This window comes from Podarcis pityusensis (genome assembly GCF_964106645.2).
Source record: "Podarcis pityusensis genome assembly, chromosome: 10".
In the NCBI taxonomy this organism is placed as follows: domain Eukaryota; kingdom Metazoa; phylum Chordata; class Lepidosauria; order Squamata; family Lacertidae; genus Podarcis; species Podarcis pityusensis.
Window position 1 is genome coordinate 29267004 of NC_138035.1, and position 144179 is coordinate 29411182.

Here is a 144179-nt window from a genome sequence, read left to right on the forward strand (position 1 = left end):
CCCATAGTTCAAATCTGCATGCTATCGTTACCACATCCAGAATTTCACGTGTGTGTGATTGTGTGTGTGTGTGTGTGTGTGTGTGTACTACTTGTTGCACATTTCCCTCTTAATGTTTACAGGAGTGTCAAGGAGCCCCAGTTCCAAGCAAACCCATGTCATGCCACTGAGTACAGGATGTCTCTTTCTGCTCCAAAAGATTTACAACCCAAGACTGCAATCTTCATCCCAATTACTCTGCAACAACTCCACAAAAGTTTGTTCTGGAGCAAACAGTTGCAGATTGCAAACGGCAACCAAAGTGTGAAATGGAAGACAACAGGTGGGTGCCCTGGACAGACCCAGCAGGAGAACACAAGCCAGTGAATCTGAAGATAAGCAGCTCTGCCGTCCAGCCTGTTAGACCCTGTCGCTTGTCTTCCCTTCCTACTTGGACTCAATAGACAAATATTTTTTAAAACCTGCATATCCCCAGGAGATCTGGGGCGGGGGGGGGGGAGGGGTGAAACACAGCAGGGAGCTTCAATGATACAGGTGTCCAAAGAAAACTTTTGCATGCAACAGAATTTGGGGGATTATAAGCAGAAGCAGGAGGCAAGTTTGCCCAATACTCACGTAGCAAAAGAATGGATATCTGCCTTCACTCTCCAGGACGATGTTTAGTATTCTTGTTAATTCCTCTTGGGGAGGGGGAAAGACAAAAAATATTTCAATTCCCGAGTTGGTATAAATCCAGAATCCGTAATGCTTTTTAACATCTCTCCCCCCCCCTTCCTTTGAGATACCTGATTATCTCCCCTTCCTTCTGCTTCTGGTGTAGAGGTGGCATCCCTGCTCAGCCCCCTGCGCTCCTACATCTGCTTCCCTGCCGCTGCTGCTAATACTTTTGCACCTGGTCTCTCCAGGGCTGCTGCAGGTAAGAAGGCAGTCAGTCTTGCAGCGTTTCCTGAGTGGAGCCCAGCCGGACGGTCCCCCCGCCCCGCCAGCTCTCCTTCTGCTGAAGTGGGGGGGGGGGCGCTTGTTGTCTCTCGCAGGGTTAGGTAGATCAAGCGGTGTGTCAATTACTCCCGGGAACGGTGCCACCAGCCAATCGGAAGAGGTTCCGAGGGGAGCGACAGGGGAGGAGGTGTGGGGCGAGGATGAGAGAGGAAGAGAGAGAATGAATGGTTGAGAGAGAGAGATTGAGAGAGAGAGAGAATGAGGAAGGAATGAGGGGGAGTGACATAGTGATTATCATGGAGAGAAAGAGCATAAGGGGGGAGAGAGAGGGGGGGGAGGGAGGGAGGGAGAAAATGAGAGGGGAGAAAAAAGGGGGAAATGAGGGGGTGTGAGAACGCAGTTGTGACAGATGGTGACAGAGGAGAGTAAGCGCAGGAATGAGAGAGGGGAAACAGAGAGAGAGAGATGTGGGGAGAAAAGATCTCGCAGGCTCCTGGAGTGTAGTCGAAAGGGAGGCAGAGCTGAGCATTCGTGGAAATGCAGGATTTCATACACATCCCATCATTCTCCCTCTCTCTGGCTTCTTTGAAGTTTTGCAGACTTTTTTTTTTGGCTGGTATAGATGTTCACCTGCTCCGACATCGCTGCCTCCATAAACCATCTTCCCATGCTCGTTAATTCAGAAGTGTGGCTTGGCTTTTAATAATTTGGTGTTATGTAACTTGTTTATGAATGGCTGAGCCCGGGGCCATTTCTACAAGGGGCAGTTAAATTTAAACCCTTTGCATTTTTTGGCATTTCTGTGACTGGAATCTTTAGAAACTTGTTACTTGCTTGAACAGAAGTGTTCATAGAATCATAGAACTGTAGAGTCAGAAGGGACCCTGAGGATCATCTAGTCCACCTCCCTGCTGTGCAGGTATATGCAGCTGGCCCATATGGGGTTTGAACCCACGACCTTGGCATTATCAGCACCACACTTTAACCAGCTGAGCTAACTGCCCAGAGGAATCTGCCTTACACTGAGCCACCGAGCTCAGTAATGTCTACACTGGCTAGCAGTGGCTGCCCAGGGCTTCAGGAAACGTTCTCCCCCAGTCTTACCTCAAGATGCCAGGGACCTTCTGCATGCAAAACAGATGCTATGTCGATCTTCATAATAATATTTTAAAAATTAAAAATATGAATTAATATACATTTGATTTTTAAGATGCTCCCCAGACCTTTTCATTCCATAAGGATATACCATATTTTTCGCTCTATAAGACGCACCAGACCACAAGACGCACCTAGTTTTTGGAGGAGGAAAACAAGAAAAAAAATATTCTGAATCTCAGAAGCCAGAACAGCAAGAGGGATCGCTGCGCAGTGAAAGCAGCGATCCCTCTTGCTGTTCTGGCTTCTGGGATAGCTGCGCAGCCTGCATTCGCTTCATAAGACGCACACACATTTCCCCTTACTTTTTAGGAGGGAAAAAGTGAGTCTTATAGAGCAAAAAATATGGTACTTTCATTGCCTTGCTTGATCAGACCAAGTTCCATCTTGTCCAGCATTCTGTAGAATAGACCAACCAGATGCCACTGGAAATTCACAAGAACAGCATGGAGGTGATGGCCATCCGAAATCTTAGTTTCTTCATCTCTTCAACTGTTGCTCAACATCAATGTTGCTTTGGTGTGGCTAACAGCAATTGTTAAATCTGTTCTGCAAATCTACCTAATCTGCTTTGAAAGCCAGTGGAACTAATCTGGCAGTCCTCAAAACATCTTCTGGCAATGAATTCCACTGGTGAATTATATGTTGTGTTAAAATCCTGCATCCACACCATTCACAGGTGACCCATTCCAGATGAAGAGCCATTGGTGGCTGCCACCACCTCTCTCATAGTTTAACTTATTTCATAGTGATTTGAAGAAGCACTTTCTTTTGTCGGTCCTAAATCTTCCAACATTCAGCTTCAGAAACTTCTGCACAATTTTATATACCTTTCTCTTGTTCTCACATTTTTTCTACCCCCTCTCCTGTCCTTTTCCTCTTCCGCACTCTGAAGGTGTCCTCCTGATCCCTTCCCTGCCTCTTTCACTCAAGTGAGCTTGCTGAGTGCAATTATGAGACACATTCCCCCATCACTTAGCCGCTAGGAGCCTATTAAGCTGCCTCTTCTCGCCCTTCTAAGTGGAATTTTGAGGGCCAGGTTCAGATGCCTAGCTGGGGGTGCAGTTCCACATGAACAGTACGTTTTCTGCTTCTTTCTTCTTGTCTGGCCTCCATTGCCATCACATCTCAATACTTTTGCAATAGCACTTTGTTAGTTGGGTAAAACTAATAATGTCTCGTATTCTTAACAAGCTGGAGAGGATTATGCCATTCCTTTCCCCACTGAGAGACGGAAAATCACAGGAATGAAATGTAATGGGTCAAGAGCTGCTTTAGGTAGCACACAGCGCTGTCTTTGATGACTGTCCCCAAACTGCCATTAGTTCAGAATGCAGCATTAAATTTTGCCAATTTATATTGTTAGAGATTCCAAACTTCTGGCTGCAGCACCAGCTGGGCTTGGCAGCGAGAGCTGGGTGCAAAGGACGAGAGATCGCAGGAGATTTGGGGTGTTTGCAAACTGGGACTTAAAAACGGCAACCAGGTTGTTCAGATATTGCAATTGGGACAAGAGAGGGAGAAAAAATTGGGGAGCTAGGGAGGCGAGACTTCCCTGTGAGCAAAGGTTGTGGCATTTGGAACTTTTAGAGAAAAGGCAAGCATGACATGGAGAAAGTGGATAGAGGTCATGGAGATCCAAAGAAACAGAATGTTGGAAAGAGTTTGGACTTGATATCCCACTTTATCACTACCCGAAGGAGTCTCAAAGAGACTAACAATCTCCTTTCCCTTCCTCCCCCACAACAAACACTCTGTGAGGTGAGTGAGGCTGAGAGACTTCAGAGAAGTGTGACTAGCCCAAGCTCACCCAGCAGCTGCATGTGGAGGAGCGGGGAATCGAACCCGGTTCACCAGATTACGAGTCCACCGCTCTTAACCACAACACCACACTGGCTCTCAGATAGAGTCAGAACAGATAAAAGCACTTCTTCATGCAGCACCTAGTTAAACAATGGAACTTGCTCCCACAAATGGCAGTGGTGGCCACCAGCTTGGATGACTTTAAAAGAGGAATAGACAATTTGGGGAGGGTAAGGCTATCCATGGCTACTAGCCGTCATTCCGCCTCCACAGTCAGAGGCAATAATGCTTCTCAATGCCACTTGCTGGAGACTGCAGGAGGGGAGACTGCTGTTGGGTTTGGGTCCTGCGTGAGGATTTCCCACTGGTGGGCCAGTTTGGCAACAGGATGCTAGACTAAATGGGCCATTGACCCTGATCTAGCAGGTGCTAATGCAGGGGCTCAACCTTTTGAGACCTGCGAACTCCTTCCAAAACTGGAGAAACCTGCACACACACACACACACACACACACACACACACGGCAAGCAAGCACACACACACCACAACCTATTGTGCAATTGCTGTATTTCATATTTTAATTCTGGGTGTTTATATTTTAATGTTTCAATGAGATTGTCTCATTGTGTGCCTTAATTATGGATGCTCATAGTTTAATGTTCTGATGGGATGATTTCGTTGTGCATTTTAATTATGGATAGTTCCATTTTAATGTTTGTGTAACCAGAGGTGGATGAAGCCACTCGGGTGCCTGGGGTGGTTTGCCCAGGGGCAGGGCAAGCTGCCCATAGGGGCAGGGTGCACCACGGGGCCTCCAGAGTCTGCCTGCCTTCTCCCACTCAGCCACCCTACAGCAGGTGGAGGGGGGAGGCAGTGGGAGGCAGCGGACGGACTGTTTCGGGTGCGCTGCAGGCCCCGCGGTGAGTGCCGCCCGGCATTTTGTCACCCCTCTCAGTGGTGACACCCAGGGCAGCCCGCACCCCCTTCCTCTGCCCCTGTGTGTAACAGGTCCTTTATGTTTTGTAAACCGCTTAGAAGCCTATTCTCGAATCAAGTCCTTGATATAAATGAAATGAAATGCTTCTTTCAAGACTCCTTTCAGCTGGGGGAGGGGTTGGGGAAAGGATCCTATGGCTGCCAGGGAAGGTCTCTGCGGGTGCATGTCCACCTGTTGGCACAACACTGCTGATCCCTTTGCTAATGTCATCAGCTTTGGGGCTCCGTGGGATATTGCTAACTGACTTACCAGTAAGCATTTTGCTCTCAGTTTTGACTTGCATCCACCAGTGAACTGCTGAATTATTAGGGATTGCAATTTTTATTTCGTGTCATGGTTATTGCACTATTGTGCTTTGAGCACGACTGTATATGTAGCATATAAATAAACAGTCTATAACTATCTGGTACAGCATACTGCTCTCATAGTGACCAGCCAGAGGCCTGTGGGAAGCCAATAAGCAGAATCCATGAGCAATAATATTCTACCGCTGTTGCTCCCAAGCAGCTGGTATTTGGAGGCCTATTGCCTCCGATACTGGAGAGACTGGCTATCATGATTCACGACTAACAGCAGCCATTGATAGCTTTATCCTCCATTAATTTGTCTAATCACATTGTAAAGCCATCCAGTTTGGTGGCCATCAGCACTTCTTGCGAGAGGAAGTTTCGTAGTTTAATTATGTGTGAAGAAGTAATTCTTCTTGTCTGTCCCATAACTCCTAATATTCAACTTCACTGGAGAACCCTGGGGCTTAAGAATTATGCATTTTCTCCATTCTATGCAAAACTGTATACACTTTGATCGTATCATCATGTTGTGAACTGCCCTGAGATCTACGGATGAAGAGTGGTACATTGAATGGATGGATGGATGGGATGGATCACCCCCCTCTTGCCTTTTTTCTAAACTAAAAAGCACCTCATGTAACTTTTCCTTGGAAGGAGTTGCTCCATCCCCTTGATTGTTTTGGTTGTGAAACTTTTTACCTTCTACAATAGCCTTTTATTTTTTATTTTTTTATTTTTTGAGGACAACAACCACAGTTTTCCTCTTGTGGCCACCCTACAAATTTGTAAAAAAGCAGGAGTGGGAAGTATCCAGTCTACAGGCTGAATTTGGCCCACCAGGCCATTTCCCTTAAACCACACCCTCTTTCCCCATACCTGTCATTATGTGACATATGGTGCAGGGCAGGTACTGATGTGGCTGCAAAGGAACAATTTGGATTTTAAAGCCAGCTCCCAATCATTCATCTGCTGGAAAAAGCACACTCTGCCCTGCTCATCAGCTAATGGGCTGGCGGAGTGAACCTTGCTTCAATAGCATGAAGCAGCTTGCATCGAAACTACTGCTAAAATGACGGGCGAATTCTTAATATTAGCAATGTTTTCAATGCAATTTTTCAGCCAAGTCACAGTTCAAAACTGCAGGTCAGTTTCCAGGTTCTGGTGGCCTCTCCCACTGAAAGATTTCCAACTTCTTCCTAATCATAAGCTCCTTCTGAGGAAAACATCCTGGGCTATTAGTCTCTAATCTGCTTAACAAATGTAAATTGCCAAGGCACTGTAACAGGACTGTTGGTAGACAATATTCATTATTGTTATTGGAAGAGCTTCACTCAATGCTACCACTTTGCTTCTGGACACAATTTAAAGTGCTAGGGCAGACCTCTAAAGCCTTATAACATTGGTGGCCAGGGAGCTGAAGGACCACTGATCAGATTATTAAGAACTTCATATGAAGCCCTGCTAAGGAAGCTCCTGTTTTCTGAAGTTAGGTGTGTAGGAAGCTGTGACAGGGCCTTTTGGGTTGTGGTGCCTCTTCTAATGGCATGTCCTCTCACTGTCCATTCTCACACCCAGGTATATGTCACATTACTATGTTATAGTACACAGAGAAGTTTGTTGTTGGGGGAGAACATATAAACAATGATCATAGGAATTCATTTTTGTTTTTGCTGCTTTTAAAAATTGGATTTGCTGCTGCTATTTTCACTTCAGTTTCTATTTTTGAGATGCATTTCTGTTGCTGCTAATTTACATTGTGAGCACCTAGGAAACCAAAGTTTCATGGTGCACTATTTTATTTTATTTTAGAAATAAAGAATAGGTAATATGCGGTTCTTTTCAATATCAACAGGAACTGCTTTCTTCTGAGCCAGACTGCTGGTCCATCCATCTCAGTACTGTCTTGTGCTTTTTACAAAATTGCATTTTATGTATATTGTAAGCCGCTTTGAAAATTTCAATTAAGGTGGGGGCATAAATGCTCCAAATAAGCAAATGAAACATATTGGCTGGCAGCCATTCCCCAAGGCTTCAAGCAGTGTGGTTTCCCCAACCCTACCTGGAAATACCTGAATTTGAACTGGTGGGGTCATTTGCAGACAAAGCATGTCCCCCACTCCTGCATTACAGGCATTCTCTTATGGGGTTGTGGAGTTCACAGCAACCACAGCACCATCTTATTGAATGCATTTATTTTTATTGGCTACAGCTGATTCACAGCTAGTAATGCCAGAGAACTGGCTTTAAGCCCATTGCTCCTGTTAATCTTCAAAATAAAATGTGTGGTAGAGATCCCTTGCACAGAATTATCGAGAGCTAGAAGCTGCTTTTCATCTACAGCTCTTCTCTCCCAGTGTGCGTGTGGTTCTCCTCAGTCATTTCTGTTGCTCTGAACCTTGTTATCAATGAGTAAAAAAATCTCACGGGGTAGCAAATGGGACACAAAGCAAGAGGGACTCCTGGAAAAAAAATAATCTCAAGCACCAAGTGCTCGGGGGGAGATGTTCTCAAATGCATCCTGTAACCAGGGATCACATCCAGCCCCTCTCCTCTCCTGGTCCATTCCACCACAGTGCTCCCAGAGCCCTTGTAATGAGTCAGTAATACAGGTGCCAGCAGCTGCCAATTCTATTGCACCACAGGGACAGCTCTCATCAGTTTTATTTTAGCAACCCGTAGGCTATTAGTCTTGACGGGTGACTCATTCCGTCGCCTTCTCGCTCTTTCCAGCTTTCCAGCCCCATCCGCTGCTCCGCGTATGCGAATTAGTGTGTGCGTATGCGATGGAACGTAAGTGGAGCCATGCACAGATCCTTGTGGGGATCTTTGAGGACTCTGGGAAGATGAAGGAGCAACAGAGATCTCTCTCTCTCCCCCGGCCCAAGTCCAGAGTGTCTCCAATCTCCTTGCATATTATGCATGCTCAGTAATTGCCATCCTAGAAGGCACTGATTTTAATTGTGATGGGCTGGTGCAGCCTCTCCTCATTTATGCCCTTTGGCACCATTTCTCATGGAGGGGAGAGAAGCCAAGGCGCTGATGTAAAGTGGTCTGGCATATAAGTAAAAATCATCATCATAATTACCATCCTGCGAAAGTTGTTACCAACCATCCTGCTTACACACATACATCTCTGGGTCGTGGGGTAACTTGAGTGGCAGGTCAGATAAGCAAGAGCAGCTGATGGGAGGTCTTTATGCAGCACCGGCATACAACTGCAGCATAGTTTCTGGTGCTTGATTGAAAGGAAAGCCGGGATTGGCTTCTGTGATCCGGGATGTCCCACTTCAAATGGGACAGTTGGTAGGTCTGCAATTGTCTGAGGTATGAGGTACCCTTCCTATGTTCACAGAGTGGCTGTGCCCTGTGTCTTTAATTTACACGCCACTCCAGTTAATAATAATAATAATAATAATAATAATAATAATAATAATATATTTATACTCCACCCATCTGGCTGGGTTTCCCCAGCTACTCTGGGCTGCTACTAGTGCTGCTATTTCAAAAAGTGGACCTCACAAGCTTAATGCCTGGCTGCTCATGTACTATTTTATTTTTGCACCCCTTTAACAAGTTCAGTATACATCCTGAGAGCAAGGAGTCATTTCAGTACTTATTTCCTGGGAACCTATAAAGGAAGTAGTTCCCCAACCTCTTCCCAGCCAAACAACCTGAATACAGGAGAGTTGCACAAGTTATTTTAGATCCAGGGGCCAAAGATATGCTTCTGAGAAGAACATTCCACCCACCAACAAGTCTCAAAATGCCATCACACACTAAGATAAAAACATAGACCTAGAAAGGTCCTCAGCAGAAGTTTACCGAAGCCTTAGATTCTTCTTTTGCAACATGAAGCCATGGCAACACAGTTTAGGTCGGGAACTTGACATATTACGTCTGGGCTCAGACAAGCTAGAATCTCAGCAGGCCTGGGGGTCTGACTAATGCTGATTGCCAAACCCCGTAGGAGATGGTTTACAGGACCCAGAAAATAATGTTACATATGGCACCATTAGGAAGATTTCCTGTGTGTGAGACTCTGCCTCCAGCAAGTGCCTTGGAGCATATACAGGCAAACCTGTGACAGGGAGCAGCAAGGAAATTTGCCCATTTGTTAGAACAATCTTGTTGCGTGGGGCTGATGGGAATTATAGTCCAAAATGTCTGGAGGGCATCTTAGGCCACATGCACACCATACATCTAAAGCACTATGATACCACTTTAAACAGTTATGCCTTCCCCCAAAGAATTCTGGGAACTTAACTCGTTAAGGGTGCTGAGAATTGTTAGGAGACCCCTCACAGAGGTACGATACACAGAGTGGCTGAACAATCATTCCCTCTTCATGCAGAACCCTGCAAATTATAGCTCTGTGAGGGGAAATAAGGGGCCCCCAACAACTCCCAGCACCCTTAACTAGCTCCCATAATTCTTGGGGGAAGCTATATCACTATTTGAAGTGGTATCATAGTGCTTTAAATATATGGTGTGTATGTGGCCTTAGATTACAGAAATAAACCTGACTGAGGCTTCCTCACATCCCTTCTTCTGGCCTGTTAAATGTCCAAGTGGCTCTTGCAGGCTGCTTTCTTGCCATTGCCTCCTGTCTGGGGTCATACCACTTGTGACTCCACAGTTCAGCCGACCCAATCCTGAGTTTGCATGGCTGGACTAGAGGTGACAGAATGCTGGAATATCAGAAGTCATTTCAAAAGGTTCCTGAATGAGGAGAGAAGGATTGGAGGACTGCAACCAATCATGCAAGTGGGGGCAGAAGGGGAAAGGAACTAACCAATGGGAAGAGGGAGGAAGCCCACAACAACCCACCCTTCCCAGATCCTGGTATGTCAGGATCATGAAGGTGAGGGAAAGAAGGTAGCATCTCCGGGAGGAAATCTTGAGTTGCTCACCTACATCATAGCTGTCAACTTTCAGATTTGAAAATAAGAGATCAGCAGCCTCGAAAATAAGGGATCAGCAGCCTCTCCTGTCCCGGGGACAGTCTACGGGATATCTAATAATCCGGGATACCAGCGGGAAGCAGCGGGAAATGGCTCTGGAATAAGGGAATTTCCTGCAAAAAAAGGGAAGGTTGACAGCTATGACCTACATACAGAGACAACCCAGCAACATGGGACAGACCATCCAATGATGAAGTGAGTCTTTCTTCCCCGTATCAAGGAACTCGGGCACCTGACTGGCTTAAGCCAAGGACTGGAGCTATGCCTTTTGAGGTAAAAGCGGCCATGGCCCTGACTTATCTATGACACATCACATCTCCTTTAGCTTGAACTCCATAATTGGTCAAAAATCCCTCAGAACATCCCCAAGGTCCCAGGATGAGGATTTGATGTAGGTCAGAGATGTCATGATGCTTTGCAAAAGGAGATGCAATGTGTGAGTTACAGCTTCTTAGCTAAGTAGCAGACATGTCGTCATCAGAGAGGCCCAGCCCTGAATACCCGTCTCTTTATCATAGTTCTTTAGAACCAGAACAAGACAAGGGTAGCAGAAGAAGAGTGGCAGAGATATTTATTGAGCCTTTATTGAGCCTTGTTTGCGATGCTGTGATCAGGGACAGAGAGGTTATATGGGGAGATTTCAGAGAACAAGGGCACTTGCACACAAGAGCCCTTTAGCACAGCTGAAGCACTGCTTTTATACAATTGGCTAGAAGTGGAATTAAAACAGAGTTACCACACAAGAAACTTTACAAAGCGCGGTATTCTCCAGCAATACAAGGGTCGAGATCATCCATTAATTACTCAGATGAAAGGCCCATTCAGCAAAGGTCCTTTCCAATGCTATTCAAAAGCCTTCTGCTTTACTATTTCATGTTGGTATACGTTGAAAATGCTGAATGGTGTTTCTAAATTGCCCCAGGGTCAGTTTCTCTTCCCACAGGGATTTGTGGTAGGGGGGAGGAAAGATGTTAAGTACTTATTTTCTCTTATCCCCCCCCCCCTTTTCTTTGGTTAATGGTGAAATAGCACTTTTATGATGCTATCTCACCATTAAAATAAGTAAATAAAGGTATAGTTAGATGAAAGCAGTAATTAGAAGCTCCTCTCCCATCCACAGGGAGAGAAACTGTCATTGGAGCAATTTAGAAAGGCTATTAAAGGTGCAAAGTACACTCTGTTAACCAAAGATCCTTTAGCCAAGATCAACAGGAAGCAATAGAACAGAATAAACCTTCAAAGAGGAACTGGAAAGTACAGAAGCCTTGAAACCCCTTAATAGCGCTTTTCCTGTCCACACTGAAGAGACTGGTGCTACAATTGCACTAAACATTTTTTAAAACAATAGCCATAGATCAGGTTGGGGGTGGAAACTACAGGCCAATGAATCAGGAAAACAACAGAACACAGCAGACTAAATATGGTGTAATGGGGAGGCTTTCTAACAAGTGAGGAATTCCAGGAGGCAATTCCAGACTAAATAACTAGTGTGGAAGCATCCACCACCACCCCTAAAAAATCTCAAAACTCTTCACTGGCATCACTTTGGGAGATACAGGAGAGGAATCCAGTCTTCAGTCTCTTTCCAATCAGCGAAGCCCAGAGAAAGGAGCAATTTCATAGGGTGAGGGAGCCGGGTCTGGAATCTGTAAGGCAAATAAAAAGGGTCAGTCTGCACTGTCCGCAAGTGAGACTTCCATGTGGCACTGCAGTGGGGACTTCTAAGCATCCTTTATAAGGTGTTGTTTCCTTTGGGGAAAGTGTGCTGGAGACTTATGGTCAGTGGAGAGTCCTTTTCTATTCACGGTGTTTGCTTGCTGGACACCTGCCCACAGCTCTAACAAACAAAAAACTGAGGAAAGAAAGAACAATGGTGGGCTGGTTCACTGGGACTTCTCTTGGGCTCCTGGCAACCCTTTCTTCTTCCAGCTCCTCTGCCCTTTGTTGTTGAGGGTAACTAGAGCCACTCATTAAAGATTGGTCTTGGGGGAAGGAGAGCGAGAGTACAGATGACACCATCAGCCTGGCTGCTGCTGACTAAAGCTGAGTCAGGAGAGCAGTTTCTAATTGTGTTAGATGCCCAAGCAGCAGGAGGAACTCCTGTTTGGATAGTATCAGGCAACATCTATTTTCAGCAAGCTCCCCTCTCATATTCAGTTGAGTGTCCATCCAAATTTTCTTGACTTTCTTACCAAATGTGTAAGTGGGGAAATCACTCATTCCTCCACTATGAATGTGTGAGGGGAAAGTGGGGCTGCCCCTGAATTTTAATTGAAGTAGAGCCCCTTCACATGACCAGTAAATGGGTGGACCTACAGGTTGAATAAATGAAATTTGAAAGTACATTTAAAGCAAGCAACTTCCCCAAGGAATCCTGATAGTGGTAGTTTACAACCACCTCACAGAGCTACAATTCCCATCATCCTTAACAAAACTACAGTTCCCAGGATTCTCTGGGGGAAGTTAGGGTGCATATGTTAAGATTTACAAACCTTATTTCTATCCTATACACACACATATAGCATCAGAAACTCATCTCATGCTTAGAAAATCTGAAGTCACTTGTTCATCTGGTCTATTTTGATTTCATTGCCGAATAAAAGACATCTGAGTTCTTTTAAAAATCTGTATTTCCCCTTTCCATAACAGTTTGCAACCAGCAATTTAATCCATGACCATACTGTTCCAGATCTTCCATTGATCAGCTGTCGGGACACAGGATGTTCTCCAAGCTTTTGCTAGCAAAGTCAGCTAGCATATGTGTAACTAATTATAGTTATATAGTCTCTCCCTAATTGGTTTTTAACATGTCCCCCAAATATTGTTAGAGGGTTTAATTGAAACTCTAAGCTTCTGATATCTCTTGGGCTTTGAATTGTTGTTTGCCAGTATTCATTAACCAGGCTGCAGTCCCACCAGATGTGAGCGAAAGTTCCTTTCTTCTCCTACACTTTGAATGCATGTGTGACACAGCTAGGAATATATTTGGTATAGTGGCTGGGGTATAATTCTGCCTAGGTGTTGCTTTGTGAATTTCTCCTTTGAATTTCCATCTATCCAGTACTTTCCCCCTAGAAAAATAGCTGCCGGTACTCACCATGAAGTTGTTACAGTAAACGCTACATTTTTAACAACAAAAAAGAGAGGTGTCGGTACTGCATGCCCTTGAGTACCACCTGGGGGGGGGGAGTACTGCATCTATTACCTATCTTACAAGGGCCTGTACACATAATTCCTCTGTACCTCCAATATAGTCACAGTGAACTCTCCCAATTCTGTTTTGCAATACTGATTTTGCGACCGCTTGGGACTACTAAAATTTTATACCTTTTAGACAGCAAACATTTTTTCTTTTCCAGAAACTAATTTTCTCAAATAACATGGGATCCCTTTCTATATCGACTGCTCTTGTAATATTTTCAGTATAGCTCCTTATTGGCAGATACTGCAAAAATCGGCAGATGGAGATTGACTTGCTTTTCTGCTAATTGGCTTTATGAGACCATAACCCCCTGAAATATAGTGTCTTTGAATCTGGTTATGTCCTCTCTAATCCAGGCAGAATAGTCTCGTTTTTCTTTCATTTTCTGAAAGCCCATATTTCAGGGGAAATTTCCAGGGCCAAAAACATTATCCATACTTTCCCCATATTTTAACAATTGGTCTCTTGATTTCACTTGCTGTACCTTTCCTTGTTTCTGTTTATTACATCTGAACCAATATAACAGGGAGTTGGTTCCTATTTGCTCTCCCATCCATGGTGAGGTATCTCTGAATTCCCAATCTGTATAAGGGAATTAACAGCAAGTCACAGAATGATTCTGTTTTACAGTTTTCCCTCCCAGCCACAGTCTCATTATCTGGTGTCTTCAGGTCTCTTTCCCACAATCTCTGTTAAGATACAAGTGGTTCAGGAATTGGTGGAGGGGGTGGCAGCTTAGGTAGGACTGGAGGCAGTGGTAAGCCGCTAAGAGTGAATCAGATGTTGAGCCAGAATCGGTTCCACCTCCCAAGATGAAGGGATGCTGGCCCTGGCATGAACAGACTCTTCAAGCTCAACACACTCAGAGAACTGCCTGCTTGCTTGCCCAGTCTCAGGGCTCTGTCCATTTGCCACACTAAGTGTTGTGACCTGTCCCATCCTTCCAAAAAGTGTCACTCATTGAATCAGTGTCTTAGCTTCCACCTAGCCACATATCTGGTCCTCTGGTACACCTGCTGCACCTTGTAACCATGCCTTGTTTATGTACCATTCTGATTTAAGTATCAAAGTCCTTGGCAGAAACCAAACTGGACATCTGAGCTCTTCGTCTGGCAGTGAGGGCCAAGACAGAGGAAGGCCTTTGCCAGTACTTACTTACTTACTTACTTACTTACTTACCCTTAAAGGATACTGCACCCCCTTTTCTTTGTCTTTGTGGGTTGTGGACAGAGAACTGCCCGAATTGCCTCATCAAACACTGTTTTCAGGCCGCGCTGAGTCAGTGCTGAGCACTCGAGGTACTTCACTGCATCTGTGAATACAAAAAAACATTCTGAGGAAGGGGTGCTTTTTAAACTCAAATAAATCACAGCATCATCATGAGTACAGGGACAAAATGGGAACTTGCTTCTGCTGCCCTGTTGCTAAATCAGGTCCTCCCTTAAAGAGGGCACATATTGCAGTGAGACCTGGACAACCGACACCCTGTGTTGTGGGTGGGTACGTTTGGTCAGCCACAACACCCGATTGGTAGGTCCCTCGAAGCTGGGTGCAATCTGGCCAATGGGACGCAGTCCAAACGGTTTGAGGGACCTATTTATACCCATGCACATGACCCAGAGCTTCCTCTTTCGGCACATGCATTCGGAACACCCGCCCACCTCTCCCTACTTTTAGGGGTTGCGCTTGATCTTGCTATGCCATCGTGTGTCATCTGTCGTTGGGACAGGGGCATGGTAGGAATTTTCCCCACTTCGCTGACTGGCTGTTGCCATTTGGGTTTAGCCTGCCGCGTAGCAAATCGTCGCAACTTGTAAGGTTGCGGATAGGCTCTGGTTCAGGTGATAGAGATGGGAGAATGCTCTCGCCATCCCTATGTGAAGGGTATTCCGTTAAAGGAATCCAGGGACTCGATAGTTTGGTCAACCCCTGAGAGGGGGTTGTGCCCATGCCTGAGTCCAGGGGGACATTTGGGTGGCAAAGTTAGCCCATTCCCGGCTTTCCGCATATTCAGGTGTTCACCCTTGGCTGACCTATGCTGGAACCCTGGGTCAGCGCTACCTTCATGGCAGGGAGCTAGTCAAACCAGAGCATATGCAACCAGTCACTTTATGTAATCAATAAAGTTGTGGCCTAAATTCTGCCAAAAACCAAAACCAAAACCAAAATTTGAGTCATGTGTGAATTTATTTAGGGGGGAAGTTTCTGGGTCTGAACACGCAAACACATTGATTTGGTGATAAATACTATAGGTGACTATAGTACCAAGTGCTGCTCCATCTGCAGAACTGCTGTAACATACAGCAAATAGATTTCACCATTTGTTTAAACAGTCTGGTGCTTTATTCGTTTGCTTTCATTTTCTGCATTTGTCTATATGCTTCCTTTATTTATTCACTGTTTTAAACTTGTTGTCTCTTGGCTGCCCTAGGAACCTAATTCATCATATTAATTTGCCAAGTCCTGAACAAATTAGGCTCTTGCTCAACCTACGTATCCCCAAATGCCCAACCACTTAGGTCTTGGAGCTGCGGTGGAAAGGAAAGATGAATTCACCTACGCAGGAAAGAACGGGGTTGCTTGTACAATGAGAGAAAGGGGCCTTGAGAATGAGCGAGTGCAGCATGTTACCCTTTGCTGGTTAGCGCCAGACCACACGGCAGGAAAAGGAAGTTGTGGCTGAACAGTGTTTCAACTGACAGAACTTTTGAAGACCAGTTCCGGACAGAAAAGGCCAGGGAGTGGAGAGGAGGAGGAGGAAGTCTGAAAAGCATCTCCAATGCTCACAGTTAAGGCAAAAGCAGTCGGATGAACTACTGATAGTGAGGTCATCCTGCACAGGAAGGATGTTGCCGAGAAAATAAGCAGGCATCAGGTGGGACTCCTCCAAGATTCGCATCGTCTTGGCATCTGAGGCAAAAAGGCTTCAGCCTTCCTTCACAAGCAATCTCCTCTGCGAATGGGCTCCATTGTAACCTCTGCTAGCAAAAGCAGTGTGCATCATTCTAAGATGGCGCAAGCAGGCAGTGTCCTAGAGGAGTAGCATAGGCAGCAATTCACCCAATGCAGTTTGTGCAATGGTAGAAAAATGGCTCTGCTGTAATATAGATATGTGAACTGGAGAGCAGCATTGATGCATAAGGAGGAGCATGCACAGAATCAGGCAAGGGGCCCCACCACACACACACACACACACACACACTTTTGACATGGCACATTCGTTAAAAGTGCATACCAAAAATGTGTTCACAAAGAGAAATTCACACTGAAATGCTGAGGAATATTTGTGAAAATGAATACAGGTGTCCTCCCACTTATGTGTGATTGACTTGCACACAACTGCACACATGCGCAGTGACAGGAAATAATGAAATAATTCAATTCCAACCAGCCCCAAAGACACCAGAGGCATAGCAGGGCTTTGTTTATGCTTCTCAGCCTCCCCGCCCAATGGCTGACATGTGGGGTAGTGCAGCAGCAGCCACCACTTTCCCACATGTCCTCCAGCCTCCTGGCAGTCCTAGAGCTTCGATTCTAGTTGTGGGAATTTTTGGATACAGTGCTTTGTTATGGGTTGGAGAGAGAGAAGCAGGGAGGGCATTTAAAGGGTGTTAAGGGGGTGCTCACCACTTTTGGAAATTTCATTTAGGTGCACAGGCACCCGGAACGTATGCCCCATGCAAATGGGGTATCAGCTGTAAATTTCAGATTGTTGCAGAAATGTGGAAAACTGAATTTAAGACTGGGGAAATGAGAAAAGGAGAGACCTGAAATGGACAGATCCTTCCAGAATTGGAAGTGGCGAGTCTTGTTGCACTCATGTCCCGACTGCGAGCTTCCAGTAGGCATCTGGTTGGCCGCTGTGACTAGATGGATCACCCCCTGACCCAACATGTTCTTATGCTGGTTTCCACAATTTTAACAGCCCCAGTTTGAACTGGGGCATCTCCTCCCACCACCTCGCCCTCACATACCAATTTCCTTGGCCAGCGCAAGGCCTTGTGGGTATGTAATGGGTGCCAACTTCTTCTCTTTGAGCTTCTCTATGGTGTCCTTGTCATCTCGGAGATCCAGCTTTGTGCCCACGAGGATCATGGGAGTGCTAGGGCAGTGATGCCGTACTTCAGGGAACCACTAGAAGAAAGTTCAAGATTTGAAGTGGGAAGAGTGAGGCGAGAAATGAAAGAAAGAAAGAAAGAAAGAAAGAAAGAAAGAAAGAAAGAAAGAAAGAAACTGGGCTACATTTTGTATCATTGTAGTCTATCTAGCAAACACTTTACAGACGATAAGAATTGTCTCGCTGGATCAAAACAAATCTAATATTACCACCTTTGCCAAGGTGGAACCTTCCAGATGTTTGGGAGTTGCAGTACAAAACATCTGGATGGCACTAGCTTGGCAAGGGCTGACTCACACCATCCCTATTCATAATAGGGGAATCTTTTAAGAAAAATTTAATTTTAAAGCAGCCTGGGGCTCTGATTTCGATATGTGTGCTGGAGATGAGGAGTTTGATCTTTTCTCGTGTATCTTTTCCTGATCTATATTTCACCCCTATGCTGGTAATAGTGGGGAAATAAATACAGGCATCTATATTTACACACACACACACACACCAGATCCAGCAAATAGTATCTTTGGGATGTGGGTGGGGAGTAAATTTAAACTGGAAAAGTGGCACAGGAGGAAACAGTTAAGCATCGCCTCCCCAATGCTGCTGCTCTGATGAAACCCAGACCTCTCCACAACTGTTTCTGAAGCACAACCAGTCAATAACCAGGAGGTTTCATCATGGAACTCTTGTATCACATATTTTTTTGCCTAGGGCCAGCTCCAGGTTTGCATCGTGCCCCCACCTTCCATTCATCATGCTGCTGCCCTCTACCCATTTGTAACAGGCAGCCCCTGTTCCACTTTTGTATCCTCCCACTCCTCCATCCTGTTAAAGTCCATTTTCTGCAGGCAGGTGTGTGGGAGGAAGCCACCCACAGATAGGAAGAGAAACAGTGAGGAGGTGTGGACAGAGGAGAAAGCGGAAGCGACAGCACAGGTGGGGAGGAGGAAGTGGAAGCAACACTGGTCCCTTGGCAGATTTCTGGCAACATCACTTGGTGCCTCTGGGACTCATTTTGTTCTTAACTATTATGATGGTACAATCTGATCTTCATAGTGGATCTTAACACTCATTATGGTACAAAGGAAAGGAGGTGGTCTTTCAAAACCTAGGCCTTGGCATTTCAATGGACCCCAGGACTAAGCCCTAGCAAATTTGTCAATTGCAAGGGATCATAGCTGTCAGGGCTGGAGTCAGAGGCAGATCAGCAATAAAGGAAGCAGAGCTCTGTTGCAGCGGCAGAGCATATGCCTGAGCTGCCCAGGGAGGATGTGCTCCCGAGGGGGGCGGGGCATGGAGGGTGCCCTCCCAGATGCAGGATTGCCACTTGGGTGCATGGAGCGGTGCACATACCCTGCAGCTGGGGGCAAAGTGAGCTGCCCATGGGGTGGAGCGAGCTGCTGATGGTGGACATTTGGCACGCCATGCACCCATGACTACAAAGCCTCCCCTGAGCTGTCATAATGAAGGGGGAAGGGGGGAATGCTGCTGGCAAAGCGGTGCAGCTCCCCCTTTCCCCCACTGGCTCAGGGTAAGCTTGGGAGTCACAGGCGGGTGGCGCGCCAAATGTCACCCCCTCAGTGAAGACATCTGGGGCAGCTCGCCCCCCCACCCCTTCCTCCGCCCCTGCTCTGTTGTCAATGAAGTTCACTCTTTATTCAAGGAACATGCAACTCAGCCTAGTGGTCTCAGCAACACTCTCCAGTACAGGTAGGTCTAGTTCCTATGGAACAGTTGCCAGGTCCCTGCCTCCCACCCTTTCTAAGGCTCCTCCTCTCCCAGATGTTTCCCAAGCAGTCTGAGACTGCATCTGTGCACCCCTGATCTCTGTTCTGCTCTTCTTGTTACTCTCCGAGTTCTTGGAGACCAGGGGAGAGGGGAGCTGGTCACAGCAGGAGAGGGAGACTTCCTCTGCTTCAGCCTCAGAGTCTGAACTGCTCCCTGTCACAGGCTCTTCCTGCTCACGAAGCCCGGTTGCCCAGGGGCAAAGGAAGGCGTCATGACACCCGGGGCTGGCATTGCTACATAGGGTGCATGTGCAGCATTGCTACATACGATGCATGCACCGTACATAGTGACACTGCACATGCGCTGTATAGTGGTTTGCTGCCGCCGCCGCCGCCGCTCCAACGCTGTACGGATGGTGCCAGGATCCCTCTGTTGCCACTACAGCTGTGAATGGAGGATCCTCCATTTGCAGCTGCAGCCACGAGCAGAGGGTCCTGGAACCACCCGTACGGCATGGGAGCGGCAGCGGCAAATCACTATACAGCACATGTGTGATGGCGCTACATGCTGCACATGTGCTGTACTTAGTGGTTTGCCGTGGGTGCCGGGATCCTCTGCTTGTGGCTACATCTGTGAGCAGAGGATCCTCCACATGTGGCTGCGGCAGCACGATGGCTGCTCGTGCTGCCGTGAGCCCCCGCGGGGTGACTTCTTGACACCCCTGCAGACATGGAACCTGCGGTACTCCACCCTCCCACCCCCCATTGCGACACCACTGCTGTTGCCCCTTCAGCATCCAGCACCTCCACCCCATCTTCTCCCTCTGACCTCTCCTCGGTGTCCCACCACCAATCCCCTGGCTCTCAGTCTTCCTCCTCTGGGGTTTCCCTTGGGGGTTCCCTGGCTGGTGCCTCCCACTACTCCTTTTCATCCAGCCAGTCCCTGCCGAAAACATCCAGGGTCACCATGTTTTCCACACTGCAGCTGGCCCCAAGGCCAAGTATGATCAATTTCTCACATGCCCTGTGCCTCCTTCCTCGGCTGCACAAACACCTGGATGATCTCACCTTAGCACGGACATTCTCATAAGATGCGGGGCTGACTAGAGAGAAGCAGATGAGGAAGACGTCCTGTGGGCATAAAATAAAAATGGACACTTTAAAAGTCACACTGAGGGTTGGTGCTGTCTCATGTAGCAAAACACAAAACACACCAATTATTTATACAGTGCTTTGCCCAAGTACTCAAAGCATTTCAGGTACTTCATCACAGCAATCCTTAACCACCATCCTGTAAGGTGGGACACTATCATTATTTCCATATTAGCCAGTTATAAAGTGATAGGGTGAAAGCAACAACAACCCTGCAAACAGTGCATTAAACCATGCAGATCAAACTAAATAATTTTAATCAGGGAAACCAATCCAAAATGAATATTAGAACCAAAGACGAATGGCAACTTAAACTGATGGAATATGCACAGCTTGCAGACCTAACTTATGGAATAAGAGAACAAGAAGAATGCACATTTAAAGAAGACTGGAAAATGTTTACTGGCTATATTGGTGAAAATTGTGTTTATTTAAAAACACTGATAGCATTAAGATAAATTCAACAGTGTAAATAAGTTTTGATGGATGTAACAATGGAATACTGAATGGATTGTTCATGTAAACTATGCAGGGATGTATGGTATGCAAAATGAACCACGGAAGGAGAAGAAGGGAAGTCATTGATTTAAGGTTGTTTAAATGAATATTTTGAAATGTAATTTAGAAAAATGTAATAAAAATTATTAAAAAACAAAAACAAAATGAATATTAGCACACTCCAGTGTTTTTTCATTAGACTGCGAAAATTAGAGCATGATCCGATTAAGCATTTTTTTGGGTTCCATTGATTTTAATAAGCGAGTTCATTATCTGTTTCATTGAAATAAATAAACAGCACAAATAATACGCTAAACATTAGAAAAGGAAGATTGCACTGACGTACTAAACTGATTGAGCGACAGAACAAACCCCAAACTTACTAGTGCTATTTCACGAATAAGTGAAAGAGAACCTAGAAACTGAAGAAGAGTGTAGGGCAGGACATGTTCCTTCTGACACCCTAGGATAACCTTTATTAGTTACCTTTGATTCTTGTCACCATCCCACATACAGGCAGGTGGGCATCTGTTCTACATTACAGAGGACCACCCTTTGTTTGAAGGTCTATCTGTTCCAAGTCCTGATGCTGCTGGACTCCAACTCCCATCAGCCCCAGCAAGCCTGACCAATGGCCAGGGATGATGGGAGCTGTAGTTCAGCAGCATCCAGATGGTAAAATGTTTCCCACACCTGACACAGAGTATTAACTTCTTTGCTACATTTCAGGCTTTACCTGACAGTTCATCTTAGTCTATGACAGGAAGAAGAAGTGATTTTGGCCTATTGCAATTTTTCACGCAGAGAAGCCACAGCTGCTTTAAATACAGTGGTACCTCGGATTAAGTACTTAATTCTTTCCGGAGGTCCGTTCTCAACCTGAAACTGTTCTTAACCTGAAGCACCACTTTAGCTAATGGGGCCTCCTGCTGCCGCCACGCCACCAGAGCACGATTTCTGTTCTCACCCTGAAGCAAAGTTCTTAACCCAAGGTACTATTTCTGGGTTAGCAGAGTCTGTAACCTGAAGCGTATGTAACCTGAAGCGTATGTAACCCAAGGTACCACTATACTCGCTTTTGTTTTTCTATTTAAGTTAGAAAAGCCCTGGTCTCCTTTGTATCTGTGAGAGAGGGGGAAAGGCAGTACCAAAAAGGAAAACATAAGCCAAAGCCTACACCAGTGCTGAAAAAGATGACTTGATTTTGCAGAATAAACATAATAAGAAGTTCTATTGTTTTTTGGTTCTGAAGGATAATAGTCAAATGTGATTTGTTCTTTAGAGGCAGAAGCAGTGTTGAGTGGTCCACTTCAGGCCACTGGGAAGACCCTCACACAGGTCAATCATCAATAAGGTGGTATACCAAGCATAGAGGCTGAGGTAGTTGACACTGGGAAAGTTGCTCTTTTAGGTGCTTCTGCCCTGGGCCACTTATGGCTCGGGTAGCTGACTGGCAGCCAGTGCAGTGCTTTCGGGACCAGTGATCCATGGTCCCTTTGAGCTGCTGCACTTAGCAGCCTATCAGTTGCCTTCAACACTAGGTGCAGCCTCCAGATTGTCTCAAAGGGCAGCCCCACACACGGTGCATTGCTGTAGTCCAGCTATAGGGAGGTCACCAGAGCATGGATAACTGTGTCCAAAACTGCAGAGAAAATGCATATGAGAAAACAAGAGGAACTCACTGTCTGAGGATAGGAGAGAGGTCTCAAGCGGTCATAGTCCTCCTGGCCAGCCGTATCCCACAACCCCAGGTTTACAGGTTTGCTATCAACCATTACATTGGCAGAGTAGTTATCAAATCTGTAAAAAAAGTAGGTGTCAGTTCCTTAAAGCTTACAGTTAACAGGGTTGCCATATTTCAAAAAGTGGAAATCCGGACACAAAAGTTGTTCAGTTGTTGTTTTTGGCAAAGTCGAGCTTTTGCCAGTTTCTACCCGGACACTGCTTCCAGCTACAGTAACATGAGCTATTTCGAAGGGGAGGATCTTTGCCCATTTTAAGACAAATTTAGAAAGTTCACAGGAGGAACACATCTCAGCCTACCCCTTCTTCACCCAGTCACATGTGTCCCACAGAAAGCCTCTCCAGTGGGAATGGGTTTATGGGGTGGCTGTGGCGAGAGGGATGGGGAATTGCTTAATATTGGGCATGGGAGAATGTGTGCAAACTGTCATGATATAGTTTAGACATTAGGTGGCACAGAAATTTATTGTATCTGGGTGGAGTCAGGCGTTTCCTGTTACTGTTCTTTTTCGTTTAAGGGAGAGAGGCAATATAGTTCAAGTTCTGGCTTCCTGACAAATGCAACCTCATAGGTTTTACATGACAGATCCTAAATAAGTCAATTTAAGGAAGTTAATGGCAGGAAAGTTTCGCACCTCCACCTCTCTTTTAACGCACATTGGGAGAAAATATAACTACAGCCCTCTATAAACCTCTTAACTTTCTATGGTTGCTACTTAGGGGACACGTGACATTTCATTCCAACATGTAACCTTTGTATTGATATCACAGCATGCCTGTGCATCACAACAGTGGCCTGGTTTTTGTTTTTTGAAATTAATAATTGGTTAATTTTTACATGATCACGATCTGGATCAAGTTGAATTATTGTGCTTTTATAAGGGATAAAGCAATACAGCTTCTGCCTTGGAAATCAGTTGAATGGATTCCATTTCAACCTGCAAAGAGAGCCTTTTACATCCCAGCAGGCAACAATAGCACCTAGGGTGACTCAAAAGTATCTCTCAACTACTCTGCCTGTTCTGACTCAAGTGGTAAAATTCAGGGCTGCACCACTTCAGATTGGAGGGGTGTTTATGTGTCAAAGCTTTAATCATCTCCCATATAAGTAACTCCCTGCATGTATACTAAGCCTAAACTAAACCTTTTTCAGTGAGAGGGCAACATGCCAGTGATGGGCGGGGCCAGAGACAAAAGTGGGTGGAGCAATACATGACAATGTTACCTTTGCACAGCTAGCTAATTTCTACACACACGTTTCTGAATTATCAGGGTTCAAGGACACATACCAGTCAGGCGAAAACACACAAGGAGAAGGGGTGTAACCCAGGGAGTCTCCCAAAGGCCAAGATAGAGAAGTCTTGGAAGCCTGAGCTTCCAAACCCCTTCTCTACACTAAACCAATACACAAATGAAGCAATTGACTCCCAGCTATAGTCTGAACAGCTTGAGAATGTTACCATGTCTCTCCAGCCCAAGGCTACCTCAAGATGGTGCCCTCCAGATATTGTGGACCCTAACACCCATCAGCCCCGGACAGCATGACCAATGGTCAGAGAGTTGTAGTCAGCAACACATTATGCGGCCTCTGAGCTTTCCCAACCGTCATGAAGTGTGTTTTATCCTAATTAATAGTGATTAAAATTTACAACAACAAAAATCCCATATTCTCCTCCTTAATCCCACTTGTGAGGAGGATACAAGAACTATATCACCATTGCATTCATGCTTTGTATACTGCTTTCCCACAAAGAAATCATGCTCAAAGCGGCTCACAACAAAGAAACAGGGATGCATATCAAACACACTACAAAAACATTTTCATAATAGCATAGCAAAACAACAGCATGACAGCCATTTCATGGAATAACAAAAATAAAAACCATTTCATAATAACATAGCAGAAAAAGCACATTTCGAAAACACACGTTCTAATACTGAGAAAATAACATACAGCAGAAGAGAAACTAGCCTCTCTACGCTGGACTATAAGTAACACTGGATAGAGCAGTAATACTATTATTTACATATAAATTAAACAATGCTGCTGCACATCCCTGGAGGTTCGGCTATTATTGGATAGTTATCCAGAGTGTCCTACCCTTTACTGAGGTATGGATAGTGAAGCCCTGTGATTAAATAAAGTGGTCTGCCATCAATACTGCAGGCCTGTCTATTAAAAAGAAATGGCCTGCCCACCTGGTAGTGTCCTAGTCCTCCACTTGAGAAAAAGGTGGTTCACAATTTTCAGTTGAAATAGACCGAGTTATATTACAAATATATGTAGCAATATACTTCCTTTTGGTCATGTGCTGTGCAGAAGGCTGGATGGGATCTTTTGTTTCTATCTTGTTTCCAGTGTGTGTTCTCGAAGCTACTAACATAAGTTTGACCAAACTGTGGGAGGCAGTGGAAGACAGGAGTGCCTGGCATGCTCTTGTCCATGGGGTCACAAAGAGTTGGACACGACTAAACAACAACAATGTGTAGGGGGAGCAGGGTTTGTACAATGGGTGGCCTCTGGCTAACTAATAAAGACCTTGACTATTAGGCAGATCCCAAATACACACACATACTGCTCTGTCGTTAGTTTTCACCTAAAGCAGTGGTTCTCAACCTGTGGGTCCCCAGATGTTATTGGACTACAACTCCCACCATCCCTGACCCACTGGTCATGCTGGCTAGGAATGATGGGAGTTGTAGTCCAACAACATCTAGGGACCCACAGGTTGAGAACCACTGACCTAAAGGAATGCAATTACTGTGATACTGTGGGGTGTAACATGACAAAAGGCAGTCAAATACAACACTGCCTGTTTGCCCAGAGTGGACACGGAGGGGGATGTTACTCCAGCCAGGAGGACTTCCTGTCACACCTGTTCTGGAGCTTCCTCTCCCTGCATGTGACCAGGTGCATGACCCTGGGAGACCCCATAAAGGGGCTAGTCATGCAGCCATCTTCCCTTCTCCTTCTTTTGATGCTCTTGATGCTTTTTGCTGTCTGCTGGCTCTCAGCCAGCAGCACATGGGCTCATTCCTCACAAGAGGAATCCACACCTTTCTCTGTATCTGTAACTACAAGCTAAAGCCTGCCTTCAGGATCATATTGTGAACTGAATGTAAGTAAACTTCTCATTACTTTTAAAAGAAGACTGTTGTATCTTTATTGTTTTTAAGAGGGAATAAAGGGGAATTTACCAGGAACAAATCCAATCTGGACAAGCTAGACCCGATTGCTTAACTCAAGAGATTCTAACAAATCTACAATTAGCTTCCTGCTATGTACAAGGGAAGGTGCGCTGCTATTTGCTCACTAGCATGAGTGAGGAAAGATAATATTTAATCAATATATCCTCTCCTACTATCCACAACATTCCCACAGATACTGCATTTACATGAGCTGTGGGGACTTGCTACCTTCTTATTTTCTCTCTACAGGCCAAAGACTTGGTGGAGAAACAAAAATAAGCTTTATCTCAATTCTTCGAAAGCTCAAGGTCCACAGCCTACAGATCCTTTGCCTCTGAGCTGCACCATACTCACACGGTAGGGATGTATTCTCCTGGGAAGGCATTTGTGGTGTAGCTGATCAGGAGGCAGGTTTTACCCACAGCTCTGTAGAAAAGGGGAAAGAAGCACATGGCACATATTATTCCAGTTTCTGCAGTAATATGCCTGCTAATGAAGCAGAGCAGGAGGTACAGACAGTAGAAAAAGGGGGAGCCTCCCTCCAAGGGCCCCTTCTAATCCCAAGGTAATGAAAAGCTGGAAGGAACACAAGAAAAGGTGTCTCTTTCATTCATCTATTCATTCATTAAATCCACCTTCCCATTTAACAACAGCAGCAGCAACAACAACAACTCAGAGCAGCTGGTATGTTTTCAAACCAGTTGAAATACACAGCAATAGTAAAATAAAAATAATTTAAATGATTTTTAAAACTCTCAATAATTTAAAAGCTGGGATAGTTGGATACGTTTTGGTGGGACGTTATAAATGGGGAAAGGGTTGGTGGAATGGGGTTTCAATCTGCTACAAATCTCGAGCAGTGAAAAAGATTAGTGGGTGTGCCTGGGGATATTCTGTGACATTGTGGGTGCCACCACTGAAAATACCCTGCTCTACATATTTACAGATTGTGCCTCTCTAAAAGAAGGTATATAGAGCAGGACATCACATGGGATGGTGACATGGTTCATACAAGATTTTAACAGGGCGATCCTATACATGTCTACTCTGAAACAAGTGTCATTGAGTTCAACGGGTCTTTCTCACAGGTAAGTGGGTATAGGATTGTAACCTAAACTACTACCTGAACCCAATGAAGCTCAGGTGAGCTCTCAACAATGGCCAAAATGGGAAGTTGTTTTTGCAGAGTAGGATAGAATAGGGCTCTGTGCTGGCCTCATGCTGCCCACACGACATTGGGTGGGGAGGAGGAGGCAGAGTAGGGACACAGGATTTGGGAGGGGGCAGCCCCCTCCTTGAAAATTTGGGAGAGCCTGAAGACCCCTCAGCCCCCACTACCTGGTGCATCTGCCAGATCTTTTTAGTTGGAGATTGAATATGTAATCTAGTTCATACATGTACTTGCCCTACTGAACTGCTCAAGAGAACGGTGCTTTCTGTTTTCTAAAATTTGCATGCATATGTGAGAAAGAGAGCTTACAGACTTCCTCTTTGGGGTATTTTTAAGAGGAAGGGACTAGTAAAGGGCAGGGAGTGGGAAAGTCTCTTTGTCTGCTGCTGGCCCAGGTGACAACCTTATCCAAAACTCCTGGCATTGCAATATGTGCCACTCTCTTGATGTTGCATTCGAAACTTCTCTTCAAGCTTCTCTCCTCCTCCCTAACTGTCCATAGTGCTACTTAGCAGTTACATGCACAGATCCTATCCAAGATGCAAGAAACTAAAGCTGCAGTCCAAGGAAGTGGAGGGATGGGGGAGAAATGGGATTGAGTTTGCTTTTAAAGGGAAGCCTATCAAATTGGGACTTTCCAAAACAATGTGTGAATGAAAACCTAAAGGCATATTTCAAAATTCACACTTCTCTGAATTTTGCATTGTAGTTCTCCAGCCAGTTAATGTGCACCAAAATGCATATTCTGGGGCAAAGCGTGTATAAAAATGTGTTCATTAGAAAATAACATGCAAAAATGTGTTGCATTAGGGGAAACTGACACCCCCCCCAAAAAATGTGTGCATTAGCAGAAATTGCCTTCAAAAATGTGTGCATTAGAAGAAATTCTTATTAAAATGTTGATTATAAGTTCCTTGTGCAATTTTTTTAATGATGTGGAAATGTGGAGAAGTGAATTTAAGATTGCAAAAAATGGGAAACCAGAACCTGACAGATTTGTACATTCCTAAGCTGAGTCGGGCTTTCATCTAAGAAAATATGCGTAGGATCGGGCTGCAAACCTCAGACATAGAGAAGTTGAAAGCTTGTATGGAGCTAGCTTCTGTTTGTGGAAAATAATATGTTTTTGAGTCACCCAGACCACATAAGCAGAAAGGAGGTGAAGATGCTGCCCAATGAAGAAGTCTTTGTACTGCAAGCACTTTGCTGAGCTGAACCTTTTACAAACTGGAGCAGTAAAAGATGCTCTCGTTTAGTACTGCTCATTTCTCACCCCACCATCCATCATGGTGGCTTCTGACTGTGGCTCTCTCCAATCAGCAACTAGTTTTACAGGGGGAGTACTTAGGAAAAGGAAGAGGTGTGTGTCAGGCCAAAGGCCTAACTCCACCTGCACATGTCTACTGTTGCATGGTGGGAAGCCCACAATCCATCTGGCTCCCCATGTTTTCACCTCTCACTTGGAAACTGTTGGGCCAGGTGGTATTCCCCCAGAGGCCCACATTTAGCCCTTGCCCCTCCAGCTGCTGGCCCAATTGCTGATTGTTAGCAACACCAGGAGGTGATTATTCTGGTTACACCTTTAAGGGTCACATAGGTGCCTTATACACAATAGAAACTCTTAGTGCCATAGGCTGCCACGGTGCAAAGGCCTCCACTTTCCCATGTAAGCTTTTGCCTGTGGATGGTCACATGCATATTCTCTCTTAAGAACCTTTAGGGGTGTCCATATGCTGCATTCAACCTGCATGTACAACTGGTGTACAAATAATTGAGCTGTACACTCATACAGTGATCCACATGTAACATTCAATAAGTGCCCATTCTATGTACCCGGTAACCTAAGCTGCACAAATCAAGAGCTATACACTTTCACACAAGCACTCATTGTACGTGTTGAGGCAGATCGGTGTAATGTGTGAACAAGCCTAATGGAATGTAGACGGTTGGTCCATCTAGCTCAACCTTGTCTACACTGACTGGCTGTGATGCTCTAGGGTTTCAGGAAGGGAACATTCCCAACCATACCTGGAGTTGCAAAGCAGATATTCTACCACTGAGCTGTGGCTCTTCTTCCAAGGGTGTTTCAGATTAATCAGTCTTCTCAGCACAGCAGGGAAAGATCCCAGGGAAGGATTCAGAAAGCAATGTGTGTGTGGTACATTTAGATATAATGCAGAGAAAGCATGGCCTAAATGCAGGGTTGCCAATACAAGGGCCACATCTTCACTTGCAATTCATTTCAGAGATGACTCTGCTGTCCCACCCTTCAAACCCACCAACCCATAGAATTCAACTGTTTCTGGATATGCTGTCAGAAAGACCAGGGAAGTTCTTCAATCATTCCCACAGAAATCAGACCCCGCAAGCAACACCATAAAATGCGACACAGAAATAACACACTCTGTATCCAAGTCAGAATTTATCAAAAAGCACCTTCTTCTTATGCAACATATTGAAATGGGGGTGGGAAACCTGTGGCCCTCTAAGATGTTGCTGGACTCCCATCATCCCTGACCATTGGCCATTCTAGCTGGGACTGATGGACCATTGCTCACACTAGCTGGAGCCCCACGATATCTGACAGGGCCACAAGTCGCCCACTCCTGGCCTAAGGCGTGCTCTTCCCCCACCCTTGATTGCTCTTGAAGCAAGTCACAGTTCCTTCCTGTGCTTGCGTGGCCTCTCTGAAAGACACAGAGAGAGAAGCTGTCAGCTCTGGGGCCTCGGAGCAAGGAAGGATCTACTCCAAGGAAGAGTCATGCCTTCCCTCACTCTCCCCTGTCCCCTCAAGCAAATGGTACATACCCATCTCCAACCACCACACACTTGATGGCTTGCATGGCTGTGGCCTAGCAGACTTATGGAGTTCCGTTGAGTCCCCCGGTCAGATCTAACGGCTTGCAAGCGATGATGGCGGAAAGCCTCCGGCAGTTATGTCAAAACGGAAGCTGAATTGAACAGCAGATTGTGGGTTAGGAAGGAAAGGGAAGAGAGGCTGTTTCTCAACCCGCCTACTGGTCCCTTCCCCCCACCAGGCAGCCAGGGAGGGGCATGTGCAAGCATGCCATTTCAAGAAATATTTTCTATCTTTGCTTGCCCCATATGGCTAGCCATTTCCTCTCATCACACTCTGTGACTCCAGGCTTTGGACTTGTAGGGAAAGCTAATTGTGTAGCTTCCAAACATCCAGAAGAGCAGATGGAGGGATGGGAGAAGCACAGAAGGGGAGCCTCTTCTCTTTCGTAGCATTCCTAGTTTAGGAGAAGATATCTGGGTGAGGAATGGATTGGGCTCATGCTGTAGCTCTTTCCAACCCCCTGGTGAAGAAAGAGAGAAGCTGCTTTCTTTCAATGGGGAATGAAGGGTTTCCATGTTTAATAAGACACTGACAAAGTTTCAGGTTGCCTCCGATATTTTGCCGGAGGGATTCAAAAGCACACCGGAAATTTAGGTTTGTGCAATTAAAGTGGATTAAAGCGCTCTGTCATCCGAGTGCAATCGACGAAATCAACTTTCTGCCGTTAGACCTAAGGCTCAATAAAGACCAAACACTGTCTAAGCTTTGTGTAAGCAAGCAAGTCTGAATGGATGCTCATTAAAGAGATCACCTGGAGGATGAAATCAACACCTCCCAAAAGAAAAGGGGCTTCCTATAATTGAGCCATAAATCTTTCAATCACTCAGTTTATGTCTATTCTTTGACACACAGGAAACCACAGGAGGGGGGCTCTTGTGCTTGTGTCCTGCTGGAGGGTTCCCCACAAGCATCTCAGTGGCCACTGTGAGAACAAGATGCTGGACCAGATGGACCACTGGCCTGATCCAGCAGCCTCTTGTGTTCTTATAAGTAATGTGGCCCAAGAAGAGAGTGTGTGCCCACTCACTGTGTGCCCCTTTAAAAGCAGATTGGTGTGTTTTAATGAAGGGTGAATTGTCCATGTGATCATTGCAGCTATCACTTGACAAATTACAGCTTTCATTAGTCGCCACTCTGCTCCGCTAACAAGCACACAATTAATTACTGCCATTGCCTGTACCAAGTCATTACGAAACAATGGGGAGCAGTGCGGCACCTTAGTGATCTGTCATGTGTCAGCTACTGAACCATAGTGAGGTAATTTAGCTCCTGTGGAGGGGCAACTGGATCATGTCCTTAGATGCTATGAGGCTGGCATGGTTTCCCACAGTATTCTCGGGCTTTCAGAAGAAGGGATTGTGACAACAGTGATTACACAACTCAAAAGATAGTTGCTAAAATACCATCAATATGTCTTCCCATTCCATCTCCATCTCTTCTTTCTGCAGGACCTTCTTCCAGAGCACTTTCAAGATCTCTCCTCTGCAAATTTCCCCCCACTCTGCTGTCATGGGGTATCACCCATAGTGGTGCAATTTGGTCATTTCAGATTTGGGACATAGTGGTCTCATTACAAGCTACTGTGTATCAAGGATGGACAAATTTAATACATCCTTGTGCAAATTTCAGTTTCTCTCAGTTTCTCATTTTTTCTTTCATAAAAAAATCATTTTTATTTGATTTTACAAATACAAAATTATAACAAACCAAATGCATATCCATATATAATGATTACTCTGAATCTCCCAACTTCCCTCCACCCCCTCCGTGGGTCTTGTTCTCAACATTTATAACTGCATATTATTCCATAATCTATATTGTATATCAGTTCATATTACCCATGGTATTTGTTACATTACAAATGCAATTAAAATCCTGCTAATATACTTGGAAGAGCAGACCTAAACAAATGAGTTTCTATATTACATTGCCAATCAGACTTTACAGTCCACCATATTGTCTTTGATGATCGTTCTCAGTTTTGGGGCTGCAACCGTGAATTTTGCAACTTTGTCTGTCATGAACCTATTGGTGCAGACAGCAAATACGTGATCTTCACTTGATCATCCACATCGAATGGCAGATTTTTTTATTTTAAAAGCCATTGCCTGATGACCAGCACAAAGCCTTCAGTTTTCTTCTTACCTTCTTCTCTGTCCAGCCAGGGGCGCTGTTGCCCAGGGTTCTCTGTCCTGTACATAAGAAGCAAGTGGGGAAAGGGTGGTGCTGTTTTCTATTTCTCAGCCTTGCTGTTTGAGGAAGAAGATGCTAAAAGGAAGTGGAAGAGGAATTATTGACATGCTGACGCCGCTTGGCTGTGCCTTGTGACCCAGAGGAAACAAATGTGGTAGGAAAGACAGGACTTCAGTGCTCATGGCCTGTCTTCAGTCTCCACTCATGATCAGAGAGGCTTCCCAAATGATGAAAATATGCCTCAACACATCATTTCATTCCCATAGACCAGTGTCCAAACTTTTTTCAAAGAGGGCCAGATTTGATGAAGTGAAGGGCAGTGAGGGCCGACCAAAGGGCAGACCAAAGTTGTTAACCTTTTTTTATTTTAGGATTGAAGTTGTTGAGCTTTTTTATGCTTTTGCCCCAAAGTTGTTGGAGTGAGATTAAGGGGAAAGGCATAAACTACACAAATCCTACAAAGAATCCGATTGCATTATGGCTCCAAACTGGGGCCACTATGGATAATATTGAGGCAACAGACCACAATTTATATTGCAATTGCATGGTAGTCGCCTATACAGAAGTCAGAACAGTGTCAGGTTAGGATCTTTGGCTTTGCACACACTCTCAATTCCCCAGAGTCCCCCTTTTGGCTTCCTGCTTTGTTGAAGAAGCAGAAGTGAGTTATGCACATTTTCTTTAATGGGCAGCACTGGGAAACAGAAACTGTGTGCACATTGGGGCATTAATGCATCCTTGGGCCTCTTTTTCCATATGCACTTTGTTGCACTTTCCCCCATGCATGAGCACTTCTAATTTTATGCCTCCCAAATCTATCTCGAAGTTTTCTGTCTAAACCATGGGCTGCACTTTATGGGATGTATTTGTAAAGTGTGCTGTTGTCCTCTCCTCTCCATTACTACTTTCCCACCTTCAGTAGTTCTGGAAATGTGAGGTGCACTGTGGTGTGCTTATTTATCTTTGCACATTATTATTATTATTATTATTATTATTATTATTATTATTAACCTGCCCTTCACCATAAGCCCCTAGAGAGCATGTGTGGCATGGTGATTAGAATGTCAGACTAGGACCTGGAAACCAGGGTTCAAATCCCTATTTGGCCATGATGCTCATTGGGTGACCTTGGGCCAGTCACTGCCTCTCAGCCTTATCTACTTCATAGGGTTGTTGTGAGGATAACATCAGGCAGACAGGACTACAGTGGTACCTCAGGTTACAGACGCTTCAGGTTACAGATTCCGCTAACCCAGAAATAGTACCTCAGGTTAAGAACTTTGCTTCAGGATGAGAACAGAAATCGCGCAGCGGCGGCACGGCAGCAGCAGGAAGCCCCATTAGCTAAAATGGTACCTCAGGTTAAGAACAGTTTCAGGTTAATAACGGACCTCCGGAACGAATTAAGTTCTTAACCCGAGGTACCACTGCATGTATGTCATCTTGAGCTCCTTGGAGGAAAGGTGGGGTACAAATGAAACAAACAAACAAACAAACAAACACATAAATTACAATTTTAAAAAGAGTTCAGAACATCTTACACAGGTGCACTTAATTAAAAATGTTTTGTCCTTGGAATTGTGCAAAAAGTAACTTCAGACAAAGCAAACATTTCAAGCCTGTTTCATGGTGGGCAGAATGGCCATTTAAAATAAATAAATACAGTTGTGTTTTTCCATGTTCTGGCTTTACATGATTTTCAAAAATAAACATACAGCATTTTCAAAAAAAATAAACAAACATGAGCATGTTGCATCTGGCCAAGCCCTGTGCCAGAATGCCAGGGTACAGAACGGCAATGGGTATCTGTAATACCCAGACCAGAACTTGAGGTAGAGTAGAAAATATGCAGTATGTTTCACACATATATACATATGGCTAAGGAAAGATGAGGAGATCAATTTTGGGGTGAGGGAATAAATTAGTTTGTTCCTTTCCCTTTCCCTTTTTATTTCACACCTCCTGCAGCTGCTGATTCTTCCTGAAAGGCCTTTTAATATCTATATCCATATCGCTGTTTTGTGCAAGAGCAGTTCTATACAAAACAGCTTTAAAATAAAAATAGAATAAAATTACCATGTATGTGCCTTCAGCAACTACTGGTGGAAACAGGGACACTGTCAACTGCATCCTTTTCTTTCCACTGATGAAAACAAGATAGTTCAGGTGTGCTCAGGCAAGGAGCAAACGGAAGTATGAAGTGTGGCAGTGGACAGCACCCACCAAAACATCACCACACACATGAACCCCTGCCTCCCACCCACACAATGCGTTTTATTGCATCCACAACTGGGTACCTTGCAATTTTATATTGGATTTTCTTCCCTTATCAGATTAACCATAGATGGAGGAAATCCAACTTAATTGGGGAGAAAGTGTGGACTTCCACTTGAACGAGGAAGATTCTGTTCAGCTTCAAACCCACATTAAACCCTCGTGTGAACAAGCCCAGAGATCCTGGAATCAAAGAACTGAAAAACTTGCTTCCTTTTTATTTACTCAGTTGATTTGCTGTGTGGAGCCTGAGGACTAAAAAACAGATGGGGATACATTTGCAGCACCAAATCATCCTCTTAATAAGCAAATCCTTTTTGCACTTCCAAGTTCCCTTTTCCTTCTCAGAGCATGCGGGGTAAAACAGCCATCACAGAACTGCTCGGTCCTAGACTGCATGACAGCTCAGGCCACAAAATCCCATTTTCCTCAGCGGGGCTGTCATTTTGTCTGTAAACACCTTGAGAGCTGTTGCATTGCTGCACATCTGCAGCTCAAGACCCTTTTCAGCAAGAATGGAACGGCTGCTCGTGGCAGCAATACTGTGGCTTTTCTTTCAGGAAACAACCAAAGAGCATTTGCACTTGTTTCTGAACCAGGACCACATGGCTTCCTCTGTCAATCTGAACCCACAAGGAGGAGGAACCAGAGAGAAAGAAAGGGGGTGGAGTCACAGATGAGTGCAGTCCTCCTGGGCTGCTCCTACATTTTAGTTACTGTTCCTCTGAAGTCACTTTAATTCCGAAGAAGCACAAAGGGAAGAGAAACCCACACAGCTGTACCAGAGTTGGGAGGATTGTCTTCTCAGCCCGGCTTCAGAATGGATGCACATCCCACCAGTAAGTCAACTCTTTAGAAAATGGGGGCCATGTCTTTATTCTGCCTCCAAGTTATACATGCTGTGGGGATCCAGAAGGGTCCGCCTCATAGGATCATTGCCAGCCTAAACCAGTTATTGAAAAGAAATGAGACAACAGGGATCTCTTGGGCAAGTTGTTGAGGTTTGCCAGTCTGGTCTGAAGGATTTATTTCTTTCACTTCCACCCTCCCAAAGCCACCTGTGACTGAAAGAGGTCTGGCTCATGTGTTCTTTCTGCATTTGATGCTTTACGGCTACATGTGAATGGAGGGATACCAGGGCCGGCTCTACCATTAGGGAGAAGGAGGTGGCTGCTTCAGGCAGTGGATGCTGGGAGGCTGGGAGTGGCAGCAAGGGCATTGGACGACAGAGCTCCCTGTGCCACACAGCCTGTCTGGTGTGCCCCTAAACTAGCCTGTGAAGGTGCAGTGGAGGATGCTGCCCTGTGGCCAGTGTTGACTCAGGATTCAAGCGCCACCAGTTTCCTTGGTTTCTGGATGTGGGATAGGAAGGGTGTCCACCTTCTCCTATATCTCAGCATTCCAGTGGTGTTGGTCCACAAAGATGTTGTTGGGAGACAGCCAGATTTCACCCTGTGCTTTTTATTTTATGCCATCCAAAGGAAAGCTTTCATATTCTTTGAAGTGTGCTTACAAGTACACCTATTCTGGCTCAGATTGTGGATGAGCTTCCCCAGTTTGCTGACCTTTCTGCATAACTTTCAGATTGGGTTGAGCAGACCCAGCACCTTGGGGGTGAAGGGAAAGGATGTGTGCCAAATGACCTAGAGAAGTACGTTCGGTTAAGGGGAAAGACTGGAAGAAGGGGCGATCCAAACTGGGCAAGCAGAGGCGCCCGCAGGATTTTTCCTGGGGAGGCAGAAGAAAAACACTGAAAGGAGCGATCAGGTTAGTTTTCCAGGGAAGGTTGTGTGGCTAATATTGCCTGTACGTTTTGCCTCAAACCTCAGGTTCTACAATTGGTAAAAACTTATTTTAATTAAAAAAACACACACAACTAATGTTGGGAATCTGGGTTTCATGATTTATCTGGGGCGGGGTGGGGACTGTTCCATTGCTCCCCAATTGTGGATCCCTATGTGTGAAAATGCTGTTCGTGTCAATGGTCTTTACATGGGAGTTTTGAGACCTCCATTGCATTCTCCATTGTATCCTCCATTGCATCTGAGAAACAATAGGAAAATTTGGGACAGTCAAGTGTATAGGGCAGAAAGGGTTTGCGGAAGGCAGGAAATGAAGGGTGGTATTCAAGTAAGGGTTACTCAGAGTAGACCCGTTGAAATAAATAAACATGGTTATGTTAGGTCCATTAATTTTAGTGTGTCTAATCTGAGTAAAACTTAGTTGGATACCATCTGAAGTAGGGGTTGTATTCAGCTAGGAAGCCTCTGCCCATTTCAGTTTTCTCAGCTTCTCATTTTCCCAGACTTAAATTCAGTTCTCCATTTTTGAAGCAATTTGCAAAAAAAAAAAGAAAGAAAAGAAAAGAAAAGGAAAAAGAATCCTCACAAAAATCCACCAGCAAGATTTCTCTTAAACACATTTTATATGCAAGCATTTTCCTCTCATATAATGCATTTTGTATGCTGTTTTGACTAATTTATTCCTTGTCATCCACATGTTCCCCCCAAATGTGCATTTTTGCAAACCTTGTTTGGTTGGAGAACTGCCTTGCAAACTTCAGATAAGTGCGCATTCGGAAGGATAGCTGCGTTATGGTTCACGTGTTGCTTCAGAAAGTGCAGATTTGATAGATTAGGTTTTAAATGAATATTGAATCAAATTTCCCCTCAATCCCTACTCACCATAGACCTGTTGGATTGTATCTATCTATTTATTTATTAAAATTTATACCCCTTGATTGGAAAAAAAAATCCTCAAAACAGTTTACTAAAAACGTTAGTCCAACTCAGGAGTAGACCTGTTGAAAATAATAGACCTAAGTTTCTCATGTTCATTAATTTCAATGGATCTGTTCTGAGTAGTACTGGATCCAACCGAATCTGCTTTCCTATTAATTATTTTACTTGAAAACTTTCTGCAATTGTGGCATGTAAGCTGAGGGGACACTCTGCTTCTCTCCCAGCTGTGGCAGCCCCACCAGTTGCCAGAGCCCGGAGAGGCAGAATGGGGCAGTGGTGAGGGTGAAGGAAGCCACTGGGCTGGTGGCATCCCACCTCAGTCGCCATGTTTTAACTCTCTCCAGGGGGCTCAGAGCCTCTCCATGGTGAACCCAGCTCTTTCGGCATATGTCAGCTGTACCTTATCATTGTTTCAAAAACATGTAGGTGTGCTTTTAGCTACCTTTTTATCCAGGTGATAAATTCTTAGAGCATGTTGTTATTTAGATTTTGTGACGTTAGTCTGTTTTTATTGACTGTTGATTTATTTTAAGTGTTTTTTTCTTGAAGACTATTAAGTTTTACGGGAGCGGCTTAGGCAATGAGGAATTTATCACTTAAGGTGGAACACAAACAAAAACCTCTTTTGGGGTGTAGGCAAGGGAAATAAACCATGTGGGTCTTCAAACTGTGGCAACTCTTGGGCACTGAGGTGGCTGGTGCCCATTGGGCCTAATAGGGCAGAAGGAAGGAGCCCATAATCTCGGCGGCCATTTTCGGTGCTCCTCTTGCTCCCACCCAAAAGAGTTTTTTCAGGGGCACATGAGATCTCATCCCCAAATAAACTCTTTTTCGGGGCAACAGTGAGACGCAGGTCAAGTGACTCACACAGGACTGTGTCCCAGAATACACAGTTTTGCACTGGGAAAAGTTGGGAGGTTTGGGAGCGAGAGTAGGTGGAGCCAAAGCCAATGACAGACAGAGCCAACTAATTCTAGTTTTGTGCTCCATCCTTCCCCCTACTAAGGCAACACTGAGGCCTAAGGAGGAGAATGCTGACAGGAAGTACCATCCCTTGGACTAGCAGTTGGCATGAGGGCAGATCAAGGTTGGTGGGGCATTTGCCCTAATGGTGGCCCATTTGCCCTAATGGACTAGCCTCCACCTGTCAGAGTTTGGGAAAGGTGCTCTCTCAATATATAAAATTTATTTCTACAATTCATTACCCATCATTCTGTCAGGGATACATAAACATTTAGCTTGGCTTCTGTTTTAGATTCCTACCTCTTGGACGTGGACCAGGCAGACAGTTGACACCTGCCTTTGCTACCACATATCACAAATAAATTGTATCCTAACGGGCTGGAATGTTGGAAGTGGAGAAAGTTCACCAAGACAGACAAGGGTCCATGACAATATCCTCAGGGCCTTCTGAAAAATGAGCAAGGAACATGTGCCTACTTTTCCCTCTTCCCAACCATCCCAAAGCATCTATAGCTAATCACAGCTAGATGGATGGGGGGAGATTTGTCTCCTTGTGGAAGTAGGCCAACTGTGATCCTTCCCCTCGCAATGCCCCATGTTCTCTTTTGCTGTACATAGGGTAGTCATGGTGGCTTCCAAATGGGATGCTGTCTTAGGTCTGGGTAACAGGAAAGCTGCCACCCACTTCCCTCCAAATCTAAGAAGACCCTTGGAAGCTCCATGTTAGAAGAGGAAATCAGGAACTGGCCAATTACTGGTTCCCAACTAAAAGAGTGGGAAGCCAAGTCTTGTTTTTCAAGGAAGATTTATCTTTGGGAGACTCCTCTGACTCCTTCTCTCTCTTCCCCCCTCCTCTACATTTTGTTATAATAAATTTGATTTTTAAAAAATGTCACTTTATCCACTATCTGACCAAGATCTAGGTCCATAAGTTGCCTTCCAAAATATCATCAATAAATGAAAAGGGATACATTAAACTTAGCTAGACTAGAGTAATGTACCTGTGCCTTTCCACATGGTTCAACTATCAATCTCTCTTTCAAAGGGAACTCTGGGAATTGCAGCTCTGTGGGGGGGAAAGAGGTCTCCTGGCAGCTCTCAGCATCCTTAGCAAGCAACAATCCCCAGGATTCTTTGGGGAAGAAGCTTAGAATGGTATGATGCCATTTTACAAGTATAGAGCTGGTGGGCCCCTAGTCCATCTACACAACTATTAAAGGTGCAAGAAACCTGCCTACTTTCACATCTGCCCCCCCCCCCCAATTGGGACACCCTGATTGGGGTAAGGTTAAAGCATATTGCATTGTTCCAGTGGTTGTGGTGATGGTTCATTTTTTATGTGCCACATACTATCAAAACAGGAAAAAATCCCAATCATGCAACATGGTTAGAACACATTATAATTAATAACGCACCATAATTAAAATGCACAATAAAAGAATCCCATTAAGATGTAAACAACCGTAATTAAAATATTCAATAAAACAATCCCATTAAAATACGGTAATTGAATCAGGTGACTCAGAGCAGGAAATCAAGAGGATGTTTGTGTAAACAGTTGGTGTCCAGAGCCATTTAGAAAACTGCCAGCTACAGAAGTGCAGAGAGAGTGGAAAAGGAGGGGTTAGCAGTGCAGTCCTAGGCATGTCTACCCAGAGGTAAATTCCAGTGGATACAATGGGATTTACTGCAAGGTAGTAGTGTATTTAGGAATGCAGCTTTATTCATCCTAATTCATAACACTGAACTCGGAGTCTCTCGGTGAGATTGATTCAGGATAGATTAAAAAACAAAGGTAGTTCTTCATGCAACACCTAACTAATTTATGCAATTCATTGCCAGGAATTATGGTGATTACTAGCTTCAAGGCTTTAAAAGGGAGTTAGATGACTTCACGAAGGAGATGTACATATCTCAACAGCTGCTAACCATGGTGGTTAAATGGAAAATATGTGTTTATTTTCAACTGGGGAGGAAGACTGAGGTCTCAGGAGGGTGGGGAATTTTTATTAACACATTTTAAATGGTCAAGTCACTCTTTCTCCTCAAGGGTGGTGGACAGTTCAGATAGTCTACCCCCAGGGCAGAAGTTGTGCCAAAAGTGGATGCAGATTTGCATAGAATGTGTATGTCCTAATATGTATATAACTACAAATTTAGAAACAAGTGTCGTGATATAAATAGAAATACAATACATCCCACCATAGTGAGGAGGACTGTGATTGAATGACCTGTGTGTCAGCCTGCTCAGTCTGTTGTCCGGGTGCTAACTGTTGATGTGCAACTTCATGGCCCCTGTTCTTCATTCATAGGGTTCTTTGTCTCTAAACTTGGCTATGGAAACCAGGTAGACCTTCAGATAGAAGTCTGTCCTCTACATGGTAGGACACATGGCTAAACTATCCTCCCCTTCAGGTTGATGCACCTTGATGGTTTCATGAGTACCATTCTCGAGTTAAAAGTTAGCATGACTGTTGATACCCTGGTTGGTCTGTGGAATATATGGAGATGACCAGGTATTCCACATAATTGCTCCTGAGCTTCATTTCCTATTAAATAAAAAACAGGTTTGACTCCTTGGTGTATCATAGAATCATAGAGTTGGAAGGGACCACAAGAATTGTCTAGTCCAACCCCCTGCAATGCTGGAATCTTTCGCCCAAGATGGGGCTTGAAACCCTCACCCTGAGATGAAGAGTCTCAGTCTCTACCAACTGAGCTACTGCAGAGCAATGGTACAAATATTGTGGGACTCCACCTCTGCTAAGCCCAAGTAAGCATGGTTTTTGGTCACTGTTGGAAGCAGGATGTTAAATCAGATGGACTTTGGGGCTGATCCACAAGGATTCTCCTTTTGTTCTTGTATATGCCACACACCAGTGAGCCCCCACCATGATGCTACTGAGAGGTCCTTGGCTAGTGCCAACCTGGACCCCTACCCAGCACTGCTGCTGCTGCTTGAAGTGTCTCAATCCACCTCCCCAGGGTTCATGGAAGGCACGGTTTGACCACAACTGGGGATCTATGGGGTTTCTACTCTGCTGTATAGGATTGCAGCCTCTGCATAGCAACATTGAGCTGCTGTATTTGGAATCAATTTCCTTCGGAAGTTCACCAGTTCAAAGAATCCTGGAACGCCTTCATCCGCTGGAACAAGCCTCAGGCCTCCCAGGAGCTGCTTGGTTATCTTGATCTTTTAATTGCTATCTCTTGGGCTCTCATTTGAGAACTCTATTTAATTTTAGCCCCATGTCTTTGAATGTTTCCAGAGCTTCCTACAGCCTCTGGTTCTGGTCTCCTCAGATCAAAATGCCATCTGTGAAAAGCTTGGTGCTCTGGATATCTTCAGAAACATGCCACTTACCCTCACTGAGCAGACGGCTCTGCAGAACGCCTCTCAAAGAGGAATTTGCAGAAAGAATATCTCTGAAGTAGGAAGTTGAAAGTACCCATCAGGGCACGTTCTGTGTCCAAGGGCACTTTGACAAAACACAAGGGAGATTTCGAAAGGTGGAAAAATACTCAGCCACAGCCAGCTTCTTAAATGTTTCTTCTTGCATTGGCTGTGGAAAATCCCACCAACTTGGGCACATCAAGGTACTGATGCAGTGTTCCACATTCTATTTATCCAGTTTTGACCATCTACACTGCTGCCTCTTTTTCCTGCTATCAGGTGCTTCAGTAGTCTGCCGGATCATTCTTGTCTGAAACCCTGGAGGGATGCCAGTTGGTGCAGACAGCATTGAACTAGGTGGACTTGGTTTAAGGCAGCTTCCTATGCTCTTTACTTTTCTGTTTCTCAGCTAGAATCCAGAGGCTGGTACAATTTAGCTTTGCCAGTTCCATGGATAGTTTCCCTTGTGCCCTAGAACAGGAGTGAGGAATCTGTGGTCAGGGACGATGGCACTTCCAAGTTAAGTGCTTATAACAGTAATAGGAAACCTGTGGTCCTCTATGTGTTTTTGGACTCCAACTCCCATCAACCCCAGCCAACATTGCCAGTTGTAAAGGATGATGGGAGTTGTAGTTTGACAACAACTGGAAGGCCGTAGTTCCTCACCTCTGTCCTACAATAATGTTTGGGACAGCAATCCTATACCCACTCACCACTGGACCTGAACCCCACTGAACTCAGTAGGACTTACTTCTGAAGTCTTTTTGCAATTAACAAGACCTCAGCATCCATTTAATCAATGAAGTCTTTTGCTTTCATTTGGACTTATGCACATTTAACCTGGATTGTATGCTAGGAATGAATCCTCTGTTCTGTCTAGCAAGTGTGTGGGCTCTGTGCCATTGAAATCAGTGGGACTTTGCATCCTATGCTCTCTTTTTAAGAAGTAAGCCCCACTGAATATGTGGGACTAAAAGCTGAGCAAACAAATATAGGATCAGGCTGTACAAAATATTTAGTGCAGGTGAGTTCCGGCACCTCTTTTCCTAGAAAAATAACACTGCATAAGCCCCTCATATTATCCTCACAACAGCCCCGTGAGGTCCTTTCATCTGAAAGATAGTGACTAGCCCAAGGTCATACAGTTAATTTCACACATAACTGGGGATTTAAATTCTCCCAAGTTCTAGTTTTATACTCTAACCCCTAACCTGGTACCCTTCACAATGCATGGCCCATGGTCAGGGATGATGGAAGCTGGATTCCTTCTGGAAGGCACCAGGTTGAAGAAAGCTTGTTGGCTCTCATTATTCACCTTGCTCATCTGAGGATGAGCATCTAACTTTGCAGAAGTGCTGCATGCCTCCAGGTGATGGGTTAACCACACAGAGCTGCTGTATCCTTCAAGGTCTCTATGAAGAACTTCTGATGGCTACATGCCTCCTTCCTTTAAAAAAAAAAAAAATTATTAGGGTTTAACAAATACAGAAAAAAGAAAAACAAACAATAAACAGTTACAAAACTTCAAAAGTAAATAAAAAAAGTAAAAATACAGTAAAGAACAACAGTTACAATACATCAACTCATTAAGAAAGAAAAAACAAAAACATTTAAAAAGCAAAAACATTTAAAAAAAAGAAAGAAAGAAAAGGCCAATGTTTTCATGTCCTTAACTTTCATTTGCTTATTTCCTTGACTTCCTCACACCTCCCTTTTTGTATTCTAGTTCAATTATCTATTTCAGCAAATCCTTTCCCTCTTTCTCAGATTTAGTTCCATAATTTATCTTAACACAATTTAGCCTTAAATTTTACACCTTTACCCATAATCAATCCATTCTTACTTAATTCTCAATAACATTTCTACTAAAGCCATATATCCTCTTTCTAGTATCCTTCTAACATTCATTAATTTTACAATATTTCTGTAAGCATACTTTAAATTTTTTCCAATCTTCTTCCACCAACTCTTCTCCCTGGTCTCGGATTCTGCCAGTCATTTCCGCCAGTTCCATGTAGTCCATCAGCTTCATCTGCCATTCTTCCCTGGTAGGTAGATCTTGTGTCTTCCAGTGCTTTGCGATGAGTATTCTTGCTGCTGTCGTAGCGTACATAAAGAAAGTTCTATCCTTCTTTGGCACCAATTGGCCGACGATGCCCAGGAGGAAGGCCTCTGGTTTCTTCAAGAAGGTATATTTAAATAACTGGTGTTATGTACCACCTATAGATCATTTTCATTAAATTCTCTTTTAAAGCATTACATGGCGTAAACTTCATACCCGTGGTCCATAACTTTTCCCAGTCAGCCATCATAATGTTATACCCAACGTCTTGTGCCCATTTAATCATAGCAGATTTCACCATTTCATCTTGTGTGTTCCATTTCAACAGCAAGTTATACATTCTTGACAAATTCTTAACTTTAGAATCTAACAATTCTGTTTCCAATTTTGATTTTTCCACTTGGAAGCCTATTTTTTTATCCACATTATATACCTCCATTATTTGATAATAATGGAGCCAGTCTCGCACTTTATTTTTTTATTTTTCAAAACTCTGCAATTTTAGTCTGTCTCCCTCTTGTTCCATGCCTCCTTCCTGTCCATCCCAGCAGTGCAAAGGTGATGTGATGGCCTCACCCCCGGAGCACAACGGAAACTCAGCTTATGTTTATCGCACTACAATGTGACCAATGGTGTTAGTTAAAGTGGAAACTGTGCACATAGTTGTGTGACTGGTCCCCGAATGCAGTCGAATTGTAATAACCAGGAATGTATGAGGGTGGGACCTTACTTGAGTGGGTCAAACCCACATACTAAGGAACGTGCATGACTAGGCTCCTCGTTCCTACCTCTACACCTCAAAATCTAGGTCATTGCTTCCCCTTTTCTGACCATATATTTAGCAATGGTATTGCACGTGCACTGTAGCATAGATAAAGAGTTTCCAGGACAAAATGGGTGGGACTTCCCTTTTTTGTCCAGACATGAGAAAATAAGATAAAAATAAAAGAATGGTTTACCACAGACTAGTGGCTGTGTTTGGAAAGAAAACACAGGACTCAGCTATACAGTTGCAAATGAAACATTTTAAGTGTGTTTTAAGTGCAGTATACAATGAGACACTAAATGGCGGTGGCCATTGAATTTATGGAAAATTCAATGTATTTTTATTATTATTATTTTTTAAAAAAGCATTTTCAGAATGGTTTTTATATGTGTGTAGATTCCACCACAATGTGTGAAAAGCATAAGGAACCAAAGTCAGTCCATAAGGGGGGGGGGGGACTCCAAAATGCAAGGCTGGGCATAAACCTTTGTTAGGACCAACCAAAATGTCATGAAATTGAGGTGAGCTTTCAGACTCTCTAGAATTCTTCAGCAGGCAGGGTGTTACCTAAAACAGGAGAAGGAGGGAAAATAATAAAGCAAAAAGGTACAAAAATTAGGCTGGATGTTGTAGCCATGGGTCAGTTCCAATATGGGGTTTGCAAACTGAATATGTCCCTGCCAGGTATTACAGGTATCAGATTACTCCTCTAGGATTGTGGAATAAAGAAGCAATGACTGTTCCCCATTTCCAAGAACAGCCCTGCATCTTAATCAAAATACCAGTTCCTGTTAGGTACAACATGTGAAGTATGTTTTCAATGTCATTAAAGCAGGTATAGCTTGAAAAATAAATCGAAAGAGGACTCCAACGTGGTTTAAAATGTATCATGATATTGGATGCCTCCAGACTTGCATTACTTTGCAGAGGGATTCAAGAGGACACCAGGACATCAGGTTTTGCACAATTAAAGGGCTCTGTTGCCCTAGTGCAACAAATCCACTTTAAGACAGAAGTGAGCTTTTGGCTGTTTGAAAAGTGATAGCATTGAAAAGCAAAGGATGAATAAAAGACGAATGGGAAGATGCATACACAACGCACAGTAACTCACATAACCACCCTGCAAACAAATTGGAATAAATGCTCATTAAAGACTGGAGACAATACTTTTGCCTAAGCTTTGTGCAAGCAAGTCAGGATAAAGGCTCAATAAATACAGGTAGGTAGCTGTGTTGGTCTGACGCAGTCGAAACAAACAAACAAACAAACAAACAAACAAACAAACAAATGTATGTCCAGTAGCACCTTAGAGACCAAATAAGTTTGTTCTGGGTATAAGCTTTTATGTGCACACACATTTCTTCAGATACACTGAAACAGAAGTCACCAGACCCTTATATTAGTGGGAGGGTGGGGTGGGGTTTTTCTCAGAAGGGTGGTGGGAGATGAGTGATTGACTCAATGGGCATGGTAAACCTGTTGACGACTGTTAACGACTGCAATTAGTCATACATGAAAAAGCAAGGGATAGTATGCAGATGACCAAAAATAGCTTTAGCATATGTAATGAGACAAGAATCCAATATCTCTTCTGTTTCAGTGTATCTGAAGAAGTGTGCATACACATGAAAGCTTATACCCAGAACAAACTTAGTTGGTCTCTAAGGTGCTACTGGACTATTTATTTATTTATTTATTTATGCATGCTCAATAAATAAGTTGCCTGGAGGAGTCCTTTTATAATACTTTTTTTTTTTTTTGCTATCATCATCTAAAGAAGTTAGCATTTGCTGCAGTTTAACAGTTACCCCCAAATCTGTCATCTGAAAAGAGGGTTACCTCAGTCTATCTAATGGTGCAGCTATTCCTGATTCCCACAAGGAAAATAGATATTGTGATTTCTGAAAACTGTTGAATTCAAAGTCCAGTCTGAATACCCAATTCCGTTTTTACAAATGCTGCAGCCTTCAGAGAAAGAGAATCTTGATGCTGCTGACATTTATTTTCAGCTACTGCAACAGCTTCCCATTTATTGTCAGAATCTTGCTGAGTGCTCTGAGTAATCTTTATTTAACTATGGAGCTGCTGGCCCCCAGACCGCTACTTCTTCTTCTTTTTGGTCTGTAGTGAATCATTCTGTGGTTTTCTCATCTCTGACATCACCCACCCAGTTTCCTAAGAATAAAAGAGGAACTACGTACAACCTAGAGTAACATCTATGTGTAGCCACTGGTTGATAAATAGCAAGGCCTCCTCTGCCCCTTTAAAAACCACCAGACGCCTTAGCTGCCACCACCGCTCCTTAAAAATGGGAGTCAGGGTATGCAAGCCCAGTCAAGGGGCATTTCCACCAAAGATCTAATGTAAATGTTAGGATCTGGAATGCTTTTGCACTGGGTGTGAATTTGTAATTGTTTGCTAATTTCAGCAAAATATTTATCTGATTTGGATTCTTCCCACTCCAGGATGCTTTGGAAGGAAATTATGGACTTGGTAATATTTTGGGAGCGATACTTCTAGTAGTTTGGAGAGAGGGTCATGAGGAGAATTTTAGGGCAACAATCCCTATGTGTGTTTTTAGTCTTTTTGGCTTGTATTTACCTCATAAACCATAACATGGGCCCTGCTGGATCAAACCAAAGACCCAACTAGTCCAGCATGCTGTTTTCTCAATTACCAACCAAGATACCTGTGGGATGTCTACAAGCCAGACATGAACACCATACATTCTTCCCACTTGTGTTCCCCAGCAACCACTTCTGATACTGATAGGGATGTTTCCATCATGGTTTGTAGATACTGATTGCCTGATACTCCATGGATTGGCCTAATCCCTCTTTTAAAGCTATCCAAGTTCATGACTGTCAGGGAACTGCCATCGGAAGGAAGGGAGGTGAAAGGGCTCACACAGGTTGGGAGAGACTCAGCAGCTGAAGAGGGAACCAGTAGGGGGAGAGGAGCTGAGCTGAGGGAAAGTGAGCTGGAGGGATGGCTCAGAGACACTTCCAGCGAAAACAGTGGGGAGGTTTCAGGACCTCCTGTAGGGACACCCACTCCTTGCCGGAAACTGTCACGCAGAGAGTCCAGAAGACGTGTTTCCGTTAAGGAGCTTTTATGTTGGAAGCGATTCCGAAAGCAACCACTGTCGGAATCTGCTAGTGACTAGAGGAGCCATGTCTGAGGGGCTCCGTCACAGACAGAGGTTTGTGGACTTGAACAAACTCTGAGGGGATACGATTTTACGCACAAGCAGCTCATCATCCCATCACAGCATTCCGACAGTCTTTGAAAGCAGCTTGTGCAGGAGAAGGCATCATGAGCAACCCAGCCGGAACCGGAGAAGCAGGAGCTGGAGCGGGTCCAAGCCTGGAAGAAAGGTACCGGGTGTTGGAGGTCCAGCTAGCGCTGCAGACGGCGAGGCTTGAGGAGAGGAGGGCTCAGGATGCAGACAAAAAGGGGAAAGCCACCCAGCTCGCCAGAAAGGTACCAGGATTGGTGCAGAAGTTTGGGGGGGAGCCCAAAGACTATCATGGCTTTCGGACAGAGATGCAATATGCCCTCAATCTGCAGTTTGATGAATTCCCTGACGAGGAATCACGAGTGGCTTTCGTGATTGGGCATCTTGAAAAGGGGGCGAGAGACTGGGTTAGACCCCTAATGGCAGCGAATAGTGACGTCCTAAAGGACACGATGAAGTTCTTTCGCGCCATGGATCTGATGTTTTCCAGCGATATTGAACAGGGAGTGGTGCGCAGACAGTTAATGGCTTGCAAACAGGGGAGCCGATCTGTCCATGAGTACTGGACTGAGTTCACCATGTTGATCCATAAATTGGGGTGGGATCTATCGGCGGAACCCATTCAAATGCTCTTTGAAGAAGGGCTTTCTTCGGCTGTGAAAGACGAACTTTCCCGGGCGCCCAGGGCGGAGTCTATGGACCAGCTGACCAAATCAGCGCTGACCATAGGAGCGCGCCAGGAGGCGAGAGCATTGGAGAGGCGGGAAGGGAAGGGGGAACGTTGGAAGGAGTTCCGCATTCCAGACATTCCAGAGCCAACTTTCCCGCCGGCAGAGCCGATGGAAATCGGAACAGCGCGCGCGCGCGCAGTTTCAAAGCCCAGTGAGGGGGGAAAGAAGGAGGGAAAAGGCGCCCGAAAATGCTATCTCTGCCAACAGCCAGGTCACTTTGCCAGAGTCTGCCCCCAGAGGAAGGAATGGCAAGGGATGGTAGGAGCTGTGGAGGGAAGAGAGGAAGAAATACCGGAGCAAGTAAAAGCCAACGCCTGGCTGCCACCGTCGGGGCACAGCAGCCAGGCCAAAGAGCAGTGAAAGTGCCCACGCCAGAACCTCCTAAACCCGCCCTAGTGATAGAAGTGGCGCTAGAGCTGCCAAACGGACACCCTCTAAAGATAAAGGCGCTGTTGGACTCAGGCAGCTCCTGCAATTTCATGAGCAAAGAGTTTGCAGCTGAACACCAGATACAGACGATCCCTTTAAGCAACCCCCTGCAGGTGACCACGATCGATGGCAGGGAGCTGTTGGGAGGAGAAGTCAGCTTGCAGACCGTCCCAATGATAATGAAGGTGGCAAGGCACACCGAACTGATAGCGTTTAATGTGGCCACCTTGGGAGGAGCTCCCATTATATTGGGGATGAGCTGGCTAGCGTTACATGATCCGCTGGTGGGCTGGCATCAGAGAGTGGTTTCTTTTGGTTCAGCACATTGCTTAGAACACTGCAAAGAGGGAAAGGGTTTGGCAGGGGCCCAAGCCACCCTAGCAGGGACTGAAGTAACGGAGAACGTGAAGGTACCACGACAATACGCAGATCTCCGCGACGTCTTCAGCGAAAGGGAAGCTGACCAACTACCCCCGCATAGACCCTTTGACTGTCAAATCAATTTACTCCCTGGGGCACAGCTCCCTGTAGGCAAGCTGTACGCCATGTCAGACAGAGAGATGCAGGAGCTAAGAGAGTTCATTGACAAGAACCTGAAGAGAGGGTTCATCAGAGAGTCCAGGGCGGTGGGGGGCAGCCCAGTGTTTTTTGTGGATAAAAAAACACACGAACAAGCCGAGGCTGGTTTGTGACTTCAGGGCCTTAAATGCAGTGTCAGAACCAGTGGCCTTCCCTATGCCCAGGATTGACGACATTTTGACAAGGGTGCGGAAGGGAAAGATTTTCACAAAGCTGGACCTAAGGGGGGCGTACAACCTGATACGAATAAGGAAGGGGGATGAATGGAAAACCACCATGTTCACCCCTTTAGGGGCATTTGAATATTTAGTTATGCCCTTCGGCCTACAAGCAGGCTCCGCATGCTTTCAATCGTTTATGAACCACGTCCTGGGGCCTTTGCTTTACAAGAATTGTGTGGCCTTCTTAGACGACGTGTTGGTGTATTCTGAGAATGAGGAGCAGCATGTGAGAGACGTCAGAGAAGTGTTGAGCAGGCTGCAAGCCAACCAGCTGTGGGTGAAACTGGAGAAGTGTCAGTTTCATACCAAGGAGGTGGAATTCCTGGGGTATCGCCTGTCAGACAAGGGATTGGCCATGGATCCCGGCAAGGTCCAGGCGGTGCTGGAATGGAAAACACCCAAAACAAGGAAGGATGTGCAGAGGTTCCTAGGATTTGGGAACTTCTATCGTAAGTTCATCCGAAACTTTGCCCACCTGACGGCGCCCATTACGGACTGTCTCAGCAGTAAGAAGAAGTTCGTTTGGACTGAGGAGGCGGAGCGAGCATTTGAGGAACTAAAAAGGGCCTTCGCCTCGGAACAACAACTCCTGCATGTGGATTTACAAAAACCGATGAGAGTGGAAACTGACGCATCAGACAGAGCGATTGGGGCGGTGCTTCTGCAGCCAGGGAAGGAGGAGTCAGAGTGGAGACCGTGTGCCTTTTTTTCGCGAAAGCTGAACAAATCCGAGAGGAACTACACGGTGTATGACCGAGAACTACTAGCCATTCATGAGGCGTTCCGGAGATGGAGGCACCTGCTAATTGGCGCACAACATAAGGTGCAAGTGTGCACTGACCACAAGAACCTAGAGTATTGGAGGACGGCACGAGTGCTCAACCAACGGCAAGTGAGATGGGCCCAGGAGTTCTCCAAATTTAACTTTGAGATTTGTTACGTGCCAGGCCCAGAGAACATTAGGGCGGACGCTCTCTCACGCAAACCTGAATATTTGGAGGGGGAGGGAGCACCCGAAGAGAGACATGTCATTCCAGAGGACCGCTGGGTGTGTGGGGCGGCATTGGTGGGACAAAGAGAACTGGTAGAGGAAACAGAGAATGATGAATACGCCCAGAATAAGCTCAGAGGTCTTAGGGGTGAGGGAGAGGAACCAGGGGGTTTCGAGGAAAGAAATGGAGCTTTGTATTACAAAGGGGCACTGTATATCCCTGAAGGAGACTTAAGGGGGAGGGTACTCAAGCAGTTGCACGACAGCCCCACGGCGGGGCATTTTGGACAACACAAAACCATGTGGTTGGTCACCAGGGATTTTTGGTGGCCTAAGGTGAGGGAAGATGTACGTGAGTATGTAAGAGGGTGCGAGCAATGCCAGCGAGCCAAAGGGGAAAGGCGGGCGCCGGCGGGGCTATTAGAACCCTTACCAACCCCAGAACGACCTTGGGAGGCAGTGTCGATAGATTTTATGACTGATCTGCCGAAGTCCAAAGGGAAAACAGCCATCATGGTGGTGGTAGACCTACTAACAAAGATGTGCCACTTTGTAGCCTGCTCGCATGCAGTCACGGCGGAAGAGACAGCGAAGTTATTTGTAGAACACATTTTTAGGTTGCACGGAGTGCCATTGAGGGTGGTCTCAGACCGAGGAAAACAATTTACTTCCAGGTTCTGGAGGAAGCTCATGAGCTTACTGCAGGTGGAGGTCAACTTTTCGACTGCCCGGCACCCTGAAACCAACGGGCAGGCGGAACGAGCAAACGGTGTCCTCCAGCAATACCTGAGGTGTTATGTCAATGACAGAGAGAATGACTGGGTAGAAAAGTTGGCGCTGGCGGAATTTGCCTACAACAATGCCGAGAATGTGTCCACAGGGATGAGCCCCTTCTTGGCTAATTATGGGTGTCATCCCAGGGCTTTCCCAGGGGGAGAAGGGGAGAGATGGAGCGTCCCGGCAGCCGAGCATTTTGTAGAAGAAATGGAAGCAATCCATCGTCAGCTCCAACTCAACTTAGAAAGGGCGAAGGAAGAATACAAGAGGCAGGCAGACAAGAACCGAAGGGAAGGTGAAACCATAAGGGTGGGAGATAGGGTGTGGCTGTCAACCCAAGGGTTGCCGTTCAAAGGAGGTTGTAAGAAATTAAGACCCAGGAGATTGGGTCCCTTTGAGGTCATTCAACAGGTCAACCCAGTGGCTTTCAGGCTCCGGTTACCCAACCACATGAAACTGCACCCAGTATTTCACAGGTCGTTACTGTCACCGTACGAGGGGGGACGAGAAGGGATGGCCACTCGGGGACCGGTCATAGAAGAAAGAGAATGCAGCAGCCATGTGGCAGAAATCCTCGACGCCAGGTGGAAGGGGGATCAGGTGGAGTATTTGGTAGCGTGGGAAGGAGAACCGGAGTCAGAAAACACTTGGGTAATGGCCGAAGATATCAATGACGAGGTATTGATAGAAACGTTCCATCAAAGGTTCCCAAGGAAACCTCAGCCTGTGGAGAGGTTCCGGAGGGAATACTTTGGGACCACCGATGAGGAGGAGGAGTTGGAAGGATTCCCGGACTCGGAAGGGGAAGGGGAGATGGACTCTGAGGAGGAGGAGTACTTCGAGACCAGGAACCGCAACAGGTGGAGAGAAGTGTTCGAGACATCGGAAGATGAAGGAAGTTCATTCCGGGGTTTTGCCTCCTCACCGCCCGTAGAGGAGGGGGCGAGAGGGGGTGAAGGGGGCCCTGGAGGGGAGGTGGATGTCAGGGAACTGCCATCGGAAGGAAGGGAGGTGAAAGGGCTCACACAGGTTGGGAGAGACTCAGCAGCTGAAGAGGGAACCAGTAGGGGGAGAGGAGCTGAGCTGAGGGAAAGTGAGCTGGAGGGATGGCTCAGAGACACTTCCAGCGAAAACAGTGGGGAGGTTTCAGGACCTCCTGTAGGGACACCCACTCCTCGCCGGAAACTGTCACGCAGAGAGTCCAGAAGACGTGTTTCCGTTAAGGAGCTTTTATGTTGGAAGCGATTCCGAAAGCAACCACTGTCGGAATCTGCTAGTGACTAGAGGAGCCATGTCTGAGGGGCTCCGTCACAGACAGAGGTTTGTGGACTTGAACAAACTCTGAGGGGATACGATTTTACGCACAAGCAGCTCATCATCCCATCACAATGACCATCACACTATCTTGTGTAGTGAACTCCATAGTTTAAGAACACAGGATACTTTCAAGTCCCCAAACCGCTTTTAAGACTTTAAGGAACAGTTTGTGGGAACAGCGGGGGATGCGGGTGGTGCTGTGGTTTAAACCACTGTGCCTCATGGGCTTGCTGATCAGAAGGTCGGCGGTTCGAATCCCCACGACAGGGTGAGCTCCCATTGCTCGGTCCCTGCTCCTGCCAACCTAGCAGTTCGAAAGCACGCCAGTGCAAGTAGATAAATAGGTACCGTTCCGGTGGGAAGGTAAAGAGCGTTTCCGTGCGCTGCTCTGCTTTCGGTGTTCTGTTGCAGCAGAAGTGGCTTAGTCATGCTGGCAACATGACCCGGAAAAACTGTCTGCAGACAAACGCCGGCTCCCTTGGCCTGTAAAGCGAGATGAGCGCCGCAATCCCAGAGTCGTCTGCGACTGGACTTAACTGTCAGGGGTCCTTTACCTTTACCTTTACCTTTTGTGGGAACAGCACCTGAAGGACCAGCTCTGAGAAAATGTAGGTGGTCTAAATGTCCGTATCAGACAAGGAGTGGTGAGACCTGGGTTGAAATCCCCACTAAGCCGTGAAGCTCACTCAATGGTCTTGGGTCGACTGCTGATTCTACCCCATAGAGAAGTTATTAGGATAAAATGGGTTTGTGTGTTTCCAAGAGAACCTTGTATGCTGAGTTGTTCAGAAGACGAGCAGCTTGAAAATGTGCAGGTCAAAAAATGGCCATGTTCTCTTCTGGATCATATTCTTGACATTCAGAGCAATCTCGGGTGGGAGTAAAAAAAGATTATTTTTCTTTCAGGCACATCAGATTTAAATGAAACCGAGGAAGCTGAGCTACAGACTATCAAAAAGCATAAGGAAGAGCTGCTGGCAGACATCCAGGTGGGCACCACCCCAAGGGCAGTTAGGCCAAGTCTTCCTCAACCTGGTGTTAGACTACAATTCCCATCAGCCCCAGCCTGCATGGTGAATGGAATGGGATGATATGAACTGTAGACCAACATCGTCTTCAGGCTGGCAGTGGCTGCAGCGTTGCCAGAATTATGACTATCGCTGGGAAGGGTCCAAACACAAGAAGCTTCCTTATTCTATGACAGACCACCATTGGTCCATGTAGCTCATTATTGTTGATGCTGCTTGGTAGTGACCCTCTAGCATTTTAGACATGAGTCTTTTCCAACTGTACCTGAAGATGGTGGAAATTGAATCTAGGACCTTTTACATGTAAAGCATGGGCTCTGCCACTGAGCTATGGCCAGGGCAGGCCCACCCATGAGGCCAGGTGAAGCAACCACCTCAGACGGCAGGATCCACGGGGGCAGCAGATCCAAATGTAGAGCTTTCTGTTAGGTTTCTGTTTATGCCACTGTGCAGTTTTTGGAGTCACAAGACTCTGTTGACATTCCAGACTGTTGGAAGTCTCACGGGAGACAGGAGACGGATGTTGATGTTACTGGTTTCCTGTTTTTTTGTTCCAGTTGCTCACTGACTCTCACAGAGAGAATATGCATATTCTTTTCTGTCCTGCGTAGTTAGAAATAAACGTAGCGATGTAGCACATATTTCCAGCTCCTTCAGCTATTTGTATACTCTGCGTAATGAGGGAACATGCCTGAAGCCTCATTAAAGGGTTAGGTCATTAATCACCTTCGGAGGAGAGCCATTACAGCTCGGCCATATGCAACAGAACCTCCAACACTTTCTTCCCTCTTTGTTCCTTCACTCACCCCTTCTTCTCTGGCCAGAGTGGGGGCAGCATTTGGTGGTTCGCTTCAGGTGCCAAAATGTCTTGGGCTGGCCCTGGCTAAGGCCCTTCCCCCAAGGCCAAGGCCACACCTTTCCTCCCAAAACACACATTCATCATAATCACGGATGCAGCCCCAGGGAAAGAGTCCCAGCCTTGTTGCTAGAAGACTTGTGACCAACCATCTCTATTCGGTCTCTGGCTTGCAATGTATCTTAAAAAAAAATTATTGACTTGCTACCAAATCAATTATATTTTTGATTTGCTTTATAATTTTTATTGATTTGCTACCAAAAAAAAGTGCAAACATAACAAAAAGAAAGAAAATGAAGAATAAAAAAAATATAAGCCATAGCCTGGAAGGACAAAACCCCATAGATACAATGCTACTCCAAAGGGACAAAAAAATAGTTTAACCGTCAGTCATTTCCTTACAGGGAGCTCTGGGAATTGTAGCTCTGTGAAGGGAATAGGGGGTCTCCGAACAACTCTCAGCACCCACAACAAACTCTAGCTCCCAGAATTCTTTGGCTGAAGCTACAAGTGCTTAAAAAGTATGGTGTGAATGTGGTCTCAATCTCCTTCTGCAGATGTTATTCATCTGTAAAATGGGAATAACCACAGCAACCTCCCCCTAATGACTGCCTCAAGGATAAAGATTGTACAGCAGTTACCAGGGCTGAATCCACAGCAAACAGTTTCTGGGGAAACTACTAAATGTTTTGACCACTTGAGGGACAGCTGACTTTAAAAACAAACCAGCGGTATGGGTTCCCTTCAGATGGGAGCGAAGTGACTGTAACAAGCCCCAAGTCTATTTTAGTAACCAAGTGTAACTGGTCTTTACTTCCTTTTCACACGTCAGACTTCTGCAGTGAATAACTATTCTGTGTGCTGTTCTTTCTTCTCTCACCCCTCCCCTCCCCTCCCCTCCCCTCCCCTCCCCTCATTCTCTCTCTTTTCTCTCATTTATAGAGGCTAAAAGATGAGATTGCAGAAGTGTTTGAAGAGATAGATCGTTTCCAGCAAACACAAACAAGGTGAGGAGCCAGGGATCTTCCACAAGGAGGAGGGATGGGAATCTTCTGGCTCTCTAGATATGTAGGACTCCAGCTCCCATAAGCCTTAGTTAGAATGATCAATGATCAGGGATGATGGGAGTGGTGGTCACGACCACGTTAAGTGTTTATAGCTTTATGGGAGACCCTATATTTCCTGGTTAGCTGATAACTAACCCATGTTGTCTGAATACCAGGTGTACGATGCTCTCTCTTTGTGTTCTTCTGAAAGAGAACCTAATCTACTGTACAAATTTCTTTATATTTGAAAAAATAATGATGATGGGCTCATGTGTTTCAGGTGACAAAGAAAGGAACCAAGTTAAACATTATTAAACCATGGCATATTCCTTTCACCAACATTCCCAGCGACGATCTGTGAACCATGTTTATTTCCCAGCATCTCCCAATAAACAGATTTTCTTTAATTTCCAAAATAAGATACCTAACCTCTAAGTCAGGGTTGAGCCCCCTACTTTTGACTCCCACTGTATTTTGGGCTGTGAGCCTGAACTGCTTTGAACTGTGTATCACTCTGAAATAGCATTTCATATAATCTTTACTCCATTACATCATAAACAGAAAATATCAACCGTAGTATCTTTAGCAGCTGATCAGCTAGGTTTCCTCTGAATCTGTTATCAGCACCATATGTCTCTGTGAGTCTAAGAATGTGCTATAAGTGTAGTTGTGGCACTGCCAGAAAAATTGCCAACTAAAAACAAAGCAAAAAGGGGGCTGCGTTTAAGAAAATAAACAAAAAGCATGAGACTAAAGAATAAATCTATCCTGTGCAAATAAATCTAGCCCATGTTTTAAACATATACTATTATGAAAGTTGGCATAGAAGACTGTGTACAGTATATACAAAAATATAGATGATTTACACTGGAAATGTCTAACCAGGTTCAGGAACACCCAAGATGCTACAATAAGAATTCTAAAAAAGGAGTGCAAAGGCATTAAAATGAATCTATATATCCCTAATATTCATAGCAAATTCTTGGAAAGCCTGATGTGAGATAACTATGCCGTCTTGCATGGGGCAAACAATAAAAGTGATATACTGGTACATGCCAGTCTTTAGAACAATGTTCTTCAACACTGAGTCCCCAGATGTTGTTGTACTACACCTCCCATCATCTCTGGTCCAAGTGGCTGAAGGTTATGGGAACTGTAGTCCAACAACATCTGGGAACCCAAGGTTGAAGAACACTTTAGAGCAGAACATGGTTAGCAGACCCTTGCAATGTTAGCTACTGCTCATTTACATCCAAGTCAATGAGGTTGAAATGCCATGACTCCAAGTCTCAGTAAAGTGCCAGGGCTTGAGTGGATGGACTCTTGAATGGCCCATCTTAAGGGAAATACATTTTAAAACACATCTGAAGGCATCCCTGTTCAGGGATGTTTTTAGTGTGTGATGTTATATTGTGCTTTTACTATTTTTTGCTGGGAGCTGTCAAGACTGGCTGGGGCAACCCAGGTGGAATCTACACACATATAAAAAAAGTTCTGAAAATGCTTTTTTAAAAAGCACTTAAAAAAAATAAAATACATTGAATTTTCCATAAGGAAATTTCACCATCTAGTGTCACATTGTATATTGCACTTAAAACACACTTAAAACATTTGCAGCTTACAGCGGAGTCCCCAGTAAGATGGGTGGCACATAAATAATAATAATAGTTGTTGTTAGGTGAATGGGGAAGCTGTCCATTCAAAGGGATGAACCATTCAAATGTGCATTTTAATATGTTGGCCCTGTTGAAAAGCTACACACTGTAACCTTGGTGGGGGTAGCCAATGCTGTGATGTGTATTAATTATTGTTCAGAATGGGCCAAAGTACATGTCACATGCGAAAACTTGTAACAGTAACCTGATGGTCTCCCCTACCCCACACCTTTGGATGAAAAGCTGTAGGAGGAGGAAAGAACTGGGAGCAGAGAAACAGTGGAGGGTGCCTAACCCTTTCCCTATGGGTGGTTCCCCTAATTCAAGTATACACACAAATGCCCACCAAGCTACCATAAGCCATGATCCTACATCATGTTTAATTTGACCCTGCGGTCTGGCTCAGGCTGGAGGAAGGTGAGCCATAAATGGGTTCAGTGCCAAAACAAATTGGCAAAATGGTGGAGCATCTCCTGACCGAGCCAGAATTGAGGAGATTTGGATTATTTTGCTGGGAAGCCAGCAAGCACCCAGGAGGAAAAGTCTAAAAGTCATAGGCTGCTCTTCTTCAATCTGTTCCATATTTAATCAAATCTCATCTTGGTTTTTGCAGCAAGCTGGTCCAGAGGGATAAAGAAATGTGCGTCGGACGGAAGAAATTCAACATGGACCCTACTAAGGTCAGGTCAGGTCTATGTGTATTTGTACTGTATAAGTGGAGATTGACTATTACATGTAAAATTGAAGATCTGGAGTTTTCGTTTAAAAAGAAGCAAGTTTCTAGTCCCTAAGGTTGTAAAGCTTTTGTTTTTAAAGAACAGAGTAGGCACAGGCCTGCAGAAGACTCATCAGTGGGGTTCCTAAATCATATTCAGATGTCCTCTCATGTGACTTTACAATCACCTGGAAGGAAGGTGGGGCTGTTGCATCCTCAGTTCCTACTGCCTACAAGCATTTTGCGGGGAGGGAGTCACATTTGTTGAGAGGAGATTGCTGTATGTACCTACGATGCTGTGTGATCTGGATAGACAGGTCCATGTGTGGAGACACAACAGTGCCCTTAGTTCAGTGGATGCAGCCCCACCCTTCACCGCCATGTGATTCTTAATCACATAAGCAAATGTCCAAGTGCTCGGAGAACTTTTTGGATATATATTCAGTTAAGCCTAACTTCTCCAAAGACGGCCAGCAGTTAAGCTAAAAGATATATGACATTTCAGAAATTGATAATGAAGGCAACGCAGACAGTTTTCAATAGGAGACGACACCAACAGAGAAGGCATCTCACAATCATGGCTCTTAGATGTTGTGGCTACTTGGAGTCTGTCACAATCTTGACAGCAGAAAAGGTGGAGTCCAAGAACAAAGGAAGTCCCTTTCACTGAGTCAGACCATTGCTCCGGCTAGCTCCATGTCTTCTACACATTGTGGCCTGCCTTTCCGTCTGGTGGTGCTGTTGCTTAATGCAAGCTCAGTCCACAATAAAACAACTCTCATCCACAATTTGATAGTGGGTGAGGTGGCTGATCCAGTGTAAATCTCAGACACCTGGACTAGTGACTTTGCCCAGCTTTTCTCACCTGGGTATTCAGTGCAGCACCAGTCCAGGTTGGTTGGAGTGTGGCAATGATCCATTGAAACCCCACAATTCTCCCTAGGAGGCAGACATGCTGTTGGTGTCGGGAGGCAGAGACGGAACAGACTGTCACTATATTCAAGCGGGATTTGAATATAGCTAAACTCAATTTAGAGCTCTTGTGCAATAAACCCACTTCCAAAATAATCAAAATGTCATTTGCGATAAGGAAAGTGACAGGAAAACGCACAGGGACAAATGGCATTTGTTTGATGCAACGTGGTCTCTGACCTCCCTGCAAAACAATTAGAATGAATGCTCGATAGAGATGCAGAATGAAGAGGAACTATTAGGAAGGACTGAAAAATCAGCAACAAGAGGCAGAACAGAACTATTGTAAGAATTCTTCTTCACCAGGAATATATGACACCATCCTCAATTCTTCTCTCTGGAATTGAATGGAAATGTTCTAAGGACGCCCAGAGCACTATCACCTCCCTTATAGTCCAACCCCAACCAATGTTGCAACAGCCAAAAATGGACAGGCAGTGTAGCATAGTGGTTAGAGAGCCAGACTGGGACCTGGAAGACCAGGGTTCAAATCCTCACTTGGCCATTCAGCTCCCTGGTGATCTTGGGCCTTTCACTACCTCACAGGGTTGTTGTGAGGATTAATGAGGAGACGTAGAGCCATGTATACCACCTTGAGCTCTTTTGAGAAAAAGGTGAGCTAGAAATGCAACCTAAATAAATAAATAAATAAATGTCACCTTAAAAAGAAGATGGGAACATTAAAAAGAGACCTGGAGTGTCTCCCTCCTCTGGGTGGTTCATTCAGCATCTACTTTAGAAAGAAAACCAAAAACAACAATAAAAGTATTTGCAGCCCTCTTAACCAGAAGATCTTTCAGCTCTTGGTCTTGCGCCATCTTTCTACAACAAGCCCTCATTTAGCCCAGCAAGAGAGAGACCTGCAAGGAAAGTCGATGAGGCCCAAGCCCAGAACTCACCTTGGCTGGACTGAAGAGAATTGAAGTTGTGTCTGCTCTTATCTCTCTTTCTTTGGCCTAATTACATCTGTGCAGTCTATCAGCCCGAACCCAGTCTTCACTGCACTCCCTGCCAAACCGTTCCTTTCAAAATACTCCCAACTTAATTACTCCCCTCTTACTGTCAGTGCTGCAGTCAGGAGCAGAAGCTCCACAATTAAGCAGTAGCTAAGCCTCAGCAGAACAGCAGATACACTGGTGGGGAAAGGCATCTCTGCGGTGTAGTGGATGGGAAATGTCAGGAAGTGCAGCCCTAGTCCTTTGAAAGCAGTGATGTTAACTGCTAGAGCTCCACAGTAAACAATGGGACTTCCTTGCTCCTCAAAATGAATGAGGCAATAATGAGGCTTTCAAGTTTGACTGTTGTTTGTGACCTGTTAGCTTTGAGGAAATTAGGGAACCATGCCAGCATACTAATATATGCCTGCCAGCTGATCGTAATAAATTGGGTTTTGTGCTATCCTAATGAATTGGGTTTTATGCTCTGTGTGTCTGTAATGGATTAACACAAAACCTTCAGTTTTTGGACTCTATAGTGGTACCTTGGGTTAAGAACTTACCGTATTTTTCGCTCTATAACACGCACCCGACCATAACACGCACGTAGTTTTTAGAGGAGGAAAATCCGTAGGCATGCCACCCATAGGCATTCCCTCCATAACACGCACAGACATTTCCCCTTACTTTCTAGGAGGAAAAAAGTGAGTGTTATGGTGCAAAAAATATGATAATTCATTCTGGAGGTCTGTTCTTAACCTGAAACCATTCTTAACCTGAGGTACCACTTTAGCTAATGGGGCCTCCCGCTGCTGCTGTGTCACCGCGGCTCGATTTCTGTTCTCATCCTGAAGCAAAGTTCTTAACCCGAGGTACTATTTCTGGGTTAGCGGAGTCTGTAACCTGAAGCATCTGTAACCCGAGGTAGCACTGTACTTTTGGGCATGTATAAGGGAGCTGTCCTGATGAGCTTCTGCACTTCGAAGTGGACCATTCTAATAGTGGGCATATTATATGCTACCATGGTAGGGTTAACTGCTTCTGATAACTGTGGCACTAAAATACGATTGAAATTATTCTGGAGGCAGGTAAGGAATGTTGATTAGGGTTGAGGCTCTTTTCTTTTGCCCTGTTGGCATCGCTGATCACCTAGGTTTTGCAGGTTTTGAAGCACTGCGACTACAAACCAGCAGAACCTGTTTACAGTATTTGACTAGAGAATGATGTCCAGAACAAATTACCATCCTTCCTTCGTCATATAAGAGTCACTATAAAAATATAAATATAAAGCACAGCACCTATATTTAATTCCAATAAAGTATCCAGTGTAAGGAGTATAAACACAGTGATAAATCGGAAACAGCTGAATGAATTTAACAAAATGAAAGTGCAAGAAGGGTGTTGCATGGGCAAAGAGAATTTTAGAGAGCTGGTGCCAGGCAGGTAAAGTATACATTTTTGCATATAAGCAGTATATAAATGTGTATTATTACTATTATTGACTCCTTCATGATAATCGAGTCTGCTTTTCACAAACAGGGCATCCAGTATCTGATTGAACACAAAATACTGTCATCAAATGTGGAAGAAATTGCCAAATTCCTTTACAAAGGCGAAGGCCTCAACAAGACAGCCATTGGAGATTACTTGGGAGAAAGGTGAATACTCTTTCTTTCTCTCTCTTTTCCCCATACACCTGAAATCATTTCTCCCACTGCAATAAATAAATATTAATGGTGGAAAACAATTTCAAGTAGAGAAATATTTCATTATTTTCACAATACTTCATAATTTAGAAATGTTCTTTTCTTATATTTATATCCACCTTTCTTCCATTCTGAAATACAAGGCAGTGTACTGACAGTCCCCAGGCTGCTACTCTATCCAAGTGGCACTGTGGTCTAAACCACTGAGCCTCTTGGGCTTGCTGATCAGAAGGTTGGCGATTCGAATCCGCACAGTGGGTGAGCTCCTGTTGCTCTGTCCCAGCTCCTGCCAACCTAGCAGTTTGAAAGCATGCCAGTGCAAGTAGATAAATAAGTACCACTGTGGCAGGAAAGTAAATGGCGTTTCTGTGCTCTCTGGTTTCTGTCAGGGTGTTCCATTGTGCCAGAAGCTGTTTAGTCTTGCTGGCCACATGACCCGGAAAGCTGTCTGTGGACAAACGCTGGCTCCCTTGGCCTGAGAGCAAGATGAGCATTGCAACTCCATAGTCGCCTTTGACTGGACTTAACCATCCAGGGGTCCTATACCTTTACCTTTACTTTTACCTTTACCATTACCAAGGACTATAAGATAGTATTTCTCTCTTGAGCCTCATACGCCTTCAGAACAAGCTGCTAGCCATGATGGTTGTGTGCGCCTTCCACTGTCAGAGGCAGTGCAACAAATCCACAATATATATTTTGCAGTTGAGTGATGGGAAAATGTTTGAAAAGTGTGGGATGAACAAATTGTTAATGAGAAAATGTCTTAACACCCCACAAATCAGGATGAATGTCCATTGTGGTATAACCACTCTGCAAACAAATCAGAACAAATACTCAGTAAAGACTGGGCATAGTCTAACCTCCTCATAGGCTTTGTGAAAGCAAATCAGAATGCATGTTGAATAAACAAGTTAGGGGTGAATAACCTTCCTCTTTGCTTTCTCCCCATCTCACACTGTTATTTTTCTTCCACCAGGGATCCACTGAACCTCCAGATTCTGCAGGCCTTTGTAGAGTGTCACCAGTTTGCCAATCTCAACCTTGTACAAGCATTAAGGTATGCTCTAAGCAAAGCATTAAACACTTACAGATGGAGAAATTCAATTCCATTTGTATTTAAAGGTGAACTTACCTAATTCACCATTTCTGAAACAACATGCATACTGAAACACAACCTTCCTTCAAGATTTGCACTTCTCTGACTTTTACAGTGCTGTTTTCCAACTTAGTATGATGTACAAAATTGCATATACTAGAGTAAAATGCACATGCAGTTGCATATACGAGTGAAAATAGTGTACAAACATGCATTTTATGGGGGGAAATTTCATACAAAAATGTGTCTATTCAGAACAATTTGCCCTAAGATGCTGATGAATTTTCATGAGGAAACTTTTAAACAAAGAAGCAACAGCCTGCAAACCGATGTTTAGACGTGGAGAACTAAACTTAAGATTGGAAAAATGATTGACAGAGAGAAGCTGAAATGGACATTTTCACACATTCCTGCCTGCAGTATCCTATGCTGATTTGAGGACAGGTGCTGTGTCTCCCTCTTAACACTTCATGATGGACACCCTTTTGGATAAAAGAAATCCAGGTGCTGCTGAACCAGAATAGTTGAACTTGGAAAGTCTGGGTTTTCAATTCATGCAGCCACCCTTTAACTCATGGAGAGCTGAAACAAAGAAGAAGATGATGAACCAGAGGCTCATGGTTTGGCAGGGAATTCCCTCTCCTCCCCATGTGATTGTTATAGGGCTTTGTTGAAGCTATACATTCCGGTTCTTGTTGCTCTTTGAACTAACTGGTAACGACTTCATCTCACATCAAATGAGCTAAAACTGGTACTGGAAAATCTACTGTTTCCCCAGATCCCTAATACCGGATTATCTAGCTGACTGAGAATCTGCTCTTGGTGACAATTTGTTGGAGGAGATAGCTTCCCTTTTGCACTTTGCCGTTTTCTCCAAATGCTTATTTGTCAACATTAGGTGGGTCTTGCTTGTGGAGAAGACATCTTGGAGCAGAGTTGCTTTGAGATAATTCCTGAGAAGGGAGCAGTGAGGATGAGGAACTGATACAATATTGACTCAGAGCCGCTGAACACATGATGAATTTCCTGCTCCAAAATCAGCCAATCAGCTTATTGTATACCCTTTGCTTTCACCTAAAAACCAAAGCAAGAACTTTTCAAGAAAATAGTCATTAAGAATGAAATACATTTTGAGTCATTCATTACGTGGAATTTGAATAAGATGATACATACAAAGAGACATAGAACAAGTTGCATAGATCCTGCTCCAGCACAAAAGAAGATTCCACATTTATGTAATTCATGCCGTGTGGCAAGTAGTGGTCAAATGCACTTTCCATAGATGTGAAGAACCCATGAATTACCCATGTACAGCATCACATGAGACAATCTGTCATTAAAATTCCATAAAGAGACTCCATGTTGGCTTCTAGTAAACTGGCCCTCAAGAGTTTCAACTTTTTGTAGGAAGATATGTAGTCTAATCAAATAGGATCAAATGGAATGAATATTAATACTTTCTTCAATTCAGTAACCTCCAACCAGTTGTTAAGAGAATTCAAGATTTCCAGGATTGATACCAGTTTCAGTGGAAGACTCTCCCATCCTTATGCCAATTAGCAGACTCTGATGGTTTGGTTTCTCATTCCCAGACAGTTCCTGTGGAGCTTCCGGTTGCCTGGGGAGGCACAGAAGATTGACCGTATGATGGAGGCATTTGCCAACCGGTATTGTCAGTGCAACCCAGGAGTTTTCCAGTCAACAGGTAGATGAGAGGAAGGCTGTGAGATGGAAGTTGTCAATGTGGTGCCCTCCAGATGATGGGCTCCAACTCCCATCATACCTCTCCATTGGCCATGCTGGCTGAGGCTGATGGGACTTATAGTCCATAACATCAGAAGGGTGCCTCATTGGCTACACCTGATGCCAGGAAACATTTATGCAGGATTTTGTCAAAATGAATCAAAGGGTAGCCCTAGTAACCACCAGGCTGCTCTGGTTGAGCTCTTCTTCCCTAGCTTTGGGGGGGGGCTCTCTCCTGAAATTTTGTTTGTCTTAACCCCTCTGCCGAACCACACACTGACCCCATGCTTCCACAAGCTAGCACCCCAGTCCCCCCACTGCTGGCCATCTTTCCCCTTCCTTCAGCTACTCCCATGCTCCAACTGTGGGTATTTCTATTAAGGCTGGGCTGAAATCCCCCTGGAGTTTCCTAAAAAAATACCCTCCCGGCCATGAAAATAAGGTGCAATTTTCAGGTGCTTTCTTGGGGTAGAGTGGGAAAAAGTTCTATAGAGATTTGGGGAGGGGGCTACTTGGTTCTGCCAGGTAATGAGGCTAGTCGGAAGGCGTGGATAGATCCTCACGTCACTTCTCAGTAGAACCACAGTCCCTTTGCAGTGATGCAACACAACACAATGTCTCTGAAGACATTCTAGGAAGTGGGCCAGGCAGGAAGCTGTGGAGAGAGCCCTGTGCTGCTGTGAAAAGCATGGGGCTTTAAAAGAAAAAGAAAAATCAAGGAAAAATTAAAAATCCTTGGTTACCTTGTAAAGCTAAATAAGGCCAGTTTGGATTTCTTCCTGGAGGATTTGAAAAAAAATTCTTACCCCTCCAGTTTTTTGCAAGACTCAAATTTCCACAAATGTGTTATTTTTCTTACTACTATGTGTACATAAAAACATAAGAGCTGGCCTGTAGCCCATCTAGTCCATCATTCTGCTCCCACAGAGGCCAACCATTTGCCTGTGGGAAATCACCGATAGCCTTATCTTCCATGAATCTGATGGTCCCTCTTTTAAAGCCATCCAGATTGATATCTATCACTGCCTCCTATTTCAGGATAATCATAGATAACCACAACTGAATATGAACACTGAGCTTAGGAAACAAGCCTGTCGTATTCAACTGCATCTACCCAAACTAAAGATTCTCTTTGAAGCTTGCCACAATGCCTATTCTTCGAGCTTCCTAGAAATCATAGGCTTTAGGCACACCACTCACTCGCTTGTTTCCTTTCTTTGGCAGACACCTGCTATATCCTCTCTTTCTCCGTCATAATGCTGAACACCAGCCTGCACAACCCCAACGTCAAAGACAAACCTCCCTTTGAGAGGTTTGTGTCCATGAACAGAGGCATCAATGATGGAGGGGACCTTCAGGAACCACTTCTGCGGGTAAGAGAGCTCTGTGCTTCTCTCTGCTTTTCCTGCTAGTTGGAAGTGGAAAGAGAGATCTTCAAGAATGGTTGAAGAGCCGACATATTCACCTATGCCATCTAGTTCTGGCCATATTACCCAGAAATCCTCAGGAACAATGACTTCAGAGTTTTCACTTCTCTCTTCTCAGAAGTTGGGTTCTCTCACTAGTGGTATTGTAAGTGAGGCCAGGCAGTAGATATTTGGCATTGACCTAGTGACACCAGCAGTCAAATTAGCCTCTGTCCATTCTGGAAAGGGCCTGAGAGATGCAAATATTTCTTTGGGATTGAAAGGTGCATTGCAGTGAGAAGCAAAGGAGGAAGGGTAGACAGGAACTGCCTTGTTATAAACCACTTTCTTACAACAAGCAATGTATAAATTTTATAAAATAGATGAAGAAACTGAACTGTGGGAAATCCAAATAAGAAAGGCGGAATAAAAATCTTGGACAAACTAGTTATGATTTTGGGTGAAAAATGATAGCAGAAAAAAATATGTATACCTAGAGTTGTCATCTATTCCACACACACACACACACACACACACACACACACACACACTGGTTTTCCCCGCAGGATTTCAGGTTGGCAGGAGCAGGGACCGAGCAACGGGAGGTCACCCCGTCGCAGGGATTCAAACCGCCGACCTTCTGATCAGCAAGTGCTAGGCTCTGTGGTTTAACCCACAGTGCCACCAGCGTACTAATGACACCCTCCGCCATGAGAGGAGAAAGGGATTATGCCAGAGGACATGCCCCAAATGCCAACACATGCAGTTTGAAAACTCATCAGAGACTCCAAAATAATTGTGTGTCTATCATTCTCCTCCTCCTGTGCCAGACTCCACTCTACAGCAGGCGGTTCTCAAAGTACCTCGTAATAATGAGCTCTCCAGCAGACAATTAATAGACCTGTACAGAAAGGGAGCAATACTAATTCGTAGTCGATAGCCCATCAATTTCCCAGGTGTGGCAAATTCTTCCAAAGCTTCAGAGGATGTCATGAATCATTCTTCCCTCTCCACTAGAAATATTAGCTTCCTCTACTTAGTGAAGCCCTTAATGAGCTCAGGTTTTCTGCAGTACTGACACTGACTCAGCCCATTCTCCCGGGAAAATGTTGATGGGAGTTATTTATCTGATTGCATGTGATTATTTTCACAGGCACATAATATGTGTTAACTATTACCTATATACCCTTTGCCTTAGTAGAATGCTATTCGAATGGCTATATACAGCCATTGATCTAGTAACAAATTTGGGTGACCCAGTGCCTGCCAGTTTAAAACAGGAATGGACCATCCCCAAAAAGGAAGGGTTGGGCTACTCAAGTTTCTAATAACATATAGCAAGTGTATGATGGAGGGAGAATCAGAGTTTGTGGGAGAGTTGTGTGCCAAGAAGAGGTTACACTCTCCTCCCTGCACTATAAAGCAAGGCTGCAGGAAAAAGGAGAGGACAAAGAACACATTTCTCCTTTCCCACTCTCCAAAATGCCACTCACCCTCTCACCCACTATATAGATATAAAATACTCAAAGTCAGGGCTAGCTATGATGTTTCTGGCTGCTGAGAGTAGGTGGGTTATGAGCTCTTTATGGTGTCAGTGGGCATTATTATCTTGGAAGATGTTTAGTAGGGCCAGTTCTGGGGTGACTTCTGTTTAGTTATTTTGCATATTTCTTGTATGATTGCTGTCCAGAAGAGTTGGATTTTGGGGCATTCCCACCACATGTGGAGGGATGTGCCTGTGGAAGTGCATCCTCTCCAGCATTTTGGTGAGGTTCCTGGGCGTATTTCCGTGGTGTTAGGTACCATCTGTAAGTGAGTTTCATAGTGAGTTCTTTCCTTTTCATTGATAGGGATTTAAAGGGAGGTTTAGACCAGAGTCTAGTCCATTGGGTGGGGTTAATCTCATGTACATTGAGCACTAATAATGGAACATATGTTGTAGATTTCTCCCCACATTTATTATGCTATTTTTGTGATATACAAATGACATAAGAAAACGTGGTATATTTGTTTGCATAACATTATCCTTGTTTTAAAAAGTCAGGGCTAGCTGCCAGCCCCAATTCTAAGCTCTATAGTGCTGGACAGCACAACAGATAAGGGGTTTTTTTTGGGGGGGGGGAGGACAGGAAAACATGTTGCTCCCTCCTAAAACTTCTCTCCCCTCTAGGAGACTTGAAAAGCACTATAAGAGCTAGGAAGGGACAAGGTGAATATAAAATGGAAGAATGGTATAAAGAGGTGCGGGATATAGCTATTAATGATAAATTAACATGTGCTATTAAGGTAAGATGAGGAATATGCGGGAGAAATGATTTTAAGGAAGGTGTTTGTATAATTTGTACTGTAAAATGGAAAGGGGTCAAACCATCGCAAGAGCTGTTGAATTTTTGGGAGATTGGATAGTTACAGTGGAATGGTATTGGGGGTGGGGTGCACATTTGTATTCTTATTTGTTTATTATTATTACTTCTGGCGGTTCCCTCATTGCGAGAAGTGAGGTTACAGGGAACCAGACAGAGGGCCTTCTCGGCAGTGGCACCCGCCCTGTAGAACGCCCTCACTTCAGATGTGAAGGATATAAGTAGATATCTTACCTTTAAAAGACATCCGAAGGCAGCCCTGTTTAGGGAAGTTTTTAATATTTAATGCTGCACTGTTTTTAACACTTGATTGGAAGCCGCCCAAAGTGGCTGGGGAAACTCAGCCAGATGGGCAGGGTAAAAATAATAAATTATTATTGTTATTATAAAATCAAATAGAAAATTATAGAAAAAGAAAAGCACTGTAAGCCTTGGGTCCTAAACTTTTCTAAGGGTCAGGATATACCACATCATTTTGTTGCAGGATGTGTGTTTGTGTGTGTGTGTGTGTGTGTGTGTGTGTGTGCATGCACCCACATACCCCTGCCTGCCTGCCTGCCTGCCCCCAGCTCTCTAAAACTTTCTTACATTTCAGTGAAATTAGTGTCCTTTTTTCATCTGTGTTTGACTTTTGAAGACTTGGGAGGTTTACCAGAAAATGCTGCTCTTACACACACACACACACACACACACACACACACACACACACAATGTCCTTACCATTGGAAACATTGGAGGTGTATGATTACAGAGCAAGAGAGACCATATTCTAAGCAGGATTTGCTTTTGTCAAAGTGTGGCTCACACAGTCAGGGGAGGCTTCTCGCAGTGTCCTTTATTAACTAATGCTACACAGCCCTGGACAATTTCTGCAGGAATTTTGCAATTTCTTCCAATTTCAACATAGCCTACCTATCAAAAATTATTCTGAAACACCACTCAGGGGGCAACTCTGATTTTATATAGCAACCACTGAAGTGCCCTTCATATGAAAAGATTGGATTTCCTGCTGCTGGCAGTCTGGAGGAAGTTGCAGTGACATTACATAATGTGTGACAGCATGTTCCAGTAGTCCCAGTGTCACTATTTTACTGGACGAGAAATTAGAAAATCCCCTTGTGAATGAGTCAGATGTGCATAGCTGGGACTTTATGTTCCTCCAATTTTGAAAATAAAGAAAGAAACCATTTAAAGGAAACCCACTTGCTGAGTATAGAATAGCTTATGGAAATGAAAGAGATGTTTTTGATTCTGTTTGGAGACCAAGAATCAAGTTCATTATGCTTGAAAGGGAGAGAAGAGTGATGAGAGGAGGAAATCGGTTTGAGGTAGGAAGCATTGGGTGCTGTGGAAACTGCTGAAATCTGGGTTGCTTCTACACTGGTCCTTTTCTCTGAAAGTATCATCCTTTGCCCTCTCACTTTTCGCATGTTTAACAAATCATTCCATGCCAGTCATTAATTATAGGTTGACTTACAGTCTATTTTTTAGACCAGATTTGTGGCCGTTTTTAAATTGGAAACGCATTTGCAGTGCCATCCAGTCCCATGTGCTCTTTGGGGCTCCTGTGCCTTTAATTAAAAGCATCCTGGGGGCAGTTTCACCTCTTGATTCCTATTGAGCACAGGATTCCTGACGAACAGCCTCTTAATTGCCCCTTGGTCTCTCTTAATCGCACCTTATCAGTTTGTGTCCCTGCGTTGCTTATGTGCATATGAACGTTTTCATTCCTTATTTCATTCATGGCCTATTAACTTTTGTGTGGAAAAATGGCACTATTCCCGTTATATAAAAACAAAAAGGAAAACACTTTGGCCAGTATTTTACTAAGTCAGAAGGAGACTTCATTGGTTTCAGAGGGTCTACTCTGAGTATGACCCACACAGGATATCTCCCTGTGAAAGGAAATAAGTGATTAAACACACAGGTGGGCAGGAGGAAAGGGAAAGGGTTGAGGGAGGAACCATAGCTCAGCTAAAAGGCTCCTCAGTGCTCAGTTTGAGGGATCAGGTGGTGGGAACGATCTCTGCCTGTGATGCTGGACAACTGCTGCGTTGAATCACCATTACTAATACCACACAATCCTAGAAGGCACCAACCTCCTGTGTCCCTGTGGTGAGATGTGTGGCATTCCCCTTCAAGATTTTCCTCTTTCTCCTTTTCCTGAGGCAGAGTTTGTTTGACAGCATCAAGAACGAACCATTCTCCATCCCAGAGGACGATGGGAATGACCTCACCCATACTTTCTTCAACCCCAGCCAGGAAGGCTGGCTCCTTAAACTAGGTAACATGTTTGTATTTTGCTGAAAATCTTGCTGCCGCCCCTCTACCCCAGGTTAGCCCTCCCCACCCCCCTCAATCTCTCGGAAGGAAAACCAGCAGAGCCTTTCCTCATGAGCTCAGGACTGCAGCAAGCTGCCAGCCAGGCATCCTTGCATTGTGGTGGGGTGACAGTGACCCCTGGCGTTCAGTTCTGCTCTGTATTCCCTAGAGATTCCCTTCTTTCAATGCACAGGCTGTCTTGAGCCTGGATGAGATAAATGATCTCCTCTGCCCTTATCCGGCTTGGTTCTTGGCCTGGATTCTTGGGGCAGGAAGGAGACGGTACCTGTGTTGCTGGAGAAATGGCCCTTTCGGAAGATGCTCAGAGCACAGATGTGGGTGCAAGGATCCATTCCAGCAACACAAAGGCTGCATACATGCCATGCATCAAAAACACATTTCCTCTCCCCCCCCCCATAAAGAATCCTGGGAATTGTAGTTTGCTGAAAATTGTGGCTCTCTGAGGGGTATTTGGAGGGAAGGGAAGAGGTATGCTTTAAATGTGTGTTGTGTGCACAGCCAAAGATCCAGAATAAGGTTAGCCACGCACGTTGTGACCATGAACAGTCAATGTTTTACCACCCCTAGGAAACATGGTCATTGCTTTTCTGCCATTTGCCTGCAATCTGCTATATTGTTCTGATGTGTTCTCAGAGAACACTAAGATTGCATGCACACCATACATTTAGAGGAAATTTAAAGTGCATCTTGCCCACACTGCCAAAAAGAATTGTTAAATTTGCTTGGAATTCTAGCTCTGTGAAGAATATACTAGTTTCCGGTATTCTTTGAAGAGAATGTGCTTTAAATGTTTGGTGTATGTGCAACCTAAGCCTTCTAAGATAATTCTAAACTAACTCAAGCTATAGCAAACATAGCTTAAAGATTAATCCAGTCTTAAGCATGCATTGTGTGTGTTTTTAATTCCTTTTGCACTAGGAGGCAGAGTGAAGACTTGGAAGCGCCGTTGGTTCATTCTGACGGATAACTGCCTGTACTATTTTGAATACACCACGGTAAGAGTTGTGTCCCTTCCATTAAAAAAACCCACAAACTTTATCTGAAAGATGTATCCTCAGAGAATGTGAGGGACGTTCTAGTGTGGTGCAGGGGTTAGAGTACTGGTCCGGGACCTGGGAGATCAGGGTTCAAATAACCTGGACCAGTCACTGTCTCTCAGTCCAACCTGCCTCACAGGGTTGCTGTGAGGAAATAAAAGATAGAGGGGGAACCATGTATGACAACCTGAACTTCTTGTATGAATAGGGGGATAGAAATATGGTGATAAAGACATACATAGAACAGGGTGCTCTTTTATTTATTACAATTATATACCACCTTGGTCTTCAAGGTAGTATACTTGGTTCTCCCAATTTAATCCTCACAACAACCTTGTGAGGCAGGTTAGGCTGATGGTGAGTGACTGGCCCAAGATCACCCAGTGGGCTTCATGGCTGAGTAGGGATTCAAACCCTGGTCTCCTTGGTCATAATGCCAACCTTGTTCTCCAGCCCAGGGTCAGCGGGCAGCTGCTAGCACTAACTTCCTAGGTACTGCCTGCACATTGGGAAGGTAACTCATCTCTGATTTGAATTTTTTTCCAGGACAAGGAGCCGCTGGGGATTATTCCACTGGAAAATCTATCTGTTCGAAAAGTAGATGACCCGAAGAAACGAGTAAGTCACTGCTACTAACTGTGACCAGTGGTTATCATCCTTTCCTTAGACACAACAAATATTTTTTCTTCCCCAGTTCAGTAGATTTGCTGTAGCTTGAAACTCCAGACCAACAAGGCCTCTACTTCTGGTTCTTTGGTTGTAAACTAGATGGTCCAAGCAGAGTCCACAATAAAATGTCTTGTGGATAGCTCTTTTTTAAAAAACAAACAAAACAAAAACCCTTTATTATACTTCAGATAACAAAAAGTAAACATAAAACCATCCAGAACATTACATTACATTACATTACATTACATTACATTACATACCTACACATCCTACGTGTACACCACAAATATTAGATTTCCAACTCTTCTCTTTGTGTTTCATGTGGATAGCTCTTGTTTAGGACTCCAGACATCAAGTGGTCCCCCCTCCCAGATTTTCCATTTGCTTTTCTACTTCAACCGTCAGTCAACCTGCCATGCTAACTGAGCATTGCTCAGTCCTTAGTGAGCTGTTTCTTTCCCCCACTGAGGATTCTTTCCCCTATATTTACTTTGTAGTTCTATAGACTTTGGGGTTCCTCCAGGTTTGCTGATCTCTCTGTCTGTTATGTGAATGATACCATATTGGGCACATAATGATACTTCAATAGCAAGACCCAGTGAAAATATGTTACTACTAACTGGTGTCTGTAAAGCTTTCAAAACACAGGTTCAGCCAAGCTTCACTGCATGACCAACCAGGCTCCATCTGACTCTCCTGTGATGCACTAGATTCCCCCAGCCTCTGCTCTGGCTTCACCTTCATTCACACCCAAGTTCCAATACTTTTGAAGTTCAAAAACAACAGCCTTGTTGAGGATAGTTCTTGGAATTCCCAATGGCAAGGAAGTGGATAGAATTAGATTTGGTAGTCTAGCTTCCCTCTTCTTCTCCTCCGCCTCCACCTTTGCTTACATCAAAATATCCATCGTAAATTTCCATGGAACACCAAAATCCAAGTCACCCAATACGTATGTTATGCAGCAAGCCTGTACCAACTTAGCCAAGAGTAAGACTCATTAAATACAGTGGGATTTACTCCTGATCCAGCATGTATTGTAAATAATTTTCATCTCTAAAACTTTGTGGGGGTCTTTTTTAAAAAAATGAATTAAGGACCATGTGCTTTTCAATCATACATGTGCGTTGGCATTCAGAACACCATAAAGTGGGAGACAACTTGCTGCTTGCTGAGTAACTGGTTTAATTCTCTTCCCTCCCAACCAACTCCATAAAGGACTAGGGCAGCCTTCCCCAACCTGGTGCCCTCTATACATTTTGGACTACAGCTCCCATCAGCCCCAGCCAGCATGACCAATCATCAGGGACTATAGAAGTTGCAGTCCAAAACACCTGGAGGGCACCAGTGTCATAGCTCCGCCCCAAGTCCCATTGCCAAGCAACAGGGTGCAGAGCTGGGTGGATTCATATAGGAGGTGAGACTGATACACTTGCCTCAAAGCCAAATCCACATGCGAAGTCCTGTCCATTCTGAGGGTCAGGTGAACAGCAATCCAATTTGTCAGATAATCCAGAGATCACAGAATGCAAGCAGTCATGAAGTGAAGGGTCCAAATGGAAGCAGCAAGGTAGGGCTGGGAACCACAGACATTGTTTCCAGCATCTGACTGCTGCCCAAAGTCCTGTTTAAGAAGGCTGAAGCTGGCTGGTTCTCCTCTGTGTCCTTGAAGGCTGACCAGCTGCAGGTGGAGCCACTTCACTTTCTCTCCCTTCAGGCTGCTGTTCAGTAGGGGAAGTTGAGTCCTGGCCCATCACAACCAGATTAGGTTTTTTCAAATAAAGAACGTGAAAATTTCAGAGAAGTGGACTGGGATATCCTTAAGAACTTGACCAGCAAAAACCCCTCCCTATAGCATCTGCCCCTCTTGCTTCTACACACCATTTGTTTCCTCCACAAATTACCGGGAGAAACCAGGTGCATTTTGTAGAATGCTAAACATGTATGAAAATGCACCAAGAGGGAAGGTGAGCTTCTCTTGGGGTTCTCAAAAGCTCATTTTGGAGCATCATGGTACATTGAAAGAGGCACCTGAAACCCTCCAATTACTTTTGCATGACAGTACCTTCCGAGATGGATAGCAGCGGGAGCAATACACCTGTCTTTAAAGAGAACATTGAGAAGCAGCGCTTTGTTACTGGTGTCTCGGCTAATCAAGATCTTGAGGGAGCCCACCCCTTAGCGGTGTCTGTCAAGGAGATCTCATCTGAAAGTTACACTGAGGAGGGGGAAACGGGTGCCAGATCAAAACAGACGATATCTGCCGATAGCTTCTCCCTGAGATTGGAGTGCATCCATTCAGCAGATTACTTGATAGCTTAACTAGGAGTGCACTTGAGAGATGGGAGGTGGGAGTTAGAATTCTTCTAACAGGATCTTACAAAAGCGACATGGTGCCACATCAGGAAAAACACCATAGAAGGCAAAAGCAGTTAGGCAGTTCTACAAAGCTGCTGCCAAATCACCCAACTTTCTGCATCTCTTTGGGACACAGAGCAGTTGGGGGTCCTTGCCCAAGGATACAGGAATCAAAATGCCCTTCAAGTGGGCAGCTGCCTATGAGCGCAAAGGGATTCCTGGCCCATGAGTTGCTTTTCATTAGAAAGCTGACACTAAGGCTGCCGAATGTAATCTTATTATGTGTAATAATCCTTATGGTACTCACAAGTAAAAATGCACAGGATTGGGTTGCCCAGGAGCAACTGCTATAAGGGTCCATCTAAGTGCCCCACAAAGGACTGTAGTTTAGTGGTAGAGCAGCTGCTTTTCATGCAGAAGGTCCCAGATTCATTTCTGTGCATCTCAAAGTAGAGCTTGGGATTCCTGTCTGAAAACCTGGAGTACCACCCTCAACCAGTGTGGGCAATGCTGAGTAGATGGGTCAGTGGTCTGGCTTGATTTAAGCTTCCTATGTTGCTGTGTTCTAATGCAATGGTTCCCAAGCTTTTTCTTGCCCTGGACCACTTGAAAATTGCCGAGGGTCTTGGCTTAATTATTCTCCCACATGTTGCTTAGAAATTGTAATATGATAGATGCTGAAGTATTTTAATGGAATTTTAATGAAACACAACAAGAGCTCAAAGAAGCAATAAGCATAGAATTAAAAATCAGTATTAATATTTTAATACTTCTTTCCCTTTCTCAAGACCTCCCCTTGTCTTGTCACCAGCCATGACTTCATTCCGCTGAGGAAGGCAGAGCTTTCCCCCCATCCTATCAACTTCCAGTCTGCCCCACTCACCTTCCAGGAGAGCCATTGAGTTCTAAGAATGACGGAGCAGCCACCACACTCACAATTCTTCACACAAACACACACTGCTCTTCACACACATGTAGCTGTGCCTCTTTGCAGAGTTACTTCCCTAGGCCACCTGAAGGAAGCTCATGGACCACCGATGGTCTACAGACCACACTTTGCGAACCGCTTCTCTAATGTGTAACAACGTACATCTACATCCCCACTTTTTCTTTTATGAAGTCAGAAAGAGGATTTGTTGTACTCAAGTTATTCGTAGCTCTTTTGTTACAAAATGTTTGACAAATGAAATTCTTTGAAGGAAAGATTACGGATGCAAGGGGGTATTGGTATCAAGGCACACGGAAAGACAAAATTTATACCTTCATTTCCCAAGATGCAATGGGGTGTTTTTCACGCCCCACCTACCTGTAACTATTCTTTTTTTAAAAAAGAGACAAAGCTGCACATTACACATTAAGCCAGCCTTGGTAGCTCTCCAGATGTTGCCCTGCAGTTCCTCTCATCCCTGATGAGAAGTGGGCTTCATTTCTTGCCTGTGCTTGCTTCACACTCATGGTTTTTGTCACACTGGCTTGGATCACTCCAAATCAAAGTTTGCATTTTCTCTCAAAAATACATTATGTATACAAAAAAAATGTTACATACCACTATTTGTTGAAAAAATAATAGTACAATAATAGTTTACAATAATAGTATATACAACCATACAGTGAAAACCATACGAAAAGGTTAAAATCAGAAAACAGCGAACTCTTGTGGAAAGACATATTCTTAATAGCCTGCAGACTTTCAAAAGTTGAGACGGAAAGCCCTGGTGGAATCTCTCTTGGCAGAGTATTCCGCAGTACTGGGCCAATGGCACTAAAGGCTATTTTTTGTTGTTGTCAAATGAGCTGCATGGACTTGGAGAAAGACTAGCAATGCTCCTGCAGATGATCTCAGTGATCAAGCTGGAATATAAGGGTTCAGTCAGTTCCTAAAGTACCATGGGCCTAAGTTGTTATTGGCTTTGTAAATTAATACACAGACCTTTGACCTGGTTTGGTAGTAGATGCACAGCCAGTGAAGGTGCTTTATTAATGGCATCATACATTTTCAGCAAGATGCCCCCATCAGCAGTCTAGATGCCTCATTCTGCACCAGCTAGGGCATCCTAACCAGACCCAATGGCAGCCTCACATACAGTATGCCTTTGAATATGCATGTGAGTATATGCATTTGTGCATGTATTTTCTCTCGCCTTGAAAAAAATAGATTTTGATAAGGACAGATCAGATGGGTGGCTATGTTCTGATCCACAAATTTGCCCAGGAGACATGGATCGGGTCAGCTCACGCCAGAATTGGCAAAGTTCAAATCCCGCAAGTCAATAAAACGAGTAAATAAAATGGCATTCTCTGTTGCAAAGCCATCCTTCTCTAGATAAATTTCAGTCTAAGTACACAGTTGAGGAATGCAATGCGAAGTGTTTCCCCAAGGTCAAGCAGCCAGTCCTTCTCGGAAAAAGGAAATAAATCCCAAGTCCTTCACAGCGCAGTGTCATTGCCACGAGATCACATAGAATTTCAGCATTATTGTATATGTGAAAATCTGAAGGGGGATGCCTTTGCAGCTTTGACCTAAAGCACAGCAGAAACAGAGGCTTGCTGCATGTTGGATCTTGTAGCTTTGTTGATTTCCAGTCTCTTGATTCCCTTCCATTTTCTGTCCTTAGAATTGCTTTGAGCTCTTTAATACAAACAGCAAGGGGCAGAAAATCAAAGCCTGCAAGATGGACGGAGACGGGAAGGTGGTTGAAGGCAAACACCAGTCTTACAAGATCTCTGCACCCTCGGCGGAGGAGCGTGACCTATGGATTGACGCAATACGGTGAGAAGAAAGGCTGTCAGGGTGATGTGGCAGCATGGTGGTGCTATGAGAACAGTGGGAACAGGAGGGGAAATTGGAGGGAAGAAATACTTGGGGATAAGGCACATCATAGTTCCCCACCAGTGTGACAATTGAGAGCCCAGTGTGGTCCTGAAGGGTGATGCACCCACACACCCTCACAAATCTGTGCACCTACATGGCCTCATTTGATTTCTAATCGCCCGTTAGCTCTAAGTAATTCATGGCAGAATGTGTGGACTGTCTCCACTGCAAAACACAGTGTTTTGAACTGATGCAAATGGTCCGTCTGTGCCATTTGATCTATGATGCTGATTCATCTTTCGGTGCTGCAGTCACCAAGCGAGGAACACGTATGTGTGATCCACCTCATTCACAGTTTGGTTCAGGATCTTTTAAAAACAAAATAACGAGACTGCCAGTTTTTAGTTATAAAAGGTGGCAAGACCAGACAGGTGTAGAGGACATAGACACATACTGAATTAGCCTGGTACCATACCTTGTAGCCCACTTTCCGTACTGATATCTTTGCTAGCCCTGGGAAGGAGTGAGCCCTTTGCTCCATTCTATCAACCACAACATCCTGCCTTTCCTTCTCCTTTGTCCCTTAAAGTTTTGTGCTAATCACCAGGTGGCTTTGATTCTCCTATGAACAGCATCCTACTTCCTACAGTGGCTAACCAGATGCCTCTAGGAAGCCCCTAAGCAGGGCCTGAAGGCAACTGCCCTTCCATCTTGTGCCTTCCCAGGAACTGGTATTCAGTGGCATATCACCCCCACTCTGAACATGGAAGACAGGGGCTGGGCCATAGCTCATAGGCAGAGCATCAGCTTCACACATAGAAGGTCCCAGGTTCAATCCCCAGCATCTCCAGGCAGAGCTGGGAATGTTCCCTGCCTGAAGCCCTGGAGAGCTGCTGCCAGTCAGTGTAGACAATACTGCGCTAGATGGACCAGTGGTCTGACTCAATATGAGACATCTTCTTTCCTTCTTATGAATTTCTCGTGGCCTCATTTGACTATTTCCCCATAGCAGATGCCTAGGAGCCTTGTCCTGTTTATTGTCCTGCCAATAGCATTGTTCTTAACTGAAAGGTTTTTATGATGTATTCACGATTTTTAACTGTGTATTTGCAATATCTTATAAGCTGCTTAGAGGATCCCCCCCCCCCTTTCTAAAAAATATTAAGTGCTACAAATTATTTTCTAAATAAATTAATAATGCCCTCCTGGTTCCTGTGAAGGTGATCAACACTTTGCTGGTGGCCGAGCCTTGAATATCTCCCATTTCCACCCCTCCCTTTTTTATTCCAGAACCAGCATCACACAAGACCCCTTCTACGATCTGGTCGCTGCTCGTAAGAAAAAGATCGCCAGCAAGAAATGAGCTCTCCGGCCTCCATCTTGCTAATGTTTCAACCTCAAGAAAAAAAAAATTGGCTTCCATGAAGTCCTTCCTGCAAAGGAACTCAAAAATACCTCCAGATTCCTGTCCAAGGAAGGAAAATGACTGACAGGCTGATGGAGGATCTCATTTTCTCACTCCTGGAGTAAAAATCTAACATGACTTGAGACTGTAGCTCATTTGCCTAAGCAAGTCCTTGCATTTGCATCACATGGAGCAGGGATTGGATGCTTATATTTATTGCTCAATGATCTGGGTCAAGGAGAATCATGGAAAGGAGTGACCTTTTCTTAAACTAACCTGCACAGCTGCCACTTATATATCAGGAAAGTCTTGTGGATGTGGATTCCTGTCTCACTTGTCATTCCATGGCCTTCCGGGTAATTGAGTTTTGCAGGATGTAATGAAAACACTCATTTGGAATAATAAGATGAAGGATAAAATTCATCTGGTGAGAGGCAATACAATGGGGTGGTGGTGCTTGTCCAGAGTAAGTCCATCTATGTTTTCGGTCTACTGAGCTTGCCGTATGGTTCTTTTGAACTTTGTCTTTTCAGGACAGAACCGCCCAGGCAGAATCAGAACCACCCAGGCAGAATCTGGCTCTAAAAGGTCAAGTAGGGAGTTGGTGGTTCCTGTGTTCTAGCTGCCTGCCCCAGCATAGGGGTGGGTTGTACGTGTCTTGTCATTTTATATTGGCCTTTTGGGAGAGCTACTGGGCTGATCGATTGAGACATTGGGGCTTTGGTCTGGCAGGCATGCATTCAAGTTCTGCCTCACCCATAACAGGAGGAGCAGAAAAATGGCTCTCATTCACCCTCAGATTCTCATCTGTAAAATGGGTATAAGGGCACCTGCTGCCCTGGATTCTTATGAAATAGTACTGTGTAGAGCACTTTGTGCACTGAAAGTGCTATGTAAATTATAAATAGAAGTAATAATAATAATAGTAATAATGAATTGCCACAGAGTGGCAATAAATAAATAAAATTCAAGCAAATGTAAAAATACATATGCCAGATGTACTTACACATGCACACATACACTGAGTAAGGGTGCAGTTTTCTACACACACACACACAGGGTTAAACAGATGGAGAAATGACAACTTTTCTTTATAAATAAAAATGTGAAAAAACATTGCAGCCTCTTATGCTCCGTTTTTGTTTTGTGTTATCAGCGCCAAACAGAAGCAGTAGGAGTGCTGTGTATTTGTAGTCTTCTTTCCTTTTTCCCTTTGATACATGCAGCCTTCTAGCCGGGGAATTTGAAGAAACCAAAACATTGGCGCAGTTTTGAAGCCAATGGTTCAAATCAGTGCAGTTTTGAAGAGGCTCAGTCCGCCGTCTTTGATTCAAAATGGCATCCAATTGGTTGCAATCTCATAAGAAAAGTTGCACAGTGAACAAGCAACTTGCCCAGATACAGAGTAATGAATCCCAGCTACATAAGTCATGTCTATTTGGAAAGGAGCTGTAGCTGAGTGGTAGGACACATGCTTTGCATGCAGAAGGTCCTGAGTTCAATTTCTGGCATCTCCCAGAAAAAGTGGAAAAGCCCTGTATCTGAAAACCCAGAGAGCTGTTACAGCACCTTTCTATGTCACCACCTACCTGGTTCGGAAATACTTTGATGCCACTGAAAGATGCAGACGATGTCCTCCAGTGCATTGAGTTTAGCTCTCCATTTCAAACCCCACCTCTGCTACTGGAAGACATTGAGCAAGTTGCAAATAACAGGTGTGGGGGAGGGTTGGTTATGACTGAGACCTCAACAGGGGCAAATGGTTAAAGCACACCACCAAACCATGGTCTTAATCTTGCTTGGGGTCAGCTAGTTGTTGTTGTTTTTTAAGCCACACAAGAACTTTGTCCATCCACACTTCCCTTTGTCCTGTGAGTTCTTCTGTTTGTCCCATGATTTCTAGGGTCTGATAGGTTTTCCTTCTGTCTCTCTGCTTTCTCCGGGAAAACCCACAATTTGCTGCTGAATCAGAACAAGCATCAATTCACAGGTAACCTGACTGGTGTTTGTTCCAATTCAGCAGTGAATAGCAGGTTTTCTTGGGGACAAGAGGAAAAAACCCATGCCTAGAAATCACAGGACAGACAAAAGTGATGATGAGTCCTGTGTCTCGTTGGACTCTTAGCCGTCTGCAAACCTGGAATGTTATTTCCCAGCTCTCAGAAGGCTATTGCAAAGCTGTGCAGTGGAAGGACTGTTAAACTTGAGCCGATGGTTTCACTCCTAAGAGCTAGGAACTTGCTTTCTTTTTCCAAAACAAAAGTACAAATGAATGATCGGAGCACTCAGCTCTGAATCCACCACCGCCTGGTGCACTTCCACAGCACCACATGATAGAGGACTCGGAGCCAAGTGTCCTGATAAGTCCTCCTTTCGTTTTGAAAGGAGAGCAAGTTTCTAGCTCTTAGGAGTGCAGCCATTGGCTCGTAAGAGGTTCAGAAGGTCATGTCAAACAGTTGCTGGGAGAAGCTGCCCTGGCCTGCCTCGTTCTTCTCTGCAGAATGGAAAGCCAAGATAAGAAATTGTGCAAAGCTATTTTATAACTGGTGGAGAAATCGGGGTGGGGGTTGTGACAGGGCATTTAATTCCCCTGGGTGCAGAATTTTGATGTGGTTTTGTTGCAGAAATGGGGAGCAGCATACGGTCCTGGTGAGGATAAGGTCCATGATGCAGCAGCAGCCAGGGGGGGAAGCCACTGCGACAACTGCATAGTGCAAGGCACAGAGGCTACCCTGACCTCTCTCCCTCCCCTCTCCCTCCCTCTCCTTGGCTCTTTCCCCCGTTGGCATCCAGTGCCCTTTTCCATTCACTGGCCTTCATTGTTTACCTTCCTAGTCCTTTCCATCTGCAATCTCCGCTCTCATTTCTCACCTCTCCTCCTGAAGGGGGCTCTGTCCACCAGGAAATCTGCAGCGCGAAGGCTGCGCGCCAGTTCATCTACTTTCCCCTCCTCTTTTTCTTTTGCCAATGCAACAGGGCAGTTGAATTAATTCCAATAGGCAGAGAGAGAGAGAGAGAGACTGTATCTTAGAGTCAAGGCACGTGCAGACCTGGGAGAAGAACACAGAGGTTTTCCTCTAATGACGGCATTGCGCAGATCTTTCTTTCCTCTAATGACGCCAATGCGCCGAGGATCTTATTGATTGATTTTGCTGGCTTCTGCGTGCCATGGGTCTCTCCCCCCAACTCCAACCCATCGAGAGAATGAAGTCCTCCACCCCAATAGAAATCCCAGTGGGTTTCAGATGCGGCATTAGCAGGAGGGAGGGGGGAGAGCATTTTACTCCTCTGGAAATGAACCTGCAGAATATATATTGAAGGTTGAATTTGCCAATCGCTTCGGTTGGCTCTGAATCAGAAGCGCTTTGGAGAGTTTGGGCGGCACTATTTGCTCAAGGTATTTGTTAGAGACGGCAAAAAGATAATCTATTCTTAGGGCCCAGAGAGTTGTAGGGGGCTTGTTTCATTTCTTCGCTCTTGCCCAGAAGAGGCCACCTCCAGAGTTCATTCCAGCTAATATGAAATCCAGTTCCTGTTGTTTTTTTGTTGTCCTCGCTGAGCAAGGCTTAATTTTGAAAATGAGACAGACCTGCCCAAATGGCAACAAGCCCAGAGCATCCCTATGCATTTAATGACAGCACATCAAGCAGCGTATCAGTCAGGTTAGTCCTTCTCCACCGTAAGAACACAGATGTGCCAAATTGCCCCCGATATGGGGAAGGGGCATTGTGCATGTATGACATCACACATGAACCACCCTCTCAACCTGGCCAGGCTGACGCGGCCCGTCACTCCGACTCCCAGCCACCTTACCTTCATGAAAGAGATGTGCCAGGACGAAGATGCTTTGTGCTGGCCTTTCCCTGGGGGAGAGCGCCTTCCAAGAGACATGTTGGGGTGCATCCTTTTGAGGATCACCACTGGATTTGGAATGGGTGGGCCACCTTTGAAAACATTGGGCAGCCCGGCCCCTCTAGGTGGCACCCCTTTAAGAGCATAAGAAAAGCCCTGCTTTGTTGTTGTTTAGTCATTTAGTCATGTCCAACCTTTTGTGACCCAGTGGACCAGAGCACGCCAGGCACTCCTGTCTGCCACTGCCTCCCGGAGTTTGAAAAGCCCTGCTAGATCAAGCCAAAGTCCTGCTAAAAGGTAAAGGTAAAGGGACCCCTGACCATTAGGTCCAGTTGCAGACGACTCTGGGGTTGCGGCGCTCATCTCGCTTCATTGGCCGAGGAAGCCGGCGTACAGCTTCCAGGTCCTGTGGCCAGCATGAGTAAGCCGCTTCTGGCAAACCAGAGCAGCGCACGGAAACGCCGTTTACCTTCCCGTTGGAGCGGTACCTATTTATCTACTTGCACTTTGACGTGCTTTCGAACTGCTAGGTTGGCAAGAGCAGGGACCGAGCAACGGGAGCTCACCCCGTCATGGGGATTTGAACCACTGACCTTCTGACCAGCAAGTCCTAGGCTCTGTGGTTTAACCCACAGCGCCACCCGCGTCCTGCTAGATCAAGCCAAAGTCCTGTGTAGTCTAGCATCCTGTTCTCAGAATGGCCAAAAGCTGGACCTGAGCACAACAGCACTCTCTCCATTTGTGATTCCAAGCCCATTCATGCCTACTGCCTCACTGCCTGTGTACACCTTCCCGTCTGCACATATACGAATATACAATCCCCTGTCGGATAGTAAATTTGATGGATTGCTGGCCAGCTAGCGTGTTTCCGTCCCTGCTTGGGAACGCAAGCATGCTTGGAGACAGAAAACGAAGGCTGTCATTTGGGGCTCTCTCTCCGCCACCCACCCCCTGCATCAAGGACTTCTGAGTGCAGCTGGTAATTTATTTTCATAATAAAGGTCGATATATCTTCATAAAAAGCCAGGAGGCAATGGGCATAAAGCAGAGGGATATGTCAGGCTCCTGCTTTGTCCCGCCTGCACCTTCCCCCTCCCACCTCTGTTTATCAGCTCCTCTTTTGAAAGATAATACATTTTAAAGGGCTTCAAGAAATCATTTGCCAGCGGAGGAGATTGAAACTGGGAGGCCAGCCAAGGATTTTGTTCAGCTGAGTTTAGAGAGACGTGCAGGACAGGATGCAGAAAACATATTATGAAGAAACGGGGCTGTTGTGGGGTTTGGCGGGCAGCAGGGAAGGGGAAGTAGAGAGAAAGTCAGCAGCCTTGGGCTCCAGATGTAACTCTGCATCCCAAATGCAGAATTGTGGATCCTGATTCCAAATGCAGTTTCAAGCGAGGTTTTGTGCTAATCCAAACTAGCTGTCGCCAGCTAACTATGGGTTAACTCCTATTCCATGTGTTGCAACCACAAACTAGCATGTGACCCACCAGCTGAAAACCAAAGTGATCTACTTGGCTCTTGTTTATCATTTTGCTAAGGACCAGAATGGCAGAAGGAGGCCTGAGTTGGGTAGGCATGGTGAGAGGCAGGAGGAAACACACACATACAGAGGTCCTAATTGTTGAAAGTCCCATTTCAGATCCTCTTTTGTTGCTGAGCCTACATGCACGGTTTCAGAAATAATTCACAACCATGAGGGCTAGAAACCTGTGTTCAAAAAACAAATGCCAAGGAAATTAAATTCCACATCATCACTTGTTGGGCTCTGCAGAATGCATGCAAGCGAAATGTATGTAGATCAGCGGTGTAGAATCTGTTTTGCATGCAGGAATCATGGAGTTGTGGAGTGGAAGGGACCCCAAGGGACCTCTGACCTCTCCAGTGAGGTCTGGGAAAGATCCACTGTCTGAAATCCTGGAGGGTTGCTGCCAGTCAGTGTGGACAGTGCTGAGCTAGATAGACTCTAACTCAGTGTAGAGCAGCTTTCTACATTCCTGTGAGACAACAGCACAGAGCCCTGATTTTAGAAAAAAATCCTGCTCTCTATAAATTCAGGAGAAGAAAATGTAACCCCCAGATTGCCCTTGCTCTTTTCCCCACCTGTGCTTGCCACTTGAACTATAATGAAAAGTAAATCCAGGCAAACCGAGGCAGATCATTTTAATGTTTCGCATTCATTCAGATTAGATACCTAAATGCTTGCTGAAGGCAAAAAAATATTAAAGATGTTTACTGCTGCAGTGCTTTGCATTAAGGCTGTGCAATAGGTTTACATTTTATTCTTTCTCTGTTCTAATTTTGGCATCTCTTCTTGTGGTGCAGGGGCCAACTAGCAATTAATTAACAAACCTTGTGATACTTGAGCTCCTAGAGAAATTGCTCATGTCCTGCCTGTAAAATCTCAGTGCTGATGCACCTAGTTTGGCCGATGTAACTTCGTTTCCCTTGCAGGGGAGTTAAGCTGCCTTTCATGAGATCTAGCAAACAGTGATCTTAGCAAGTTTGCCACAGCTGCAGATGGCCTTGTGCAGACATCCGCAAAATGTTAAAATGAAGATAGGCACGGGATGCGATGGCCCCACCTCAATTTCTGTGAACTCCAAAGTCCCAGGCACTTTTGTCCATACTAGGACTGTCCACCAGATTTGGGCAAGCTGCAAACCAAATTAATCATATTCAGAGGGACCTGGGTGTTGAATGAGTTGGGTGTTTGGTACAGATATCCACAGGTTGGACTGGATAACCCAGAGCTTTCCATAGCTGTCAAGGCGCAGAGCATCAAACAGGAGGGAGAGGCGGGCATTAGGTGTGGAAACACCATGAAAAGGCTGAGACCTAGCCTGATTGCATCTTTCCAGGAGATGGTGGACTGGCTTTCCTTCAGACCACAGATCCCTGAAACATCCATGCTCCTGATCTGTCTTCCTGCCAGAAATCTCAGAAAAAATATATTCAGAGATGTTTCAGCTCAACTCCAGTTCAGACCGTTGATGTAAAATTGAATCTTTGTGTTCCGGGAGCGGGAGAGGCCAGAGACCCCCACTTCCTGCTCTGTTTCTCTCCCCTCTGGTGCTCAGAGGCATACTGGCTCCCCTGAGTGGGTTGAGAGAAGCCCACATCAGACCCACCCTCTCAGGGCAGGGATAGAGTTGGGAGTGGGAGTGGCTTTTCTGATCTTGATGTTTTGGGGAAAGGGAAGCCTGGACAGGGTATCCCTGCAGGGCTGGCCAGTTTGTGGAAGCCCAGAGAAGGGAGGGCAGCTTTGGCATCCTCTCAGACTAGGCAGTCAGTTCTACTAGTTGCTGCCTGTGGGTTGTGCCTGGTACAGCATCAGCAATCAGCTGAGATTCCTGCAATGCAAGGGGTTGGCTAAATGACCCTAGGGATTCCTTCAAACAGTACAATTCGATAATTCTGTGATTTGCAGAGACAGCCCATGGATGCCTGACAAAACAGGAGGGTTGTTCCCATGCTCCCTCTGAACATAGGTGCATACACATGTGCAAGTGTTCATTTGTGCAGTTCACCTATTCTGTACTCAGGCTGTGCACTCACAGAATGCTGCATGTGAATTACGATATGAGTGTACAAAGGTTGTACACATCCCTGTGGTCACACATCCTACCCAGCCTTTCCAGGAGATGTCCATGGTGGACTTAGACTTACTTGGAAAGTCCATAGACCACCCCCTCTCCCCTCTTCTCCTCTCCACAGTTGAACATGGGAATCAGCCTTCCTCAGCCAGGCTTCCATTTAGCAAATGCTTCTGGACAGATTGATAAAAAATCCATCCTTTGCGGGCTGTGTCACCATTGCTGTGGCCCCAGCTTTGTGCTCCCACTTGGCCCGAGTCTAATGAGCACAACTGCAGCCCCGCTCTAAGCAACTGTGACAGCGATGTGCCGCAGTCTAATCTTGCACGTGTCATTTCCAATATATCCTCTCCCATTTGATGATGATGAATGGGGCCTGTCCCACATAGGAGTAAAGGGAAGAGACCGTGCATGGGGACAGACACCCCCACCCCACCCCCCACAAATCTGTGCATCTCTACTACTGAAACTCCTTGAACTCATGTGGTGGAGGCAGGGGACCAGGGAAGGTCTGTTCACTCCTCAGGTGGGCAGTTTTGTAGGCAGGCCCTGGGCCTCCTCTGTGAACTGGCCTATTGCAGGCTGGATCTTCCCCGTGCCACCAAATTGGCCAACAGTGGCAAGAATCAAAGAACGTTCCCCTGGGCATGGTGCCAACTGGCCAATAGTGGTGCTTGGCCCCACTCCCAAATTCCTGGCCTGTGGGGCCTTTCAGCCTCTCTCTCACCACATGTTGTCTAGTTATTTGCACCTTAGGGAACAGGGTGGTTACGGGGCCTTGATATGCAATGACCCAGGAGAGGGACCAGTGATTTGTGGGGTGTCACACCACCCACAAGGCAGAAAGCAGGGATGAAGGAGGAGCCAGGGCAGTCCGAGGCAGAGGAAGGAGGGATGGGTCAGGCTAGGGATGGGTCAGTAGATTCTCTCCCTTCCTCTGCCCCACTCTCTCCTAGAACCAGGAAGGAGTTGAAAAGGGCAGAGCAGTGACAACTTCCCTGCAGGAGAAGTCTCAGGATGGAGGGTATATAAGCTGGAAGAGGATAGGAGCCTCTCTGTTGCTGCAACTGCTCCATAGGGCCAAGACCCATGAACAGCTGCCTAGAGGCTAGAAGCAATTGTGCACGATGGAAGCTGCTGTAAGTGTTTCTCTTGCCAGTGAAGAGTTAAATATTAGATATGTGTCTTCCTTACCTGGGAAGGGCCATGACACTCCTCTTCATGCCACAAGTGTCTGCTGATGTTTCAAGGACAGTGAAAAAGAGGAGCTTGCTCTCCAGGGACATAAACCAAACCTCAAGGTGAGAGGACAGAAGTTAGACAGCAGGGTATAGTGGCCAGCCGAGGCTGCAGGTGATGTGGTAGGGCTGTGCTTCTCACCTGACCTTCATCCCACCAATTCAATGCAGCATCTGAGCATAGAGAGGGTGTGAAAATATTGACAGGCAGAGCCCTATGAGTACATTGCAAATCATCTGAGATATATCCCTTTTTGACCAAGCTGCAATCTGCCCCAGAGCAGAGCAGGCACAGAAGCTGTCCTGCAAGCACATACTGTACTTGGAAAGCAAATGTTTTGCCTGCATGTGGAGTCTAAAATTAGAATCTGGACTTTCTTGTCAGAAAGGGGTGGGAACAGAAACATGCATCGTTCCACTTGCTTCCGACTGTGGCAAGTGAGCATAGTGGGGGGAAGGTCCTCCTGCTCATTCTGCCCAGGGGGAGTGTGGACTTGTGCTCCGAAGTCCTGCCCCGATGGTGCCACTGTCCGTGGCCAGACACAGCTCGGGCTGCTTCCCCGGCAAAGAAAACCCGATGACTGACATTTCCCCGCTGCTCATGCCACTCACACAGGATGCTTGAGCTGGGCAAAGGAGGGCTGATTTCGGTGCCAATTATGTCTAATCAGCGATATGAATATTTATTGCTGTTACCAAGCATTTTCAGATGCAGCCCTGTTCTTGATGGCCTGGAGTCAGCATTCAAACCTCCCTCCGCATCTCACCGGATTTTTTCGGTCAGCGACTGGCTCCCTAAACATGCCCATCCGCCTGCCCGCTTGCTCGCCACCACCGAATAATTGGTGGAAGATTCGTCCGGGGAGAATTGGCATTCTTGAAAGAACAGATTACAAGGGTGAATGAGGAAGTTTCCTTGTGCCTTTCCCCAGGGTCATTTGGGGAATGAGAAAACGAATTGGGTTGTGAGGTAGCAAAAGAAATGTGGCCTTTATCTAACAAGACATTTTGATGCCTGAAGCAGAACCAGGCGTGCCAACTCCTTGGGTCCAAGGCAGTCTCCCCCCACCCCCCAAAAAGGATTTTTTTGAGAGGGGTGAGCCCCATCCCTGTGGTCCTGTGTCCTTTTAACTGGAGATGCCAGGGCTTCAACTAAGAATCTTCACCCTAGAAAATGGGTGCTTCCTGCTGCATCGTGTTCTTATAGGGCTTGTGCAAAAACCTGGCAGTCAGTGCCAGCTGCAACCTTGTCGCTTGTCAGTGCTGGTCATGTGGTTAAGGTGCTAAGGGTTCCATCTTCTTGTCACAGCAGCAGAGCTCAAGGGAGGTACTTAAAGGTGGGGGGAGAAATCGCCCACCCACTTCCCTCTCCCACCCAAAAGCGTGCTGCTAAATCTGAGTCAAAACACCTTGGCACCTGCAGCTTACCTGTAGTCTTTATCGAAGCTGGAAGCTTTCCCAACAGATGGCTATTACTTAAATAGGAGAGAAACATAGCTTTCCCCAAGTGGAAGGAATGGGAAGCAAAGATTATAGTGATTTGTCTGGTGTCGGCAGGGCTCCTTTCCCTCCGAAGCCTGGCGGAGCAGGAGAGGGGGACCACCCCCAGGTATATTCTTTGAGCGCTTGGTTCTGCAGCATTTGGAACACTGAACTCAATGGGGAATGCAAGGGCCTCCGCATTAATCATCTGCCTCCAATGGATCATGTCATCAAACACACACACAGGGGAGGGAGGGGGAGAGAGAGATAGAGATAGAGAGAGAGAGAGAGAGAGAGAGAGAGAGAGAGAGAGAGAGAGAGAGAGAGACCTTGCAAGTCTAGCACAGCCACCATGGCTTGGAACTGCTTTGATCCTACTAATATATTCTATATTTCTCGATTGTTCTAAAGCAATAAGCCATTGCCATGACCCCCTGTTAAATATCCTACAAAGTTCTTTCGGAGAAGGTGCATGCCCAGCACATTTCCCGATTCACTCCCTTCCCCGCATCTGGTCTAATAAACAGGCGAATCCAGTCTGTCTTGTCAGCTGTGAAGTCTGTTGTTGGAAGAGTGAGAAATCTGATCTGTTCTGCATATTTCATGGGCTTGTTTGCTTTGCTCTAGCCCTGCAGCATTACCTTGCTGCCAGCCCCAAGCAGCCTTGCTCAGAGCCATCCTTTTTATGTAGCCAGCGGGAGCTGATAGGATCAACCCCTTTTCCAGAAGGCATTCATAGGAGCCTGCACAGAATGGTGTAGGTAATATTTGTTTGCCTGCCCACATTTTTTCCATCAGAGGTAGCCAAGTCATCGTTTGGGACATCAATGCTATGAGGCATGACCAGGGGTTGTTCAAAAGGCCTCTCGACTTTGCCACCCTGTTTCCTCAGGTTGTGAACAGGGCTGCCTCCTTTCTGTGATGGGGTGGGAGGCAAAGACTTAGCAGTGCCAGTGGGAGCTCATGTAGGGTGGCCCTACAAACGTTATCCTTGCTAGTCAGAATAGCACAATAGATGGGGGAGCCCTAGAGCTGAGTCCCATCTCTGCCACTGATGGCCTTCTGCGCGTGCTTGCCCTTGTCCTCTTTCTTAGTCCTCATTCTGTAAACTGAGAACAGGCTGTTTGCAAAGATAAAGGAATATCAAGAAGGGAAGCAGGGAAATTTTGTCACCTTTGCTGAGAAGCTAGTTTCCTTCACCTTTTCTTCAACTGTCACCTCAAAGCAGGCTGCCAGAACTGGTTTTATCTTAGCTGGTCATTATAAGACCTAAAATGGTTAGAACTGGTACCTGGGCTTGTTTTTCTTCCTTTCCCCTCTCCATCTCTTTTCCCTTTTGTGTCATGTCTTTTAGATTGTAAGCCTGAGGGCAAAGGCAGTCTTACTCCTTGTCTTTGTAAGCCACTTTTTTTTTGGGGGGGGGGGTAAAAATGCTCCAAATAAATAAAGCATGTTGCAAATTCCAAACACTTATACAAATGATAACCCAGCCTTGTATTTAAGCACTAGCCTGATTTCCATAGGCGAGAAGCTGCTGCTTGCAGTTGAGCACATGGGATGCCTTGCAGTCCCTGCACCACACCCAGTATAGAAATGTAGCAGGCTGCTGCAGAAGGATGGAGTTCTCTGCCCTGCAACTGACAGATGGCAAATAAATAATAATTTTTTAAAAATGCTTTGCAGGCTAGTAACTTATGTGGACTTTTCTACAAGGCTGAAGTGATAATATTTCCCTCTCCTATATATCACAGAACTGTAGTGTTAGAAGGGTCCTCAAGACTCATCTGGTCCAACCCGCTACGATGCAGGAATCACAAAACTTTTTTTTATCTCTGACAGCTGGCCGTCCAGACTCTGTTGAAAAATCTCCAGTGAAGGAGAGTCCACCACCTTCTGAGGAACAGCTCTTACCATAGAAAGTTATCCCTAATGTTTAGTTGGAATCTCCCTTCTTGCAATTTGAGTGCGTTGGTTTGGGTAATGTGCGCATGCATGTAAATGTCAAAATCTGGTCAGTTAGATGATGATTGTCAGAACTTGCTGACTTAATTTGGGCTGCAGCTTGCCAAAGCACAGCTCTGCTGCTGTGGGATATGATATTTTTATGAGCTCCATCTCAGAGTTTCAAGTCAAATTAAGACAGATCCACAACCACTGGCTTTCAGCCACCAGCCAACAATGGGAAAGTTGAGTCTTTTCTTCATGAAACCTTAGCCACTGTCTCTCACCATTCTCGCTCTCCCACAGCTCTGCCAGCGGTGCCCCAAACAGCCCATCATAATCTGACATCTGCAGTAGAAGCCTAACTGTCTGATTAGGACAGGAATTGCTTGCATGACAACAAGGCAACTAAATTTAGGATTGGTAGGCAAGACCCTACAATTTTAAAAGACCAAGGGGGATGGCCACCTACGTGATGGGTGGATGAACTAGCAGCAGGGTTTATGTGCATGCAAACAACTGAGAATGATGGAGAGAACTTGAAGAGGCATGTATCCAAAGATGGATGTGAGATGCTGCTGTGGAAGAAGGAGGAAGATAGCTTACTTCAATGTCTCCTATGTGAAGCCCCAATTACCATAGAGTCATATGTGCTTTTTAGGTGTCAAAAGGGGGAAGAGCCAACACAACTACAGTGGGTTCTGGGGGGACATCCAATCCCACTCCTGGGGTTGTGTGATTCTCCTGCCCACTATGTATCACTTGAAATTGAGAAGGCTTCCAGGAAGTGCCAATCAGGACTGATGGGGCAGAAAGCAAGGAGGTGAATGATTGGTGGAGACAAAGTCAACGAGAGGCTGGGCCAACAAATTCTAGTATTGTCCCCACCCTCCTCTTTTCTGAGTTCTACAAAGGCGATACCGAGACCAAGGAGGTCTTGCCCATATTCCACATGCTAATCCCTTTTCAAGTATCAGTGTGACAGTCACACAATCAAAATAAGTAGGTACACAGAAAGCTCTGCCTTATGCACAGTCAGACCACTGGCCATCTTCCTTAGCATTGCTCTAGGTGAACTGCCAAGGGGCAAGTTTTTCCACCTGTCCTGCCCCAACATGCTGCCTGGGACCTTTCTAAGTAGATGCTGCCCCCTAAGGATCTGCTCCAGTTCTCTCTGGGGTTTTTTTCCCCCTGGGAAAAGCACTTTTCCTTTTGCCTGGAACATGAATGTGTGTGACTTTTAGTTTTTTCTTGAAATATTAATGTTTCATTGTCTTACATTTTTGTAAGTGCTTTTTGTATTTGCATGTATTTTGTATTTGTGTGTATCCTTTCATGAGCTGCCTTGTGGGCTTTTGGGGGGGAATCATAGAAATAAATGTTAATATAGCCTAACAATATTGTTTCTCATACTGACTGGCAGCACGATTTCAAACAGGATTCTTTCCTAGCCCTCCCTGGATGCTGGAGATTGAAACTGGCACCTTCTGTAGAAAAAGCCTGTGTTTTATCCTTGAGCTTCTCCCTTCTCCAAAAACCAGCAGCCATCATGATAAATCTCATTGATCCCTCTTCCCGTTTCTCCCACATTTTTGCTTCCCAGCTTGTAGGAAAAAGCAACTGCCTACCTATAGCCATATTTCCTGAATTTCTAAACAACCTCTCTGTTTAAGCATTGCTTATATCTAGGGCTTTCTTTGTTAGGGAGGAAGTTAATAGTTAAGAAGCAAACAAGCCCTTCAGATATGATTAGGTTCTATCCCTCAGGTGGCCTCAGGCCTCATATGCAAGCTGCAACTAAATCTTCCTGCTCATCTATGCTTCATTTTTCTCCGTGCGTCAAACCAAGAGGAAAATACGGTGTTGTGAGGTTGCATTTATGAATTCCAATCACTTTCTCGGATATAAGGCACTATGTAAAATTTTGCTGAGGCTAGCAGGCACTGGGGTGGGGAGGGGGGTGTTCGTACAAAAGACCTATTGATTTCAATAGGATGGAATCTGTGTTGTGTGTGCCCAGGAAGCTAAGTTACTTGCTCAAGGTCAGGCAAAGAATCTGGAAGGCACAGAAACCAGGGGCAATCTTGACATGCGCTAAACACATCCATGTATTTAATACATCCTGAACTGATCTGATTTTTATCTGAGTCCTCAGTCAAGATCAGGGTGCATGAGGGGGTTTAAACTTTCACCCACCATTCAAAAATATATTATTCAGAATGTATTCCAAGGCCCCACAAAGAGCAGCTTATGGAGTCATTCACACCCCTACAGACAACCATAATTTCATTTACTCATACCTGTCAACTGCCTCAAAAAACCCGGGACATCCCATTCCCCCCCACAAGCGTATGGTGGCTATTTTGGATGCCTTTCTGACTGAGATCTAGCCCCAGAAAAGCATTTTTCTGAGTCCACAATCTCACATGGGTCATGTGAGTTGTGCAGGATTTCGGAAGATGGATTGTATCCAATGCTAGACCTACTCAGAGCAGAACCCACTGAAAATAACAGCAATGTCTAATTTTAGCCTATTAATTTCAGAGGGATACAACCCACAATACCCTTACCAAACTACAATGCCCCAAATTTCCTCAGAGAAGACATCACTTTATTGTTATGTTTATATCCCTGCCAATTATCATTTTTCTGCCAATTATTTTTATTGATTTTCCATAATTTTTAACAAATTGTCACCAAATTAATACAAATTCAATACAAATTTAAGAGCTGACCCCCCCCCCATACGTCCCCTCTATTTTCTTCCCTCCTTTGCTGCTACCAATAAAATAACTTTTCCAACTATCATTTCAAAGTACATTCACCTTTTCTCCCTACACATCACCTGTTTAATTAATCTGCTATGGCTTTTATACTTTGTTATAACCTGTCCTCAAAATAGTTGAGTAGAGTAAATCCGCTTTTATCAATCTATAATAGTCATTCATCAATTTTGAAACATTTTCTTCTGATACCTCTTGAGTAACACTTTGCCTGAGAAAAACAGATCATGCTTCCTCCCAGACAACATCCACACATATCCCACACCCGTCACAGAATACAATTAAAACTTCTAAAAACTGCTTTGAGGCAGTGTACAAAAAAAGGCCGTGTACAAATTTTGTGAAATAAATAAAATAATGAATGAAACAGTTTAAACAGCTTAAACTCTTTAAAAAACAGTTAAAAACTTCTAAATAAAATATGACACTGCTAAACTGAGATAGAAATGGGTTTATAGAGTAGATCTCGGCCTCAAAATCTGCTTAAGAGGGCCTCAGCCTCTCAGCGCATTTGTATAACCCTAGATGATTATAATGATGATGATTAATTAAATTTATATACAGTCGTACCTTGGAAGTCGAACGCCTTGCAAGTCGAATGTTTTGGACTACTGCAATGTGCTCTACATAGGGATACCTTTGAAAGTGACCTGGAAACTACAACTAATCCAGAATGCAGCACCAATAATAATAATAATAATAATAATAATAATAATAATAATTATTATTATTATTATTATTATTATTATTATTATTATTATTTATACCCCGCCCATTGGCTGGGCTTCCCCAGCCACTCTGGGCGGCTTCCAAAAGAATATTAAAATACTGTGATATGTTGTTGTTTAGTTCTTTAGTCGTGTCCTACTCTTCGTGACCCCATGAACCAGAGCACGCCAGGCACTCCTGTCTTCCACTGCCTCCCACAGTTTGGTGAGACTCATGTTTGTAGCTTTGAGAACACTGTCCAACCATCTCGTCCTCTGTCGTCCCCTTCTCCTTGTGCCCTCAATCTTTCCCAACATCAGGGTCTTTTCCAGGGAGTCTTCTCTTCTCATGAGGTGGCCAAAGTACTGGAGCCTCAGCTTCACAATCTGTCCTTCCAGTGAGCACTCAGGGCTCATGTCCTTAAGAATGGATGCGTTTGATCTTCTTGCAGTCCATGGGACTCCCAAGAGTCTCCTCCAGCACCATAATTCAAAAGCATCAATTCTTCGGAGATCAGCCTTCTTTATGGTCCAGCTCTCACTTCCATACATCACTACTGGAAAGACCATGGATTTAACTATACGGACCTTTGTTGGCAAGGTGATGTCTCTGCTTTTTAAGATACTGTCTAAGTTTGCCATCGCCTTTCTCCCAAGGAGCAGGCGTCTTTTAATTTCGTGACTGCTGTCACCATCTGCAGTAATCATGGAGCCCAAGAAAGTAAAATCTCTCACTACCATTTCTTCCCCTTCTATTTGCCAGGAGGTGATGGGACCAGTGGCCATGAGCTTCGTTTTTTTGATGTTGAGCTTCAGACCATATTTTGCGCTCTCCTCTTTCACCCTCATTAAAAGGTTCTTTAATTCCTCCTCACTTTCAGCCATCAAGGTTGTGTCATCTGCATATCTGAGGTTGTTGATATTTCTTCCGGCAATCTTAATTCCAGCTTGGGATTCATCCAGCCCAGCCTTTTGCATGATGAATTCTGCATATAAGTTAAATAAGCAGGGAGACAATATACAGCCTTGCCGTACTCCTTTCACAATTTTGAACCAATCAGTTGTTCCATATCCAGTTCTAACTGTAGCTTCTTGGTCCCACATAGAGATTTCTCAGGAGACAGATGAGGTCATCAGGCACTCCCATTTCTTTAAGAACTTGCCATAGTTTGCTGTGGTCGACACAGTCAAAGGCTTTTGCATAGTCAATGAAGCAGAAGTAGATGTCTTTCTGGAACTCTCTAGCTTTCTCCATAATCCAGCGCATGCTTGCAATTTGGTCTCTGGTTCCTCTGCCCCTTCGAAATCCAGCTTGCACTTCTGGGAGTTCTCGGTCCACATACTGCTTAAGCCTGCCTTGAAGAATTTTAAGCATAACCTTGCTAGCGTGTGAAATGAGTGCAATTGTGCAGTAGTTGGAGCATTCTTTGGCACTGCCCTTCTTTGGGATTGGGATGTAGACTGATCTTCTCCAATCCTCTGGCCACTGCTGAGTTTTCCAAACTTGCTGGCATATTGAGTGTAGCACCTTCACAGCATCATTGTTTAAAATTTTAAATAGTTCAGCTGGAATATCATCACTTCTATTAGCAGTGCTTTCTAAGGCCCATTTGACTTCAGTCTCCAGGATATCTGGCTCAAGGTCAGCAACCACACTACCTGGGGTGTACGAGCCATCCATTTTTTTTCTGGTATAGTTCCTCTGTGTATTCTTGCCACCTCTTCTTGATGTCTTCTGCTTCTGTTAGGTCCTTTCCACTTTTGTCTTTTATTATGGTAATCTTTGTATGAAATGTTCCTTTCATATCTCCAATTTTCTTGAACAGATCTCTGGTTTTTCCCATTCTATTGTTTTCCTCTATTTCTTTGCATTGCTTGTTTAAGAAGGCCTTCTTGTCTCTCCTTGCTATTCTTTGGAAATCTGCATTCAATTTCCTGTATCTTTCACTATCTCCCTCACACTTTGCTTGCCTTCTCTCCCCCGCTATTTGTAAGGCCTCGTTAGACAGTGACTTTGCTTTCTTGCATTTCCTTTTCGTTGGGATGGTTTTGGTTGCTGCCTCTTGTATAATGTTACGAGCCTCCATCCATAGTTCTTCAGGCACTCTGTCCACCAAATCTAAATCCTTAAACCTGTTCCTCACTTCCACTGTGTATTCATAAGGGATTTGACTTAGATTGTATCTTACCGGCCCCGTGGTTTTTCCTACTTTCTTCAGTTTAAGCTTGAATTTTGCTATAAGAAGCTGATGATCTGAGCCACAGTCAGCTCCAGGTCTTGTTTTTGCTGACTGTAAAGAGCTTCTCCATCTTCGGCTGCAGAGAATATAATCAATCTGATTTCGATGCTGCCCATCGGGTGATGTCCATGTGTAGAGTTGTCTCTTGTGTTGTTGGAAAAGAGTGTTTGTGATGACCAGCTTGTTCTCTTGGCAGAACTCTATTAGCCTTTGCCCTGTTTCATTTTGAACTCCAAGGCCAAACTTGCCAGTTGTTCCTTTTATTTCTTGACTCCCTACTTTAGCATTCTAATCCCCTATAATGAGAAGAACATCCTTCTTTGGTGTCATTTCTATAAGGTGTTGTAAGTCTTCATAGAATTGGTCAGTTTCAGTTTCTTCAGCACCAGTGGTTGGTGCATAAACTTGGATTACTGTGATGTTATAAGGTCTGCCTTGGATTCGTATCGAGATCATTCTATCATTTTTGAGATTGCATCCCAGTACAGCTTTCGCCACTCTTTTGTTGACTATGAGGGCCACTCCATTTCTTTTACGGGATTCTTGCCCACAGTAGTAGATATGATGGTCATCCGAACTGAATTCACCCATTCCCGTCCATTTTAGTTCACTGATGCCCAGGATGTCAATATTTATTCTTGCCATCTCATTTTTGACCACATCCAACTTACCAAGGTTCATGGTTCTTACTGTGATATATCAAACATTAAAAGCTTCCCTAAACAGGGCTGCCTTCAGATGTCTTTTAAAAGTCTGGTAGTTGTTGTTCTCTTTGACATCTGGTGGGAGGGCGTTCCACAGGGAGGGCGCCACTAGCTAGACTGGTGACTGGGAGTGGCCGCTGAGACCACATAGCACTGGTCTTGAAAGACCTACATTGGCTTCCAGTATGTTTCCGAGCACAATTCAAAGTGTTGGTGCTGACCTTTAAAGCCCTAAACAACCTCAGTCCAGTATATCTGAAGGAGCGTCTCCACCCCCATCGTTCTACCCAGACACTGATGTTCAGAGCCAAGGGCCTTCTGGTGGTTCCCTCACTACGAGAAGCCAAGTTACAGGGAACCAGGCAGAGGGCCTTCTCAGTAGTAGCACCCGCCCTGTGGAACGCCCTCCCACCAGATGTCAAAGAGAACAAGAACTACCAGGCTTTTAGAAGACATCTGAAGGCAGCCCTGTTTAGGGAAGCTTTTAATGTATGATGCACTACGGTATTTTAATATTTTGTTGGAAGCCGCCCAGAGTGGCTGGGGAAACCCAGCCAGATGGGCGGGGTATAAATAAATTATTATTATTATTATTATTATTATTATTATTATTATTATTAGGCTCCCGAACACCGCAACCCCAGAAGTGAGTGTTCCAGTCTGCAAACATTCTTTGGAACCCAAACGTCCGACATGGGTTCCACAGCTTCCAATTGGCTGCAGGAGCTTCCTGCAGCCAACTGGAAGCCATGCCTTGGTTTCCGAACATTCTGGAAGTCAAACGGACTTCCGAAATAAATTCTGTTCGACTTCCGGGGTACGACTGTAATGCCCTTCCACCAAAGATCACAGGGTGGTTTACAGGGGAGAAATTACAAAATGCACAACATAACATAGCAAAACGAAAACAATAAGCTCCCCTCCCCCAACCTCCCAGGAGGTCAGACACTCTAGCTTCATGCTCTGGGAAGAATTTGGTTGTGTTTCTCTGCTGGACTGCTCATCCATCACTTTCCCTCGGCGTTTCTAGCAGAGCTGTGTATCCAAGGGCTCCAGCTGCAGCCATCAAGGCCTGCCTGTGTTGAAGATGGGCTCATACATCTTTACTGCAGGCAAAAGGGCCTCACTGTTCTCTTCCTGCACCACTCGGAGGCTGCCTGCCGGCTACCCCTCCCTCCCTGCTACCCCCTCACTCACTTTTGCAGCCAGACCACAGAATTGCTTAGAGATTGAAAACCTGTTGGGGTGAATTACAGAGGCGGCTGGCAGGGGCAGCTGGAGCAACGAAGGGTTCAGTATATTTAAACTCACCGTAGTAAAACCATAATGGGATTTTGCACGCCGCTGCGACCAGAATACCCAAACTGGCTCAGCATCTCTTGCCTGGCCAGGCTTGTGCCTCTGCGACAGCTACAGCTGCTCCACAACCAGAATAGAAGCAGCCTGGGAGGTGAGGAATCTGATTATGTGAGACCTTCTAAAAAAAAAAAAAAAAAAAAGGCCTCTCCCAGCAGGGACATCTGCTTCATTTAGAGGAGGAAGATGATGTTCTGGGATTCATGTGCACAGGGAGACAGAAAAGGGCAGCAGGGAGGAAAATGAAGGAAAATGAGATAGGGAATGAGAAACCAGCTGTTTCTCAGGTGATCCATCCCAGGACATCTTAGCAACAGCTGTTGTCTGCACCTTACCCTGGGACCTGTCCCCGATTATACTTGGTACACAGACTTTCCTTCTGGGATCCTTTGCAAATAAATGAGCGCTACTTTCAAAAAGGCTGCTGCTTGTCATATACAACATAGCTGTGTAAGATTCCCTGAGTTTACCCAGAATTTCTTAGTCTTCAAGGAGCTGAAGGCTAGGTGTCAAGGCGAGAGTGGGGCACAGGTCAGCAATAACTCACAAGGTGCCACGGAAGCGAACTCTCTGTTCAGAGAAACAAAACAGCTCAGGCCTAGTGAGAACAGCAACTCTTCCCAGTAAGTCTTGCCCCAATGAGGCAGTTGTGAGGACTGAAAGTCCCCACCTTCCCACAGCTCCCTAAGTCTCCTTCTCCCCCAAGTCCTTCCCAAGCAACCTGAGACTTCTCCAACTTGCCTGTCTTTGCTTCTTCCTCTTTTTTCCTCTTCATGTTTGGGGAGACCAGGGGGGAGGAGAACTGGTCACAGCAGGAGGAGGAGACACCCTGGATTTTTAAGCAGCCTGCCTCATCTCTGCTTCCTGGACCCTTCCTCTTCAGCTTCCGCTTCTACCTCTGATTCTGGACTGTTCACTGCCCAGCCCCTTCCTGATCACTAACCCTGTTGCCTTTTCAGATTCTGACACCTCCTCCTCCCAGTGTGCTCCTTCTTCTCCCTCTGACCACTCACCATTGTCCCACCACCAGTCCCCTGGCTCTGAAATGTCTTCCCTTGAGGGTTCCCCAGTTGGTGCCTCCCACCTCTCCTCTGCACCCAGTCAGTCCAGGACACTAGGCCAGGACACGTACTCTGTTACAAGGATGGGGAACCTGTGCTCACACCTCCAGACCTCCAGCTGCCACCTGTGCCAATCAGCAAGGCTAATGGTCAAGGGTGATGGGAATTGAAGCCCAATGACATCTGTAGGATCACAGCTTCCCCATTGCTCACTTATTAGTCTTTATTTGTCAGAGATAGTCACTGTTTTTTGTACCTACTGCCCCGCATGAATCCCTGTGCCTATTTTGCTTTTTAAGAAGATTTTTTTTAATGTCTCGAATTAATGGTGTTGTTATTACTATTAATAGCAACCCAGTCATATGGGCGGCATATAGAGATAGATAGATGATAGATTAGATAGATAGATAGATAGATAGATAGATAGATGATAAATAGATGATAGATAGATGATAGATAGATAGATAGATAGATAGATAGATAGATGATAGATAGATAGATAGATAGATAGATGATAGACAGATAGATAGATAGATAGATGATAGATAGATGATAGATAGATAGATAGATAGATAGATAGATAGATAGATAGATGATAGATAGATAGATAGATAGATGATAGATAGATAGATAGATAGATAGATGATAGATAAAGATAGATGATAGATAGATGATAGATAGATAGATGATAGATAGACAGACAGACAGACAGATAGATAGATAGATAGATAGATAGATGATAGATAGATAGATAGATGATAGATAGGTTCATTTTGTATGTAGACATGTTAAGAGTACACCAGGTTTGCTCCATATTAAGAAGATTTTATTTACAGGCTGAATGAGTGAACAAGGAACACAGGGCAAAGAAAAAGAGTGCAGTCTGTCATCTTACATCCTTTCAGTCACTGGGAACCCCCAGCAGCAGCAGATGAACTTCTAGGGCAAACCACAGTACACATTGCAATCTTTGTCTATGGAGAGGTTCCCTAGGGATATGCCCCTTCTGTCACCAGGAACACCACAGAATGGGAGCAGGCAAGATCCTGTGTTGTCTGGCACATAGCATCTTCCTCAATTTATGCTGAGGTTCACTGAGCAAAGTTTGCCCACCTCTTATATACTGTAAGGCATTATATATATTAGAGGTTACCACCCACACACTTCTGCTGTGCTTTCTGCTTGTGTGGTGGCACCTCAGTAAAGCCACTTCTTATTGTTTGTAGCAGAGTTTTTCCTGGAGGCAGAGGACAAGACCAGGAGTCATACTCAAATTCACAGTCAAGAGCGTCTTTATTCCTTGACTGGTTGCACAAGCATTTCTGTTACTATTATATACACAAGCTATTTACAACATAGTCTACATTCCTTCTTTCTCTCTCCAGCATGGTATAATCTCAGTCCAGTAATTAATCCTGACACAGCAAAACTCACAGTATCAGCAGCACACATTGTCTTACTTCCAAACTTGCTGTCAGCGTGCGTGCTGACAGCACGTGTGTGTGTGCTTTCCTTGTGTGGAAATTGCAGCCTGCAACTTCCTCCCTTTATTTGCACCTCCAGCTGACACCCATCATGCCTAGAGTGCCGCTCCTACACACTAAAGAAGTTTCTGGAACCCTCTTTAAAGCTCCCAGGACCTTTTATCTGTTTCTTAAAGAATGTTTTCCTAATAATATAAGCATACGTTCTCCCAAAAACTATGTGTGATCTTCCATCAGGTGGCTGACCTTGAAGTTCTGCTAAGAGTTGTCTGGTAACTAGGAGGTGGTAACTTTGAGATCTTTCCCAGGCACTCACAAGTGCTCCCATAATTGGGGCTTGTCAGATACATCAGATAATGCAGGTGGACCTGCTGGCCTTGACAATCTGCCAAGCATAAGGCAAATGGCCACTGGCCCAGGGAACACAGCTGGTGGCTGGCCTTGAAACCCCTCCTTACTTCAAGCAGTTGCTAAGCAGTTTCTGAAACTGCTGGGAAAGCTTCTTGACAGCCAGTGTGATGTAGTGGTTAAGAGTGGTAGTCTTGTAATCTGGTGAACCAGGATTGCGTCTCTGCTCCTCCACATGCAGCTGCTGGGTGACCTTGGGGCTAGTCACACTTCTCTGAAGTCTCTCAGCCTCACTCACCTCACAGAGTGTTTGTTGTGGGGGAGGAAGGGAAAGGAGAGTGTTAGCCGCTTTCAGACTCCTTAGGGTAGTGATAAAGTGGGATATCAAATCCAAACTCTCTTCTTCTTCTTCTTCTTCTTCTTCTTCTTCTTCTTCTTCTTCTTCTTCTTCTTCTTGAAACAACTTTATAACAAGGAATGAATGGGAGAGACAGTCACTGAACAAAATAATAACAGGAAACAATAGTAGCTCCTCAATATCACAATGGTCTTTGCAATTTCCATTACACTGCCGCTTCATGATTTTGATCTCTAGAAATAACAGCACAATCCTATACATCTGCCTTCCCCAACCTGGTATCCTTGGTGGACTACAACTCCCATCGTCCCTGACTGTTGGCAATGCTGGCTGGGGATGATGGGGAATTGAAAACATATGGAGGGCATCAAGTTGAGAAATGCTGCAACACATGTCTACGCACAAGAAGTAGGCTCCACTGAATTCTATTGGATTCAATGGGATTTATTTCTGAGTAGGGACATATACTGTAAATCTATGAGTAGGGGCAGCAGAAAGATGCATCTTATCTCTAGTATACATACACAGCCATGTGTTTCAGAGCTGGGGAACCTGTTACCCTTTGGACGATGCTGGATTCTGACTCCCATTATCCTCAGCCAGCAGGATCAATGGGCAGGGAAGATGGGAATTGTAGTTCAACAATATTTGGGGGTCCTTGGGTTTCCCACCCTAGACCTATAGCCTAATCCCCCCCCATCCTAACCACATGTTTAAAGGTAAAGGACTGCCCATTAGGACCAGTCATGACCGACTCTGGGGTTGTGGCGCTCATCTCACTTTATTGGCCAAGGGAGCCGGCGTACAGCTTCCAGGTCATGTGGCCAGCATGACAAAGCCACTTCTGGAGAACCAGAGCAGTGCACGGAAATGCTGTTTACCTTCCCGCTGGAGCGGTACCTATTTATCTACTTGCACTTTAATGTGCTTTCAAACTGCTAGGTTGGCAGGAGCAGGGACCGAGCAACGGGAGCTCACCCCGTCGTCGGGATTCGAACCTCCGACCTTCTGATCGGCAAGTTCTAGGCTCTGTGGTTTAACCCACAGCGCCACCCGTGTCCCTTAACCACATGTTTACTTACTACCTAATTCCAGTGCTTTTTTTTTATAAAAAATAAATAAATTAGGGGTATTCTCATTTTGACTCAAGAAAATCTCGATTTTATAGTTCAAATTGGGGAAAATAAATACAGTAAATGGACAAAAGTACAAAATGTTTAGGGGTATTTATACCCCTGCGTCCCCATCCCTCCCCCGAAAAAAGCACTGCCTATTTCTAACCCACTAGCTTCAATAAAGCATACACATTAGTTTGCGTTTCAAGGTACTGTTCTCAGTCTGCTATATTGCAGATTGCAGCAGAGGAGGTTCACTCTGGACTGCTGATAAGCTGTTATAAGACAATTATCTTCCTTCTAGTGTATCTCTTAAAATGAAGGAGGATGTATTATTTCCTTTTGATTAATCAACGCAGGAGAGGCTTTTGCAGAATACAGCAGGCACAGTGAAGTCGTTGGTTAATGTGAAACGTTTGCGTTGGAGTTTAGGCAAGTGATCCTTCAAATAAGGATGTTAAAAGGGGGGGGGGGGGAGAAAAAAGAAACTCCACATCAATGGTACTTAACTCCCTGTAAATTAAGCCAGAGCTATCAGTCAGTACATGATTGTGACAGGTGATGTGGGGAGACCTTTTGCTAATTTTTTGGCACTGTCCAATATTTTGCAAACTTTTTGGCCAGAAATTCTGAAATTGATTAATGCAATGACTGGCTGTTTAATACCACAAAATCCCCAACTAGTGTCATTATGTTATCTTAAGGGCTTGATTAATGACATCCTGCTTGAAGTTGTTGTAAGCCTACTTGCGGCTGCTAAAATGTGCAGAGCAGCAAATTGGATGAAAAAGAGTTCTCCCACTGATGTCTAATCGGTGTGAAAGAATCTTGAATAATGCAACTTTATGCAAATTAACTTACTGCTGAAAATTAATATAGAGAGAGCAGGCAAACACATTTATTGAACCATGTATTTTATCCATAATGCTTCAGTACAACGAATACCAGGACGATACTTAAGCACACCTATTATTTCCTTTATTGTTTGGTTGTCTACTTTATGTATGGGTGTATCATGTAGATGTTGCTCATTTTTAGTTTGTGTAACCATATCTTAAATGTAAGCTTTTAAAAAAGCACATAAGCCTCCCTATTTCACTTGCAGTATGTTGGAAGATATGTCAAGGTAGTGATGCTAGTGGAAGCCAAAACATAGGCGGCTGCCTTGTGCTGTGTCAGATTATTAACCTACCTATCTCGCTCCTACCTGCACGGACTGGCAGCAGCTCTCCAGGTTTCAGCCAGAAGTCCCAGCCCTACCTAGAGATGCCAGGGATTGAATGTGCAGCCTTCTGCATTCAAAGCATGTGCTCTACCACTGAGCTATGGCCCTCCCCAATAAAGATGGCCAGTGATGTATCCCTCAAGGGCTTTCAGCTGTGTTAGGCTGGGTGTTGGTAACTGGCCCAAGGTCATCCCATTGTGAATGACTCACTACAGGTTAGTGGGTCTAGGCCTGGGCTTAAAATTTATTTGTGTGGGTGAGCAGCAGGTTATGAGACCAAAACAAAGGTTCACTGGGACCTTCAAGGAGAAAATGGGAACTGAACTGGAATTACAACAAAGGGGTAGAAAGCATATGTGATGCTAAGAAGAGGAGGGCTCCATCACTACACAACTGTGGGAGAGAGAGCCCTTAATTCCAGGAAGAGTAAAAGCTCAGGGAAAGGCTGTGGTTCAGTGGTAGAGCATCTGCATTTCTCATGTGTGTGTGTGTTATTAAATTTTCTGTTTTACCATTTAGAATATACTGTACATTTAAACAATCTTAAACAATGACTTCCCTTCTTCTCTTTCCATGGTTCATTTTGCATAGCATAAATCCCTGCATATTTTATATAAACCAAACCATTCAGTATTACATCCATCAAAACTTATTTTCACTGTTGAATTTATCTTAATGCTGCCAACGTTTTCAAGTGTACACAATTTCCCCTCATACATTCAATACACATTTTCAATCTTCTTTAAACGAATGTTCTTATTGTTGTCTTATTCTATAAGTTTGATCCGCAAGCTGCGCATATTCCATCAGTCTAAGTTGCCATTGTTCTTTAGTTGGGACCTTGCTCGTTTTCCATTCTGGAGCTAACAAAACACAGGCTACCGTAGTGGCATACATGAATAACCTTTTTTGACACCTGAGAATTTCTGTCTGAATGATCCCCGACAAAAAGGACTCTGGCTTGTTGTTTTTTGAAAAGTACTTTTAAATGTGTCCCCCCCCCCCAATTCATTATGGATTATTTCCTAATATATATAGGATATCACCTGAGACCAGTTCTGCTTTTGCTCCAAGATTGTTAGAGGACTGCCTCCCCATCCCACTGCTAGAGGTGGGTGATTCCTTGATGGCTCCTCGCCTGCAAAATGGAAAAGAGTGCTGTGCATATAGATCTCCTCCCGCCTCTGCACATCTCTTTGCAATCGGGGCATGAGCAGGGGAGAAGGTGTGCGCTTTCCCATAGCCTCAGGTATTTGACATTAAACACCAAGGAGAACAATCACGAATCCGCCACAAAAAGGCATCATGTGCCTGTGCCTGCGTCACAATGGGACAAGGAGGCCACCGAGGGAGGGAGGAGGAAAATGAAAGAGAAGGAGAGGAAAGACACATCAGAAGTGGAAGCACAAAATAGGCCAGAATGAAGCAATTAAATGCTTTATATACAATACTATAGCATCACACGGAATTATAAAGTGTCCTTTGCAGTGAGCTGACAGTCCTCTAAAGCACCTAATCTGGCATACAACTCTATCAGTTTCAGTTTCTCAGTTTCCCAGTCTTAAATTCAGTTTGCCACATTTTCTGCTTAGTTTGAGAATTATTATTTTAAATCATCCTCACTTTTCATCAAAATTCAGCAACATTTTATGGTACATTGCCCCAAATTTAATACATTTCTTTATGTTATTTTCACTAATTTATGTGCATTTTAATGCACACTTTCCCTTAATATATGCATTGTGTTACTCTTTTTTTTTTAATTGCATCATAAAATATGGAGAAAAATTAATTTCGTAGGGTAGCTGTATTCTGATTCACACATTGTCTCAGGGAGTGCAAATTAGGTAGGTACACAAACTTCTTCCCCATTTGACATAAATATGAAAAATGTTTGTACGAAGGACCATCTACCTTATATCAGCAATCCTTACAACAACCCGATGGCCCTTGGACTCAATGGCCCTTGTGGTCTCTTCCAACTCTATGATCCTATGATTCTATGAACCCTGTGAGGTAGAACAGTGGGTGCTGGAATCCACACAGGACAAAGGATTGCATAAGGAAATCTACTATATATTTTAGAAAGTCGCTTGTTTGCTGTGCAATTGGGTCAGGTCTTAAGATATCTTACTCAAATTTTGCATAGCAGTTCCTGATATCAAGGGGCAGGTTTATGGTCTAGTTTTGGATACAAATGTAGCGTTCTCACCTGAGAGGAAAGTCAAGTTGCTCTCTTCATTTTCCATTGTGGTGTCTGTTTCATTGAAGAAGACCTATACCCCAAGCACAAATTCCTTAAGTGTCACCATTCCCTACACCTACAATTTGGGAGAGATGGGCGGCAGATAGGGCCCACCCCATCAGCTTTATTGAGAGACCAGCTCCACCTGACTCCTTCACTTCCTCAGCTGCTTCCATTCCACTTGGTCATGATGAGAACTTTAAGAATCAGTGCCTGGCTCTGCTTCCCCCTCTGCCCTCCCCATTCCTCTTTCCTTTCGTGCCATGTCTTTTAGATTGTAAGCCTGCGGGCAGGGACTGACTTGTTTTCATTAACCACATGCGAGCCACTCGAGGAGCATTTTCAGCTGAAGAGCAAAGTGTGAATGCTCTAAGTAGATAAAAAAATAAAATAAACAGGCTTTGTCAGCCGCCGCCACCCTCCCCGTTATATATTGATGTTTTTCAAACTGGCCCTTGGAAAGATTTCGCACTGAAGGATTGTGACTTTGTGTGCTGCTAAGCAGAAGAATGGCACTTTGCAGGCACTGCAGACACCACTGTTTGTGTAGCGCTTGTCAGAGGAATAAAACAAGCAAGGGCAGAGCTAAGAAATGCTGTGTCATGATTTGAGAGATATGAAGAACGGGTGCCTCTTTTCTAAAAACGAGAGCACTGAGGGCAGAAGTCCTCTTGAGAGCAGGACTTATGGCAGTTGCCAGTGTACTAGTGAGTATCAATATGGTGTAGCAACTGGTTTGCTAAAGTTGCAGTCTCTTGATCTTTGGCCCATTTTTACTCCAGACATGCCCTTAGAGATGCACTCCTTCTTTTGTTATCCTGTACTTGCATGGTGAGACTGCTGCCCACCTTAGGTCAGTCTGCGACCCAATAATGGGTCCTGATCCACCACTTGAAGATCAATGTGCTGCAGGAGGGGGGAGGGACCTTTTTCAGCATTCCTTTCTGGACAACCTTCTGATCAGAGCCGGCCCTACCACTGGGCAGAGTACATGCCTATATGCGGTATATGTTGGAAGGCAGTGGTGTCCCTCAACTTTTCCTCCTTAGTTCCCTAACCAGACCCATTGGAAAAGAGAACTGTGTGTCACACACCTGGTCCTCTATCTTTATAACTGCCCTGGTGAACTCCCTGGGGGCAGTGCAGTGCCCCATTCCAGACCCTCCAAGTGCCCTATTTTCCAGGGGCGTGCCTGGTTTAGAGAAGCTGTCCTAGTTTCCGATTTGATTCCAGAATGCCCCACTTTTCCTTAGATTGTCCCTATTTTCACAGGAGAAATGTTGGAGGGTATGGAATTATCCGACCCCCAAGCCATCTGAAGACAATCCTGTATAGGGAAGTATTTTAAAAGGTTTAATGTTTTATTATGTTTTTATATATGTTGGAAGCTGCACAGAGTGGCTGGGGCAACCCAGTAAGATGTATGGGGTGTAAATAGTAAAATTATCATTATGGAATGGGATGCCCCCATTTTCATCGGAGAAAAGTTGGAGGGTATGCCATTCCTGCAGGAGGGAAGAGTGCTCTTTTGCTCAGGTCGTACTTGAGGGTTTCCCACGGGCATCTGGTTGGCCACTGTGAGAACAGGATGCTGGACTAGATGAGCCATTGATCTGATCCCGCAAAGCTCCTCTTCTGGGCACGGCCAGGTTAGTCTCCCCCTTGCCATTATGCGCTTCCTGGAAAGTTCTAACTTCTGGTGGCCCTAACTCTCTGGGCCAGCAGCAGAGAGCCCTTTAGCTCCACAGTCCATGTTATTACAGTGGTACCTTGGGTTAAGAACTTAATTCGTTCTGGAGGTCCGTTCTTATCCTGAAACTGTTCTTAACCTGAGGTACCACTTTAGCTAATGGGGCCTCCTGCTGCCACCGCGCCACCGCCACGCGATTTCTGTTCTCATCCTGAAGCAAAGTTCTTAACCCAAGGTACTATTTCTGTGTTAGCGGAGTCGGTAACCTGACGCATATGTAACCCGAGGTACCACTGTACTGCTAAATGTTGAGAGAGAAAGGCACCCAGATCATGCTCCCATGCACTCATTTAATATATTCTAGGGATAAGCCCTGGCACTGGAAGCAGGCACAGAAGCTCTGTGCTAGCCTAACTTCTTTTAAAAGCATGTACGCTGCAATTTCATGCTGGCTGCTCCGGCAGGAAGGTAAACGGCGTTTCCGTGCGCTGCTCTGGTTTGCCAGAAGCGGCTTAGTCATGCTGGCCACATGACCCGGAAGCTGTACACCGGCTCCCTTGGCCAATAAAGTGAGATGAGCGCCGCAAGCCCAGAGTCGGTCACAACTGGACTAATGGTCAGGGGTCCCTTTACCCTTTACCTTTTTATGCTGCAATTTCACAAAAAAAATCAAAGTGGATTTGCACATAATCAAAACCGTGTAATGATGTCGAATCACAGGGCATTAGCCAACTGTTGTCTTCTTCTTGTGCATAAGCCTGGCAGCACAGGAAAAGTTTACAGCAGATGTTTATAGGTTAATATTTTTTTAAAAAAAACACATCTGCTGAATCTCTGTTGGAAGAGCATCCCATGTTTTGTGTCAGTGTCAAATGAGCCTCACCAAATCAATGGCTACTTGCCATGATGGCTATGCTCTGTCTCTACCATTGGAGGCAGTGATGCTTTTGACTGCCCGTTGCTGGAAAGCCCAGGAAGGGAGAATGTTCTTGTGCTCAGATCCTGCTTGCTGGCTTCCCACAAGCCTCTGGTTGGCCACTGTGAGAACAGGATTCTGGAGCAGATGGGCCATTGGCCTGACCCACCAGGACTCTTTTTATGTTGTGATGGAGGATGACCAACAATACTCCTGAGAATCATCTCAGTGATGGAGCTGGGAGGTAAAGGTGCAGGCGGTCCCTTTTTCTTATCGGCAATGCAAAATGTCTCAGTTTAGCTTAAACTCACAGCGCCATAGGAGACCTCTGCAGGTGAGCTGCTCAGTTTTCATTCTTTCTCCTTCCCTCATTTATTTCTTTCCCTTTCATACATTCACCAGAGACCTGAAATCAGGCACAGTAGTCAGTGGGACTCTTGCCTGCTTTAAAATAAACAGTGTCCACTTAGCTTCATTTAGCACAATTAGACCCTGGTGTGGTAATCAAGTTTTATGGAAACTCATTTACCAGTCCCACTTAGTGCATCTGGTACCAAGTCACCGTCTGCCTGCAGTTGGTCATAGGGGATCCTGAGACAGCACAGCTGATGCGCAGCCCAAATCCAGATTTATCCTTTTTGAACTGCTCCATTGAAACCTGTATATTTTCCAGCATAGCCATACACAGAAGAGGCAGAGCAATAGAGTTCACAGTATGGTTGTTTTACGGGAGAAAGAGAGAGGTGGAGGACTCTTCTCAGTGCCAAAAAGCATTATTGTGCAAACTTTAAGCAGTGATATATTTGAGGTTGGGGAACCAAGGTAGGGGAAGAGAAATGTGACTATCTTGAGACCATATCCATGCACAGATTTGCTGGCTCATGAAACCTTCTGTACTGTGCAAAGCAGAAGTCCTACTGCTTGTACAAATAATTTACCCTAAGCCCAATGTCCCATCTCCAACAACTACAAAACATATGGTAACACAAAGTGATCAGTTCCCTGTTGTTCATTCCTAGATCTTGTAAATCACACTTGGCATTTGTTTGGATGCCTGGGATATCATTGTTGTTCCTTGAATTCGTTTAATCCTTTTTGGCCTCAGTTCATAAGATTTAATAGTATAGCTATGTGCACAAGGAGAATTAGCAATGGAGCTTCCCCTTCCCGGGCCCCTGTAAGCCCCAAAATCTGCTCTAGAGGGTTGGGGGACCCTCTGGAGCAGATTGGGGGCTGATGGGGAGAAGGGGAAGCCCTGTTGCAGAAGTAAAACAACAACAACAACTTATTATTTCTACCCCGCCCATCTGGCTGGGTTTCCTACTTATGTGAACTGGATTTCACCCTCACTTTGCTTGTGTGCCATTCTTACCTGAAGACACCTAGCATTTCCAGGTCCCCATTTTACAGAGGACTTTATGTACTTCTAATCATTTGTGGGGAAAGAGATATCTGATGGCATAGTCTTCTCCTGACTGCTGTTTGGGAATGGCCTGCAGATTGCTCATTCCTCGGGCAATTTAGTGCAGCACATCATTCAAAAACTGCTGTTGCTCCCTCAGATCAGTGTGTGGCTAAATATAATAAAGAGCCCTGTGGCAACGTAATGACTAAGATTTATTGTGGCATGTGGCTTTGTGGACTGGTGCCCACCGCATCTGTCTGGAACCCACTGCTCCTACGCTGATGCCGCAATAAATCTGTTAGTCTTTATGGTGCCACAAAACTCTTCACTGTTTCTGTCGCAACCAGAGAGCCCTTTGAAATATCATCAGGAGCAAGACCTTGAGGGTGCAGCTCTCCTACCTGTCCTCTCTAGTCAATCTCTAGTCAAATGAGCCACTGGATGGCACCACTGTTCCATTCAAAACATCACCTGTGGACCGGCTGGTCTGGTTTGGGTATGTAGGGAATAGTCAGTCCTCTTCTACAGAAAGCTCAATGGTGTCACTTTAGGAATCTTGATGCACTTTCTGACGCCAGAGGAGCATTCCCCATCTGTGAAAGAGAAAAGCATCTGTGGCACATTGCTTCCTTTTAATGTGCCTGGTCCATGGAGGAAAGATGGGGCCTTTGCAATCTTCTCTAAATAGTTCCCATCTGGGAGAAAACAGAGGACATTGTATGCTTTGGGGGTAACTGCACTATGGTGTGCAGAGCATGCAGAGTTGACAGCTAAGCTGTTTGATCATCAGCCCCGTGGTGGATATAGTTAGGGCCACAGATCAATGGAAGGAGCCTGTGATTTGTGTACGAAAGGTCCCAGCTTCAATCCTTGTCATCTCTAAGCGGGAATGTCTCCTGTCTGAAACCCTGAAGAGTTGTTGCCAGACAATGGAGACAATCCTGAGCTAGATGGACCAGTGGTGGAATCTGTGTTGCTTACAATTCAACAAGGTCCATGAGAATTACAGATTTTCACTCTTGTTTCTGACCTTTGGCATCAATGTGATGGCTGTCGTGCAAAATCAGGCTTTTCCATTACTTACTGAAAGCAATGCCGTGTCCTCTGGGAGAAGAAGCCCAAGCTTCTGAGGGGAACAAGCTGAAGTCTGGAGAGATGTAGGGTTTCATACTGGCCATGGGATTCTTGTACTATAGCACAACAACAAAAGCGGGACATGAAAAAATAGCCACCTCCTGAAACATTTGTGGCCAAAAAATGGTAAAAAATAAAAGGGAGGGATTTCAGCAGGAAGTTGCAGGACATGCAATTGTGGGAAATGAAGTAGCATATCTGCCCTAAAACTTTTGCAGGTGCAAATTATACATGCAACTGTCCCAATAACATCTGAGCACATGTAATCATGAATGCACAGTAAAAAGGACATTCAGAAGTACCCAGAGTCACCACATAGCAGGAATTATAGAAAGGGCTACAGCAGAAAATGTTTCCAGAGAGGCTTCAGATCCTGAATGGGATGGAAAATTCCACCAGGTCCTGCTTCTTCTGCCACTGTGATGAGAAGAAACGCCTGGCAAAAAATCCTGTCTTCTTGGAGGTACACAGAAGAGCTGTCTAGGCCCAGCAAGCTTTCCTGAGAGGATATCTGAGAGAAGCAGCTGGTACTCATTCTATTAGCTGATGACAGGAGGTGGTGTGTGTGAGAGAGCCAGACAGCCTTGAAGAAACAAAATCCTATCTCTCCTTTTCTTCCGGAGGTTGAAGGGTACATCACATAATTTCAGTTTTACCAGCAAGGGTCCATTCATCAAGACCAAACTAAGCAAGCTGAAGGTTCAGATGGAGAGAAAAGAACAGCAGTCCAGAAAACTCAGGAAAGCAAGAGGTGGAGGAGCAGAGGCTTCTCATTTCTTCTCAGCCCTCCTTATAATCACCACTGGAGTATGCTGGAAAAGGGGGGGGGGAGTTGTATAGATCGTAAGTAGAGATTGATAAATCTGTCAATTTTCATTTCAATTTCTCGCTTTTCCAGTCTTAAGTTTGGTCTTCCAAATTTCTGTGTCGCTTTGTCATTTCTTTTAAAGTCCTTATGAAAATCCATCAGCATGAATTTTAATACACTTGTGTGTGTGTATATAATTTTGTTTGATATACACATTTTTGCAAGCCATTTCCTACCACAGAATGTATTGTATCATGTGTTCACTTTCATGAATAAATGCATTTTTGTGCAAACAGTCCCCTAATTGACAGATACACTCTTTCCTCTGCCTGGGTCCCAACACTTTACCTGCAGCAGGTCAGAATGAAAACTTCCACTTGAACCAGCAGATGGAGAGGAGGAGGGGCAATGAGGTCTAGAAGAAAATGGATCTGTGTGGCCAAACGTGGGTTAAAGTAGCTGATAGGTGCTTTTGGAGTCAAATAAATTAAAAAATGCAGGTAAGATACAAGTTACAGCCACTGTTCAGTTTGAACTATGAATGCAGATTGATTCAAATTCTGTTTATTTGAATTAGTTTAAAGCCAATGCATTCAAATTTGAGTTAATTTAGAAGTAATTAGAATTTAATTAAACCAAAGTCAGCTTAATATAAATTTAGATCACATCACTTTGATTAATTGAATTTTTTTTAAGCATCTATCATTACATAGCTCATTTATTAGGCAAGCCATTTTCCCTTTGTACGTTGGAAGGAACAGGGTAGAGTTGCCAACATTTTCTCTGACAAGGCACTCTGTGCCTTTATATCACCTAGGCAAGAAGCGGAAAACCAGAAGACAAAGCTTTTATTAGTATGGTGATGCAGTGATCAGAAAAACTTACCTCCTCACCAATGCTTCTGCAATGGTACGCCATAAAAGATGCCAGGAAATCTAATATTTAACAGAAATAAATACATACACAGCAATTTAAAAGCAAATTTTAGAAACATCAAATCATACAAAGTCAGTATACATTAAATAAAATGACTTGAGTGCTCTCTTTAAAAGATGCATTTTCAATGAACACCCCACTTATGTCATGTGTTCTCCAGTTCCTCATCCACAAAATGTTCCAGGGGCAGGGTTAACCCAGGCTTGGTTTGCTTTGGAGAAGAAAGTACTGCAGACCTATATAGTCTTTTTGTCATATTTGCTTTATTTACAGATATACTGTTATAGGTCCAGTCAGTGCTTGGATGGGAGACTGTCTGGGAGTTATATATAGGCCACTCTGGGTTCCATAACAAATGGCAGCCAGGATGCAAATGCAAGAAATAAGAATAATCTGTGCATAGGATGTGTGTTTGCATTTCGGAGGTGTGTGTAGGCACATAGGCTTGTGTGCATTATCCAGCTTGTCATGGATCTGCAGCAGGGCTGACAGGATGAGCTGCCCAGATCTTATTGGAATCTAACTGAGCCCTTAGGAAAACTCTCTAATTGCATCAGCCCTCATGCCAGAGACCATCACCCTGATGCGTTGGGTTCACCTTGCTTTCAATCACTCCTTGATAAGACTAACACAGAGAAAGATAACATGTGTACTCATTCACTAGACAGCCCAAATGGAAAAGGCAAACTGTCTGTCCATCCCTTCAACACACAGTTTCCTGTGGGGAAGCCTTCTAAGGGACTGGGCTGCCCACAATCAGATAACCACCACTGAGCCTCTCGTGGAATCTCAGCTGGAGCCCTTGGCAGATCGCCCTCCTGGCTCCTGAGCTGTGGCTCCCTGCTCTCCGTTGCTGAGCAGCCTTTGACGCACTTTCAATCAGAGGAGCTGTCAGTCACTCCTGCTTCTGGAGCGAGATGGAGAATTGCATGTGCTCCTGAGTCAATGCCCTTCTGAAAGGAACTTAATAGGTTGTCAGAGTGCTGGCTTCAGCACCAGCAGGGAATGCCCAGTGCTAGGGATATTTTATCAGGGCAGAGAGTTGCCCTGATTCTGGAAGCCATCCTTCAATTTGTCTGACGTCCAGTCTTGCGGGGAGATGATGGTGGAAGGAATGTTTCTTGCGCAGCCTGCTTCTGCGGGTGCAGAATGCTGCAGCGAGACTCCTTATGAGGTCCTCGCTGCGGGATCACATTCACCCGGTGCTATACCAGCTGCACTGGCTCCTGGTGGAGTACAGGATCAGGTTTAAGGTGCTGGTTTAAACCTTTAAAGCCCTATATAGCCTAGGATCCTCGTACCTACGGGACCGCCTCTCCTGGTATGTCCCACGGAGGACCTTACGGTCTTCAAATAAAAACATCTTGGAGATCCCGGGCCACAGGGAGGTTAGGCTGGCCTCAACCAGAGCCAGGGCTTTTTCAGCCGTGGCCCCGATCTGGAGGAATGCTCTGTCACAAGAGACTAGGGCCCTGCGAGACTTGACATCTTTCCGCAGGGCTGCAAGACGGAGCTGTTCCACCAGGCCTTTGGCCAAGGCACAGTCTGACCCCCCCTTCGGTATTCCTCACAGAACTCTAGCCCAATGGTTGCCATTAATTTGATTTTGAATTGATTTTAGAATGAATTGATTTTAGAATGCATTTCAATTAATTGATTGTTATTTTATGTAACTGTGTTACTTTTATTGTTGTTAGCCGCTCTGAGCCCAGCTTCAGCTAGGGAGGGCAGGATATAATTTTTTTAAAAAAAATTATTATTACTATGTTTTGTAATTCAAAACACTGCAGGAAAATATGCCAGGCTAAACTGCTATTTTTCTTTCAAACCCCTTGAGTCAAGGATCTGTCTTTGGGAACTTCACAAGGTGCCATGCATACTGATAATGCTACATCCGTGTTCTTGGGTTGCCAGATGGGGTTGAACTATAACTCCCATCACCCCTGACCATTGGCTAAGCAGGCTGGGAATGGTGGGGGTTGCAGAGCAACCTTTGGAGACCCAACGTTGAAGAATATTGTAATACATAAGCAGTAAATTATGAAAACAGACATGCTTTCGTTACTCAGTTTCTGAACATTCGTGTTTGAGTTCCAGCCAGGTGGCTTCTAAGCTGACATAAAACTGGAACAATCACAGTTAAGGCATATGTCTTAAGCAGGCATCAAGTAGCAAGGGAGAGGAAGGAAGAGAGCTGGAGAGAGAGTGTGTGTTACTGGTTCTGTCAATTTTTTAAACCTCTGAAGTCCCACTTCGGTAACAAGCTAATATATCCACCGCACTGAAGCTCTGGGCCAATTAGAGATTGGTGAGCTCTGGATAACATCAGGCATCAAAGCTGAATAACCTCACCTCTGCTTAGTAAGGAGATGTATTAACATTTAAATCTGGAATCCCAGTAGGACAGGCAGCCTAGGCAGAACTCACATCCTTCTAGGAGCCTGATCAGGAAAAATGTGCGGTGGAATATTCTCTGTGGAGTAACAGGCAGGATTCAGATGCAGAAAAATTTGTTCTTCAACTTTGTGTTGCCATATGTTGTTGGACTACGACTGCCATCATCTCTGACCATTAGCTAAGCTGAACTGTAGTCCAGCAACATCTGGGGGACTCAAGGTTGAAGAAATATATGCATCAATTAAGGCTGACTGCTTTGCTGACTCCTGATTCTGATTCTTAAGGCAGAACAAGCAGACAACCCCCTCCATTTTTCCTTTTTCATCACTGTGTTGTCAAAACCCAACGCTAACTCTTTGCAGGCCCCGCCACCAGATGTTGCCACAAAGCAAGCAATAAATAACAGCAACTTAGAGACATTTCCCCTCAGTGCCTGCCTTTCGAAAGCCTTATAATAACTATGTTGCTGTTGTTATTATTTAATAACTAAAAACTGGGCGGGAATTCCAAAGGAAAGGAAGGAAAGAATGAATTGGGGGGGGGGAGGGAGAGAGCGTGTATATACACACACATTACCTGAGCGATAAGGGAAAAGGCAGTTCTTCTTCTTTTTAACACCCCACTGTGGAAGGAACGAACTATTCCGGAGCCTTCTCTCCTCCTTCCCACACACAATTCCTGCTCATTTACCACATGGGGTTTTCTAAGAAAACAGCGGAAGGACAATGAGCTGGTGGAACGCACACCGTTTTGAGCCCAGCTGCACTTGGCTTCTGTGAGTCAGGCTTTGATGAAAGCCACCGAAGAGGCGGGCAGGTAACTGGCTCCTCCAGGGATGGCCTCTTTGGGGCTTTGTTTTGCAGTCCCAGTGTGGGATGTGATTAATATCTGTAGGCGCTCATTTATGCCACAGCAGGCCCTTTTAGCTGCTGCAGACGTTTCCTCCGCTCATGCCAAAGCCCTTCAATAGCTACACGTGGAGGCCTGCCAATTCTCCAGAGGACTGAAAGTTGCCGCCCACTCAGGCCAAACCAGGTGGTTTGCTCTGTGCTCCGGTGGGTGGGGGGTGAGGTTAGGAGGCCATTCACGTGGATACAGCTAACAAGGGAAGCTCTACATTCAATAGCTGGGCTCAGCACACGGAGAAATGATTAAGCACTGAAGGGAGCTGCTTATGGGAACGCAAAGCTAATTGCCTTCCCTTTGTGTTTTGCGGCAAATAGACCCTGGCAGGGGCCTTTTTCTGTAAGTCTAGATTATTGCTGTTTCCTCCCAGCTCTACCCAGCTGGATGGAGGGCAATGGTGACTATTTATTTTGACGTCTGAGCCACTCCACCTCAACTTAAAGCAATGGGCGAACCTCCCCACCACACTCGCTTCTTTCAGGAACTTAGCTGGGGCCACCAAACACCAGCCCAAATAAAAAGGGGGTTGGGTGCGTGGATTCAGACATCTTGATCACAATGCTTTTGCAATGTGATTTCTGACACAGGCTACTTAAGTGCTGTTTGTAATCAGAAAATGGGACCCTAAATTGGGCCTCAAAGGGTTGTAGCTTAGCGGTAGGAGAATGTCCGCTTTGCAAGTCCCAGGTTCAATCCCTGGCGTCTCTACGTGGCCTCGCAGCTGCTTTATAGGGGCAAGGCTTAACTGGGAAGAGTTGCTGACTCTCGCCTCAGCATGAAGGAAGAGTGGGAGCCTTGAAGTTAGCACCCAGACAGCCGACTGGGCAGACAGTTTCCCCCTCTATGGAAACATGCACTGTGTTTGTATGTAAATTATAGTAATTATTTCTAAATGTGGCTCTATGCATATTAACTAGTACATGCAGTTTTTATGCTAATCTGTGTCCTCTCTTGTCCTCTGTTTTGAATATGTGCAAGCGGCCATCCTATGCAAAGGACTGCTGATCACCTATGTGGTTTAGGACCTGGATATTTAAGCACCTCCTCTTCCCACTTGGGACTACCTGCCTGTTCAGATCATCAGCAGATATCATGCCCCACCCCATCAAAGTGGTGATGACATGAGAAAATGGCCTTGGCCCAGTATTCCTGAAGGAGTGTATCCACCCCCATTGTTCTGGGGACACTGAGATCCAGCGCCGAGGGCCTTCTGGCAGTTCCCTCACTGCGAGAAATGAAGTTACAGGGAACCAGGCAGAGGGCCTTCTCAGTAGTGGCGCCTGCCCTGTGGAATCCCATCAGATGTCAAAGAAATAAACAACTACAGTGGTACCTCAAGTTATAAATGCCTCAGGTTACAAACGCTTCAGGTTACAAGCTCTGCTAACCTGGAAGAGTTACCTTGAGTTGAGAACTTTGCCCCAGGATGAGAATGGAAATCATGTGCCGGCGGGGCAGTGGCAGCAAGAGGCCCCATTAGCGAAAGCTCGCCTCTAGTTAAGAACAGTTTCACCTCTGGAACGAATTAAGTTCATAACTAGAGGTACCACTGTATATGGCATTTAGAAGACATCTGAAGGCAGCCCTGTTCAAGGAAGTTTTTAATGATGGATGTTTTAATGTATTTTTAATCTTTTGTTGGAAGTCGCCCAGAGTGGCTGGGGGAAATCCAGCCAGATGAGCAGCGTAGAAATATTTATTTATACATACATACATACATACATACATGCTGGGAGATGTGCTTGCCCAAAGTGGGGGATTACTAGAACCAGTGCTTCCCCCCCCTAAAAAAGTATGTTTAGAGGTACTCTCAAGAAAACCACCATTTTATCGTTCAAATCAGGGGAAATAAATACAGTAAATGGACAAAAGTACAAAGATTCACAAAATGTTTAGGGGTATGCACACCCCTGCGTCCCCCCCCCCCCGAAAAAAGCACTGACTAGAACTTTTTTGTTCTAGTAAGAAGCATATCATTTTTCTTCATTAAATAAACTCTGAGATAATACAAGACCATAAAAGAGTCATTGTGGTATAGTGGTTAGAGTGTCGGACTAGCACCTGGGAGACCAGGGTTCAAATCCCCATTTGGCCATGGATTTCACTGGGGGGCCTATGACCAGCCACTGCCTCTCAGCCTGAACTACCTCACCAGATTGTTGTGAGGATTGAAGGAGGAGTGAGAGAACCTTGTAGGCCACCATGAACACTTTGGAGAAAAAAGTGGGATATAAATAAAATAAAAAAGATGTCTCTCTCCAAGCTTTAGAAGGCTCTTGGCAAAGTGCTCTCTGTGGCCTCCCTTCCTATGATTGTGGGCCTCCAACAAATGGCTTACCTGATAGCCCATGACAAGTTATAAGTTACCGTTTAAATTTCCTCACAATTAGAGATGAGGTGCAAATTCTATGTAGTTTGCATTTAAAGGAGAACCTACCTAATTCATATCTTTCTAAACAATATGCAGTCCAAAACATGGCTATGCTTTGAAATTCTCACTTATCCGAATTTTGCAATGTAGTTCTGCAGCCAAGTAATAGGTACAAAACTGCATATATGAGGGCAGTGGTTCCCAAACTCTTCCCCACCCCTGCACCTGCCTATGGACTACTTGAAAATTGTTGAGGGTCTTAGTGGACAACTTGATCATTTTTCTGTTGTAGCAATCATAATGCGCTGTGATAGATGCTGTATGGTTTTTAATTGTATTTGTATTGCTTCTTTTCCTTCTTACATTGTATTTTATAGTATTCATAAAATTCACAGTGGAATTCTATGGATACTATCTGTAATACTATAAAATGCATTATAAGAAATAAAAGAAGGAATAACATGCAATTAAAAATTGATATAATTATTTAATACAGGCATGTTGTGGACCACCTGCATGCAGCTCACAGACCACTGGCGGGAACCCCTGTGCTAGGACAAAATGTGCATAAGAACACATATACTAGGGTAAGATGTATATATATTATATTATAGATGCATATATTACTGATGCAAAGATGCACTATATTAGGGGAAACGGCTTTGTAAATTAGGCAAAATTGCAAGTCTATATTAGGAGAAATTTGCACTAAAACACTGATGAATTTTCATGAGGACTTTTGAATAAACCACAAACAGATGTGGAAATGTGGCAAGCTGACCTTAAGTTTGGAAAAAATGAGAAGTGTCGAGAAACCAAAATTGACAGATCCACCCATTCCTGGCTGTGCGTTGCTCTGGGGAAACTGTCAGAAATTTGGAATGGCAGCCGACAGCATATGCCAGTTTCTCAGAGGAGAGGTTTTCCTTGGGACTGGAGCAGGGCAGGAAAGAATGGGATTCTACCACCCCCACAGGCCTGCTATGATTCAATTAATTGCCACCCCCCCCTTGCCAGGTAATGTACTTTGCATTTAAACAAAACCCTACATGCTGGATACAAAGACAAATGTATTGCCATACCTAGTTCAACCCTGACTGGGCAGTAGCACCTTAGAGACCAACTAAGTTTGTTGTGGGTATAAGCTTTCGTGTGAACCTGACTGGGCAGTTCCACCAGTTCACCTCAAACCCTTCTGCCAGTTTCCTGGGCACAAGGTTCATCCAAGTGCAGTCAAAAGAACCCATCATCCAGCCCGGACACTGAGGTCCAGCGCCGAGGGCCTTCTGGCGGTTCCTCTGCTGCGAGAAGTGAGGTTACAGGGAACCAGGCAGAGGCCTTCTTGGTAGTGGCGCCTGCCCTGTGGAATGCCCTCCCAGCAGATGTCAAGGCAATAAACAACTATTTTCCTTTTAAAAGACAACTGAAGGCGGCCCTGTTTAGGGAAGTTTTTAATGTCTGATGCTGTATTGTTTTTAATATACAGTTGGAAGCCACCCAGAGTGGCTGGGGTATAAATTATTATTATTATTATTATTATTATTATTATTATTATTATTATATAAAAATGGAAATTCCTCAGCTATCAGTCATGGTGGGGTGAAAGGAGAGGGCGATGCTAAGTGACTGCAGTGATGGGGAGTCATACTGAGAAGGAGAGGAAGAGGAAGGAAGGAAGGAAGGCCCTATCTAAATAATGATGATGGAATGAGCCCCAACTCTGTGACATAATTGCTACCATGACCACGTAAATCCCTCACCAAGGTGCAAATGAGCGAGGTTGCGTCACACACACACACACACACACACACACACACACATCCCTGCTGCCTTCCTACTGCTCTGATTCCACCGACACAGTGCGGTTTGTCCTGGATTTGCAACAAATGCAAACCCTGAGAGGTGAGTAATGATGGGCCTTCTCATGGGACCCCACCCCCCACCCCCGCCTTCCTCCCGCCAACAACCTTCCTGCCTCTTCCAGCAGCTTTAAACCCAGCTGAGAAATGAATACATTCTTTAATGATTGAAACAAGCCAGATAAGAGGCAGGTCTTCAAATTAAGAATCCGAGACTTGATTGCGGCTGTAATCATATTTTTCTATTTCTCCCCCCCCCCAGCCCGTTCCCACAACCTTCCCACTGGAAAATAAATTGCTTCAATAAATTATATCTTTAATCTGCACATGGGATTGGCAGGCTGGGGCTCTTCTTTCATTGCACTGTATGGCAAGATAATCAACCCCTTCCTCTCTCCACATGGAGCAAACTAATAGATTTTAAACAATTCCATTATTTGACAATTTCGTCTATTATTAATACAAATTGCCTGCACTTGCTTTCAATTAGAGGGTTTTTATTTTCTAATAAATTCCAATCAGATCCCTCTAAAAGCTACCTAAACATGGGGAGGAGACGGCAGGTTCCCTCTTAAACGTGGTGCATGCGAAATTATTTTCCTGTCTTTTCCTTCCATTTTTCATCTGCCTTCCTCTGCCACTCCCTCCCCCTCCTCCTTTACATTCTTCTTCCTTCCTTCCCTTGCTCCCCTCTCTTTCTCTTTCACTCTCACTCAGACCAACCCACACTCACCCACTGGTGGGCACTTTCACAAGCACAACCAAGGAGGAAGCATCTTCCAGCCTGGAATGCTTCACTTGTGAATGCTATTAATCAGCAAGAAAGGTATTTGTAAATCAAAGGCACAAGAGAGCTTTGCAATAAAATGTTGTGATGTGGAGCCTTCTGCTCAGGGATCTGGCTAGTCCATTCCATTCCACCTACTATCCAATTTTCTTTCTTTTTTTCCTTCCACCCTCCGCCCCCAAAGAAAACCTAACCAAGTCAATATTTCAGAGCCACTAAGCCGCCTCAGGTTACATCCACACAATACATTTATTAAAGTGCATGGGGTTTTTTTTGGGGGGGGGGTTAAATGGGAACTGTAGCAACAATTCCCAGCACCCTTAACAAACTACAGTTCCCAGGATTCATTGGTGGAAGCCATGTGCTTTAAAGGTACAGGGTGGATGTGACCTCAGATCAGATTGGACTGATTCAGGGGTCTGACCTCCAACTACATTTTGTACTACTGCAAACTTCATGGATCTCCTAAGTCTGCTGATTTAGTGTAGTCTTTCCCAACTTTGAGTCTCCAGATATTGTTTGACTACAACTCCCATCATCCCTAACCAGCAGGTCATGGATAATGGGTGTTGTCACCTAACAACATCTGGAGGATCCAAGGTTTGGGAAAGCTGCTGTAGTTCGTTGCTGGTGACATTTTGGCTCCATACTTGGGAAAGGGGTGGATTGGGGATATTGTTATTGCTGTTTTCTTGAGGACATTTTAAAGCACCATCGGCTGTGGGGAGGACTGCAGGGCCTGCTCCCTTCCAGGGCCTTTTCCAACTGGCCCAGGGGGCGTGACCCAGGCCCTCTCTCCCAGCTATAAAGGGACTCCTGCTGCGGTGAGGCCTCGGACCATCAGCTGGGTGACGACTGCAAGGCCTGCTCCCTTCCAGGGCCCTTTCCAACTGGCCCAGGCCCTTATTTGGAACAAACTTTGGGGGAAGTGTGGGAAGTGTTCTGCCATTGCTTCCCTGTTCCAGGTGGTTAATGTGCTTTAAAATGTCCTCAAGCAGTCGGTGGCAATTTAAATTTTTATTTCTTTTTTCCTTTTTTCCTTTGTTGGGGGTGGGTGGGTGGGATGGATATTTGGTTGGGGATTAATTTTAGTATAATTGTTCTGTTCCTTTTTTGTTGTTGTTGTTTTATTGGTTCTGTATAGTTTGTGTTTTGTTTTAAGGGGCGGGATCAGGGCTGCCTGGGAGTGGGGCCCCAGCCGACACGATGGCTGGGACAAGTTCCACAGGGGGGGAAACACTGGGACATTTGATCTCGGTGATCATGGGCAGGAGGCGGAGTTACGCTAAGACCAGACCATGTCATTACCGAGGAGGCAGGTTTAGTCGTTGTTTGAAGACTATCCCTGCCTCCGGGTCTGGCCTTGACCGGATGGATACTGCAATCAACAGGGGAAACCCACATGACCTGAAGGTGTTGCTGTGTAATGCCAGGTCAATGATGAATAAAACCACTGCCATCCACGACCTGATTGTGGATGGAGGATTTGACCTGACATGTGTGACAGAGACCTGGTTGGAGGAAGCAGATGGGCCTGTCCTTGCCGCTGCTTGTCCACCAGGTTTCTCTTACGCACAGCAACCCAGGTCATGTGAGCGGGGAGGGGGGGTTGCAGTGATTTTTAGGAAGTCACTAGCTTGCACCAGGCGTCCTACTGGGAAGATCCAGTTTTCTGAGTGCATGTTCTGGAAGTTGGGCAATAGGGGCAGTACAGGATTCCTTTTGGTGTACCGACCTCCCCGCTGCACCAAGGATTCCCTGTCCGAGCTGCTTCAGGTCATGGCGGATTTTCTCCTGGAGACACCTAGTTTGGTTGTCCTAGGGGATTTTAACATCCATGCCGACACGACCTTACAGGGGGCTGCTCAGGACTTCGTGGAAAGCATGGCCTCCATGGGGCTGTCCCTGAATAAGTTTGGCCCAACTTATAGTCATGGACATGCCTTAGACCTGGTGTTCACCTCTAGTGATGTGGGTGATCTGACACTAAGTAAAAGTGAAACAAAAGAAGTGCCATGGTCAGATCACTTCCTGGTGCAACTGGACTTCTCCGCGACCCTTCCCCTCTGCAGGGAGGTGGGACCAATTTGGATGGTCTGCCCCCGCCACTTAATGGATCCAAATGGTTTCCAGAGAGTGGTAGGGGATGCTTTATCCCATGTTGATGGCCTTTCAGCTGATTCCCTGGTGGCCCGCTGGAATGCGGAGTTAACCAGGGCTATCGACTGTCTGGCTCCGAAGCGCCCTCTCCGATTGCATGGAGCCCGGACAGCCCCGTGGTTTTCTTCAGAGCTGAGGGCGATGAAACAATCGTTGAGACGGCTAGAGCGTCGGTGGCAGAAAACTCACTCCGAATCTGACTGGACACAGGTTAGAGCTCAACGTCGAGCCTACCAAGTGGCAATAGCGACGGCGAAGAAGACTTTCTTCACCGCCTCTATTGCATCTGCAGAAAATAGTAGCAGGAGACTCTTTCAGGTGGTTCTCAATTTAACGGAACCACCTTTACCACCGGGGCCTTGTAAAGACCCCAAGATCTCCTGCAACGATTTTGCAAAGTTTTTTGCAGATAAAATCACTCATATTCGGAAGGAGCTAGACACCACTGTGGGAGCAGGGCTGGGGCTGGAGAGTGCTAGAGCTCTGCCTGGTCAAGTTGCATGGAATCAATTTCAATCCGTTACCCCCAAGGATGTGGACAGGCTGCTTGGACGCGTGAAACCAACCACTTGTCTCCTTGATCCTTGCCCATCCTGGCTAATAAAAGCAAGCCGGGAAGGGCTGGGCAATGGGCTCTGTGGGGTGGTGAATACTTCCCTCTGTGAGGGAACATTCCCAGATCCGCTGAAAGAGGAGGTCATTAAACCGCTTCTTAAAAAAACATCTTTAGACCCGACCAGTATGGCCAACTATCGCCCAGTCTCAAATCTTCCATTCTTGGGCAAGGTGATTGAGCGTGTGGTTGCTGAACAACTCCAGGCACGCCTGGAGGATGCGGACCATTTGGATCCCTTCCAGTCGGGATTCAGGCCTCATAATGGGACTGAAACTGCCTTGGTTGCGCTGGTTGATGATCTCCGGCGAGCTAGGGACAAAGGTGAGAGTTGTTTCCTAGTTCTGCTGGATCTCTCAGCGGCCATTGATACAACCGACCATAACATCCTTCTGGACCGTCTAGAGGGGCTGGGAGCTGGGGGCACTGTTATACAGTGGTTTCGCTCCTTCCTCCTGGGCCATGTTCAGAAAGTGGTGGTGGGGGATGAGTGTTCAGACCCCTGGGCCCTCACTTGTGGGGTGCCTCAGGGTTCCATCCTCTCCCCCATGCTTTTTAACATCTATATGAAGCCGCTGGGAGAGATCATCAGGGGGTTTGGACTGGGTGTCCATCAATATGCAGATGATACCCAGCTCTACCTCTCTTTCAAATCAGAACCAGTGAAGGCAGTGAAGGTCCTGTGCCTGGAGGCGGTTGGAGGATGGATGGCGGCTAATGGATTGAGGTTGAATCCTGACAAGACAGAAGTACTGTTTTTGGGGGACAGGGGGCGGGCTGGTGTGGAGGACTCCCTGGTCCTGAATAGGGTAACTGTGCCCCTGAAGGACCAGGTGCGCAGCCTGGGACTCATTTTGGACTCACAGCTGTCCATGGAGGCGCAGGTCAATTCTGTATCCAGGGCAGCTGTCTACCAACTCCACCTGGTACGCAGGCTGAGACCCTACCTGCCCGTGGACTGTCTCGCCAGAGTGGTGCATGCTCTAGTTATCTCCCTCTTGGACTACTGCAATGCGCTCTACGTGGGGCTACCTTTGAAGGTGACTCGGAAACTACAAGTAATCCAGAATGCGGCAGCTAGACTGGTGACTGGGGGCGGCCGCCAAGACCACATAACACCGGTCTTGAAAGACCTACATTGGCTCCCAGTATCTTTCCGAGCACAATTCAAAGTGTTGGTGTTGACATTTAAAGCCCTAAACGGCCTCGGTCTTGTATACCTGAAGGAGCATCTCCACCCCCATCGTTCTGCCCGGATGCTGAGGCCCAGCGCCGAGGGCCTTCTGGTGGTTCCCTCATTGCGAGAAGCAAAGCTACAGGGAACCACGCAGAGGGCCTTCTCGGTAGTGGCGCCCACCCTGTGGAATGCCCTCCCATCAGATGTCAAAGCGATAAATAACTACCTGACATTCAGAAGACATCTTAAGGCAGCCCTGTTCAGGGAAGTTTTTAATCTGTGATATTTTAGTGTATTTTTGGTTTCTATGGAAGCCGCCCAGAGTGGCTGGGGAAACCCAGCCAGATGGGCGGGGTACAAATAATAAATTATTATTATTATTATTATTATTATTATTATTATTATTATTATTTTGCTATACTTGTAAATAAAAACAAACAAACAAGGGCACTCACATCCTGAGCACTGGAAATAGAAGGAATGCTATTCTAGCCTTGGTAATTGGCTGATATTCATGCTTTGCATTTGTATTTACTTACTACAGTTAAACTCCACTTTTCTTCCAGTGGAGCCTGGAAGGTTTCGATCTCAACCCTGTTCAAATATATTTTTAAGAAGATGCTGAGCCTCTGCTTGGATAAGCATTTGTCTTATGGAAGTATTTGGATGTACCCTTGATGTTTTTGTTTTGTTTTGAAGGAAGTTCTGCAAGTAAAGTTTTGAATGATGTATAATGGTCTGGACAATGTTTCATTCCAAAAGGAGTCAGTTTTTATGCATCTAGTCGCTTCAAGCTGCACACTATTAATATCTGCAATAAGGTCCTGCTTGCAGGTTTTGGCACAGGCATAGGGTTGGCCAGTGTGAAAATAGGATGCTGGACAAGGTGGGTTATTGGACTGACCTAGCAGGTTCTTTTTATGTTGTCAGGAACAGTGTGTGTATTAAGTCAATATTCAAATGTACTACACAAATGTTGGTTATTGTTGTAACAGCAAAAGCAACAGGGGAAAGATTTAAACCTTGGATTTCATTGAATCATAGAATTGTAGAGTTGGGAGAGATCTCGAGGATCATCTAATCCAACTTGCTGCAATGCAGGAATTTCAGCTTGTCAGTGTGGCCGTCAATAGAATTAACTTGCTGCTTGATACCCCTCTCCCCCATTTCCTGTTGCCTCCTTTGGAATTTAGATCTCATCCCTCTATCAAAGATGATGAGAATCAATGAGGTGCCCATTAGCCCCATTGATTTCTGCAGCCTTCCATTCATTTAACTGGAATCTAACCAGCTCTGTCCACAGATCAAGGAAGAAAGAAAAGGCTTCATGGAGTGCCCAATTGTGAAACAGTGAAATGCATGGAAATCAATTGACTCCCAAGAGTTCTAAAGCCATCCATTTTATTTCCTACCAATGATTTCCCTGGTCTCAGATACCATTATTAACAGCTGAAGCACCCAATATCAAGATTTATTTTCCAAGACACTATAAAAATGCAAGAATGAAAGTGGCTTCCTTTTCATCCCTACACAACTCACCTAATACTGGGCAAACTCTCTCTCTCTCTCTCTCTCTCTCTCTCTCTCTCACACACACACACACACACACACCCCGCTACCCAATGGATGGGGGGAACTTGTTCAGCTAGCATTTTAATATAAAGTTACCTAATTCACACTTCTCAAATCATTGTGCGAACTGAGATGCAAACATCCTTTGAAAAAATACAAAATATCAAAGCAAAATGCACTCACAAGTGCATATATTAGGTATGAATCTGAGGTAGCAGACAAAAGAGCATTATGTTGGAGGAAACAACTTTCAAATAAGCTCCTGTGTATTCAACAAAAATGCATTCAGAATGTTCATTTTACCTAAAAAGCATATAAAACTGGGTACGGTTTTTTGTGCAGATTTTAAAATAAACAACTGCTGCAGAAATGGGTTGAGAAACAGAGAATCCACAAGTTGACAGATTCACCCTGCCCTAGTGTGAAGCAACAAAATACGTAGTTATGGAACGGAATAAGTGAAAGGCAAAGTGTGTGTGTGTGTGTGTGTGTGTGTGTGTGTGTGTGTGTGTTGAGAGCATCTTGGGGTTCAGGGTGCCTCTGAGAGGCAGTGAATCTGATTTGAAACGGGAATTCCAGAGCCACTTTATGTGAATAATTATTGAGTTAAGAAGTAAAAACAAGCAAACGCAATGAGCGTCACTTTTTGTGATGTGAAAACACATTGCTAGATTTCTGAGTATTTATGGCACTTCAACTCTGAATAGAAGTGTTGTTCCAATCATGGGGGGGGGGGAGCAACAACCTTTCAGTTTAGTTGGCATGCAAGCTGCCCAAGTTAAATCAAACACTGGCACATGCTAGTGATTGAGAACTATGGCCCTTGAGATGGATCCGGTCCATTGTGTCAGTTCATACGGTCCATGACCGAATCTGCACCTTCAGAACTCTGCGGTAGTACCATGCTGCTCAGCAGTCTCCTGTCTGAGGAGGAATGCCCTTGAAAGCGTAGATTGGTTCAGCTGTCAGTCAGCCCGATCTGCATGTTCCAAGCTCCCTGATGGGATGCCTTTGAAAGTACGGATTAGACTGGCTGTCAGGCAGCCTAATCTGCACCTTCAAAAGGTGAAAGCTGGGATTAGGTTGTCTGTCAGATGGCTCAATCTGAACCTTCAAAGGTTCTCCCTCCTTAGGTGGGGGGCTTCCCTGTCGGTGCTCCCCTCTCCCTCCTCCCTTAATACAGGTGCCCTTGAAAAGCACTGGTTAGGTCAGTTGACCCAATCCACAAGCTCTCCTTGGGTGTAGGCCTTTCCAGCAGGAACCCGCCTGAAGAGGTTGCACTGTGTGTGGATCATTGGCCCCAAGTGATTTTTTTCTCTCCCTGTGACTTGATGGCTTGTGAAAGAAAGAAAAGTTTTCTTACGCACCCGCTAGCTTGTTTGTATTTGCTCACTGAGAGAAGTTGTCAAGGTTGGCCAGTTGGGTGTCCCATATGGTTTGGGGGAGCAAAAGTTACAGCAGTTGCAACATGGCTTCTGGAGGGTCCTCCTGCTGTTGTGCATACATGCAAACCCTTTTGCTTTGCCACAATATTCATGGGCACCAGTGCTCCCCCCCCCAAGAAAAACAGGTGCCAGAACTCACCACAAAGTTGTTGCAGTAAGACTAGGACTTTGGAGGCCAGGGTTCGAATCCCCGCTTGGCCACGAAGCTCACTGGGTGACCCTGCCTCTCAGCCTGACCTACCTCACTGAGTTGTTGTGGGGATTACACAAAGAGAAGGGGAGAAGCATGTTACTTCTCCTCCAGCCCCTTGAGAGAAAATGGTGAGATATGAATACAGTGGTACCTCGAGTTACAAACGCCTCAGGTTACAAATGCTTCAGGTTACAAACTCTGCTAACCTGGAAGAGTTACCTTGAGTTGAGAACTTTGTCCCAGGATGAGAATGGAAATTGTGTGCCTGTGGCGCAGTGGCAGCAAGGGGCCCCATTAGCGAAAGCACACCTCCAGTTAACAACAGTTTCAGATTAAGAACGGACCTCTGGAACGAATTAAGTTTGTAACTAGAGGTAAAGTAAAGGTAAAGGGACCCCTGACCATTAGGTCCAGTCGTGACCAACTCTGGGGTTGCGGCGCTCATCTCGCTTTATTGGCCGAGGGAGCCGGCATACAGCTTCCGGGTCATGTGGCCAGCATGACTAAGCTGCTTCTGGCGAACCAGAGCAGCACATGGAAACGCCGTTTACCTTCCCGCCGGAGTGGTACCTATTTATCTACTTGCACTTTGACGTACTTTGAACTGCTAGGTTGGCAGGAGCAGGGACCGAGCAATGGGAGCTCACCCCGTCATGGGGATTCGAACCACCGACCTTCTGATTGGCAAGTCCTAGGCTCTGTGGTTTAACCCACAGCACCACCTGCATCCCTAACTAGAGGTACCACTGTACAACAAATAAACAAGAAGGAGGGAGAGAAGTGAAAGTGGGAGGAAGATGCCTCCTGTCCCCAAGAAGGATCTTCTTCAGTTTCTATGAGGCATAAATAAAAGGCCATGCCTTAGGACTCTTCTGGGTCAGTTAGAAAACATTCTGCTGGTGGTGGTGCTGTTGCATTCCCCGAGGAAGCAGGACCCAGTGAGTCTGTCAGCTACTATGGCAACCAAGCTCGAGCAAGAAAGAACAGGAATTGGAGGGGGGAGAGATAGCGGGGAGATGGCATGTTCTGGTTTGGAGGAATTGATATGCAGAGGTTGTTATCCGTCACCCTCCTCGATCATTAGAGCGCAAGGCGGCTGCAGGGGACATGTGGTTGAATGTCAGGGGAAGTGGTGATGGGGAGAGAGGTGCAGCAATAATGAACTATCGAAGCTATGCAGAGGTGTTTGTCCATCATCAACGTGCTGGTGCGCTCTTGTTCACACATCACACACACACACACACACACACACACACACACACACACACCCTTCTCTAACCATGCCATGATCATGCTGCAAAGGTATTTGACCACACACACCCCGAAACCACAAGAGCTACTACACCCCGAAGACACACACACCATTCAGACATTTGTTACTGAGCTGGAAAGTGCTGCACCAACAAGCACAAAACAACCCTTCTGCAGCACCACAAACCCAACTCAGTGGTGTAACGTTGGAAAGTGTTGATCACTTCTTCTACCTGGGCAGTTGTCTTACCACAAGGGCCCACATGGATGCCGAAATCCAGCATCGCCTGAGCTCTGCAAGTAGCTTTCTCCCGATTGAAGTGCAGAATGTTTGAGGACCGGAACATTCGCAGGGAAACCAAAATGCTTGTTTACAAAGCTATTGTACTACCAACCTTACTGTATGCCTGTGAAACATGGGCCACTTATAAACGCCATCTCCAACTCTTCGAAAGTTTTTATCTTTTTTTTTTTTTTAAAGCAATTTATTAAGTTTTACAGTAAAAATAAACATAATAAACAATGTAACATTGATCTTAACATATTTTCACATTTTCTTTAGACTTCCTCACATCTCCCGCTCCCACTTTCATCGTTGTAACGTTTTGTCAGCAATTTATCCTCTTATTTAAATTCTTATATCCCTTATATTTCATAATCTTATAATTCTCAAAAGGAGCTAAATTTCACAATCTTACTTATTTTCTTAAAAACTTCTAAATTTAGTGGTGCTCAGTTATTTTGATCTAGCGTCTTGTTTAGCATTCACTCAAATTACAATACTTTTGTAAATAGTTCTTAAATTTCTTCCAGTCCTCCTCAATCCTCTCTTCTCCCAGGTCACGGATTCTGCCGGTCATTTCAGCCAGTTCCATGTAGTCTATCAGTTGTATCTGCCATTCTTCCAGTGTGGGTAGATCTTGAGTTTTCCAATGTTTTGCGAGAAGTATCCTTGCTGCTGTTGTTGCATACATAAAGAATGTCTGGTCCTTCTTTGCCACCCCTTGGCCGACAATACCCAAAAGGAAAGCCTCTGGTTTCTTAGTGAAGGTATATTTAAATACCTTTTTCAGTTCATTATAAATCATTTCCCAGAACGCCTTCACTTTAGGGCAAGTCCACCAGAGGTGGAAGAACGTTCCCTCACACTCTTTGCATTTCCAACACTTATTATCAGACAGGTGGTAAATTTTGGCAAGTTTGACTGGGGTCATATACCATCTATAAATCATTTTCATTACATTTTCTTTCAGAGCGTTACATGCAGTAAATTTCAATCCATTGCTCCACAACCTCTCCCAGTCCTCAAACATGATATTATGCCCAATGTCCTGTGCCCACCTTATCATAGCCGATTTAACCGTTTCATCTTGTGTATTCCATTTCAACAGCAAGTTATACATCCTTGAAAGTACCTTAATCTTTGGTTCTAACAATTCTGTTTCTAATTTCGATTTCTCCACCTGGAACCCTAGTTTCTTATCATTTTTAAAAACTTCTTTAATCTGAGCGTAATGTAACCAATCTCGCACTTTGTCTTTCATTTTCTCCAAACTCTGCAATTTCCAATTGTCTCCATCCTTTTCTAGTATTTCCCAATATTTTGGCCATTTAGCCTCCATATTGGGTCTTTTTCGGGCCTTGGCTTCCAAAGGTGAAAGCCACCTTGGTGTTTTATTTTCCAGCAAGTCTTTATATTTTGTCCAGACATTAAACAATGATTTTCTGACAATATGGTTCTTAAAGGCCTTATTTGCTTTAACCTTGTCATACCATAAATATGCATGCCATCCAAAAGCATTGTTAAACCCTTCCAAATCTAGCACATCAGTGTCCTCAAGAAGTAGCCAGTCTTTTAGCCAGCAGAACGCTGCGGCTTCATAATACAACTTTAAGTCTGGCAGGGCAAAGCCCCCTCTTTGTTTTGCATCAGTTAATATCTTAAACTTAATTCTGGGCTTTTTGCCCTGCCAGACAAACTTAGAAATGTCTCTCTGCCACTTCTGAAAGCACCCCGTTTTGTCCAAGACCTGAAGTGTTTGAAATAAAAACAACATCCTTGGCAATACATTCATCTTGATAGCAGCAATTCGGCCTAACAAAGAAAGTTTCAATTTTGACCAACTATCTAAGTCTCTCTTAATTTCTGTCCAGCATTTTTCATAATTGTCCTTAAATAGACTTAGATTTTTTGCTGTTATGTTTACCCCTAGGTATTTTACTTTTTTAACCACATTAAGGTCCGTCTCATTCTGAAACCGTTCTGACTCTGTATCAGTCAAATTTTTCCCCAAAACCTTAGTTTTCTGTTTATTTAGTTTAAATCCAGCCACCCGACCAATGTCATTAATCAGTTGTAATACTCTTTTCGTACTGGGCTCTGGCTTCTGCAAAGTCAAAACCAGGTCATCTGCAAAAGCTTTTAATTTATATTGTTTCTGACCGACCTGAATTCCTTCCACCAACCGATCCTCTCTAATCATGTTCAATAGCACTTCCAGAACCGAAATAAATAACAAAGGGGAAATAGGGCAACCTTGTCGTGTCCCTTTTTCAATTTTAAACTCTTCTGTAACCACATTATTAACTATCAGTTTAGCTTTCTGTTCTGAATATATCGCCCCGATCCCATTCTCAAAACCCCGTCCCACTCCCATCTCTTTTAAATTTCCCATCATAAATTTCCAGGAGATATTGTCAAAGGCCTTCTCCGCGTCTATAAAAATTAAGACTGCTTTTGTATTTATGTCTGTTTGCAAAAGTTCCAAAATGTCAATAATGTTCCTTGTATTAGCAAACAGATGTCTTCCTGGGAGAAAGCCGGCCTGGTCCTTATGAATTACTTCATTTAAAACTTTTTTAAATCTATTTGCCAAAATGTCTGCAAATATTTTGTAATCCACATTTAAAAGAGAGATGGGACGGTAGTTCTTAAGTTGTGTCTTTTCAGCTTCCGACTTTGGTATTAATGTGATAAACGCTTCCTTCCACGACTCCGGTGCCCTCTTCCCCTCCATAATTTCATTGCTGACCTCCATCAAAGGTTGTATCAAATAGTCTTTTAATGTCTTATAGTACTTGGAGGTCAGCCCATCTGGTCCTGGAGATTTGCCAAGTTGCATGTTCTGGATAGCTTGTTCGATCTCCTGTCGTGTTATTTTAGAATTCAGGATTGTCCTATTTTCTTGTGACAATTTAGATAGTCCGTTTTTTACCAAAAATTGTTTAATCTCAGCATCATCTTGCGGCCCTTGGGTGTATAATTTTTTGAAGTATCTCTGGAAACACTTTCTAATGTCCATTGGATTCTGGATGTTTTTTCCATCAACCTCTAAGTTTGTAACAGTATTTAATCTTTGTCTTCTCTTCAGCTGCCAAGCTAGCAGTTTTCCACATTTATTCGCCGACTCAAACGTTTTTTGTTTCATTAATTTAACCTTCCATTCGATTTCCTGATTTATCAATTTAGAATATTGTGTTTGATAAAGTTTAATTTCTCTCAGAGTTGGCTGTGACTTCGGATTCACTCTTAATTTCTTCTCTAATTCTTTTATTTTATCCAAGATCTTATCTTTTTTCTCATTTTGTGTTCTTTTCTTTACTGCATTCTGTTGTATCAAGAATCCCCTCATTACAGCTTTGCTTGCGTCCCAGATTATTCTTTTTTCCACCATATTATTCATATTTATCTCAAAATAGTCCTTCAGAACTTTTTGGGCCTTCTTGGTAATTTCCTGATCTCTAAACAAATTGTCATTCATCTTCCATCTAAAGGATCCAGTTGGTAATAGTGTCATATCCATCTTTACTGCATTATGGTCGGAGCAGGTCTTTAGGCAGATTTCCACTTTTCTGACCTTAGGTGCCAGGCCTCTAGAAATCCATATTTGGTCGATTCTTGTCCAGGTCAGTTGGGCTTCAGAAAAGAATGTTCCCTCTCTTCCTAGTGGGTTCTTTGTCCTCCAAATGTCAATCAAATCCATATTGTCAGTCATTTCAAAAAAGGTTTTAGGTAGTCTGCCGTCTTTTGTAACATTTTGACTTTGTGACTTGTCCATGTTAGTTGATACGACCCCATTCATATCTCCCATCATTATGATGTTGTTGTAGTCTAGGTAGTCCAGCATTGTCTCCTGCAACTTCTTGTAGAATTCCGATTTCCCTTCATTAGGTGCATAGATTCCTAATATCAGCAGTTTCTCTCCTTGATATTGTATCTCAATAGCCAAAATTCTTCCATGTTCATCTTTAAATAGGAATTTAGGTGACAGGCTCTCTTTTGCATATATCACCACACCTCTCTTCTTAACTTTGTCGGACGATACAAATTCCTGGCCCAATCTTTTATTTATTAACACTTTTCTGTGGAGCCTCGTCACATGTGTTTCTTGTAAACAAATAATGTCCAATTGTTCTTTTTTTAATATATGAAATATTTTCTTCCTTTTTTCCGGAATGTTACAACCATTAATATTCCAGCTCAACAGTTGCAGAGACATCCTGAACTATCTGGTTATTTTTCAAGGGGTGGTATCTTCTCAGGATCTTCAGGTTCCACAGATGCTGATGTTGGTACTGGCGTTGCCTCAGGCCCAGAAGGTAGTTCAATTCCTTTTTGAAGGTCCTCTCCGTATGTAGACAAGAATTTGTCTCTCTCTTCCAGTGTTCTTACTTTAACCTTTCTCCCTCTAAAGGTAAAAGATATTCCTTGGGGAAATTCCCACCTGAATGGAATTGCGTTGCTCCTTAGTAGTTTAACAAGTTCAGAATAGGCGGCTCTAAGATCAAGCAGTAGTCTTGGGATATCTTTATAAATTTCAATTCTTCTATCCAAAACCTCCAGTGATTTTACAAAATGTAGTCCCAAAATCTTATCCCTTTCCTCCTTTGATCTCAATGTTATCAAACAGTCTCTGGGCCTCTCCTTCTTTATAAATCTTCCAAGTCTGAAAGCTGACACGATTTTAAAGTCCTTTTCTTCCAAGTTCCAGAACTTGGAGAATTCTTTGGTCAAAAACTCAGTTAGATGTCCTTCTTCTGCCTCTTGTAGTGATCTAATCCTTAAGTTGTTCTCACGGTTTCGCAGTTCTATCATAGAGAGATAAATCTGATGTTCCCCAACTTGTTTAGTGAGTGGTCTTACCTCTTGCTCTAAATTTTCTAATTTTTGTCTGGTGTCCTCAGTCAATTTCCGATTTTCTGCTGAGGCCTCCGTTAACTGTCCAATTGTTTGTGCATTCTGTACCACTTGTGTGGTTAATTTATTTAGACATTCTGTGTTTTTATCAATCTTTGCTGATTGCGCATCTGCTTTCTTGTCCAAAGCTTCCAATTTTTCAAAAATTTTGTCTAGAACAGAAACAGATGCTCCTGAGGCCATATCTTCCAATTGTAACTGCTCTGCTTCGCCCTCTCCCTCCACTTCTGAGGGCAAAGTAGGCACAGATGATCTACGTGTCTGTAAGGCTGAGGTTAGAGTTGTTAAAGTTGTTTGTTTAGCTCTCCCTCTTTTTCTTGTGCCACTCATTCCAACGTTATCTGTCAGTCAAGGTCACACTGAGTTATTCCCATGGGAATGGAAAGGTCCAGAGCAAGCAAACAGCAAGGGAATCGAAAGTAAAAAGTGCATGTAAAGTCACTGTTTTAATCCAATCCTCTAGAGGGAGCTTAATCTGTCTTTCAGAGTCTAATTTAATGTCCAAGAACCTTCAAATACAAATGTTTAGCAGAGTTTATAAATGGTCACTTTGTTGCAGACAGTGCTTATTTATCTCCAAAAAGAATGTTTCAAATTTAAAAGGTCTCAATACCCTCAGATTGTTTCAAGTTCCAATATACAGTATCCAAATCTGCAGTGCTGACAGCTCCCTTAGTGCTCAGGCAGCTCCTGACTCTGGGTTTCACCTTCTAATTTGTAATCCAATAAAAGGAGGAAAGTCAAGTGCAAATAAAAATCCCAAATCTTTAGCTTAAAGTCTTTACTTTAAGATGCAAGTTCAATAGATGCTTAGATCTGTAAAACTTAGGATCTCTTTCTTTCAGCCTCCACTCCTCCAGCTGATTGCTTTTTTCAAGTTCAATGGCTGCGGAAGACGGACTTCCTGCTTCCACGTCTCTCCGCTTTCAGCCAAGTTCAAGCCAATTTAAATTTTCCCTTTAAAGTCTCAAATTCAAGTGACTCAGTCTTTTACTCACAAGTTAGTTGCTTTTTCGTCCGAATCCGTAATTTAGCAGGAAAAGGGATCAGCGCTCACCGACAGTAGCAGCGCGGCTTCGCTCCTCAGGCTGTGAAACAGCTCTCAGCGCCGCAACCCCCCTCCGCGCTCCGGAGCCCCTTACGGGGTTCCTTCTGCACTTGGAGGGTCGCTCAAGGCGCCCACCGAGCCTCAAGACCCCAGGCTCTTGCCGCCTGGGGTTTTCCAGAGTGGGTCTCCGCTTCGCCGTAGCGGACGACCCGTTGCCTGCGGAGCCTCCTCTCCCGTTCAGAAGAGGACCGCCATTGCCGTTCGCGCCGCCCCCGGAAGTCCGAAAGTTTTTATCAATGGTGTCTCCGAAAAATGTTACATATCACGTGGGAAGACAAGCAACCTAATGTCAGTGTACTGGAAGAAGCAAAGATCACCAGTGTTGAAGCAACGATTCTTCATCATCGACTTTGTTGGACTGGTGATGTTGTTTGGCAGTCTTCCAAAGCAACTGCTCTATTCTGAACATATGTCTCCACTGTGGAAGGATGTGTGGATCCAGAATTGGCCTCCACAGTCACTGTTAAGACCATGTTCATGGAAGACAATCTTACATGGCTATGAGTGATCCCCAAAGAAGAAGAAGAAGACTTGTCCGGAAGATCTTCACCCATGTTGTGCTGCTGCACACACATTTCATAGACCCATGTCATGCACACTAATTCATGTTTTGCCTTCTAAATAGGCATACAGCTAGCACACTGTCAGTGGTAAATGGTATCAGTTGCTGAGTTTCCTTGTGCTATCACAAGCCCCTCTTGTCCGGAAGGAAGCACCTGTAGGATGCCATCAGGGATCTTGAACTTCTTCAGTTAATTTCCATGAGGCTTATGTGAGAGAGCTCTCCAATGCAGCCTTGGTGTAGTTAAGTGCATGGGGTGTGGAGGGCGAGGCAGCATCCATTTGGCCATCCAATCCCACGTATCAAAATGTCTTTGTCAGGTACTGCTATTGTCCCAGTGTGACGAGGCAAGCAGACCAAATCAGGTAATAACTGTTGCAATTCTCAGTGGCCTAAAGCAGGCATCCTTGTGTGTAGGATTTACAGACCCTTATAGGAGCTTTGAGTCAGAGGGTGGATGTTTGGGGAAGTGCAGGGCTGCTGCTCAAAACAGCAATCCTGTTCCTGCTTTTCCTTGGCAATACTTTCTGGTGAAACAAAACCTAATGGGGTGCCATTGGGCTCTGAGTTTCCTCATCCTAAGTCTACTTTGCTGACTCCCAGTTATAAGAGCAATGTGGGCTTAGACTACTGGAATACTGTGTCATGTGTTTGTTTTACTAGGTGTTACTCAGGACAGAGGAGATGGAGTTGAGGTGCTATTGAGTTTGGTGGCAACCACCTTTCCTCCAAGAAGTCAAGGTGGCTTACCTGGTTCTTTCCCTTCCCCATTTTATCCTCACAACAACTTTGTGAAGTAGGTCACCCTGATAAATTGTGACTGACCCAGTGAGTTTCATGGCCAAGTGGGTATTTGAGCCCAGGTCTCCCAGCCAAAGCTGAGGAACTTGTGGTTCTCCAGATGTTGTTGGCGTACAACTTCCTTCAACCCTGACCACTTGACCATATTGGCTGAGGCTGATGAGAGCTGGAATCCAACATCTGGAAGGCCACAGCTTTACCAGCCTTATCCTGGTAAAGCACTGTAATCTGGCCAGATGTTTTGGACTGTAATCCCTATCAGTTTCAACCAACATGACCGCATGCTGCTGGGAATGATGGAATTTGTAGTCCAGAGCAATCCAAAAGATTGAAGAAGACTGCTCTCACCAATCTACTATACTGGCTCTCATTTTCAAGTTCCTTCAAGTGGATGACCTTCTGCTCGTGAAGTACTGCCGAAAACATTTTTGTTTGAGTAATGTGAGCAATCTCATTAAAGAAGTGTCGGAAGACCAACAGATGTGTCATTCCACAGGCTTCAGGGAGCTGGATTCCTGGTTATGTGAACAGGCTGTGGAATTGCTACCAAATGTTGTGTGATGTGGGAGAAGGAGGCGTCAGTCAAGTGAAGATGTAATAGATAGATCTGATCTGTCATGGCTCTCCTCCAGGCAGCCTCAACAGAGCAGAGTGCCAGCCTCTTGCTGAAGCGCTCTGGTAGAGCCATGTGCTCCATACAGAAAGAGATGGTCTGACTTGTATGCCTTGTTTTGCTAAATCACTACCACCATCACCATGATCTAATTTAACTCCTTAAACATTGTCTTGGAATTCAGTAACTGCTCCTTTGTAAACAACCACAAATCCTTCCATTGCCTTTCCATAAATGGTCTGTTAATTAGAACTCCAGATTCATCTACAATACTGCATTCTGAGATAGCCATAGCTATAGATAATCTGATGGCGGGGAATTATAATACTGCATTTTGAGAGATAGAGATAGAGATATCTGATAGTGGGGATATTCAGATGAGGGAGAAAGAGGTTCTGATAGCGGTGGAAAAGGCAATCAAGAGCTGCAACCACCCCATCTTGTGAAGGGCCCCCAATGCAGGCCCATGGAAGGGAAGAAGATGAAGGCTGAGGGGTAAAAGGAGAGCCACAGGTGAAGTGAATGGTGTAGTTGGTAAAATGTTGGACATGGCCCGAAGAGACCCGAGTTCAAGCTCCTACTCAACTATGAAACTCATAGGGAGCCAGAACTTCTCAGACTGACCTACCTCACAGGATTGTCATGAGGATAAAATGGTGGCAAACCATGGAGTTTCTTAGATGAAAGTTGGATTAAACAATAGAGGCAGGAGAGGGAAGAGAAGCAGCAGCAGTCTTTGAACCCAAGAGAGAGAGAAGCCTTCTCACTAGTGACAGTCTGCCCCCATTTCATAACTACCAACAGCCTGTCTGCTCTGCATAAGCTATGTCATCTCAGGCCCTACAATCCACAGGTGCCACTGTTGAGTGAAACTACTATGATACTTTATTTGAAACAATTGAAAATTACAAGCATCTGAATGTGGTTGTACTCAGTTGAAATCCATGTCCTGACAACTCTAAGTCTGTATGCCCTCCTTGGGTGGGTGGCTTTGCGAGTGGGACCCAGACCTCCCCTGTAAACCGGCCTATTGCATGCCGGATTGTCCTCCTGCTGCCAAATTGGCCAATGGCAGCAGGATTTAGGGGGCGTTCCCCTGGGGGCAGTGCCAACTGACCAGTAGTGGTACTTTGCACTGTGCCCAGGGCAAGGATAAATGACCAGCCTGTAGGGCCTTTTGGCCTCTTTCTCACTGCACCGGTTCTCCCACCCACTATCTCTTGGATTAGGGTTTTTGCCGATGATACAACCTTTCTATGGACAAATGTTGATCACCGGATTTAGGGGCCAGGCAGGAATTTTTTCCATCTGGCAGATTGGCTCTGGCATTTGGGTTTTCGCCTACCTCATAGCAATTGTCACAACTTTGCAAGGTGGATAGGCATTGGGCAGGCCAAGTCTTGGTTGGAGGGGAGATTGCAGCTGCCACCTGCCCCTCCACGGGTAAAGGTATCCTGTTAAAAGGATCCGGGAGGAGTGACTTCTGTCCGATGCCCAGACAGGGGCTAGGGTCATACTACTCTTCCAACATAGGTCATAGGACATCCCCTCCCCCCTGCTGGCTTCACCCTTAGAAACACCCCCAGCAGGTGGACGGGAGTGACGTTTGCAGTTGCTTACCTCAATGCCTATGACCAAACCTTTCACATCTGTAACCAATAAAGTTGTGGCCTTATTTGATCCCAAAATCAATAAGCCGTATGTTGTCTAGCTATTTGACCTAAGGGAATAGGGTGATCGTGGGACTTCACCACGAACATCAGGACTGTCCATTATATTGGTCAGCCTTGAACTTCTTAATTTTGGAAAACATTTTGGTTGTGGTATGCTTCTGTGAAGGGAAACATTCCACAATCCAAAGATGGCAGGGTTTGACTGCTTAGCCTTGCCATCCATGCTGCCCATGATGGCTCTGCTCTGCTGCCATGGTTGGAAGTGGCAATACTAGCTGCTAGAAACCACAGAAGGGGAGAGGGCTCCTGTGCTCCTGTGCTGCTTGTGGGCTTGCCACAGGCAACAGGTTGGCCATTGTGAGAAGACGATCTTGGACCAGATGGGCCATTGACTTGATCCAGCAGACTCTTCTTATGCCCTTTTGCAGGGAATATAAACTTGTAATCAATCTCAGTTTGAGAGAAAACAATACGAAAGATAGTTGAAATCAAGGGCTCACAATACACTAATACTCACAATACATGCCCAGACTGAATCATATCAACTTGCAAGCCATCTAATTTGACGTTTCAGTGGCATCATCACGAATGCTGGGGGCTCAGAAGATGAGCCCGCGGAAGGCCATGTGGAAGCCCATTTCTAGAGATTCAAGGTGATCGCTTTCTCTCCCGACACGGAAGACAAAGCTTCAGTTGCTAATTGTTTCTTAGACGAATGACACCATCAGCCTTCAAGGAATAATGTGCAGCATCTTGGCAGGCGGCCAATGCACAGGCAGCACTGTGCGCCGTGTCATAAGGCTGAAGCGAGCTCCGTATGAAAGGCATCCACATGCCCAAATGGTGATCTCTCTCTCTCTCTCTCTCTCTCTCTCTCTCTCTCTCTCTCTCTCTCTGCTTTGACATGGAATCCACAGGCTGCCCATCCCCCGCCATGCACCTCCTCATGAACAAGAAGAGCAAAGACGTGAATTGCAAAAAACAACAACCCAGACCTCAAGTTCTTTTGAGCGGAACAGATGGCTTGGGGACAAAAAAGAAAAAGGAAAGGTAATTCAATCCACAAGTTTGTCAATGTTTTGTTTTCGGAGTGTGCTACCAAAAAACAAAAAACAAAAACTCCAAACCCAGATAAAATGGCCTGTCACAAACAGCCAGCCTCATCACCAGTGACCATGTTGAGCTGTCTTGTCTAATGATTCAGTCCTTTCGACTGCCAAATAGTTCCGAGAGAATCCCCTCTCTGAGCCAGATTGGACTGTCTTGCTGTAGTCCAGCTTCGTTTCTTCTCACACAAAGGAAGGTGGAGGGGAGGGTTGCAACCCACATATACTTGCAAGTTAAATTCCTGTCTCTGAGAAGAGATATATTGACAATTTCAATTAATATCAGGTGGCAACCAGGAAAACTCTCCAGTTTCTTAAAGGGTCCTTCCAGACTGGTGTTCAATTGTTTGCTATTTTTGCAGGTGCACTCTGCAACATTTTGTTATTTTTTATTATTTATTTCATGTGTTTATATCCAGCCTTCCTCCCAAGTTGGGATCCAAGGTGGCTTACAACATTTAAAAAACATTATTATAAAATACGAAGAAATAAAACAATAGTTAAAATACAATAAAGCACATTTAGAACCGGCAATAAAATAACCAATTGCCTTGATGGCAGACCAGTGGCCAGCATTGTCTGCCCCTGGTTTTCAAAGGGCTGTCTGCCCGCAGAAACATAACAAGGTGGGAGCACATCTAACCTCAGTTGGGAGGGAATTTCAAAATCTGGGAGAAGCCCCAGAAGAGACCCTCTCATGCATCACCACCAGCCATCCCTCTGATGTTGATGGCACCAAGAGAAGGTGCTTACCCAAAGAGCTTAACACCATACAAGGAGATTCGATATTTCAGGAAACCTGGACTCAAGCCCAATATGTCATTGATGCAGTAATGGTATGTTAGTAGTGGATTTATACTGGGAGATCCACATAACATTCTGCTTTATTACTTGTTCTGAGATGCTTCTCCAAGGGTACTGCATAATTGGCATCTGGGGGGACCCTCTTGCACTATATATCATTTATTTATTTATTGGAAAATGGTTCAGGACTCCTGGGGAATTCCAGGTTGAAGCAGTGCACTTACTGGAAGGAAAAAGGTACACCCAGAAGAAGATTGAAGTAAAATAGTCAAGTCAGTGTAGGCAATGTCAGATCACTAGCAGTACAGCCTTTCAGGACCCTGGACAGGTCATGGCAGCAGAGGCTGGCTACAACTCAACCCAAAGATAGTCATTGTTTCAGCAGCATCTTGAAGCCTTATGAAGGCTGGCTGGTCTGGACCTGCTATTAACTCCACCACCTCTGAGGTGCTGTCATTTCCTTAAAGGGCCGTTGCCCAGTTCTGTAGCTGCTAACCCCAACAACATGGGGACTACATGGAGGGGGAGGAAATGCCCTCTGAGGAGTCCCAAAAAATCATGTCCTCTGTCCTAGATGGTCCTGGAGCAGGAGACAATGAGGCTCCCTGCCCTTCCTAGTCTTTCTCTAAGTCATAGAAGGGATTGAGGCCACAGAACACCCTCCCCTTCCTTCCATCACCATTTGAAATGAATTAGTTGCATAGGTGAGACCAAAAACAGAAGGCATAAGAAGAGCCTACTAGATCAGGCCAGTGGCCCATCAAGTCCAGCATCCAGTTCTCACCGTGGTTGACTAGATGCACTCTCCCCTCCTGCAGTTTCCAGGAACTGATACTCAGAGGCACACTGCTTCTGACAGTGGAAGCAGACCATTGGTAGACCTGTGTGCAGAATTGGATCTCCTGCAAGCATGGGCAAGAGGGAGTAGGTACTTTCACCCTGAAACAATGGCAAAGGTTATATCTGTAAACAAAAGAGTTTTCAGGTGGAAAGACACAGGTAGCTGGAGGTCTCTGCACTCCCTCTCCCATCCCTATCCATCCTGTGCTTTAGAGCTGTGCCCAAATGGCCTATTCAAATCCTCCATCCTAATTGTGGGAGAGAAACCTGGGAGATGAGGAACTATTTCACCAAGCTCTTCTAGAGAGAAGAAAATTTCTCCAACAACTTCTTGGGGGTAGAGCTCACCACTGGCAGCGGCAGTAGCACACCTTCATTCCTCTTCTCTTCTTTTCTTTTCTTTTTGCCTAAGGCATTTTGTTTGCTTGCTTAATGCCGAAATAGGCCTTTTGCTGTTGTTTTGCTGCTATTGCCAATGCTAGCAGCAGCACCTCTGTTGGCAGCCATTTTGCATCCTCTACAAAAGTCCTGAGCCTAACATTGTTTTGAGGTATTCTGAGAGAAAAACGGCACCTACCAGAAAAAGAAAAGGAAAAAAAGGGGGGAAAGGTGGAGAATATTCAGAGAAAATTATACAAAGTGCCCTTTTCTGTGAGGGTTGAGAGAAAGGGAAACTCTGGGGAATTATCTCCCAAAAAACTAAACTAAAAAAAACCACATGTTTTGTGAGGAAATGTTGACTCTGCTAGAGTTCTAAGGGGCCAGCTTTATCAACAGAGAGGGAATAAACCCACATCTTCCTTCCAGTCATATATTTTGAATTGGGCATTTGGGCCAGACCAAACCCATACACAACGCAGAGGTGTGACAGGGGGAGGGGGCATGTGAGGCAATTTTTTTGCCTGTGCCGGACAGATCCAAATGAGCGGCGACTGAGTAACAAGCGGTGCCACACACAGAGCTTCTCTCCACCAGGCTTGTTCCCTGCTTCCCCCTTTAATAGTCTCCCAGCCCCCACAGCCGAACACAAGACTCGTTTTTCTACAAAGGAGCTGCAAAGCTCCGTTTCATCACCAAGAAAACGGCTGATGTGCCAGAAAGCCACCAATTAAAAAGTATGCAACGGATAAACAGCCTTTGTATTTCTCGGAGGGCTGGGGCAACCTGTTTACCCCCCTCGACTTCTCTCCTCAGATTCTGCTCTCTCTTTGGTCTCTCCACACCCCCCACCCTACCCCCAATGAAGAAAACCAAACATAAAAGTGTGAGGGGCGGGGGAAGAGAGTCGGATACATGAAAGGGAATTTTTTAAAAGGAGTGATGGATAAAGAAGTAATTGACAATGGAGGCAGTGTGAGGAGGCAGAGATGGGGGGCTCAGAGGGGGGCAGAGTGGAGAGTGGGATGGGGGAGAGGAAAAGGCGAAGGTTGATGTCAATATTTCATGAGGACTGAAGGAGGCAGAGCTCTGCTCCCCATCAGTATTCAGCAGGTAATTA

At 44.9% G+C, this 144179-nt stretch overlaps 3 protein-coding genes and 2 long non-coding RNA genes across 5 annotated transcripts in view; 2 read left to right on the forward strand and 3 right to left on the reverse strand.

The window, feature by feature from the left end:
- The window catches only part of SSTR3 (somatostatin receptor 3), an 11794-nt gene extending 10289 nt beyond the window's left edge, over positions 1-1505 (reverse strand). The window contains exons 1-2 of the mRNA XM_080971780.1: positions 786-1505; positions 616-680 (exon numbers count right to left, since the gene is read on the reverse strand). The gene's annotated coding sequence lies outside the window, so the exon portion shown is untranslated. The remainder of the gene's footprint in view (positions 1-615; positions 681-785) is intronic.
- A 9194-nt stretch (positions 1506-10699) lies between these two features.
- RAC2 (Rac family small GTPase 2) lies at positions 10700-29915 on the reverse strand. The gene is made up of 7 exons (XM_080971838.1): positions 29750-29915; positions 26125-26196; positions 22521-22638; positions 20257-20319; positions 17322-17481; positions 14527-14659; positions 10700-11791 (listed from the first exon to the last, which is right to left on the reverse strand). Exons 1-6 carry the CDS (start codon positions 29782-29784, stop codon positions 14529-14531), a joined length of 579 nt encoding a protein of 192 aa, XP_080827964.1. The 5' UTR covers positions 29785-29915; the 3' UTR covers positions 10700-11791; positions 14527-14528.
- Positions 29916-31210: 1295 nt separating this feature from the next.
- On the reverse strand, positions 31211-34140 carry LOC308486965. The gene is made up of 3 exons (XR_013991416.1): positions 34071-34140; positions 31947-32069; positions 31211-31381 (listed from the first exon to the last, which is right to left on the reverse strand). It is a non-coding gene; the product is annotated as an uncharacterized lncRNA (long non-coding RNA).
- Positions 34141-34957: 817 nt separating this feature from the next.
- Positions 34958-79045, forward strand: CYTH4 (cytohesin 4). The gene is made up of 13 exons (XM_081024194.1): positions 34958-35107; positions 53384-53466; positions 55304-55368; positions 57676-57742; positions 61224-61342; positions 62370-62450; positions 64082-64194; positions 65457-65605; positions 70174-70285; positions 71263-71339; positions 71928-71999; positions 77021-77175; positions 78508-79045. Exons 1-13 carry the CDS (start codon positions 35089-35091, stop codon positions 78578-78580), a joined length of 1185 nt encoding a protein of 394 aa, XP_080880320.1. The 5' UTR covers positions 34958-35088; the 3' UTR covers positions 78581-79045.
- Positions 79046-128865: 49820 nt separating this feature from the next.
- LOC308457739 overlaps positions 128866-144179 on the forward strand; it is a 515363-nt gene continuing 500049 nt past the window's right edge. The window contains exon 1 of the long non-coding RNA XR_013977100.1: positions 128866-128950. This is a non-coding gene — a long non-coding RNA (uncharacterized lncRNA). The remainder of the gene's footprint in view (positions 128951-144179) is intronic.

Bases quoted from the DNA above. Each gene is read 5' to 3' on its own strand.
- RAC2 (XM_080971838.1), bottom strand. From the start codon at position 29,784: ATGCAAGCCATCAAGTGTGTGGTGGTTGGAGATGG. The intron at 20,320-22,520 runs GTGAGTTCCTCT...TTATGCCCACAG, and splicing joins CTCTCTCCTATCCTCAGACA to GACGTCTTCCTCATCTGCTT. The intron at 17,482-20,256 runs GTGAGATCATCC...ACTTTCTTCTAG, and splicing joins ATGAGAATGTCCGTGCTAAG to TGGTTCCCTGAAGTACGGCA.
- CYTH4 (XM_081024194.1), top strand. The intron at 64,195-65,456 runs GTAGATGAGAGG...TTTCTTTGGCAG, and splicing joins AGGAGTTTTCCAGTCAACAG to ACACCTGCTATATCCTCTCT. The intron at 70,286-71,262 runs GTAACATGTTTG...CTTTTGCACTAG, and splicing joins AGGCTGGCTCCTTAAACTAG to GAGGCAGAGTGAAGACTTGG.